The 144179-nt window shown below is 37.9% G+C and overlaps 3 protein-coding genes across 3 annotated transcripts; all 3 read right to left on the bottom strand.

The window, feature by feature from the left end:
* Positions 1-483: 483 nt before the first annotated feature.
* On the bottom strand, positions 484-1122 carry LOC134498552 (claudin-17-like). The gene has a single exon (XM_063304709.1). It carries the CDS (start codon positions 1120-1122, stop codon positions 484-486), a length of 639 nt encoding a protein of 212 aa, XP_063160779.1.
* A 5234-nt stretch (positions 1123-6356) lies between these two features.
* Positions 6357-7037, bottom strand: LOC134498551 (claudin-8-like). The gene has a single exon (XM_063304708.1). It carries the CDS (start codon positions 7035-7037, stop codon positions 6357-6359), a length of 681 nt encoding a protein of 226 aa, XP_063160778.1.
* Positions 7038-46624: 39587 nt separating this feature from the next.
* TIAM1 (TIAM Rac1 associated GEF 1) lies at positions 46625-137686 on the bottom strand. The gene is made up of 25 exons (XM_063305443.1): positions 136717-137686; positions 109729-110173; positions 108587-108759; positions 103195-103428; positions 101517-101702; positions 100079-100225; positions 98794-98868; positions 96119-96289; positions 89032-89136; positions 87986-88064; positions 81195-81281; positions 78432-78656; positions 70372-70475; positions 65109-65288; positions 62938-63006; positions 62566-62691; positions 61190-61298; positions 59736-59915; positions 58422-58540; positions 56240-56348; positions 54864-54922; positions 53016-53118; positions 50774-50861; positions 50485-50657; positions 46625-49416 (listed from the first exon to the last, which is right to left on the bottom strand). Exons 1-25 carry the CDS (start codon positions 137683-137685, stop codon positions 48932-48934), a joined length of 4800 nt encoding a protein of 1599 aa, XP_063161513.1. The 5' UTR covers position 137686; the 3' UTR covers positions 46625-48931.
* Positions 137687-144179: the final 6493 nt, after the last annotated feature.

Here is a 144179-nt window from a genome sequence, read left to right as displayed (position 1 = left end):
CACAAGAGTACTTCAAAAGTAAGGAAACTTCAGCAGGTTTAAAATTCATCTGCAAGCTTTCAGTCTTCAAAATGTGAAAGCACAACTGCTTCAATGTAACTGAGAGTTGTGTGTGTGTGTGTGTGTGTGTGTAAGCATGCATTTAACATCAAAATATTAAGAATAACATTCATCCTGATCAAGAGAACTTCAAAAGAAGGAGAAAACAAATTTAATCCAATTTTCTTTCCATGAAACCACAATACCTTATGCACATAGTCTGACAGTTTTGCACCATAAAGAATGTCTTCATAAAGTTACATATTGCGTTGCTAAATAAAGGATATTATCTGCCCAAATAGCAGATCCCTAGATGAAAACCTGTTTCTACAAATCAGTGGTATTGACTGGATCTGCATGACTGTGTTGTCCTTGATATGAAGTTAGAATCCAAAAGTTCATTTCTGTTGTTCCAGACAAGTTCAGGATGCAAACCTGGAATAATCATACATAGGAACGCATGGTCACAGACTTGATTTGGCTGCATGGTGCTGAATGTTCATGTCTTTCAGGTTCCTCAGAACAGCAGCAGAGACCACAAAACATGACTCCTCCAAAGATTAGAAACGCTGCTGAGATCCAGCCTAAATAGAGGGCAGCTCCCAATTCACGTTTCCGAGCAGCTTGGATTTCTGGATTGTAAAAATCCTCGATGATATCATTGGCAATCCAGGAAACAGGAATCAGCACTAAAGCCCCTGTCAGAAGAAAAATTACTCCAGCTGTGAATAAAATGTTCCTTTTGATTTGTTCATTACTGCCTGAACTTCCAATGCATTTCATGCCAGCAAAAGCAGTCAGACAGGCAATAACTGACAGTGCACAAGCCGTGCACATTAATCCTCTGGCAGCGTCTAGGATAGGTGGAAGGGCCAGTATAGATTTATAGAATTCACACTGATAATTCTTGATATGGCTGACACATACCATCCATAAGCCTTCCCAAATAGTCTCAAAGACTATAATGTTGTTTCCTGTAAAGGCTGATACTTTCCATTGAGGCATCAGAGTGACAACAACTGTTCCAATCATGCCAATACTCCCAAGCAGCCAAGCCACCATTTGCAGTGGACAGAAAGCCATCTCAGAAACTTGCATCCAGAAAAGCAACAATCAGAATACGCTTTCTAAAGAAGATCTTCGTTCCTCTGAAAAGATGACAATGTAGTCATAATTTCCTCCCTGGCCAGATGAATTTAAGATCATCTTCATCTATGCGAGTGAAGAGCAAGTAGAGAGAGATTCACTCCTGCCTACTCTGAGGAAGCTGCTATATATATATCTCTCTCTCCTAAAATTCTACAAAAGCAAGGCCTAATACTTTGGTAGCAAATCATATCCTTGGGAAGGGTGAGTCCAACTTATCATACCTGATGTTGATGCTTTTTTGAATTTCAATATTTCTACAGGACTATAATTAAATGATTAGGCTCTAACTATAGTGCTGATCATTATTCTACAACAATCATTGTTGCATTAGTGTCAAAATACAATAGGTAAAATGAACTTGATGTTCTGTCTGGTAAAATATATTTACCACTTGTTGGTGACAAAAATCCTAGGCTGGATTTAGGATATTTGCTAATGTTTCAAGGAAGAGATGAATGTGAATTATTTATGTAGACTCACTGAGGCACCCTGTTTTCATTCATTAGTTATGAAATTAGTAATGAATTAGTAATTAGTAAATAACATTGTGTGCAGAATGTCTTTTTCAAGCTACACCTGATAATTCTCCAGATCAATGAATTACATGGCTTAAGCAGTTCCTTTAACATAGATAAGTAAAAACAAGATAAATAGATCCTGAGGTTAATGAACTGGAGCACCGGCGAAGCCCTGTACATCCAAATACCCATGAAGAAGTCCTGGTAATGCTTTATCAGCCTCAGATTATTTATTGGGGGTTAAATCTCAGTGATTATGGAAAATTTTGCAGTCACCTTCAAGTTTTACGCTTTTAGCTTACAGTATAACTGCAGCCCCCACCCACATCTTCTCTTTTTGCCTTTTAGACTATATAATGAATACCAGGAGGTCAGATCTACCTCCAGGCAACATGTCACCAACAAAGAAGTGTGGCTGGAGTAACTGGTTCCTTCCCTCAAAGTCATTTGCTTACTGGAAATTTGTAAACCTGATGTCCAAACAAGGTTGTTCCAAACCCTGTTTGGAAATCAGGGTTACCTCGTTCTCTGATTAAATATTGTTGCCCTGACAATTAGCTTACCTTCATCAACATATGAGTTATATTAGTATTGATTTGCATATTTCATCAAATTTGAAAAGTAATTAAAATGAGCCAATGTTATTTAAGAGTTCTAATCTTCAGTATGTCAGAGTAGGTAATCTTTGATTTCGATTATTTAAAACTTTACTCATGTTGTGTGGTCACAATAGATTTAAATCAGTACTGGTGCAAGTCAATATAAGAAGTTATCTGCTATTTAGTTAGACTACTGATCCACCTAGATCAATACTATTTTACACTGACTGACAGTCCCTGTGTAGCATCTAAAAAGGGTGGTTTCTTTACTAGTTGCCAAAGATCTTATCAACTAGAGGTGAACTAAACTTACTATCAAAAACCAAAAATTCTATGATTGAATAGGCTGTAATCTTGTACCTCCAAAGGCCCTGGGGAAAGCAGATTATCTAGACCTAATTCAGTTGGGTTTCAGGCCAGGTTATAGCATGGAGATGACATTGATCATACTTATCAATGACCTTAGATGGGTTCTGGATTGGGGTGATGTATCCATCCTGGCCTTCCTTGATCTTTCAACAGCCTTTGATACTTTCAATTATGGTATTCTTCTGGATCATTTTAGGGGACTAGGAATGGAAGATATGGTTTTATGGTGGGTTTCCTTCTTCCTCTGAGTCCAGTTCCAGTCAGTGTAGGAGGGAAATAGGTCCAGCCCTAGACCCCTATACTGTAGGGTGCCTCAGAGCCCAACTCTCTCCACACTCCGATTTAAAATCTACATGGTGGACTTATCATTCTTGCTGGACAAGCAAATGATAATCATGGCCAGAAGGGCCTTTGTATAAATCCATCTTTGTATAAATCCACCAATTTCACCCGTAACTGAATCAGGAAGCTCTACTCACAATCACTCATGCCTTAGTCATTGCCTGGTTGGTCTCTTGCAATTCATTTTACAGAGGATTGCCTTTGAAGAACATTTCAAAGCTGCAACTGGTCCAGAAAGCAGCAGTGTGAGCATGTTGTACCACTGCTTTGTGAGTTTCACTGGCCTCTGGTAGGCTTCTGGAGACAATTCAAGGTGCTGGTTGTTACCTATAAAGCTCTGAATGACCCAAAGTCAGTTTACTCATCGGACTTCCTGTCTCTGGTCATTTCTACTCACCTCACCAGACCTGGCAGAGTGGGCATGCTCCAGATAGCCTCTATTAAACAGCATCATTTAGCTGAACCCAGGAGATGTGAAAATAGACAAAATGAATGTATTGTAAGGAAAAGGAGAAACTGAAGAAAACCAAACTGATGGGTTATCTGTACCTGTTACTGCTCTTACCTCTGAACTTAACCATGTGTAATCTCTCTTCAAAGCAAGCATTTGCCGTGAACGTTATGACTATTTAGTTTTATTCCAAGTGTGGAACAATGTAGCATACTAAAATTTAATATATCAGAACTCAAGAAAATTCATATTGTGAATGAAATAGCAAGCACACACTTAAACGCAGAGAGAAAAAGTAATAAGGAGCCCGTATCATTTGGGTACCCATAGTTTAAAATGTCTTCAGGACTTAAAAAAAAAGTAATACAAATAGGCAATTATTCCTCTCAGCTTAGCTGAGGAAGAAGTCAGTAGGTGCCAAATGCACTCTGTGCCATAGACTGGAGGTGAAGTTGATTTGCACTCTTAACCAACAAATGAACCTTTAAAATGGAGGTATTTTTACAAGGTTCTCTCCAGCAGATCTTAAATCTTTGGACTACTAACACTAATTATTTTGGACTAGAATACATAATGAAGGAGGTCAAATAATTTAAACAGAAGCTATTTATATAGCACCTTTTGCAACTAATTGTTCCAAAGTATCTGAAGTATTTATTTGAAGAACAGAATCAAGTCACAGGGACTGAATTAAAGACAGCCTGCATTTATTTCTGTATAGCCATAAGCACAATAAAGGCATGTTGTCTCAGATGATAGCAGATACATAATGCTGAAACCTGAGAGAAGCAAAGCAAAAAAGATCAATAGAAACAGGGGAAATGAGAATATAAGTATCGTGAATTATACTAACACAGCCCTTGTGCTAGTTTTTAGATTTCCAAAGAATTTTGAGAATTTGATTTTTTTCTATTTTAAAATTTTACATTAAACTTGGGATAATTATCAAGATCTCAGTTCTATCCATATTTCAGCAACAAATTGGATAACTCTCTATTAAAAGAGAAACATCTCCTTTTTCTTGTCTGTTAATTGCAAAATATCTGGCAATCTGCCATTTGCCCTCCAAATGCATTGGACTACAACTTCCGTGTGTTCTAGCCCAATACTGTATATAGGAGCCTCTGGGTTGTGGAGGGCTGGAATACTCTGCATGAAATGAAATGAACGCTTGGAAAGGAAGTTTACTTTTTTAATGCCTAATTCACACATGCAGTGATCAACATGGTCATCATTCAATGATGCTGATAGGAAGAGATTATACCACAAGGCAAATTGTGCAATTTCCCTCAGATCTAATAACCATCTTGATGTAAACAGCATTTGTGATATTTTAAGGTACATTCCGAGAGCCAGTTTGGTGTAGTGGTTAAGGCACCAGGCTAAGAAACCGGGAGACCATGAGGTCTAGTTCCACCTCAGGCACAAAGCCAGCTGGGAGACCTTGGGCCAGTCACTCTCTCTCAGCCCTGTGAAGGAGGCAATGGCAAACCACCTCTGAAAAAACTTGCTAAGAAAACTGCAGGGACTTCCCAGGCAGTCTCCGAGAATCGGGCACGATTGAATGGATATTTTTTTTAAAAAGGTACATTCTAAATTCAGTAATATTTAGCAGTAAAATACATATTGATGTTAATGCAATTGGATTGCACAGTTTCTTCTTATTATTGATTTTAAAAGTATTTTGTTAGTTCTTCACTAACTGTAAGCTGTAGGACTATGCAGACTTTTGATGGGATCTAAGTAATATTGAGTAGTTAACTTGTCCACCGCTCTAGTCCTATAACTGTAATCAGTTTCCTGTCATATTTCAGTTCAAGCACTCTGTGAAGGGATCTTCTAATTCTTTTTTTCTAGAAGGAGAATGCATGTGTATAGCTCTATAACTGACATTATAACCCCTTAAAAACTGTAAGCAATCTCAGTAGCTATGTTAACATGTAACATGAATGGCTGCATTTCCTTTAGGCCTGTCAAATACCAGTGCTTAAATGCTTTGTACATGTAACACACCCTGACACAAAATACGTAAGCGATTAAAACTTAAAATAAATCCCAGCTGCTACTCAGAGACAATTTTTACCTCAAAATTCATCTACCAATCAGCCACATGAGATACCTTCCATTTTTACACATGGCTTTAGATTTCACATTTTGAATCCAGATTAGATTTACTGAAAGAGCCATTAGACAAGTCACACAAAACTTGTTACCTGATGCAGAGTTAAATACTTTTAATAATAACATTCTTTAACTGCAGAATGAAATAGAATGCACATAAAACTAATGTCAGATTGCAATTTACTTTAACAAGAACAAACATTAGTTACTTCTAAAGCATTAATGCTTTTGGATAAAACTAAGGAAACATTTTGTCAGAAAATGAAAATCAACTACTTTGAAACATATAATTTCACTCTTTTTTGACAACTAAACAGCATTTTATTAAAAAGGGTACTTATGCAAATAATCATATATAGATTTAGAGTGGATATTTTCAGTCTTTCCCCACCACCTTTACAATATATCATATATTTTAGACATTAAATTTTGAATTTAAATTTTTAAATTTTGATTTCAGCAAAGCTTAAACGTTTACCAGTGACAACAACATTCTTGCCACCACTCTGAAGATGTATATGTGTGACAAAGTATAAATATCTGTATACTTCTTAATAGATGCTAATTAGAAAAATACAAATTAGAAACAAGATGCAGCTTCAAGCTCCATTTCTACCCTGAAATATCTGAAGATATTTTCTATCTTTTGTCTTAACCTTCATCAGAATGGCACTCCAGCATGCACAGAATGTTGCACCAGCAAGCTTCTTCTCATCTTGTCAGAGTTCATGTTTGATGTAAAAGATTCTTCCTCTTGAATCGAGGCAACTAAACATACTGACTTTTAGAGTATGCACTCTCAGCTCTTCTTTGAAGATTGCGGCTGTGGTGGGTAGCTGGTTGAGAGGGCAGTGAGTACCTGTAGCTTCTGTTTTTTTCATTGCAATGGCAGAAACAACATAGAATTGCCCCTCCAGCCACAAGACAGAAAGTTGATGTCCAGCCTATGTAAAGAGCTTCTCCGAGCTCTCGCTTCTGAGCCACTGTGATGATGGGATTGTAGAAGTCTCGGATAATGTTATGGGCAACAAAGCACACTGGGATGAGCACAATGATGCCAGCCAGGATGAAGGAAATGCCACCTGCCAGCAGAATATAGCCTTTGATGCGGTCATCATTTCCTGTGCACTGGGTACACTTCATACCAAGAACAGCTACCACAAAAGCGAGGAATGCCAGAGCTGAAGCTGCACACATCAAGCCTCTTGAAGCCTGCAGGTCTGGTGAGAGTGCCAGGAGGGAGTCATAGACCTTGCACTGCATCCTGATGGACGCTTGCCTTATGCAGTTCATCCAGAGGCCTTCCCAAATAGTCTCAAAGACCACCACATTGTTTTCAATGAAAGCAGTCACTCGCCACTGGGGCATGCCAGTGATGGCAAAGGTCCCAATTGTGCCAATGCCTCCAAGGATCAATCCTACAATCTGCAGTGCTGCAGCTGCCGCCATGTCCTCATCCCAAGTCAGAAGAATGTTGTTGCAGAAATGCAGAGTTTTAGATGAATCCTGTTTTACTTTACTGGTTCAGCTCATCTGTTGAAAAAATAACTTTTTGAAGCATCTCATGCTCAGGTACAAAAACTCTGCTAACTCAAACCCATTTCAGTCTGCACTGATTGGGACTTGGCTTTTCCTTTGCTGTTTTGAGCATACCACTGCTCCTATTGATTGGAAAGGATAAACTTATCTGTCAGGTTTTACAACTTCCAAAGCCAGTGAAAGGTTACACATAACAGGGCTTGCAATGTCCACAAAAATCTCTCAGGACACACCTAAAACTTTGAAGAAAATATTTTTCCCTTAAACTTGCTTCTCTTTCTATCATGATGTCACATTATTGTTATAAAACAGGAGAGTGTTAATATGGCAAGCCATTTTTTAAAAACAATCCCTCCAGTTAGGACCAAAAACAGCATTGGAAAGTTCTAACATATCATTGGCATGTTTATCTTAGAGTTAGGCTTTGCTTAGAAAGTATAAGTTAGCTTTTATTTTCCTGACTCTGCTGAACAGTGAAACAAACATTTTAAAACTGTCATTACTGTGGGGGTTAAATATGAATCCAAGCAGATTAACCCTGAGTTGCAACCGATATGTTGGTGACTGGATTTGCAAAATGTCATATAAAAGATTCAAGCAAAGATTTGCAAAACCTCATTACAGTAATAGCATTACACAATTAGTAAACAAGGGAACAGGCTGATTGAACTGTATGAGTTTATTTACTTATTTAAAAATCTGGACATTCATGAGGACTGAAATTCTGTGATAGCTAATTGAATTAGTAACTTTAACTACAGTTGGTTCCACTCCGGCTGCTGTTTCCTTTCTCTGGTTTCATCCCTAATATATTGAATCATTATCAAATCAATACATGTAAATCTGGAAATACTGTATCTGGAATTTTGTCTATTACCACTGTCTATTATTCCTCCTGGCTGAAATTAATTTTCTGTTCCCCAAACTCCTCTCCTCCTCGCTAAATCTGTCCTAAGTAAGATAAAGCACTAAAATGTAACCCTGTTCAAAGTTTTCAAGTCTGTATATATGTGACAGATATATTCTTATTATTCTACCTGTAAATTACTTAGTAGTTAATTAAACTGAATATTGTTTCTCGTACATATGTACGTATTTAAAATTCTGCAATATACAGAAACGTGTTGATAAGCTATGATATTCTTAAATGATACTGAAAATATATTTCTTTCACCAAGAATTTAAAAACTTTCTGCTTCAAGAATGGCCCACAATCAGTTTTCATTATTCCCACTCATTTCATGTACTATAAGAATGTAGCTCACTCTGCATCTTCCCAGGCAGACCAGGCAGGACACACGACCAGATGAGCTAATACTACTTTATAGTAAGGCTACATTAACAGAATCTTGCAAGTCTGAGGGTACAAATCTCCTGCTGTCTCATTTACAGTCTGAGAAGTTAAGGAGGGTCCCTTCTGAGTCTCTTTCTCTTCCTATTATGCAGCTGCGGGCTATGCCCTCTCTTATCTGATCATTCCCTAAGCAGTATCCCTTCCCCCTGTCTCTCAAGGTCTTTCCCATATACCGTTACACTCTGTGATTAGAAATCACATTCCTCTTTTCTAAATAAATAATTAAATGCTCAGCATGGGGAGGTGGTAATTCTGCATATCAGAAGGAAAGCTAAGTCTCTCCTCCACAGCTGCCATCCTCATAAAATCCTACTCATCTCTTCCAGGCAGGAAACTGGTGTCAGGAAATACCGCTCAGGGGTGGCTGGTGGGAGCTCCTCTCATGCACAGCTCATTAAAGGGGCTTTTATTGAGATGCAGCCAGGGAGCGAAGCTGAACTCCCTCCTTTTGAAGTAAGTATTGCTTTCCCTGTGTTAGGTATTTAATTTTTAAAAAGCAGTTCAGTGGCTTTCAATTAAATAATTAACATCACACTCAACACGTAAGCAAGAAATTATTAAAGTGATCATCAAAAGCTTCTTCACTTGTACATTGTCTGTGATCTAAGAAACTGTAATTAAGGCTGAAAGCTGCTTGTGCATTACTGTACATGTGGAACTCAAAAGTGCTTAGGAGTCCTCACCAGTCCCATGGCAGGACAAAAAGACAAAAATTCTTCTGGACATTTTAGCTCTCCTCCTCTTTGCCTCAATGTACAGTTAAGATATGAGGCAATGGCTTCTCAGTACCAAATTGTTCCATGGACAGATGAAGAGGAATGTTAATCCTGAACCAGTGCTACCCCAGGATATCTGGCTGCTTGAAGCAGAAAACAGACGATACTTCCCCAACCCCATAAATACAGTGGTTGGGTATCTTTCTTTTTGTTTTCTTGTTAAGGACCATGTGTTTTCAGAGATAGTCTGTCAGGAAGTTGCATGCTGACAGCAGAATTCAAATCTGTAAGTAGGACCACAGTCTCAAATGAGTGGGTTCCATTTTCTCTTTCTGTCTCTTTTATTACTTTTCCCCTTCATGTATGCTGTACCACTGGAAAGCAGCAAATTGTTTAGGTTAGAGATTTGAATTGATATTTTGCAAAAGTCTTTTGAAATTAGGCCAAGATCTTTGTGTTTGAGTCGTTTTAAAATATACCCCTACAGCATTCCCACACCAATTGAAGTTTTCATCCCTCTCTCATTCCACCAAGATGATGCCTGAAGCCCAATATTTCATCATACTGCAGGACTGGGCTGTGCCTAGCCTGGCCTAAGTTCAAATAACTCTCTGCTTGCTCATTTAAGAGCCCTTAATTTTCACGACTCAAATCGTTACGATGGCCACATGAGAATTAGTTCATAGCCCAAAGGCCACAACATTGAAGCCTTTCTCTAGCTTGATATAAAAGTTTCCAGGAGGGGGAAAAATGAAGAAAATGAAGAGTACCATAATGTGCCATTAAATATTATTAACATTTATTAAAAGACTATTGCAAAACTGCCATTTCTTTGTCATGTCACTTTGGCTATTTAGCTGCAGTGATGACTGTGCAAAGACAGTTGGGTTTGCAGTTGATGCTGGAACTGGGTATGCAGTGGATGATTCTTGTATGGAGAGTGGCTAGGAACACCAAAGCCATTGGATCTGCAGAAGGTACACTGGGAATCCCGATGTAATGCAGAAACACTGAAACTCTGGGGGCATTCACTGTTCCTGCTAGAGCTGGGCCTGGTATGTCATCCAGCACTGGGCTCACAGATCTCTCCACCAAACCCTTGTGTGGAGTCTCCCCACCTCCTGAGATATCCTAGAACCTTCTGAGATGCCCACTGCTGCTGCCACCACTCCCAGGTTCCTCCTTGCTATAATTCAGGTGAGAAGCAAAACTTCACACATGGATGGAGCAAGCCAAAGAATGGCTGTACTCCTAGCTCTGCATTACAACACTGTCACAGCCATAGCCAGAACCAGGCTGTGCTCTCCACACTTCTACCAACACAGTTCTTTCTTGCTACAGCTTTAAGTAAGAAGTACAGCTTAACACCAAGGTGCAAAGCAATGTTTTTTCCCCTAAGCTATAGCAAGGAAGAATTGCAGGCAGGGTAATGGAAGCAGACAAGTGAGGAAGAATATGCCTTTTCTCTTCTTGTGACCAAGAGCACTTGCCTGTTCTTCCACCCCCATCACAATTCTTCACTACCAGCAGCAAACTGATAGCTCTTGGGCCCAGCTGTGACAACACCTTGATGCAGGACTACAAGTGCAGCTACCCTTTAGCCTGGCCTGCCCAGACTTAGAGCTGTGCCTCCCATCATAAAGCCACAGTAAGGAGATACTGTGGGAGGAACAGGCCCTGGCCCCAGCTGCAATGGTGCTGGGCTATACCACTGGAGCAGACTGCAACTTTGACACTCCTGCTCTAAACAATATCTAAATCTTGCTAAACTCAATTTTACTTTCCAGTTGTCTTCAGTGGCACATCTACAAATCTGATGCTTCAGGGTGAATCTAGAAATTAAACTCTCCAAGTTTAATCATATCAAGATTCATTTCCTTAACAGGAAAACTTCAAGAATCCTCTCATCTTTATATAGATGCTGGTTTTTAAAAAATTCAGATCAAAACAACCATCAAGAAAGAGCTACTTTTCCTCAAAGATTTTTTTTTCCCATGTAAGTCAGGATATATTCATTTATGATATCTCAGAATGAAGCTTCCCATGATACTAAATATTTCATGTGGACAATCCCTGTGTTGGATGTTTATTTGTTTAGAAAATAAGTAAGCTAGTACAGGAAGCAATTTTCAATGAGAATATTATGTGGTGTAAAGGATTAATTTTCTGAAGCTTAAGTTGACAAAATATTAAGGACCAATCTTGTATTGACAGGAAGTTGGATATAATGACTCACTTGACCTTTCTCATCCAGATGCAGCAGTGTTTTTATAAAATGAAACTGCTACTGTTTGCTATTGCAGAACACAAACAGATAATAAAAGCTATATTGACTAATATCCGTTTTGCCAGGATATGCAAGTTGTTTGCTTATACAGTTGTCATTAATAGCAAAATGGGCTGGAGAATCAAATTAGGAAATCAAGCATTGCAATAACTTCAGATGAAAACCTCAGCACTTTCACAGCATGTGAAGGTTTCCATTGCCTTCTCTTCAAGGAGTCTGATATGGCCTATACATTTTGAACTCAAAATACAGTATTTTTGTGGATTCATAGGTTCCAACCACAGCAGCAGAGTTACTAAAAGCTGGGGAGAGTTGTGACACTGGAAGAAGGAAGAGAAAGCCTTTATATCCAATTCACTATTGGCCAAAGATAGATGTAATTTACTGCATATGATAAATTTTGTCAGCAGTATAACCAGATTCAGGTTAGTTTTGCTGCTTATGGATTTAGTCGTTCTACATCCTCTCTCTTCTCTGTAGTTTCCTACCTTGATCAGAGGTTAATTCTTCTCAATGGTTGGTACCCATCCCAGAATAGAGTACTTGGTGAACTTCAAGAGACTGCTAGTATGCTGCCTGTGGGCTTCAACAGACAGCTGGTTCTTATGTAAAACTGAATGCTCGACTAGATGGTGATTCTTTTTATGGCAATTGACTTTTGGTGTGTTTCTTTTACTGTAAAACATGTATGCATGATGCAGCATTTGAAGTAATTTGTGGAGAAATAGCCTAATTGCTATTATATGATGTTGTTGTTTATTCGTTTAGTCGCTTCCGACTCTTCGTGACTTCATGAACCAGCCCACGCCAGAGCTTCCTGTCGGTTGTCAACACCCCCAGCTCCCTCAGGGACGAGTCCGTCACCTCTAGAATGTCATCCATCCACCTTGCCCTTGGTCGGCCCCTCTTCCTTTTGCCCTCCACTCTCCCGAGCATCAGCATCTTCTCCAGGGTGTCCTGTCTTCTCATGATGTGGCCAAAGTATTTCAGTTTTGCCTTTAATATCATTCCCTCAAGTGAGCAGTCTGGCTTTATTTCCTGGAGGATGGACTGGTTTGATCTTCTGGCAGTCCAAGGCACTCTCAGAATTTTCCTCCAACACCACAGTTCAAAAGCATCGATCTTCCTTCGCTCAGCCTTCCTTATGGTCCAGCTCTCGCAGCCATATGTTACTACAGGGAACACCATTGCTTTAACTATACGGGCCTTTGTTGTCAGTGTGATGTCTCTGCTCTTAACTATTTTATCGAGATTTGTCATTGCTCTTCTTCCAAGGATTAAGCGTCTTCTGATTTCCTGACTGCAGTCAGCATCTGCAGTAATCTTCGCACCTAGGAATACAAAGTCTTTCACTGCTTCTACATTTTCTCCCTCTATTTGCCAGTTATCAATCAAGCTGGTTGCCATAATCTTGGTTTTTTTGAGGTTTAGCCGCAAACTAGCTTTTGCACTTTCTTCTTTCACCTTCATCATAAGGCTCCTCAGTTCCTCTTCGCTTTCAGCCATCAAAGTGGTATCATCTGCATATCTGAGATTGTTAATGTTTCTTCCAGAGATTTTAACTTAATTAACTTAATTAAAATATGGTGATCTTCAAGGTATTTTGACAATGATGGGGGCAAATGTTGCTATGTCCTTCTTGGATCTTAGTCATGTGAGTCTGCTGGGAGAGGGGGGAAACAAATGACGAAAAGCGTATCATGACTTGCAACACAAACTGCCCGCTTTGTATATGCATTGCAGTGTTGCATGCATGTACATAAAGGGTGAGCTTGCATTGCATCATCGTGATGCATATCTTACCATTCGGATGAACCCTCCAGATTCAACAGATCCCTCTGATCATAGTCTTTCCACCCTAGATTATAATATATTTTTATAGTAACAGGTTTTAGTAAAAAAAAGTTCCGCATTTTTAAAAAGTATCGTTCACTGTATATTGAATATCCATATTGCAGAAAAAGCTTAAAGCCTTAACACTGCTAAATTATTCCACATGTCTAAATGGAAATCTAAAAGAATGTATAGTTACAAAGAGCAAATAAACAAAACAAAAAATTATAATTAAAAGTTGCTGCTAATCTTTGCAACTAAAATGGAACTTAATAAACAGGTAATCCTGAAACATCAGAAAATAAAATACAACTTCATGTTTGTCTTTATGAAAACAGTTGTTAGTGCCTTTTGCTAGAACATTTCCGTCTTGTACTTCAGTGCCAACAATATTAAAAATCCATTTCTCCTTAAGTGGGTGTGCAGATGTATGTTTTTTAGCATGAGTACTGTCTTTCTTCATTTGTATGACAAAAAAAAGAAATGTAAATTTTTTGTTAATTTCTGGGACCTGTTATTGGAACACTTAGGAGAAAAAAATAACTCCAAACCAATTTTTGTTCAATGCCTTTTTAGTACAACCATTGCATGTTGTTGCTACTAGTAAGGCTGTGTCAAAATTCTTTATCCAATTTTGTAAGTTTTCTTCTTCTGCAAGGATAAAAAATTCATTTCTTAGTGTGCTTTAGAATTTTAAACAAATTCTTGATATTTGAGGAAGCTTAGTTTTTTGAGGCAAGATGGCTCAGGGTATTATTGTTTTCTATTACACATTTGCCATCATTCCATATCCAACATCTCACAATCTCTTCTAAGATTTAATAGATGCCTTAATAGTAGAAGCCTAAATATGGATCCAATATTTAGGCTTCTACATCAGTTTGCAGTCAATTAATCAACCTTCTATAATAATGTAATACTTCAGAAAGTCAAGTCACTACATTAAGATAAACCATCATGGGTCTGCATATCTAAACAAAGTGGTTCCATGAGACAGAAAGGAAGTATAATGAAAATAAATAATTTTAGTTTTTATGTGGTGAAGTAAGAATGAGGCAAAGTTCAAAAGAGCAATCATTTAAAAAAAAACATAAATGTTAATAAACACACAGAGTGTTGTTTTGGACTTTTCTCTATGCAAGTTGACTTTCAGTCCTCCACTTACTTTACGGAACTAGGAGAAACATCTATATTTTCATTATACTTTTATATGGTTTTCTTCTAGAACATCTGAGAATGTGGACATACTGTAGATTCAGCATTAGTAATGTTGCAAAGTCTATCCTGGATTTCTTGTTAACAAAGACATCTGATATTTCAACAGTATGTTTTTAAAAGACATGTTTCTTTCCTGCCCTGAGCACTTAGGAACTTGGAGCAGTTTTCTGTCACAAACTTCCAGAAGAACTGGTATATCTTCCTTTGGGTGATGTGTTGCAACATCATGAACTCTTAGCTTCAGGTTTTAATCTGTTATAACAAGAACTTCAGCAACAGCATTCATCCAGGTCAAAAAATCTCTAATGCTTTTGTTGGGGAACAGTGAAATGAGGAGGAAAACACAACACCACTCCATGAAGCTCGTCAGACAAAACTGCATGCTGGAGCAATCTGGAAACAACTTCTCTTGGGCTTCTCCCACAGTGTTCTAGGAGTACGTAAAGGGTAGCTCAACTCCACCTCATATTGCAGATTCTTCCTGATTCCTTGGGATGCATTAATGTGTTCAGTACAAAGCACGCACTGATAACTGCTCAGTAGCCGGGCACTTCTTGTATCATTAAAGGGCGGGTTATCTTAAAAAGTATGTCCAGTGCTCCTTTCCCTGCAGGGAGAAAATAGTGCAAGTACATCCATAATTGTCCTTAATTTTGTGTGACTATGTTTCCTGAACCACAAATCCTTGATTGTTTTCTAATTTCCCCCTACTTTGGTTACTTTCATTTTTTTCTTTTTGAATGAATGATATGGTCTAAGCATTGTGTCTTTTTCCTGCCCTAAACCCAATCTCTGCTGCTTGGATATTCTGGATCCAAGTGTAGGGTTTCAGGCTTACAAAAATGCTAACTCCAGCCTAACAAAAAATCATCTCTGGAGTTCAAAAAATGGGATATAGGTGGTCCTCACTTAACAACCACTCATTCAGTAACTCTTTGAACTTAGACAGCACTAAACGAGTGGTACTTATGACCGGTCCTCACACTTACAACCACCACAGCATCCCCGTATTCACATGATTGTCATTTGCGACCTTCTTTGCCAGCTTCCTACAAGCGAAGTCAATAGGGAAGCCAGCAGGAGGTTGCAAATGGTGACCACGTGATGTTCTTGCTTAACAGTGGCAACTGAAAGTGCCAGAATTTCCATCACAAAGCAGCATGGTCATGTGACATCATGCTTTATGACCACATCACTTAGCAACAGAAATTCCAGTCCCAATTGCCATCATTAAGTGAGGACTACCTGTATATCAAATTCACAATCTCATAGTTACAACTTTTGTGAAACACAAGCTCTTCTGAGTCTTAACGTAAGTGGCAACATTCTAGTGGAGAGAGCTGCAAGCAGGATATAATTTATGTATGACACCCTGAGCTAACCAAAAATAAAGATGGGTTAAAAAATAAATAAATAAATAAATAAATAAATAAAGCATGAAGCTCTTATCCAGACCTCCGTGTAAAATGCAGAAAAGTTCTGAATGAGGTTTTCAGTAGCCAATTTTACTACCTGGAATGTTGCTGCAAATCCCAGTTCCTATTGTTTCTAGAATGATATTGATCTGCATCTTGCAAATTCATTACTGCTTGTTCCAAATATATTTATCTGGATCAAAAATACGTCATCTTGTTAAGAGTGCCTAGGACTGTAGTGATGTCTGTCTGAACACAAAGTATAGCAGAGGTTTGTCCTGTTCAGACTAAGCACCAGACAGATTCTCAAACAATATGCTTTATTAATAACTATTTACAATAAGTAAGTCTTTGAAATGCGAGACTGGGTTGAACAAGCCCAACCGCGCCAACTGGATTTGACTGGAACATGAAGGTTGGAGGCAACGGTTCTTGAACTGGAGCAATACTGGAACAATGCTGACGCTGAATCTCCAACTTGCTGGAACTGGGGTCAGGACTACGAACAGCAGACAGGGATGAACTGGAGACTTGAAACAGGACTTGAACTCAGAGCAGGGCTAAACTCAACTGGGGATTCTAGACTAGGCTAGGTACTTGGAACTGAAGACTCGAAGACAAGACTTGAAACTGGAGCAAGGCTGGACTCCACTGGAATTTCTGGACTAGACTGGATTCTCTGGACTGGAGGCTTGGAACAAGGCTTGGAACTTGCAGTGAGGCTGGACTTGGCTGGAATCCCCAGACTAGACTGGATTCTCTGAACTAGAGGCTTGGAGCAAGGCTTGGAACTCAGAACTAGGCTGGATGTGGCTGGAAGGACCACCTGTGCCACAAATCCAGATCCTGAACAAGATAGATGTGAAACCTCAAAACACGCTGAAGTCTGTGCAGTCATGTAGAGCTGTGGACAAGCAGCGGCACAGGGAAGCTGAAGCCGACTCATGCTGCTGAGAGTATTGTGGAGATTCACAGCTAGAAGCAAGGCAGAGGCTGCTGGGCACGGCTGACTCTGCTTCCTTTCTGGCAGCTGAAGCAGGATTCAATCCGTCTTCAGAATAGAGCTCGAGCACTGATTCCTCCTCGGCTACAGACGCTGACTCCAATGCCAGTAAGGACTCTTCTTCCGAAGCTGCAGGATTAGAGGATCAGTTGTCTCCAGCAGCTCACTGTCTGCGCGGCTGCCTTTTATCCCAATTTTGGGCATGCTTGGAGTCTCCTGCAGCCAATTGGGCTGCCTTCTCCATCGTGCGCTTTTCAGCCCATCTCTGGTGCGCACTGATTGGCGTATTCAAATCCTCTTCCAGATCTCACCCAATCAACGATGTGGATTATTCCCACTCTGCTGAGTCATGCTGGAGTTTCGTTTCTCCAATTTCCACATGGTAAGTTTCCAATTCCTCCTCTGACTCAGAATTAGTTTCACTTTCTGAGTCAGAGGCACGCTTGGTTCTGAAACGGTTCTTACTTGAGTCTGGGGGCTGCAAGGGTCCAGATGAGAAAAAGCAGACTGAAATTAAATCCTAGCAAGAGATAGCTACTGCTTCTACATAAATCATCTGGCTTAACTCCACCTGTTGAATACATTTATGTTGACTCTGGATGAGTACACTCTCCCAGAAGGAGCAGCTCTATTACTTGTGGTCCTCCTTGACCCACAGCTGCTGCCTCCATAGTGGAAGCTGTGGTCAGGGGGATCCTTTGCCCAGCTTCAGCTGGGGCACGATTTATAGCCCTTTCTACTCCAGCCTTTGTGTCACTTACTTACAGTATGTGCACTTTACAGTACCCACTTGATGATAATACAGCTGTTGCTTTCATAATTTTGTTGTGAGGAATACAGACTTGTAACCAATTTAGTTACCTAGCTTAGTCCATCCATTACAAAGAAGGCCATATGTTATATTTTGGGATAGAATCAATGGACAAATAAATCTGTTCCTTGAAATTATACAATAACAGTCCATGTTGTACAGTTTCCAAGCTCTTCAGTACCACACAGACATAAACTATTCAGATACAGATCTGGCATACTATTAATCTCCTTTCCAGATTAACTGAACAAAGAATATTAATGTGTTTTATGATTTTTGTGGAAAATATGACCTCAACAAATAGAATAGCTTACTTGTGAAACAAAGCAATAACTATAGGTAACTGAATAAACCTCCATGGCACATTATCTAATAATCAGGATAGAACTGGTGTTGTGAATCACATAATTGATTTTCTTGCAGAGTCAGAGCATACAATATTCAAAGAACTCAACACTTAATTATAAGTTCAAGGTAGTTTGCAAATGCTGAAAATATAAAAGTATATAGTAAAAGTACATTCTGTTTCCACTTGAAAGAACCTACATACTTTCTTTAAAATGCTGTGCTCTCATTTATTAAGACTGCCAAACAATTAACTTCTTTGCTTACCAACACCTCAGGAGGTCCATCATGTGGTGCTTTCACATAATAGTCTCTCCTGTTGATTTACTACTTCTTAGCAAGTATTAATTACTAAGTGATAGCAGTACAAAGACACTATGAAGTGAACACTTAAGCACCTTCTAACTTTTTTTATCATGGGAAAGAAGCTTATTACAAAATAGACATGACTGCAAACCCAATATACTAATGTAGCATCTGTATCTTTCCTTTTTGAAAAGAATTACTGTCAGCATTCATATTGCCAATCTAGTCAATATATTATTAACAGATTACTATTACAGTAGTTACACATACACTACACACTCTACGTACATAAAGTACAATTTGTTGAACAGTTTAATCAGTCTTCCTTAGGATCATGATACAACTAAGGCGGCAATCCTATCTTCTTGGCATAGCATCCCAGAAGCCATAGGATTAGTCAGATCAGATATTGGAGCACTTCTCCTGTTCTCTGTCAATGTCTGTAGCTTGCCCTTTCCAAAACTAGCAGTCTAGAATCTAGGACTGAAAAAAAAAAACACATATTAGGAGTAAAGGGACAGAAACAGTTTTCTAAATAATAGGAGAGATTATATTGTATTAATAGCAGCTGTAAGAAAGCCTGAGAAATATCTGGACTTAGAAGCCGAGATGCTGAACCTTAACTCTCTATAACATGGACTGAACAAAAATAGCTCCCATTTGCACCAACAGACATTTCCCTTAAAATGCAGCTTCAAAGAGACAATTTTTATCAGGATTCTAGCAGGAACAGAAAGAGTTAAATATTCTTTCCCTGTTTATCATCCACAGTCCCAAGATTACTATCCAGCTACTGCTACTGTATATTTAGGTAACAAACAGATGCATTCTTGAAAATGACCTCCTCTGGTTTGGTGCTGGGATAATAAAAAAAATAAGGGAGCGAAGAGGGGTTAAAAGCCATTTTTTCTGTGTTGCAATTCATTTATTTTGTAATATAGAGAGCTCTGGCTTCCACGGTTAATGCTAAGGAACATCCTGGTATCCAGATTCCAGTCTGGCCTGTTTCCCTCTGATAGGAAAAGTTCTTCCTTTGCACATAGCAGAGAAGCAAGATTACAAATGAAATCCTAGCAAGAGAAAAACAAGCTAGATCCATGTATGTCATTTTCCTCTGCTACATACAGCAATTATTTAAGAAACACACTTGTGAAAGGTTTTGAAACAGTTTTTAAATCATTTCTAAATATACATTTATACTGACTTTTAATGTTTGAAATTTGTCATACTTTGATTTCTTCCTCTGTGCTCCGGATGGGCAATAGTATGGATTATGTATCAGGCAGATTCTGAAAGATGGTGTTCCCATTGAGCTTTTCTCTTCTTCTTGCCCCAAGCCTGATGCTTACATAATGGGAAACTGTAATTGGGTAACATTTTCCTTCTAATAAATCCCAACCTAAGTTTCATGCAGACCTCTTCCAAATAGGATCAAACAATGCATGTGAACTCAAGCTTAAACATGAAAAACCTGACCCTGATCATTTTTTAAAACTCACTCTGTTCCCAGAAGGTAAGAACTTTTAGAGCGTTTTTTAAGAAAAAGAAATAACTAAACAGATGGTTTTAATATATTGCCTTTATAAAGTGCTTAAATTGTTGCAAGTGTCAGTATCTAATAAAAAAGAGAACCTGATATAGTAAAATTGTTAAAACCATGTGTAGTTTGGAACTTCCTGTTTTCAGCTCATCTATGCAATCTATTTAGTGGCCTTAAGAAGCAACTATATTTTAAGCCAGATGTTCCCAACCTGAGAACTTTGAGCCACATGTAGTTCTTGAAAGGCCTGACTATGGCTCCTATATGTCTTCCAAAACTGTCACCACAGTGTAGTTTTTAATGGGATAGAAAGGGAACGTTATTAAATAGAGCATTTAATTAAATTTCTGAACACTATAAAATCCATATGTGAATAATAATCATATTAACTAAAATTGTAAGTGAAATTATAAGCGAAATCAAGTCAAATTTGATTTTTGTCTTTGCCTCACAAGATGAACAATCCTGATTTGGTTAATGACATGAAATGGAGAAGAGATTGGTGCCTCATCACATTCTTCTATCTCATAATCAACCATGAGTTAAAGCAGACACAGTGGAGATTCATGATCATCAGCTTCTTGAAAAGAAAAAAGAAAAAACACTTAAACTGAATTGAATTTGGCCTTATCAACTTTTGGGAGCATGGCTCTGAGTGCCTCACAGAAGCCAAATATGATTCTTAATCTGATCCTAGCTTTTCCTCCCTAGATTATAGCGTATTTTTATAGCACTAGATTTCAGTAAAAACAGTTCTATATTTTTTAAAAGATATCTTCACTGTATATTGAATATCCATATTGCAGAAAAAGCTTAAAGCTTTAAGGTTGCTAAATTTTTCCACATGTGTAAGTGAAAATCTAAAAGAACATAGGCTTCCCTAGCTGGGGAGGAAACCACTAGACCTTCATCCAATTGGGAGAAATGATATACTTCCCAGATGGATCTGGTGCTGGAATTACAGAATAGGGAGAGTGCAATTAAATCATTTCATCTCCCAGTGATCCTGACTGAATTCATAGTTTTTCTATTGCATTTGCAGTGAGAAAATTATTGGCCTGTATAGCAATTGCTAGTAGGCACTAGAGGTGAGGAATTCATGAGGACAGTTCTGGGCCTCCAATACAGGATCCACAATGGAATGCATGTTGCCTCTCCTTGTTTGATTCAAAATACTGGAAACACTGGTTGAATAGAGGGGGAGGAGCAGTACCTAATAGTTTCTCTGCCCTTTATGCAAAGATAGCATCTTAAGGATCCACAGGCTATGGCCAAAGGAAAGAAAATGCTTATTATACTAAAATGTCCTGAGGGTAGAAGCTCAAGTAAACATGGCTGCTTGCTATATTGGTAAGAGATCATGAGAGTTGTCATCTGATGCTATTGATGAGCCCCAGCTTGTGAAAGGCTATTCTAACCCAATTTTCTTCTGCAAAACTCCCCAGATTTCAATTTCTTCCCTGGGATCAGGGCTAGCAGTGATTGATGAGGAAAGAGACTTTGGAGCAATGGTAAGCAGCTCAATGAAAGTGTTGACACAGTGAGCATCCACTCTAAAAAGGCCAATAGCATATTAGAAATGGTATTGATATCATAAAGCTTAATCAATGTCATGAATCAATGGTGTGACCACATCTTTATTAATGTGTGCAGTTCTTGTTGCTGCACCTCAGAAAGGATCTAGTGGAGCTAGAGAAGGTTCAGAGGAGGGCAACTAAGATGTTCAACAGGGCTGGAGCAGCTTCCCTTTGAAAAAGGGACATTTTGCAACATTTGAAGCTTTTTAGTCTACAAAGAATGCAAATGAGAGGGAACATGACTGAGGGGGACAAAATTATTCATGGTGTGGATAAAGTAGACAGGGAGAAGCTATTTTCCCTTTCCCAAAATATTAGAATCAGAGGTCACCCAGTGAAATTAAATCCTGTAAGAATCAGGACAAACAAAAGGAAATATTTTTTTACACAGTGTATAATTAAACTTTGGAATTCACTCCCAAAAGATGTGTGATGGTTGCCTTAATTCCAATAAAACGCTCAGACTCAAAATGACAATTCAGGTTCTGAGTTTATTTAGAAAAGGGTGCAAACAGGTAAAAAGCTGAGAATGAGAAAACCGTGCCTAAACTCAAACTAAATAGCATCTTTACAAACAGCAGCCCAGCCCCTCCCTCACATGCAGTTCACCCCACATTCCCAGGTGCTCCTAACGAGCTCTGCTGCTCAATGGGCAAAGAGACCTTGACATTTCAGAGATAGTCTAAACACATTCCTCCTCAGGACGTTTTTAGTACAAGGCTTGCAGCAGCACCCTCCCAGCCAGAACACGTATCAGCACCATGGCAAGCAAACCGTTACGATGCAGAAACATCAGAACGGTGAACATGACAAGATGCAGCGCTGGTTTGGTTGGCTTCAAATAAGGGTTGGACCAATTCATGGATGTTTTCATTATTCTTATTCTCAGGTGGTTTTATTGTTATAAGCTGCTTGGAATGTGAGAAGATTAGATGGCTTTATTTCAGGGTTTTAAGATAAGCAACTATTATGTAATCAATATGTTTGAAAATGATATACCTATCTTTCTCTACAACCCAAATAGTCCAATTCCAAGTGAGCTGGATAAATTCGATGAAACTGTAAGATTAGAAGTAAATATTGACAAATAACCTGTGTTTTTAAATTAACATTAATAGACCATTACAGGAGCAACATCAACACAATATTGAGTTACCTATTAACCCTGGTAAATTTAAATATTTATAAGTAATTCTTACACCGGATTGGCAACGTATTTATGAATCTGTATTATGAAAAATTAAGGTGGAATTAAAAACTTGGTGACACCATTTCCTTTTTTTGAAGGAACTTTATTATAATTCAGGATATAGGTAAAACATATAGGAATAGAAAAGGAAGGGAGGGAGGGAGGGAGGGAGGGACTTAAAAGTGCAGAAATAAAAAGAAAGAGATATAGACAAAGGAGTGACTTCCGAACATCTTCGGTACAGATACAAACATAAAAATACATTAACCTCTTACTCTATTTTAACTATAAAACAATTATTTCTACATTCTTATATGATCCTAATTGTCAAATCCCAAAATTAAAACTTCATGTCTTTCAGTTTCAAGCAAAAAGTCCAAAAGTGGTTTCCAAGTAGAAACAAAGTTAGACAAGTTATTTTCTTTCATCAGTGCAGTCAGCTTTGCCATCTCCGCCACCTCCATTAATTTCACCATCCATTCTTCCACTGTAGGAGTTTGTAAGTCCTTCCACCTTTGTGCATATAAAAGTCTTACCAGTTTTTATTATTAAGAACAATAGCAATTGTTAAAACTGTTCTTCTTCTAAAAACATTTTTTACCTTTTAGAAACTCCCAGTATCAATGTCCTCTGCTTGGTTTAGCAGACTATAAAGAAAAGTATTTTCATTCATTCCTAATTATTTTTTTAAAACCCTCAAAAGTCAGATAAATTCTTTAATATAAACAAAAGCAAAAAGAAGGTTTAGGAATACCAAATCTGACATATTATTTTAATGTGTTTTAATTAAAACAATTAATTCATATTCTTGGAGGGCTAAAAATGCAATATGGGTACAGACTGAACTGATCCTTGATTCTCCATTGGTAAGATGAGATGCAAACATATATTTCAGTCTAGCCCTAACCCCCTTGCTCTATTCTTTGATTAGTCAAATATGAAGATAAATCTGTTTAGTTCAAGGAATGGGAAGAGAGAGGACTATCAAGTTAGTGACCTAACGATAACACAGATACCCATCACCCATAAATATACTCTTTACTGCAGACAGAACAGAATCAGACTCCAGCCTGACTTCAGTTATAGTTTGAAATTCTACTTCTGCAAATGTTGTGATACAGTACTATTTTCCAATTCAACTATGTTTTACAAAAATACGTATATGCACAAAAATGCACAAATCAATGAAAATAAGATAGAAAATTGTGAACAAAAATCTACCTATTAATGAAAACGTCATACAAATATGTGTATGTTAGTATATATGTGTATATTAGAAGGTTCTTTTTTAAAATTCACAAGCTTAAGAATAGAAAAAAGAAAAACTAAAGTTGATAGAAGCACCTATTCCAGTAACTGAATAGAGGCCTCCAGCCATACATAATGGCCTCACTGGTACTTGATAATCCACTGATTGTTATTTTCTTAAATGTGCAGAAAATATAGATTGCTTTGCTTTGGAGGCTCATGGGCTGTGTAGTTTGGCTAAAGGCATTGAGTACTCAGTGGGACTTCTGTCATTTTACTGGAAATAACAGTTACCTCCTGCTATCATAAGACTGCATTTGTAAATTGCTTTCCAAAAGGTTCAAAAGACAGTTCATTATTTTAAAAAAAACTGCTGTGAAGCATTTTGTTCCTTTGATCATGTCCTTCCATAATAAAATTAAGGATGCATTCATCAAAATGCTAATTGAAACTGTGTAATTGAGTTGACTGTGTAACTAGTACCATGGTTCTTTCTATTTATAGATTTTTTTTTCATATTATCAAGTGCAACTCTCGTGAAAAATAATTTTCATTACTGGATTTTGGTTATGCCTCAAAGTATCATTTGTTTTGACTGAGCCCCTGACACTCCATCCATGACTGAATGAGATCAGGTCCTACTCAGCCCAGAATGAACACTGACAACAGAATTCAATATGCAAAGTTGTTCAGTAGAAATCTGAGATAAAAATCCTGACCCATCGATGGACACTGTAGACTCATCTTACTGGATTACTGGCTTTAACCACATGCCAGAGGAGGAAAGGAAAGAGGCGAGATCAAGGGCATATAACCTGCAGGCCCAGAATCCTTCTGGATTGTAATTTAAAGCTGCAAAAAGAGGAACATTATTAACTACCTGGGAAGTAACCATGTTATTTGCATTTAATAATTCACTACATTTAATTTAGGTTAAACTAAATTAAGTTAAATTAAATTGACTACCTAGCTCTGACCTCTTCTTGGGGTGCAATCCTGGTATGTCAGTCAAATCCAAATTCAGTCCTTGGCCCCAAAAGGTCGTATATTCTTCAGATACTGCTTGCCTTACTGTCCAGGTTACTTTGTCATAAAGAATAGAGAAAAGCCTAGATATTTTAAATAATATTTTTAAGAAGCATATATTTTAGTACTAGAGAAGAAAGGAGTAAACCACATAATATTAAAAAAAAAACTAGATATAAGCAGCAACTCAGAATGGTAGTAGAGAAGGGAAAAGAGATCAGTAGCATTCCTGACTGTGATGCCCTGGGCAGAAATCAGTACATACCAATACAGCCCTATTCCCAACCCAACTCACACTAAGGGAGCAGACTTTCCAGGTAATGATGCCATATCTCTGAAAAGCTCTCTTCTGAAGGGTAGGCTAGATGCCCACTTTATCATTTTTCCAGCCTCACATATACCGAGCTTCCAAAATCTTTTAATTCATTTTTATGCTGCAATGGAGCTGTTTAACTTTCTCTTCTTTATTGTTTATATGCTATGCATTTTAACCACGGTTTGCATTTTTGAAAAGTGGAATTTGTGAACAGTCCTAAACTTTGTTTTGAAGCATAGTGCATCATTTTTAAAAGGAGGGAGGAAGGCAGGGAAGGGTCACATATGGGGTTGTTGTTGTGACTGCTTGGCCTAATTACTGTGCCTCCTAGAAACAAGCAACCTAGCATACAGGCTGCCACATCCACACCATCCAGCTGGATGCACAACATGTTCTGTGCAATCTGTCCACAAGCACAAAACGTCAGAGCTGTTTGTCTTTTACCTCTCCCAAGAGACTTAGACAGTTTCTCCATTATCTTTGTGAATGTTGTGGTTTTCTTGTCCTTAGATTAAATTTATTTCTCATTTTCACATACTCTTATAGTCACTGAGCATAACAAAGCCTGTAGACTTGCATAATGTAAATATAGTATTGTTTATTAAATATTTTCTATCTTTTACACTGTTTTCACTGGGCTAAAGGGTTCTTGAAGTATTCTACTAGGGAATTGAAGTATTTTGTGCATATTTGAAAACTCTTTGCTAGCCTCAGGTAAAACATTTTTTAAAAGATTACAGTTTGGGTTTTTGTGCCCAAAATATGGATAAGTTAATATATCAGATACCCAACTGGTATCCATATTAACTGATAGCACATTCTAATTTTACTGATGGAAGCATTTATTTTCTTGTCAGAAAATAATTATCGTGCTGTTCCAAAGTGAGTGAATGTAACAAAAACATATTAGATCTTATAGGCTGTTAATAAAATAAAATGATTAAGTAAAGACAAAGGAAAGTGCTTCAAATTTATATATTTCCTTGCTAAGGAAATATATACTGTATATACTTTATGTAATATCCCTTTATATGTCTTATATTAAAAAATCTTCAAAGTCTCCAGTTTGCTGAAATTATACTTTCTCATAAATCTACTTTCTACCACAAGATGTATTACTTGAAATCTACAGTTCAGGGCCAGCATGGACGTCTCTGTCTCAAATGGGTGGGTAGGAACTAATGCAGGTAGAAGGCATGACTGGAAGAGATAATCAGTTTTCCTAAGAACAGAGTCTGATATGTGGTATCAAACTATCCCTGCTGGATAATGTTGGCATATGTATAATCCCAGACACATATTCAGTATAGTATGTAACTGGGATGCCTATGAACAATAGCAATCCATGTGACTGAGAAACAATCAAATAAACAAATAACTTGTATTGGAACGTAGCTATCTGCCATGGCTGACGATCTCCTCAAGGAATTCCCAATAAGCTTCTGCAGAGGTCTCAACAAGGTAATTTGAAAGTCAACTATTAAAAAAGGACAGACCCCAAATACTACAGGCACTGATATTTGTTCTTAAAAGCATTGCTTAATAATGAGATCAGGAATATTCAATATGGTGTGTAGCAGCTGAGAGGGGCTACATACTTACTGGTATGTGTCCAAATCACCTTTTCTCCTCTGAATCTATATACTACTCAGTCTAATATTCAATAAGTGACCTTTGACTCCAAGATTAAATCCTTTCTGGAAGTTGTTCGTTGTGATATGTTGCCGACTATAAAACAAAAGCTCATTGGAATTAGCTGCAAGTATTATAGCTTAACCCTTGCACTTATTTTTAGTTAAAGTGTGATTTTCTTTGGTTTTCATTGACACATAGGGTTTTGTATTTACATAAATGGTTGGCCCTTTAGCTCACCCTGCAAGTTTTCAGTTTCCCTAAATTAGGGTGAAACCATGACAGCAGTATTGTCTAAATACTTTCTGATATAATAAATGTTTTAAACTGTTTGCAAGCATACAGCATCAATATATGTGTAAGAAATAATAACAATAATAGGAATAATAATAATAATAATAATAATAATAATAATAATAATAATAATAATATCCTAGTTATTTTGTATCCTCAAGTATCCTGCCTATTTTTCGCACAACAACCCTGTAAGGTGCATTAGCCCAAAATCACATCAAAATAGAATTGTTCATGCATGCTCAGTGTATGTTCCTATGTACAGTATACATATTTATGAGGAATGCATGAGAATATTGAATGCTAACAAATTACATCAATCATAAGCTATAGAAACACTTCCAAATGAAAAGGGTTAGTTTCAGAATATGGTCCATATTAAAATACAGTCCAGATATGATATAGGACCAGGAACTCATGTGCTGTCAACCCTCGTTTTAATAGCTTCCAACTCACCAAGCTATCCAACATTGGCAGAAGTGGTCTTGTTCAGTTCTAGTCATCAATCTAGCAACAATAATATGTATCTCGGTCACCTATATTTCTATAGGGTGCTCTACATGGGATGGACTTTGAAAGGGCCTCAGGAAAGGCAGTTGGTTCAAAATGCAGTGGCCATGTTGCCTTCTGGTGCATGAATTTTAAACCATTTAAACATATTTTTCCCATCTGATGGCAATTTCACTACCTTCCAGCCTGTTTCCTTCTCTGACTCATAAAGGCCATGGTCTCTGAAGGATTTCCGCTTCTCATATATAGATTGATATCATTTTCAGAGATCCTATGATAGATTCCTCCACCAAGAGAGATTTGACTGGAGACAGAAGTCAAGGAATAGCATGTTTTCCTGATAACAACTTTATTCTGGAATTCTTTTCCAAAAGAAGCAAAGAGAAGCAATAGAAGCATTCTTTCTTAAGATCAGCTTTTAATTCTGCTACTTGTGCTCCTCATTTTGTATCTGATTATGGTTTTTTTATTTGTAAACCAGTCATTTTCATGTTGCTATGGCTACCACATCCTATTCTTGCTGCTAGGAACCAAAGAATTCCATAGGCAGATGCCCAAGACAGAAGGAGCAAAATCTCCTTAGCTTCTGACAACTTGCTGCAAGACAGTTTTTGAAATGAAGGTGAAGAGAGTAATGGGAGCAGCTGTGTTGGCTTGGTAGGAGGGAGGGGGAAGAGAGAGACAAGAAGGACCATCAGCATTCAGTGGTGTTACCTTAAAGAAAAAATGAGCTATAACGATATGACGAGCTCACAGTATTGTGACCTGCATTTTATGTTATATATGACTTAATATCCTCAAACTTCTTATTACAGTGCTAGATGAAGCTAAATATAAGCTACATTCTTCTGCATATTGACTTAGCTGTATAAAATATAAAATAATTCTGCAATTCAATAGAGCTTCAGCTAAATTACCCCATTAAAGCAACAAATCAAAAGAGGTGGCTTAAACAGGGTTCATAGCCTTTCAAAGCACCTCAAAATCTTTCCTGCTAATTCTGGTTACAGACAATCCACAGTGTTGCAACTAGACTTCTGTATATGGAGAACCTGGAGGGGTGAGGGGGAGCAGTGGGTTGGGTTGGGCTCTGCCACGGTGACTTGAGCAGCCAGCCAGTGTGTTTTCTTTCCTCCTTAAACTCTGCCTATTTGAGCTCTTTTGGGGTCACAAAGCTAGCACTGCTTCCACTTTCATTCACATTCTCAGCCAGCCACAAGCTTCAACTTCGTTCTCTCTTGCACTAATGAAATGCTACACTTCTGTGCTGATTCTGCCAACACTCTAGAAATTCAATTCAACTCCGGCCTTCTGAATATGGGCTTACAGCTAATCACCCAGTCTGCAGTCTTGAGTGAAAGACTGCATGCTTATTTTTAAATTCTGCATGATTGGGCCAGGTTTAAACCTCTCAATGAGTAAATAAATGTGTCGTGCTAACATTTTCAGATGCTGACCTAAATGTTTTTAAGAATAGGAAGGAGGCAAGGCTATGAAGGCCACTTGTTCCATGCCAGCCTCTTTCTCTGTGGCCTGCCTATTTCTGTGGCCTTGTATCTCACGGTGCCAGCCTGCTTCAGCTGCCTCTGATTGCAAGCCAAAATCGAAGTACTGCTTATGACCAGTGAGGGAGTCTTCCTCAGGATGGGCCAAACTTCCCAGCTGGCTGTGCCAATCCTTTGGCACCCACAAAATGCAGTAATGAGGGGCAGCAAAACTCCTCCTTCCATAAAGGCAAGTCATGGGTTATTCTTCTAAGTCCTCCACAGAAAAGGGCAAGATTTTCCTCCATGCCATCTGGCATCATGCCAAGCTTGGTACCCAAAAAAGTAAACAGAAGATTATTTTAAAAACAGTTTTTGAAGTGTTTATTTGTAAGCTAGAGTTGGATTCTCACTGTGATTGTTCAAATCATTTTAAGCTCTTTGCTAGATGACGCTTTGCTACTTTTTCCTATCCCTGCTACTTCTGCCTTAAAGGGATTGGATAAAATTATTTTAAAAAATAAATTGTGGTAAAATTCATCAAGGTATCCAGCTGAAATTTGGTGGAACTAATGTCCTCTAAAGGGCCTACTACCTCTGCCATTTACATCCCATTGTGCCAAAAAGTGAAACTGCTGCAATTATTTTGTTACTTCTCCAGCATATCCTATGGATGCAACTTTTTCCCAATCAGATCAAGACCAATAACTAGAAAAATGGGTAACAGGTTGTCCTTAAAATGCACCCATGTCAGATCCAGTGCTGTGTTTTCAATACAAACATTTGTGGACTGGGTGTGAAGACATCTTGAAGGCAAACCAGAGTCCAGGGTGTTTTTCTGGTTTCTGTTTATCTTTCTTTTTTAAGTGAAGGTAGCTGATTTTGCAGGCATATACAGATACTGTTCATTTGGATCACAGACCAGCGCTGAAGGATGAAATGGCAGGCATCCAAACTTGTGATACCAAATAAGTCTTTGATAGCATGGCCTGCTCCTATAGGTCTCTTCTTCCCTTTTGATTTCAGTGATTCTATCATGGAGCCCACTCTTTGGAACATCATCTCCCCAGAAATTGGATCGGCCCCATCCCTGCTGCCCTTTTGGAAGGCCTTAAAGACATGGTTTGGTCACCAAACCTGGTGATCCAGATGTGTGGCAGAGCCCTTGCAAAGGTTATGTTGATTTGTTCTTGATTGTTCTGTTTTTACTCAACAGCTGATTATGTGTGTGTTATTTATATGGTTATTATGTTTTATGGTGTTTTGAACTGTTGTTAGCTGCCCAGAGTCATGAGTCTGAGATGGGCAGCCATGTAAAGTGAATGAATGAATAAATTAATGAATGAATAAAGGCACCAGGCAATGTTTATGTTATTGGACAGATGAATAGTTTGGCATTTGTGTTTTGTGCTAGAGCATGGTTCTGCAAGAACTTCTGTGAGAGACTAAGGGGGAAAAAAGTTATTCAAATGCAGCCAGGGGCATTAATAGCAAATTCTGCAAGGTGGGGCAGAAGGGGCAGGATTGGGTTTTCCTGCATAAAGACACACAGCTGCCATTTTGTGGATCAGGGGCTCCAGGAATTTTGTTTTTAACTAACAGGGGATTAGTGTTCCATGGCTTGCAACATTTTGAAAATCCCTCCTTCTAGAGAATTGATGTTAAGAAGCTTAAAACAGACTTTACATTCAGATGTTTATATACCTTTTATATGTGCAAAGGACAGGTCAAAAATGGATTTATTTCTTTATAAATCAATGGTCAGAGACCAAATTAATAAAAAAAATAAAATACATATTTCTAGGACCAATAAGATGTATTAAAAGAAGGAACAAATGCTATAAACAACAGGTTAAATAGGTTAAAATCGAATAAAGTATGTAAACAGCAGTAATAAGACAATAAAAAGGATAACTGAAATCAATACCTTGGCTTATATTTTCCATTGTTAGCTTTTGTTAATTATGGGTCTCTATTATATTCTTAGATTATTAGATATTTTCCTTCTATGTTTAAATAATTCTAGCTAATTTCATTTATTTCAAGCCAGGGCATCTGTAGTGGGTCAAATAAATCAAAATGTAGCCACAACCATAAGATCAAAGCCCTGCCCATTTTTTATGATGTTCAAAAGGCAAGGGCTTTGACTGCCTGGCCGTGGCCACCATCTTGACTTTTTTGACCCACTCTGCAGATGTCTCTGTGTCAGGGTGTAGCTCAAAAATGCCTTTCTTTCTTTCTTTCTTTCTTTCTTTCTTTCTTTCTTTCTTTCTTATCCAAACAAAGCCTCAAACAATAAAGAATTGATCAAGTAAAGAGGTAGTGATTACTTGCAAGGCAGCAGCTCTTGAGGAGGATGAAATTTGATTTTAATAGGAAGAAAAATGAACACATTTATCTACTTATTCCCCTAGGGCAATAACTATTGAAAGATCCACCTGGGGAAAAAAAATAAATGTACAATTTTTTTCCTTTTAAAAATTATGTTTACCTTTGAAAATGAGCCAGAGTGCTAAATTCCTATGAGCTCTCTATACACTGTTTTGTAGTCTCTGTATAACGATTATGTATTAGCATAAGAACCAAGTTAAATATAGTACACACATACACAAATATGTATTGTGATAAATCCCTTTTGGAATAGCACGGAAAGCACTTGCTCCAGCGTTTTCTTTTTTCTTTTTAATAAGAATTTTATTAGATTTCAGATAAAGATAAAAACTACAGAAAAACAAAAAACTACAAAGAATAAAAACACTAAAAAAGAGTGAAAACACAAGAAAAAATGTTTAAAGTTTACAGAAAGAGGTGACTTCCGACTTTTAACAGCAAGGATATACAACAATCTCCATAATCCCTTACTCTATATTAAACCAAAATCACATTATTTCTATAAATCCATTGGAACAATATAAAAATCACTAAATACAATTTTTCCCTCCCCTTATATTAAAAGAAAAAAAGAAAAATTTATATAAACCTCCTAATCAACTTCCCCCCCCGATAAAATGTATTTAATTATTTCCTTCCTACTACTATTCTATACATTCCTGTCTACTATATTAAAAATCAAATTAAAAAACATGTAAATTATCTGCCATTATAATTAATAATGTAACAATTATAATAATCTTAATCATATTAAACCTAAAACCAAACATTTATTATTTCTTTTTTATATATACCTTAATAATCTTTATCTAAATCATTAAAGATAAGTGAAGTCAACCAAACCTTAAAAGCAATCCAAATAAATATTCTAAAACCCTTACCGCACTTCAAAATAAACCAAAGCATCTACATATCTCCACAATACACACAGAGCTTTTTTCATAAAAAATTCAAACAGCCCAACTGCCTCCCCAAAACTCTGACTTCTCTTCAAAGTCAATTTCACTCACAGCTTCCAACTTGATCCCTCTGTTCAATCTGTTCAACTTGACCAATTAATCTTCATCCAGCATTTCAACAGAAGCCCCGATCTCACTATTAAAAGAGACAGTTCTATCGTTGTTAAGCTCTTCAATTTCCTCCATGACATCACCAGCCAGATGACACATTTCAAACCTCACTCTTTCCACAATGTCCTGAATACCCCAAATAAGAGCTTGGCAGGAATCAGAAAGCATCTGTTTAATGTCTTGGTGATAGTCAGAAAGTCTGATTGAAATCCTCCATGGTTCACACAGTAGATTATGGCTCCCCTTAGTACTTTTCCAGTGAAAGTGGGAGATAATAGAAAAAATTCCAGAATATTTCTACCAGTGAAAGTAAGCTAACAGGCAGTTCCCCAGGGAAAATGGCAGCAAAAAGCTCAGAGTTCAAAACAGCAGATTCAACATGTAGGAAAATGCTAAAATCTTCAAATTTAGTACAAAAATAATAACAGGGAGACAATTACATAGTCTCAACCCTCCTTAATATTTGGATGGAAAGCAAAATCCAAAGCTTAAAAAGTTAAAAAAAAAAAAAGAATTAATCACAAAAATAATGATAAGCACCAAGAAAGCCATTTCTCCTTACTGTAGAAAGCCTCTCTTAGGGCACACATTCTTTAAAAAAAATTGGATGATTTAGAAATGGGGTGGCTGGACTTAATGTCCCCTTAAGGCTACAGCATGGCTTGGAAATGACGATGCCCAGCCTCCCAGCAGCTCTTACCAGTCGATTGCAAACACTGTTTACGATCTCCTGGCTGCAAGCCACCATCCTGGAGAACAAATGGGGTAATTCTGAGTGATTTCCTTTCCCAGTAAAATGCTCCTGGGCTTCAGGAAAAACCTGCCTGAGCCCCAAAAAAACCTGCTGCTTTGTCAGTTCTGCCCACACAGCCTGTGAACACAGCTGTTCAGTCCACCACGTCCCCACTGGAAGTTGCTCCAGCAGTTTCATATATCTTCATTACTGCAACACTGAACTTTTGACAGGTATTCAGAAATAAAGCATTGTATGTTTATTTATAATACTTTGATTTGTCTATCACCAATGCACTAACCAATACTTCACTAAGCATTCAAGTCTAATCACGATTAATTAATTAATCAACTTATATAGCCACCCATCTCAAACCAGTAACTCTTTACTAGTTTACTCTCTGAAGTTTTCAGAGATCAGTTTAACTGAAAGTATGACAGACAGTATAAGAAATGTGGACTTTTTTGCACGTATCATTCAGGGTCAGATGATGATAGAGATAACAGCAGCTCAGAAAGAGAGAAAAGGGAATGTCAATTCACCTTTATTGGATGATCTACTGATTTTAGGCCCAACCAGAAAAACAACAATTTTTCAATCCTGTTATACTCAATGTTATTTTCTTTGGGAAACATGGATATAGACAGCACTAGCCCATGGTGTGAGAGATTCCTAGCTGAGACTCTGGACACCAGCTTGAAGAAGACAATTCCGTATTAGATTGGCCAAAAACTTCGTTCTTAAAGTGTCTACTACTTTCCATGGATATTATTACAGCAAAAACAACTTGATCAAGGAGGTTGAAATACCAGAAAGTACTCTACAGAGGAATTTAAGAATTTAAAAAATAATCTTCCTCAAGCAGAAAGTACATCTAAATTCATCCTCTGAAATTGCTTTTTCATGACTGAATTATAAAAAAGTTAACATATGTGAAGGAATGATTATTCAATATTTGACTCTGTTCTACTAGGAAATCTGTCATCTAAATAAGAGTTTACTTTTGATCAAAATCTAAATAGTATTCCTCTTTTTACAAACAAATAGAGGGTTGCACATTTATTTTTGAGGGAAGAATGCCATCTTCTGGCCAGAGAAGATGAAGTGTCATTGAAGCAGTATTTCTAACATAAATTATTGCATAGCAAGAAATAGGTGAATTCAGACCAATTTATTTTATTTTATTTTCTATCCCACCTTTATTATTTTTATAGATAACTCAAGGCAGCAAACATACCTAATACTTCCTCCTCCTCCTCCTATTTTCCCCACAACAGCAACCCTGTGAGGTGACCTGGGCTGAGAAAGAGTGACTGGCCCAAGGTCACCCAGACGGTTTTCATGCCTAAGGCGGGACTAGAACTCTCAGAGACATAACGTGCACTAGATCTACTTTATATATTCACATATATTGTTTCAACCAATCAAAATATATCTTTTAGTTCTTACTTTATTAATTCTGTCTGCAAGTGTGGAGTATAAGAATAATGCTACCTTCCCAATATATAGGTGTATTTCATCCCTATATTCATAATTTCATGCAACTGATGAAACAAGTAGTATGTTGCTAATGAAAACTTGCTGCAGAGCCACACCTAAAACTCATTTGTGTACAATCCAACAAATATTTCCCAGCTCAGTCTTATACATTTGGTTAGGATGAAATTTTCTTGCCCCAAGAATGTAGAATGCTTCATCAACCCTTTGATACTCTGGTTACCACACCTGAGTATGTTGTGAGATGAAATGTAAATTTGAGAATGCACCCTAACTGGTTTTGCTAGTGTCTTCAAAGCCATTGTTGAAATGATCCTGGCAAATATATATTATATTATACAGAGAGAGAGAGAGATGGTTTTATGCAATATTCTATTCAGACAGGTTTGAAAAATTATGGTAATTTCATTTTTAATCACTTGCATTTGGCAAAAAAAATGTCAGGATCCCTTCCTTTTAATGCTATAAATCATGGTTCCAATGGTTTCCTATTTCCTTAATAATCCATTTCATTTTCAGTCACCTTTTCTACATATATTAATTTACCATCTGCACTGCTACAAGGCAAATACTCCAAAACCCCATTAACCTGAGCATACCTGCCCATGTGGCGACAAGGAGATCGAAACCATTTCGCATGCATTACCACACTGTAAACTCTACAGGGATATCAGGTCTGCTTATATTCTGCTCCTAGTATGTAAATTTCCAGGACAATTACTGTGTGAACCATCTTGTCCTAACAGCCAGGAACCACGCTGAGACAAGGAATAGGTCTCTAGTGTTTTATTACTGCTACATAACAGAAAATCCTAACAAACTGAAGAAGCGTGGGAAAAACCCAGACATATAAACCCCAAAGGTTAAGGCGGGCCCAATCTGTGTCTCTTTGAATGGCTACCTAATTCCTCGTACTACACATGCGCTTTACAGCCTGGATGGGAGCCCCTTCCTGCTTGCCATCATTACTCATGACATCACCCTCCCCTCCAGATTCACATTCCATTTCAGCCCCCTCCCTTCCAGAGTCTTAATAAGATTCGACATCTCCTTCTAAGGTCCCATGGGAACTGGGCAACGATGGAAAGTCTTCAAAGGAAAACTCCTCCAAGGACGAATCAGTGCTGCTCTCCAGGTCTGATAACACTTCTGGCCCAGGTGGCTGCTGCTGGAAAATAGCTAGATAATTAGAAGAGTCGTCCCCCCTCCCCCCTGGGAAATGCACGCCTGAGGTGGAGGGCTGCGGGCCCACCCCCCCTCCTCTGTAACTGGAGTCAAGGCTTCAGGCGGGGGTGGAAGGTGCAAACTTACGAATTCCTCTGCCTGCTCATCCAAGTGAGGAATCTCTGGTAGAGTGCAAGGCTTGGGTTTGTGAGGGAAAAGCTGATGGAATCGATGAACCAGTGCAGGAGCATGTACATCTCTGGCATTCTCCCACGTGCGCTCTTCCTCAGGGTACCCTTTCCAGTGTATGAAATATTGGATGCCCTTTCACCTCCTCCTAGAGTCCAGAATTTCCTCAACTTCATATTCCTTCTCCCCCTCCACAATTACTGGAGGTGGGGGGGGCAGTTGCGATTGTAAGGCACTTGGGGGAGGGTCTTTGGCTAGCAATGATCTGTGAAACACTGGATGGACTTTCATGGATGCTGGTAGCTGTAAATGATAAGCCACTGGATTTATCTGCTGTACCACAGTGAAAGGGCCCACAAACTTAGAGTCCAATTTCTTGGAGGGTCTGGTAGAGTTCAAACTTGGTAGAGAGCCACACTCTGTCTCCTACTGCAATCGCTGGCCCCTCTTGTCTGTGAGCATCTGCAGCTCTCTTGTAAGCACTCTTTGCCCTGTTCAGCTGCTCCTTTAACAACTCCTGTGCGGCTTGTTGCTCTTTAAGAAAATCAGCCGCGGCTGGAACAGCTCCCTGCTGGGAGGAGGTGGGCAACACCCGAGGGTTAACCCCGTAGAGTGCCTGGAAAGGGGACATCTTGGTTGAGGATTGCACAGAGTTGTTATAAGTAAATTCTGCCATGGGGAGCAGGGCTGGCCAATTGTCTTGCTGATAAGTGGTGTAACACCTGAGATACTGCTGTAACCATTGGTTAATTTTCTCGGCTTGCCCGTTACTAGCAGGATGATGCGATGATGACAGGTGGATATGGACCCCTAATGACTGGAAAAGGGCCGTCCAGAACCTGGAAGTGAACTGTGGGCCTCTGTCACTCACCAAGTGATTCACCATGCCTCTATACCTAAAAACATGGTCCATGAACAACTGCGCTGTGGCTTGTGCAGATGGGAGGCCCTTGCAAGGAATAAAATGCGCCATTTTTGTGAAAAGGTCCACCACCACTAGTATGGAAGTCAGTCCCTGGACCGGGGGTAAATCAATGATGAAATCCATGGAGATTGTATCCCAAGGCCTACTGGGGGTGGGTAGGGGTTGCAAGAGTCCTGTGGGCTTCCCTGGGAGAGGCTTGGCTCGTCTGCAGGTGTGACAAGAAGCCACGTAGCCCTTTCTGTCTGCAGTCATCTTAGGCCACCAGTAGTCTCTCAGAGCTCTATGGAGAGTTTTGAAAACACCTCCGTGACCTGCCGTTTGGTGGTCATGGCAAAGTCTCAGTACTTCTTCCCTCAATGAAGGGGGAATATATAATCGCCCACTATGCCAGAGGATTCCTGCCTCCACATTGAATGGGGGGGCAGTGTCTTGCAGGTCCCTCTGGAGGTCCTCCATCCTGGCCCTGGCATACGTGTCCTGTTGCTGCTGAGCTCTGACTCCTGTAAATAGGTCCTCTGCTTGTCTGCCTGCTGCTAAAATCTCTGTCTGGTTCCCCCTCATAGACTGATCAAAGTTGTGAGGTTGTAATATGGTAGCCTGTACCTCCTGGTGAGTGGCGGGGGTTGCCTGAAAGGATCGAGACAGGGCATCTGCCAAGCAGTTTTGCACCCCGGGCACATAAGAAATAACAAAATTGAAACGGGAGAAAAACTGGCTCCATCTGATTTGGCATGGGGTGAGGGATCTGGTATTTTGTAGAAGCTGTAAATTCTTGTGATCAGTGCAAACTTTCACAGGAAAGGCTGCACCTTCTAGCCAGTGCCTCCACTCTTGGAATGCTGCTTTAATTGCCAGCAACTCCTTGTTAAAAACATTATAGTTTCTCTCTGCTGGTGAGAGCATGCGTGAAAAAAAGGCACACGGAAGCAATGTATTCTCAGTTTTGTTTGTATATTGCAATAACACTGCCCCAATGGCAATATCGGAAGCATCTGAATGCATTATGAATTGCTTCGTGGGATCAGGGTGTCTTAACAGTGGCTGGGATGCAAAGCGTTGCTTAAATTCTTGGAAGGCTGCTTGCTCTCTCTCCCCCCAAATGAATTTTGATCCTTTCTTCAAAAGCTGTGTGAGGGGTCTAGCCCTGTCACTAAAGTTTTTTATGAACCGCCTGTAGAAATTGCAAAATCCTAGATATCTTTGTACTTCTTTAACATTTCGGGGAGGGGGCCAAGAGAGAATTGCCTGGACCTTAGAAGGATCCATGGATATGCCTTCTGTTGATACCTTATAGCCCAGGAAATGTAATTCAGTTAAATCAAAGGCACACTTCTCTAGCTTGGTGAACAGCTTCTTCTCTCTCAGTCTTTGTAAGACATTACGTACATGGGTTACATGAGTTGTAGCATCCTCAGAGAAAATTAATATGTCATCTAGATAAATGACCAGATACTTATCTAGTAAATCAGAGAAAATTTGATTCATAAATCGGGAAAATATGGCTCCTGCATTAGACAAGCCAAAGGGCAAAACAAGGTACTCAAATTTACCAAACCTGGTGTCGAAGGCAGTTAGATATTCGTGCCCCTCTTTCATCCAGATCAGATTGTACACATTCCTGAGATCCAACCTGGTAAAAATGTGTGCTTTCTGTAAGCGATCCAGCAGATCAGAGATTAGAGGCAACAGGTAAGTTTCTTTTTTTGTTAGTTTATTTAAAAAACTAAAATCGTGGACCACTCTCATGGGTGTCTCCTGGTTTGCAGGTGCCAATGGGTCAGGCTTCTTTGGTATGAAGAAGGTAGGAGCAGATGCTGGGGAAGTAGATGGTCGGATGAACCCCTTTTGGAGATTAGAGTCCAAGTAATCCTTTAAGGTGGTTAGTTCCTTGGGAGACATGGGATATTGTTTCCTTGCTGGAATCCTGGCTCCTGGTATCAACTCAATGGTGCAATCACAGTCCCTATGGGGGGGTAGTGCTGTGGCCTCTTGTTCGCTGAAAACATCTGCAAAATCTGCATACTTGGCTGGCAACTGGACCCCCCCCCCTGCTTCCGTGACTGCGTTGGTTGCTGGAGAGCGGAGAGCAGCTTGAATCTTGTGGTGCTGGCATTCCTTAGCTGGGAAGGAGATTGCTCCCATAGTCCAGTTCAGCAATGGGTTGTGGATCCTCAGCCAAGGTGTGCCTAGGATTACAGGCACATTAAGCGATGCAGTAACATAAAGCTGGATCCACTCAGTGTGGTCTCCCATTGTCAGTTGCACCGGTTCTGTGAACCTTCTAATCGGCCCTGCCTTGAGGGGCTGGCCGTCAATGGTCTCCACTTCTATGGGACATGGCAATTCTATGGTAGGGATGTTGAAGTCTTGTACGGTCTGCACATCAATAAAATTGGTTGAAGCTCCGGAATCCACGATGGCCTCTAGCTTGACCTGGTGCTCTGGGTTGACGTGCATTATTACTGGTAAGTAATAAAAGGATTGCCTGGAATCCTCAGAATGAGCCCTCCTTAACTGATTGATGGTCTCCCTGCTGAGCTCTGTGGAGGAAGACCGACGGCGTTTCCCTGGTTGGAAGCAGAGGCGGAGATGGCTCTTGTTTCAGCTGCTTGCCCTGGGGGTCTTGCTGAAGTTGCTTGGCTTCTCGCTGGGCAAGCTCTCACCATGTGCCCCTGGGCTCCGCAGTAAAAACAGAGGGCTCTCTCTCTCCTTCTCTGCCTCTCAGCCTCAGAAATAAGCCTCCTGCTTGCCCCGATCTGCATCGGCTCCTCTGGTCCTGAGTGAATGGATGCTACAGAGAGAGCTGGAAATCCTGGAAACGCTCTGAGGGCCCTGTTTCTCCCCAGCTGCATCTGTCTGAGCTCTTCTAGCCTGGCATCTATGACCACAGACAACTGATATAAGGCTTCTAGGGTAGCTGGTGTTCCCTGGCACACTAATTCATTCTTAATTTCTTCATCCAGCCCCTGTTTGAATTGGTCTTTTAATGCACTCTCATTCCAGTCCAGATCTCCTGCTAACAGCTTGAAATCAGCAGTGTAGATTCCCACCCTCTTGTTACCTTGCTTGAACTTCCGAATTTCCCGGCTGGCAGTGACCTCTCTGATCAGGTCATCAAAGTGGAATCCTGCCAAAAAGTTCTGGTAGTCATTGAGAATCGGGTCGTTGTTCTCCACCATTGGAATAGCCCATTTGGCTGCTGGTCCCTTTAGCAGACTTAGGATGAAGGTGACTCTGGTTCTGTCTGTGGGAAACTCTGCCGGTCTGCTGTCGAAAAACATTGTGCACTGTGTGAGAAAGGTTCTCAACTGTCCTGCTTCTCCTCCAAACTTCTCTGGTAGACTGCCCTGGGATCTCAGGACTACTGGCAGAGCTGCTGCTGCTGCTGCTGCTGGCACCGGTTGTGGGTTAATCGGAGCTGGTTGTTGTAACTGCTGTAGCATGGCAGCTTGTAATGTGTTAACCTATAGATCTACCTGTTGTTGGTGTTGCTGCAGGGCTGCTGCCAATTGTTGGATGGCGAGCCGAATTTCTTGGTTTTCTGAAGACATTTCCAAATGTCTCCCCTTTAAATTCATGTTCCTCCCTCTTTCGATGGGAGTAGGAGTTTGTTAGGATTGATGTCCTAACAGCCAGGAACCATGCTGAGACAAGGAATAGGTCTCTAGTGTTTTATTACTGCTACATAACAGAAAATCCTAACAAACTGAAGAAGTGTGGGAAAAACCCAGACATATAAACCCCAAAGGCTAAGGCGGGCCCGATCTGTGTCTCTTGGAATGGCTACCTAATTCCTCAGTACTACGCATGCGCTTTACAGCCTGGATGGGAGCCCCCTGCTCGCCATCCTTACTCATGACACATCTTCTAGAAAATTTGAAACCGTTTATCACCTGTGCAGTCACCAAATTCTGTGTTGCCACAGTGAAAATAAGGCATAACTGGTTACGGAAATAATCACTTCTGTTTTCTTTATCATTTTAAATTTGACACGTACTAGCTATCTTGTTTTTGGATGATATATATTTTACTTAATAGTCTGTAACAACTTAGATTCACACTTGCACAAGTAATTAATGCACCATTATAGCAGTGTATATGTGTTATTTTATCTTCGTTATGCTAGTATTTTATCTCATCTATTCGATTTTACTTTGGTGTTGTATTTTTTTTTTCCTGGTCATTGACTGAATAAACCATTATTGTACTGTATGCTACCTGTATAGTAATAGGAAGCTTGGAAGGGATAGAAAATTTTCATCTAAGATCTGAAGTGATTCATTTCACAAGGCTTTGAAATTAAGCTGAGGGCTTCATAAATGTAGACTGAAGGCCTCAAATAAGCTCCTGAAATTTCCTTCCATAATTTACAGTAGCTCTGCTTTTTCAAGATATGTTTAGTTACATGATGGTTCTACTTCTATCTCTAAACTTATAGTGGTTTATAAGTTTAGAGACAAGGTCTGTCCACACAGCATATAAGCCATGATTTACTTAACCACAGTAACTGGTTGGGCTCATTCAACTAAATTAATTAATTAATTAATTAATTAATTTAAAAAAACTTATAAACCACTATAATAGAAAGCCCTATCCCCCACACATACCTTGTTTTGGCATAGTATTCTATGTAAACCCAGCAATCATTGGGTATGTTTTGCAAACCCTAAATTGCATTTAAACTTAATTATGCTATTTAAAAGCCAGGATCATAAATTGTAGTTGGAAGTTGAAATGTTTCTATTAAACCTATTTAAGTTTATGCATATCTGTTTAGAAAGAAGTATAATTAATGAATGGAAGCTGTGGTATGCTTCTTGTGCAAACCCAGTCGGTGTGGTATATTGTTCAGTGTGATGCGTCTAGTTGTTCAGAGGTATGATTTCATCTGTTCATTCATACATCATACGTTGTTTGTTTTTAATACAGTCTACATTGCAATGATAATGAAAGGGCCCTGGACATACTATTGACTCATAGTCACATTGCAAATTCCTTCATTCAGGTAATACAAATTAACCTTACAAAACAAACTATACTTAAAATTGCATTTTAATGTTTTATTACTATGTGAGCAGCTCAGATAATTGATGCATGCATTTTAGTGCATTCAAATTAGATCAGATCAGAATAGATTATTAGCTACTGTACTGAATATCAATAACCAGGGAGCATCATCCATATATTTCTATCTGTATCTTCAGATGTTCTGCAGAAGCACTGTTTTGATTAACCCCTCACTCAAAGAAGTAGAGCAGGTACCACCAGGATGACACCTGTTGTGGAAGGCCCTCATTTCATTATGTTACTTTTATGAACCACCCAGAAAACGTATGTCCTACATACATTCCATATATGACTATAAAGGGAGTGGAAAATAATTGAGATTGGATAACGTATTGCCAAAGGTAAGTAATGTCAGAAGACATTTTTTCCTGCACTTCAAAAAAAGAAATTAACAGAAGAAATGGTATATTTTGATAAGCACCCTTTTAGGAGGTTTTTTTTCCCCCTCAAACCTCCAACAATCAGTAATAGACTATCTACAATGGTTAACAACTATAACCATGGTTTACAAACCACAATCACTGGGTGCACATTAAAACAGACGGACTATGTCATAATTCACTGTGATATATAAAGCTAGTCAAAATTCAGTAGCAGAAAGAGGCTAAAACCTATCCCTTTATAACATGTCTCAGGGGGTATGGGGACAACTTTAGGATCATTTTGTTGGTCACTTTAGGCTGCACTCTAAAGATCCTATATAGAACCGTGCATAACCTTTCATATCTGTACTAGGGAAGCATGTTTTATGGGAAATTATGAGAAACAGAATTTTGAAGCTTCTGGAGAATAGCAGCTTGGGAAAGTCTGCTCTGGATTCCCCCCCACCCCTTGATAAAAGATCCTAACTTCATTCAGGGAAGGCACATCCTATGAACATTATAGAACTAGACGAGGGCCACCAAGTCCAATCTTCTGTCAATACAGGAATGTACAATATGCCCAAGAGATGGCTGTCTAAGATCTGCTTGTACACATCTACTGAAGGGTAGCTCACTGTCTTCCTTGGATATTTTCCCCCAACTGATTTTACTGTTAAGATGTTTTTTTCCTAATATTCAAGCCAGATTTGCCCATTTTTTCAGTTCCTGCTCTTTGGGACTTTCTTCTACGTGATACCCCTTCAGATACTTCAAAAATGTTGTTGTGCTTTCTTTCAGTCATTTTTTTTCTCAAGGCTAAATATGCCCAACTCTCCCATTCTCTCCATATAAGGCTTAGATCCTTTCATATTCAAGAAATATATTCCTGTATAATATTTAATACATGTAGCAAATGAGCATCCCTCTGTGCTATGATGTCAGCTAACAGCTGGTTACCCACAAGTACAATGTAACAACAGTTGAGAGCCTTCACATACCTGTGAACCTTTCTAGGTGAACTTTTATCATCATTTGTTGCTATTTGTTTGATATCTTGCCTTTCTTCCAGAAGCCCAAGGTGGCATATAGTGCACTTCTTCCTTTTTTTCTCCCCACAACAAAATCTCGTGGATAAGTTGGGCTGAAAGGAAGTATCTGGCCCAATCACCCAGTAGGCTTCCATGACTGTTGATAGATTGGAATGTGGGTCTTCATTCTAGTTCAATATCTTAACCATTATAGACATCTGGTAGAAGCCATTGATAGATTTTACATATATAAAACAAATATAAATACAAATTAAATACAAATATATTTTATATTCATATATTTTATATTTAGTATTATTATATTAGAAACATTTGCACTTTTATTATGGCTCTGAAATCAAATCATGTTATATTTCCTTGAAGAGTTGTGTTGGCTTTCTTACTCCTCCTTTCTAACAGGCCTTGATAGCTATGCCCACAGAAATGATAAGGTGTACATTCCAAAGATAGCTTCTCCAGAGGAAAGGTATTGTTTAATAATGGTCAAGGGGCCCTAGCAAGGATGGAAGTTCCTTATATGAAATGATGTTAAGGTAGAGTGAAGGAAGGAAATTCCTAATATGGAATGAGGTTAAGGTGGTGTATGGGTAACTGAGTAAGGGGAGGTATTCTAAAGGAGGAGTTGAATGGAATGTATATAATATGCTGTAAGGAGGGGGTCCTGCACAATTGCCCACCTAACAGCTTGCTGTCATTGCTTTTGCTCTTGGGTGAAAAATAAAGAACTTAATTTCATGCAACTGCCTGTTTTTTGGTCCCGGCTCAGAAACGAACCTGGAAAGGAAATTTTAAAAAATTCTAACACCATGATACCATGTGTGCCTTGATGTCAATGCAATTTATATCATTTGCATCAGTCGCATCATTTGTATGACCATGAAGCATGCGACATCACTTACCCCTCTTGCTCCCTTATGGGCCCCCATGACTCCCACTCATGTGGGAAGCACCCCGTTGCAGACAATAATGTTATACTCAAGATCAACTTTCTAGTGACATCACTAGCAGAATCTGGAAAGAGGAGGGGTTAAATACATCACCTTCAGAGAACGCTTGTTTTCAGTCCTCTGATCATCCTAATTGTACTACTGCACCTGCTCTAATTTCTCTGAATGGTAAAGTGGGATACTCAGAATTCAATCGTTCTTCTCATGATTTGGAAACTATTATTCATGAAATCTAAACAGGCATTTGTATTTTTTGTAGCTACATCTCACTGCTGATGCATGTTCAAGTTGCAATCAACTATCAAGATCTTTTTTCCCAATTACTTTACAAAGCCAGCTATTCCCCATCATATACTGTACCTTTGTGTTTGACTTTTGTTTCCTATTTGCCTCTGTTTGAATTTTATTGTTAGTTTCTACTTACATTTCTAACCTATCATTTATTTTGAATTTTATTTCTGTCTTCCAGCACAGAGATTCTCAAGCTCTGTGGTGTTGTGACTCCCCCAAAATGACAAACCAACAAATGATCTCTTTGGAGCAAGAGCTAGCAAAAAATAACCCATCCTCAAAAATCAAATTTCACTTTATATGCTAAACAATTATACAACTCAACCTCACAAAACAGAACCAAAGAAAACACCAAATTCAAAAAATACCCCTCAACGAGGTTGTGAGTGCACCTGGCCCAACATGGTCTCTGAAGTCCAAGCCTTACCTTTGAGACAGCAATTCTTACCCCCATACCACAATCAACATTTGCTTTACCCTTATCAGCAGCCACACAAATTCTTAACTCCTGGAGCAACCTGCAACAGTTTTTCAAATCTGGATGAACCTACCATGTGCCCCAGGGCCTGGGTCCTGGTTAAGTCTGTTCCTCAGCCCTGAAAGACCACACTCTAGGCCATTTCCCTGTCCAGCAAGTGATCCAGCCATGGGCAGCCAAGGCTAGATCTCTACAAGACCACACTGGAATTCTCAAGAACAGAGTCTGGGCCCTCTCCTTACTCTGCCCAGGCAGTGATCAAACCCCAGCTAGGCACCCCAGAGCCCTGCAGGACCATGTTCTCACTCTGCTCCCCATTCAGGAAGAATAGGAGCGAGTTCTACCAGCAACTCAAGTCGCCCCACCCCCAATTTGTAACTCCTCTCAAATTCGCTTGTGACTTCCTAGAGGGTCATATCTACAGATGGAAAAAAACTATTCCAAAGTATTAGCTAATCTGTCTAATTTTGTGTCATCTGCATATTTAGGAAGCATTCCTTCCACCTCTACATATTAATAAATTGAAAAGTAGAGAATCCAAGATAAACATTTATGGTAACCTGCTTGATATCTCAGTCCATTGATAAACCCTCTTTGTCTGTGATTTCCAAGCTAACTAAATCCTTTGCTGTCAGTACTTACTTTAGTAAGCTGAATGATATTGAGTCCTTTATCAAATGTTTTACCAAATTACCTAATTTTTTTGAAAAATGAAAGATTAATCGGGTAAGATTTATTTTTAACAAATCCATGTTGAATAAACAAACAATCAAGAATTGTTTTCAGTGTGCTTACAAATCAATCTGTTTAAGAATTGCTGTAGATTCTTCTTAGGTATCAATGCTACTGGTTTGTAGTTCCCACAATCTTCTTTTTCCCCTCTTTGAAGACTGGGAGATTTCCTATCCTCTAGTCATCTGGTACTTCAGAGAGCCATAGATGCCATTTATGGGTTCTGCAGATGTCTTGGCATATAGAAATTTAATCTGGATTACTTTTGGTTTAACTATTCCTAATTTAAACCATAGAAGGATGTTAAATTTGTTTGGATTATGTCTGATGCTCTTTCATTAGGCATATGCAACAATCTACTACAAGCCCTCTCCAACCTAAGGTACCCAAATGAATAGGTATTAACTTTGCAATCTCCAGCCAGCATAACCAAAATGTTTTATACTGAAAAAGAATAAGATAGCACAAAGAACATGCTCTCCCAATATTTTTCAGCATTATTTTATTTGACAGGCATTTACAACGTTCCATTCATATACCTAAAAACATAAAAATAGACCTTCTTTCAGCTTATAAAAGAAATATATAAGAACCTTTGACATTGACAGGTCATTATATTATGTACAAGAACAATGGCACCCTCCAAGCACAGGACGTCCAGCATTTCACAGGCTTATTGTATTCCACTGGGGACAGCAAAAGCATCATAATGTCTAATAAGTTGGTACACAACTGATTTAATTTTGATATGATGAGATACACAGGGTTTAGAAAGCTTTTTAATAAAACAGTTAAAAAATAGCAAAAGTTGAGAGAATAAAACTATCAAAATACTGAATATAGTGCACTGAGAATCAAACAGGTGACACTCCAATATTGGCTGGGACATAAGACAGCAGATGGTACTGGGTAATATTTCCTGTTCATGTCACCAAACATAGCCATACCTAGTTATACAAAATGTGTTCCCTACAGCTACTACAAAATTTTAGATTTTCAATATACCTACTAATGTGTCAAACATCAGTAGGTCCAAAAAGAATCCCACTCAAAAACAAAAACAAAAAACCCCAGATCCTCCCATTTTTGCAGAGTAAAACTAAGATGGGAAAGCCATATAAATATTTAAAAAGAAAAAAGTGCTTTAAAAATTATTTGGAAATCTTTGATTATAAGTCACATCTGTACCCTGTTATAGATGTTTAAATAAGAAATTTTAAATGTAATTGAAGGTTGCCTGTTTTGTATATTGTTCATATTATCTAATAGTGGTGGGGAGGGAGTCAAGTAATAATGTACATTAATGTCACATGGATAAGTTGAGGTCAGTTTTTCTGGCCATAAAATATTTAATTTTTCCTGAGCCCTAACTTTATCAGGCAGGGAGGATCAAACACACCCAAGGTGAAATCCTACCAACTGCAACAAAATCACAGCAGGGATTAATTTAACCTCCTTGGGTGTTCAGCTATTTATTGACATTGCTAACATAATTCCAGTCTCAAATATGTACAGCTGCCCACCGATATTTTACAGAAAAGAGAGTTTACCCATAAAAGTTTGCAGTTCATAATTATAGTATAAAACCAACATCTTCAAATCCTTTCTGACAGATTTGCCATTTTGTAACCCAAACTTGGAACAGAACAGCACAATCCTCTGCATGTCTACTTGGAAGTCAGTCTTACTCCTCGGTAATTGCATTTAAGATTGCAGTTGAAACCATCAAATCCCCATTCATTTGTGCCTTTGCATTTCAGATAACATACAGAAAACTATTTTCAAGTGTTGAATTTTGATCTCTAAAGTTGAAAAAAAAAGATTTTGCATTGTTATAATTTTTATGTAAAACTAGAACTTCCAACATTGACATTAAACTAAGCACAGACCAAAGAGAACTCAGCACAACGTAAATTCCAGATTTTCCCTCACACATCCCTAAAATACACATCACATCACCAAATCCAGAGATCTTCACTTGGTAACAGTAAGCTGTGTGAGTGCTACTGCATGCAACTACCTCAGCTACCAGAGATGTTTGGCACTATCAAGGCTAATCACTTGTTAGGAGAGAAGAGAAAGGGAGGGCTGGTTCTAGTTCCTGCAAATAAGCGACTGGACTACTGAGAGATGGTGATGTCAAACATCTGGTTAGCAGTGCATGTGCAGTGCAGGTCATCCCATGTATGTCCCTGAGTGCTGAATGCAAGTTTTTCCCTTCATTCAACACCATTCCCACTTATGGTACCTCATAAAGAAGGAAATTCCATGTACAGAAGCCTTTCTCTGTGCATGGATTGCCCTGGCTGGATCAGGGTGTACAGCTTTGTGTTTAAGAGTAAAATCTGCTGCAGTTATAGACACTTGTTCCTTGTTTGCTGCAACTTCTTTAAGATGAACCTATGATTTACATATCACATATAAAATTCATTTGCTGTTTGTGCTATCACTTAAAATTTATGCGTGCAGCAAATTAGCTTAAGAAAAACACCCACAGCATTGTCTTTTCTAGCATTATCTATGCAGCCCATTTTACTATGCAGCCCCTGATTAGTTTTTAATAAATAAAGCCCTTGGTACTATATAGAGAAGGACTCAAGCTCATTCCATTTCCAAATTTTGCTTTATTTCTCCTTATTATACTACTTTAAAGGAGAAAAAAGGAGGGACGCTGTGTGGTTTCAACCGGTTTAGCTGCCATTACTATATGTGCAAGTATGCATTCTAAGGGATGGTTCTCCACAATATATAAGGGGTAGATTTGGGGCTCATCTATATCTAGCATCTAACAAGAAAGTGTTGGATCTAAAGTTCTGTATTTAGTTTTCTTGGTGGTACAAAGTCTTGACGGCGAACCCAGATGACTTCTTCACTGTTGCCTTCCATGCCACCATTAATTCCAGACAGAGCAGCTTGTTTCTTCAACTGAGACATTCTGGAGGCATGTGTGCCCATTGTATATCGTGTTTTGTTTCCCAGGTATGACTGGTTGCTTGTAATAGAGGCTGACTGCAATTGCTCCTGGAGTTCTTTTTCAACCATGGTACTCCTCAAAGGCTCACAATAGTCCTCCTCATCACTGAGAATATCTGTTTCTTTTATGTCCTCTTGTTCTTCATACTGACCAAGATCAAACTGCTCTTCCACCCAACGGTCAGTGTCCTTGTTGTTGGATGCCTGCTGGGTCTCTTTCTCAGGACTGCTGGCAAAGACGGCATCTGAATCAATGGTAAATCTGTTTCGAGCCAGCCGTCGCCTTCTCCTCCCAAGTGACTTGCTTGGGGCAGACACTGTGCACACACAAAAATAAAATCCCAGATGCTTTTATAAACAGAAATTTGAATATGGTAATATTAAAAAACCTAGCCTTTACATTCTTTTTCCTTTCACAATAGCTGGTAATCACCGCACAACTAACATCAAACATGTAAAGTCTGACAAGATGTGATTGGGGGAACTGATAAACATGAAGATAGGCTAATAAATTTATAGAATGTGTTAAAATGTATTTGTGCCATATATATATATATATATGTTTTTATACTTCTGGCCAGTGCCTGAAATAAATTGATAATGTCAATAATAATTGACAAATTTTATACCTAAATCTTCTATGCAGACAAACCAAGTTGTATGCAGTGTTGAGGAATTATTTTTGCCTTGTAAATTTTAAAATAACTTGTAGTCAACTACTTAGATATGGTAATGGAAAAAGAAGGTATGCCTTCTCTTCCCCCAATAGTTACAAATGACTCAGGGTTCACTTTTAACATCGAGTCTATTGGAACTGAAACAGTGTGCTCAGTGGTCCCCTGTTATTTTTCACTTCATTATTTTAAAATATGTTAATTGGTAAGCCAATTCAATAGTACTTCAATAGCACTGAATGTCAGATTTTTTTGAAGAGAAACAAAAGTAGCAGTGATGGGGCAAAATACAGGGAGCTGCTATGTAATGTGATGCCCTACCCTATGCCTGATGTGGGGTTTTGTGAATTCAGCTTCCTTTCACACCTCACAACACTCAGGTGTCAAATGGTAGTTGTGTCTGCCACTGTGAAATAAGTCTGCCACTGTGAAATTAAATACAGTCTTATTTATTACACATTTCTGAAGCTATAATAAATGGGACAAAAATGCTAATGAGAAAAAGCATTCTTTTTGTGTGCGGTGCTTTGCTTTGCTTTGCTGTATTTTGCACATTCTCTCAAGACTAATCTGTTGCAGGGTATACAATGTGAAAGACCAAAGTAACCAATGGGCAGAAACTACAGTAAAGTGAATAGGATCATCCTTTCTTGCTCTTAAACTGCCTTTTTTCTCTTCTGGGGTGCTTTGACAAACTTTAACCAGGAGTACCTGTCCTGTTCATAGCTGGCCTTGCACCCTTCAGTGCACTCAGCCTTTTTCCTCCAAATGGAACATAGTGCTGTGATGAGGGCAAACTTTCAGTTTTAAGAAGCTGTCTTCTGTGTTTGTCACGTAAAATTGAATGCACAGCTTTTAGAAAGTCTTTCCTGTGTTCTGGGGAACTGAAAAGCAGAAATAAAGAGCGCACACCAGTTAGACGTTGGTCTGGCAGCAGAACATTGACATTTATTTATTCAGTGTAAATGGCAGTATAATTTTGCAAACTGTCGCTCCGTACCTACAACAAAGGTGGAATGACCTCTCTGGCCTGCCTTCAGATTCAGACTTCACATGAACTATCTCACAGACAGAACTGGTCTCTGCATCTACAGAAAGAGAAAGGAACATTTTAAAAAAATATCATTTCAATTTGTTTGTTATTTATTGAACATCATTCTGTAGATTTAAAAAATAATCTCATCTGAAATGTGAAACTGCTATGAAAATTAGTTTAGTGAATTAAATACTTAATATTAATTGGTTCAAGAATTATAGCCCCAGGAGTGGTGGTGTGAAATGCAGGATTATTTCCATGTAATGCTGACTACATGCAATGACCAAAACATGTAAAAGCTTTTTAATATGGTTGCAGTCCCATCACATCAAACATCTTCTCATCAGCAATGTTCATGTCTGGCATTACAAGTTGCTGGTGGTAGAGATCTTCTCTACCCTGGAGCTCATTCACATGGTGAATGATTCTCAAGACCATCACTGCAATTTTGCTCCAAGTAAACAATACTCCTTCTACAAAGAAGTCTCTGCCTCTGTAGCACCATAAACCATAAAGCACCCTCCATTCATTTCAGAGTGGACTGCATATGAGTCCCATTGAAACCACTTTGTTAATAAGCAAAAGAATGTTTTCTTTACATATGCAAACTGTAAAAAGAAAACATTTTAACAAAGAAAACATGTAGGAGATCCCCTTAAGCAACTGGCATTTTATGTTGTCAATATAATTTTGCTCCAAAGAACAGCTACGCTGTAGTTGAATATACCATTACTGATGCTATTTTTTTTGTAAAGCCAAACAATTAAAATCTAAATAGTAAGGTCCAGGAGATTTATATAAGCTAAAATAGGCAAAATAGAGCATTACCTATTGAAACTCTGTATTAGTGAGCTGTTCTATGCTCAGCATGAACTCTGAGTAATCTCCTAAACCTAGGGCAAGAACTGCCATTAGCCATAGCCAACAAAGGAAAGACCTGTACAAAATCCATTTGGACCACTTTCCACTGGCTGCACTGAATGGCACATTTGGTTGTTTCAGAGAAATCACAGGCTGCCGATTTCAAATTCTAAAGCAACAAAGCTGACCTAAAGCCTATCACTTTATATAGATATAATATACCTGCTACTGTATTTCCAGAGACAATATTGTCCATACTGAGCCTACAATTCATGCCATGGTACATCATAAAAAAGAACCACAATCCCATAGGCCGTGAAATCTTTCAACTACTTATCTAAGATATCATGCTGTTCCTTTGCTTGATCCAGCTCTCAATACAATTAAAACTCTCAGTGGTAAACCTAAAAACTCCTACAGGCACACCACATGCAGTGCACATCAGCAGCGCATATTAGGAATATTATATTTAAAAAGCATCTGCAAATTGCTCTATTTACATTCCATGTGCAGATTTTATAACTGATATCAGAAAACAGAATTTGTGTCAGCTGATATATATACATGAGCATTAAGGACAAACCAAATTTATTTTTATGTTAGAAAGATAATCTGACAAGTGAGAAACTTCCTTCTATATTTAAAGAAGATTAAATGTATCTGCATGAGCAATACTAAGAGTCATTAGGAAAGCTATGTTAACAGCCCCTTTTGTCTCAGGAGGAGAGGAGGCTGAGAAACTCTGGCTGAGGGGAATTCCAGAGGAGATAAGTCCTGTGGGAGATGGATAAAGAGGTTTTCTGGCCAGTTGGAAATAATGATGCTATGGAGATTGATAAGCAATGTAAACACAAGAAAGTGAGACCAGCAGAAGCAGCACCCTATCAGCAAGCATGCTCATACAACACTAAAACACTGATGTGCTGCCACTCCCTTAAGTAATCTTGTTGACTATCAGAATTATTGTAAGGCTATACGATCAATCACTAATGGTTTAACTCTTTTTAAAAGCAGAGAATGTGAAAGCAACTGTGCTACACAATCCCTGCCCTCTTGAGGTTCCTGTTCTAAATTCAGAATTTGAGTTACAGCCACATTTGCCAAATAAAATGACCCATATAGAACAGTTAAAATGTTGTCAAATATAATCTGAATGGGACATCCTACTTTTTTTTCTGCTATCTTTTTTGTTTCATCATTCTTATTTTGATAAACTGGCTTTTCCTGCTGGATTGTATGCTTATCCCACTACTTGGGATATATTTCTGCAAAAGAGAAGTTTTACAATAACCAAATAAAACAAAAAAAATTAAGAAAATCATAAAGAAACCCATTTTAACCCTACCTGCACTTGCCAATGCTCGAACCTGCAAAGCCTCCAGGGGAATCATGTGACGGAAACGAAATGGGTCTGAGTCTTCGTAAATGGAAGCTCTATGTGATCCACCCTACATGCAGGAGAACAGGGAAAACAATTCTTATTAATGATATTATATAAACTGTATGAAAACTGGTTTATTTCATACCAAATATTTAAAGTATCTACAAAAGCCTTCAGTCTTGATCAATACACAGTGAACAACTGTAAGGAAATTAATGGAAGCCTCCCCTGAGGGCTTCATTGTTTCATCCCCTCACAGTAATCTCCCATCTGAAAAAATAACTTTATATTATCATTCCATAATTCCATTCATTTGATTACCAGTGCAACTGTTATCTTCCTGAAAAGTTTTTCTATCCCAGGCTCTAAAAAAGGTTGAGGGAGCTTAAGATCAAAAGTCACTGGGGCATGACAGAAGCTCTCTGTTTCATCTCAAGAGTACTGCCTTGTGAATCATTTTTATCCTGAAATTAGATTTGAGAACTGGTAATGATCCATCAAAGTTTTATGGTTATACCTGATGCAGCAAATGCCTGAAATGTTTTCTGCATTACGTACAGGTTGGTAGAGTGTTACGGCTGCAAAAAAAGCAAGTGCAATTTCTACATCAGCAGAATTGAACTTTCATAATTATGGGAAGATATAATTCCACTTGATTCCACTTTGGTCAGACATCCCCTGGAGCATTATAAATGCTTCAAGAATTCATAGGTAATAGAACAGGTTCAGAAAAGAACAGGGATAATGAGAAGACTAGAAACTATGTCTTATGATGAGACAATGAAAAAACTAAAAACACTTTGCCTTGAAAAGACCAAGGAGAGTGGGTGAGTGGGACATACGGTAGCACTCTAAAGGACTTGAAAGGACATCACCCTAAAAAATTTAAAGATCTATTCTCCAACACCTCACATGGCAGGGCACAGAATAATATATTTAATTTACAGAATACCAGATCCTGGTTAGATGTTAGGAAAAAATCCTAAAAGTCAGAGCATTTACATTTTAGAGTTTTTAGTATATTTGTATATATATATTTTATAATGTATATCTTTTAATCAATATTTAATTTTTTACTGTTTTAAATTCACTTGTAAACCTCCCAGAGTCATTGTTGAGAAGGGCAGTAGAAAAATGCAATAAATAAATAAGTAAGCAAGCAAGCTATCTGGTGGGATCAATTGCCTAGAGAAGTGATTGGCTCCCTTTTACCAGACAGATTAATCAGATATCATGGATTTTTACTTTTTAAAAAATTTGGATTCTTGTATAGAGTGGTCCAAATAGCCCTTTCCAACTGCACTAGATGCAATTCTATGTCAACTGTAGGATATACCAATCAAGATCTGCATAATTACATGATGAATAAGAAGATAATGAAGATCCTTATGTGCACATATTAGGGTATCAGTTACAAAGAATTAAACTGAATATGTATATCCAAGGTGCTTGTTTTCAAAGAAACTGATAGTTATAATAAGTCACTCTATTAAAAAAGGAAAGCTTTGAGTGCTCTTTCCAAGCATTAAGTTGATGTCTAAAAATAGTTTACACTACTTATTGCTAGAATGACCTGTCTAATTATCCCAATATATCTAATATTATTTTTATTATTTTATTTTTCAAATTTCTATTACCGCCCATCTCTCCCAAAAGGGGCACTCTGGGCGGTTTACAATAAAATCAAAATTAAAAGCATATAAATTACATATAACAGACTAATAAATAAAGATAAAATAGATATAAAAGCTATCTATAGTATGCTTCACATCCTTTTTGCTATTTAATATTATTTATAGATGATAAACTTACCAATTTTTTCTTCTGTTTCACACCTTCTTTATATACAAGTACCACAGCAGTTTTGAACACTACAGAGAAAAAAACCAAACATTTAAGAAGTCAGTAGTTTGCCAATGTACACCCAGGGAAAAAAAGTCAGCTACTAATTCTGTGGAAAAGTTTCAAAACTTCTTCCTGTGCACCCAGAAAGTTAAGGCCTATGGAGGAACATAGTAGTTTTCCTCATATGCCAAAAGCAAAGGGCATAATTTTTTAAATACATGATAGCCAGATGAACTGAAGTAACATCTACTGTTTAGAAAGCTCATTGGCCAAAGAATTAATGCTCAATGTTTTCAAAATTCAGGGGTATTTACTTAATTGATAAAGTGTTCTAAATTTTAATCTAATATTTAAGCATTTACTGGAATTTGAAGTTCTTCCCAATAGAGTCAGTTCATTCATTTAACAAGATTACTCCAGAGTAAGCACTTTAATAAGTATCACTTAATATTCTTAACTGTAAATGCTCCAGATAAACAATCAAAATAGCTCTAAAATGTACAACATTCATTTAATGAATTTTCAAAATTATGAAGGAAAAGTTAAAAATCACTTTTAAAATATCCATAGTACCTTTATTATTAAATTATCATGTCCTAGGTTATTTGCAGGGAATTACTCAGATACAGTATTATGCATGGAAGGAACCAAAATCGACATTTACATACAAGCAGCATTTCAGCAAATCTCCCTGAGGGAAGAACACTGGAGATGGAAGGAAGAATAGAGGTACTGCCTACAGCCATCTATTTTACACTTCCCAGCACTTTTTTATATTTCCCAGCACTTACTGAGCTTTGCAGTATTCTTTATGAAGTTTTTATTAAGCTTATAAAGTTTAGATAAATGTATGATAAGTAGAAAAACATATTGCAAAGTCCTATAATTAAAACATCTTAAAAAATAGGAATACCAACAGCTTAAAGCAATTTTCCCAAATCAAACACGTTTCAGTTCTCATCATTCCCAGTCAGCCTTCTAAAGTGTGCTGCATGAGGAGTGGCCTAGAATACTTGAATACCAAGTCAAATTTTACTCATTTATTTTCCAACGTTTTCCAACATTTTGATGCTTTGGAATCCAATGTCATAACAGACAATCTGCCCCAAACATTAACCTATTATGTTCCAGAAGCAGGGGTGTCTGACGTGACCCACATAAAATGGGGAGTGGGGTGGGCTTTGATTAGACAGTCATGACTGCCATCTTGACTTTTTTTTACCCCCCGGCACTCCCTTCTAGAAACACCTTCAGTGGTATCGCTGGAGACAATATTTGCATGTTTTATTTAATTTTGATACGAAACAATGTCATTTTCTTTTTTTCTGAAAAGAAGCACATACCGAATGCTGCCAGTTCAGGTTCCTTCTTCCACTTTCCCAGTGATGCAGGAGGATTAAGCCAGATGACTGTGGTATGCAACAGCAAATCTCCCATAGAAAGATCTGCCACCTGCCAGCCACACACCCACACGAAAGAAAATGACAGTGTATCGTTTTAAAAAGCAATTTAACAAGTCATTGAAAATAAATTTGAGCAATAAGTGACTTAAAAGAAATGGCACACCACTGCATTATGCTTTGTAAATCTAAAGAAAGGAAACAATTCTATCCTGTGTGTAAATACAGTGTGCAGAAGCCACTGTGTCAGCTCTGTCAGTATATTAAACAAGAGTTAAAGCCTATTCCTCAGTGAGCTCAACAGGATTTGTTTGCTGGTGGGGTCTACAGGACTCCCTCCTTGGGTAGTTTTTTGTGAGTAGTATAGCTGATTAAACTTTAAAGATCATATACATTTATATATAAAAAGACATTAGTTCTTAAATAAATACAGATGTTATTAGATGAAAAACATGTTGTAAGGACTATCCTATCACCTTAGAGAAAGCATTTATTTGTATGAGAGAAAAGGGGGAATGAATCTTAAAAGGTGATCTGCCATTTTAAAACTTATCATTTTGATTCTGAACCTAGTGAATCACATTGGAACTCTTTCTGGTATAGAATTATCTTAAATGGATCATTAAGAATTGACCAAGAAGATGATCCAGAGAGAACACAATACTATGTAAATTGTAGCCTTTCTAGGGTGAGTTTGTGGGATTGTTAGCAAATTGGTGTACTGTGTGTGTTCTGGACTAACAGATTCCTTTTGTCTTCCAAGCAGAAATACTGGCTATAGTTATTTAAAATGTTTGTATTATTCCTCCTTTTCCTGGGATTCTCTGACTTTGGCCACACAGTCTCAAGAAATGGCAGAGCTGCTCTAAGGTGTTGCAGTCAAGTGCTATGTTCATACTCCTGTGCATTCCAAAATACTTTTTTGGAGACTGAAGTGCTGCAACAGCCCATCTTTTCCATCATGGCAGATTCCCAACAAAGAATTAAACAAGACCAGCCCTGCTTAGTTTTTTGAGATGAGCCAGAACAGACCAGGGACTGACATATATACATGCCCCCAATTTTTCACTTCATCCCACCCTTTTTTCTTTTAATCTGTTTTTTCTTTTTCTTTTTGTTCCTTTTTAAAAGTTTTATTTAGTTTTTGCCTTGCTTTGTTTCTTCAAACAAAAAGCAAAAGCAAATTAATATCAGCTTCCTGTTATGTACCTTTTAATGATGCTGATGAATCTTAAATTCCTAAAAAAACTATTGTCCTAAGAATTTCCATTTCCAGGTACATTATACTATAGGTATTAAAACTATTTCAAATGTGGCTAGAAAATTCTAGCTATTATCATTTCTTTATAGAATGTCTATCAAAAGGAAACTAAAGCCAAAATCCAGTTACTTCACTGTGTAATTTTTGGTTACACTATGTATGACATACTGAAGCAGATTTATACCAATGTGACCTAGCTACGTCATCATGATTGCAGAAATGGGATTATACATGCAGTAATAAATGCAAATAGTACTAACACTGGGGTTTCACATTTAAGTGACAAACATATGGGATAACAATGAGAATCACATCCTGACCATTTTTATTTATTTTAATTGCATCATCATAAAAAAAGAAATATAGAAAGCAGCATGTGCTTTTTTTTGAAAACTATTCATCAAAATAAATTTCTCCAAACCATTAGCTAAAATTACAGAGGCCTACCTAATTGATGACAGAAATAAAAGGAGTCTAAATCTCTTCCAATCTAAGTTGCTATTTTTTTTAATATTTGGCTCTAATTCCAACTCTCCATAACTATTTATGCCACAACTGACCTAAAGCTGATCAGTTGTTAGTTGCTATTTCCAGATATGTTATATATAACAGGAGAGAAATGAAAATGTTTTCTTTAACAAATATAGAAAGATAATGAGCACCCTCAAAACTGAATTTTATGCCCAGTCATATCCTTTACTGACTGCAAGGTATCTCTCCAATTACTTTCTCTTTCTCTATAAAGTAAGCGCCCAGTTCCCTACAACATTCAGGGAAGAAGGTGGCAACATCTAGTGCAATCTAACAGAGGTTAAAACATCATTATCTACATTAATTTGAGAGAGGATTTTCAGAGCTAGGTACCTCTTTCTTGTCTCCTGTTTGTTCTGCAATGAGCTGGTCAAACACTGCACCATATTCTTCATGGATTTTCTGCATTTCATTGATATGGCTAGCAACCTTGTTCATTGTTTTTATGGCCACTAGAAGAAGAGCAAAGATATAAAAAAAAATTACAGCAGAGTTGACATGATTATATTACTTAGCATGGAAAGCCCTTTTCTGTCATATTCTTAAAAATTCTATCATATTTTTAATATTTCAGTATGATGATATTATTATGCTGTGTTGGTTAGGAAGAACCTTATTTTCTCTTGCATTATTGCCTCATTCAGTTATTTTTAGTGTGTGTATCTATGTAGTGTATTAGTGTATGTAGTTCATCAACTAAATGGAGAGGTCTCCTGAGTCTGACCTAGTATGCAAAAGAGCAACAGTTAAAGTGAACAAGCTAGATTTTCAACTACAGACTCGTAAAACCTGGGGATTATATCTGTATATATTTTATCTTTCACGGACACCTACTTACATATTCAAACAAGTTGGGTTATAATACTGCATGTGCTCTGTTAATCTACACTTTGACCATCAGTGATGCATACACAACTGAATGTTTGGCATGTGTTGAAGCAATGTCATACACATCTAGATGTGTGACACAGTTTATTTTATTTTATTTATTTTCTATCCTGCCTTTATCATCTTTGTAAATAACTCAAGGCGGCGAACATACCTATTACTCCTTCCTCCTCCTATTTTCCCCACAACAGCAACTCTGTGAGGTGAGTTGGGCTGAGAGAGAGTGACTGGCCCAAGGTCACCCAACCAGGTTTCATGCCTAAGGCAGGACTAGAACTCACAGACTCCTGGTTTCTAGCCCAGCACCTTAACCACTAGACCAAACTGGCTATTGTATGCCTATATGTATAGTCATAGAGGATAACACATAACTTTTCAAGCAGGATCCATAAAAATATACAGTAAATTTTTGGCAAACTTGTTTAGAAGTATACAGACAAGACAGCTGGGGAGGCGGGATAAAAAAATTGAATCTAAGTCTTGAGTCCTTTCTCTAGAGCAGGTTAACAATAAACAACCCTTAAAAAGTACAGAAAAAGTATATCTCCTTGAAAACATGCAATAAAATATTTGTTAATCTTTACCTATCCTCTGTACCACAGAAACCAACTGAAACTCCATTTTCTATATATTTTCAGACACATGAATTTCTCTTACATATGTTGGTAACCTTCTAATGTGTTAAGAAACTTTTATCAGAAACAGTGGCAAAACCAAAAGTACAAACAGGAGAAATCACAAGTTAGAAAAACAATTTACCATCAAGGTGATAATGTTCTTCACTATCAGCATCAGTGAGAGTAAATAGCTCTTTCAGCAGAAGAGGGTACTTCAATATCCTCTGGATTGGTTTGATGAGGTAAGATTCTAATGTTGATGAATGTTGTCTTCTAGGATTCTGTGCATCTAAGAATGCTTTAAATGCCGTGTCTGTCTTAGCTGTGTTATTGAAAATAAAAGAAGATATCTCAAGATATCTCTATCTTACTATCTCTATTACAGAATATTTCTACCATATTATTTAGCTGTTCTCTTTCATTAGAGGTTCTCAAGATAATATAGAGCAGTGTTTCTTAAAGTGTGGTCCTAGGGGAACCCCCGAGGGTCCCCCAAGACCCTTTCAGCGGTCTGCAAAAGCCAAATTATTTGCCAGCCTATGTTGAAAAAATAATACAATATTAAAATCCCATCAAACAATTGTGAGAAATGGTAGCAGCAGCAAATGCATCAATTTTAACTTTTAATATGGTAAATATTGAGAAATAGAACCCATCCAAAGCAAAGATAAAACTCACGATAAGCATTAACAATCCACTGGGACTGAAAGTACACTGGAATAAAATAGAAGGAAACTAATAGATATGCTCTCTTTCAACATGTTCACTTTTATGTGTGACATTGTGTGGACTTCTTATCTGAGGAGGTCCTTAATTTCAAATTCATCGCATATGCAAATCAGAGCTTGGCTCACACATACAAGCCAGAGTCAAAATCAGTTACTGCTTTCTGAACTTTGAGTAATTAATTGTTCATACTAAAATAAAAATGTTCAAGATGATACTCTTTTGTGATATATAGCATCCCCACTAAAAGATACAAATCGTAGGTAAAACTTCTTTCAACTCTCATCTTTAAAATGCAAATAATCCTTCCAGGTATTATATTAGATAGAAGAAATGGTCATTGGGGATGCAATACACAAAGTAGCCAGAAATGATGTAGTTTAAGCTTGATCCACCACTTGTATTTGAATGATATCAAGAGATCAAATAGTTAAATAATCATACAGGAAGGAATAGTGTATGAAAATTTAAATTATGTTATCCTAACTTTCTTCCTTCATATTTTTCAACATAAAAGAAATTAGGATCTCACATTTCATATTGCTGAAAAGATCTGGAACTTAAATGCCTTCCCTTTAAAAGGATTGTTCAACCAACCTTACCTAGCATAATATAATCACAGAAGTATAGAATTTGAAGGTATCTTAGCCACCATTTAGTACAGCTCCCTACTAAATGTAAAAGCTTGCAATAACAGAATTGTTGACAAATGGACCCAGTTACTCTCCAGCAAAGTAGAATTTCCCTTCCCCATTTGTCTCCTGAAGTTTCAACATCACCCAAACCTTCACACTCTGAGACAATTTTGAGTTTTGAGAAACTTTATAATATATGGGGTAGATAAGGAAATCGTGCATATCCCACTCTTACCTTTCACTAGGACTTTTGGAACCTTTGTGTGGCTCGCACAGAAGGCACTATATAGCTTGAAACGGTCAGCATAATACAGGAAGGACCCACCCAAGGAAAACAACACTTTCTAGGATCAAGAATATGTAAATCAGAATATTGCAATTGATTTTGGGGGGACAGGCTGCTGAACTTAACATTATAAAAGAAAAAAATATTCTCAACAAGTAACTGAAACTTTTCACTCCATAATTACTAAGGCAAAGATTTTTGTTTTTGTTTTTAAATTCTAAGGGGGGGGGGGAGAGAAAGAGGATCACTTAAAATACTAAATACAAATTAAACACTAATGTGCACATTCTGTTACCAAAAGCAGACAATACTAAATAGAATTGGGTCACGGGGAAGTTCCCTCTTTTTAAAACTGTTCTTTAAAAGAGTAGGAATGATACGGAATTGTTGGCCTTGCTCATACATTTTTTCTTCTTTAAACATGGGTAAATTTTCCATTTGGGAAGAAAGAATTTATCCCACTGTACAATCCTCCCCTGCCTCTAAATGGAAAAAGGGAGGTTATCTGGGTAGCTGCATTGCAACAGACATCAGCTACTACATGAAAAATCTTACACAAAGAGATGACTGTAGCTAGGCTGGCCTTATTATTTATTTAATGCATAGTCCTACAAGAAACCCATACCTAGGGATCAAATATCAGTCAAACATGTCACCTCACTGAGAACAAATGAACATTTAAAAAGCAAAACAAATTAAATTGCATTTAAATCATAATCACAGTGAGTTATGGAACATGCACCCATTGCCCTACTGTAAATTACTGCCTATAGCAATACTTAATGCCATTTTTCAGTGCCTGTTTTTCAGCCCTTGTTTTTACTATTTTTGTTTAGTTACCCTTTCCTTCATTTTAAGTGATAGATAATTCCTGGTAAAGAAAAGAGAAGAGTCAGAGGCTAATAGCTTTCATTGGTACTGTTTCTGCAGGCAGTTTAACTACTTTCCTATTGCTTCAATGAGCATTCAAGCAACAGTTATAATTCAGAGACATTGCCTCAGTCGTTTTGTAGGAAGTGATATCTTAGGTTTGCTGAACTAGGATTTTAGGTAGCAATGTTTCTGTTGTTAACTCTTCCTAAACAAAAATGGACATATGGAATTACATATACTGTATAATAATGCATGCTTTTATAGACATTGCAATTATCCTTGGTTGCAGCTTGCATCACTAACGTATTTTGCTTTTTAAGATTTCATCTTCATCTAAGTTGTTTCTTAGCAAATGATTTGCAAAAACAAATACAAATCTGGAAAAAATGTCCATATAATTACTGTGGTAGTATCTCTAATTATTACTAAAAGAATTGCAGTTAAAGACCTACTTTAAATTGGTCAACTTTTTCAAGCTTTTCCAGATCTGGCACCAACCTCACTCCATCTTCAAGTGTTTTCAAGAACTCTACTTGAAATGCCACCATTTCAGTCAGATTCCCAAAAAGAACATCAAGCTGGTAAGGAAGACAATTTTTAAAAAAATTGCTTTTCACAAAAAGTATATCATAAAAGCAATTAACTAAATTTAGGTGCTGTGTTAGCCATGTTCACCTTTGTTAGCCTTAGTTTAAAAAAAATCACTGAAGAATTTCATGAAAATTGGCTTTTAGAAATATACAGTAATATCACATCCACTTTTTATACACATAAAATCTACAGTTATCCTTTTTATTTTGATCAACAAACAAAAGGTACTCTACCTCTTCCTGAGTAAGAAAAGTTTCTTTTTGAAGAGGTTTCAGGTATCTCTCCATTAGACAATTTAAATCCTGAAAGTGAAAGACTACAGTTTTAGCAGGGTTTTCTACCACAAATCTAAAAACTTCAAGTTCAAAATAGCTTTGTGGTGTTTTCAATTGTTTAATATCAGGCATTAATGCTGTGTTTGGAACTTTCTTGAGGCATCTACTGGCTACTGCCAAAGAAATTTGTATTAGATGAAATATATTGCTTTGACTTGGCACAGAATCCTTATTGTATTTTCTTTACTGGAGCACTAACACACTTCATAGGGTAATGTATAGATTTTATTTCCCGTTGCATCCAATTCCTGATTCACTGTTGCATGTTATAATGTCCAAAATACACGTCTATATAATATGAAAAATAATATGACAAATACTAACCTAAAAGTATGCTGGGTCATCAAAGGTGAAAAGGAAAAACATTGCTATTGAAAACATGGCTTGAAAGTCTTGAATCAGCCTTCCCCAATCTAAAACTTTCTAGATATTGTGGGACTGCAACTCCCAGAATTCCCAGCCACCTTTGGAGGATATCTGGTTGGGGAAGGCTGAAGTATTCAATATATTGCATTTATCACAGTAAGGTGCATTTTGGGCAAATACTAAAGGAGATACAGAAAGTCAAATAATATTACATTAATATTACCAGGATTTATAGTTGATGTCATAAAATTGTCTCCACTTAACATACATGATAAAAGCAAGTCCTATGGGCAATAATTTTCCAGATCAAAACTTTACACTATTTAAAAAAAAAGAAATAGTTTAGGTGGTTAGAGGCTTTGTGTTTACTTTTTTAGGACAAAATGGATTTCTCACTCACTAACAAAGAGGACTTTGGACTTAGTTTTTAGGAGTTGCCAAGTCACAGGGAAAGATAAGCCATTAGATATGCAGGTGGTCTTCACTTAATGGCCATTCGTTCGGCAACTGTTCAAACTTATGACAGTGCTGAACAAGTAGTACTTACGACCAGTCCTCGTAGTTGCGGCCATCACAGCATTCCCACAGTCACATGATTGCATCTGGGAGCTTGGTGACCAGCTTGCAATTATTATGTCACAGCATCCCACAGTCACATGATCACCATTTGCAACCTTCACTGCCGGCTTCCCACAAGCAAAGCGAATGGGAAAGCCGCAGGAGGTTGCAAATGGTGACCATGTGATGTCGTACTTAATGATGTTGCAGGATTCACTTAACTGCAACCGGAAGTCCCGGAAATGCCATTGCTAAGTGGTGTGATCATGGGACATCATGCTTTATGTCTGGGTCACTTAGCAACAGAAATCCCAGTCCCAATTTCCATTCTTAACCAAGGAACCAAAGTAACCTAATATTACTACCTGTAATATTTAACTGATTTTATATTTGATATCTGTAACTTACTCCCCTTTCTTCTGCAGTTGCTAACTCTACTTCAATAAACCTTAATCAACTGGTTATTACAAATATGGCTATGCTGGATGCATCAAGCTTTAGATCCTCTATTATCAGAGCAAAGGAGAGAAAACCTAACAGAGGCTTATTCTGAAGATAGAGAGAAAATGGTGAGCGGTTTTGTTTTGTTTCTTCTACTGTTAACAAAGAGGCAGAGCCAGTTTGGTGTAATGGTTCAGGCATCAGGCTAGAAACCGAGAGACCAGGAGTTCTAGCCCCGCCTGAGGCACAAAGCCAGCTGGGTGACCTTTCTCTCAGCCCTAGGAAGGAGGCAATGGCAAACCACTTCTGAAAAACCTTGCCAAGAAAATTGCAGGGACTTGTCCAGGCAGTCTCTGAAAATTGGACTGATTGGATTAAAAACAACAACGAAGAGGCATTCTTGTTGTGCTCCAAAGGGCTTTTTCAAAGAGCTGATGGCAGTAGAATAAAGAGAGATGAGGAAAGATGTATAGCAAAGTCTCTTTCCTTTGAAGATATGATGTTCCAAGAGTCAATGTCACCTTCCTTCTGCTTAAGGTAAGTTTGCATGAGTGTGGATGGGAGAGAGGGAGAGAAGAGCAGAGATGGTACTCATGAGCATTATGTGTTAACTCTAGCAGAATACATACAATGGATCAAGTTTGTGTCTCTAATCTATACTCCTAGACATGCAGATTAAGCACATAACTAAAACAGTGTATTACCTTGACATACGTGCATTCTGTTTCAAGCAGTTCACAAATAACCTTGCGCAGTTTATCAGCATCAGTTAGCTGTCTTGTGGTGGATTGCTGAGGTCCAGTAGGTTCCTGGAGGGTCACACTAGAGTCAGATGGATTCATCTCATGAAGACTGCGACAAAAAGCAGCAACCTGTTCTGTACTCTATAAAATTAAGACAAATGGTTATTTCCAGAATTCATAAAGTCGTATTATAATTCCTTTGAATTAGCCATCTTAAAGTAGAATTTTCTGTTCTAAGAAGTGTAGAATAAAGCAAACTGTGACATATTGGAAAAAAATATACAAATCAGCAATTGGTCCTGGAAATTATTTTGTTAGAAAACAGATTATGCACTAAATATATATATCCACCATGCTGTTCCATAGGAATAACCACTGTTATGCAAAGCATATAAAAAAGTAGTAGTAAGCAGAAGAAATTAAAAGTAGAAGGTAAAAAAAATTAACTAAATTTGTTTACATAAACACTATTCACTATACCTGTCCATACTTTCTATGCTTGCTTCCTCAATGTCTATACTCTGCCATTTGTTCTTTAAACTTCTCACCTCTGTCTTTCTGAGGATCTCTTCTGAACCATCCAGCTACCACTTTTTCAGTGTTTTCCTTCCTTTCAATCCATTCACTCTTCCCTCTCCTCCATATATTTGTTTTGTAATTTGATCCTCATTCCTTCTCTATATATGACAAATAACCAAGCAATGTACTTCCTTCATACTAGTCACTCACGTTTGCATTCAATTCTTATTCATTTAGCACTCATTCATTCATGATGCTATATCTTCTTGTCTCACTACCCTCTTTTTAAAGAAACCCATTCCTACTGCACACAACTTAATGTTTATATTTTCCTTGGCCTACAAGCTCTTGCTTCCGTAAAACAAAGTAAACAGAAGCATACTGTTGGCCTTTCGTAAGGCCACAAAGACCTGGTTATGTGCCCGGGCCTGGGGCCCTGAGTGTGGTAATGGTCCCGTTTCTTGGTTGTATTGACATCTTACATTGTTTACTTGGCAGCCATGTATACATGTATTTATTTTTTATTGTAATTGTTTTAATTGTAATTGTTTTATGGTTTTTATTGTTGTGAGCCACCCAGAGTCACTGGTTGAGATGGGTGGCTATAGAAATTGAATAAATAATTTTTTAAAAAAAATACTATTATATACCACCTTTTTGACAAGCATCAGTTCCTTGCAACAGATTACATACCACCCATTACTTTTTTACATATATTTGTCTTTAAAAGTATCTGTATTGACAGTGTGCATAGTCAGCTTCAGAGAGCCAGTTTGATGTAGTGATTAAGGCACCAGGCTAGAAACCTGGAGACTGTGATTCTAATCCTGCCTTGGGCATAATCCCAACTATTAGGCCAGTCACTCACAGCCCTCAGAAGCAGGCAATGGCAAACCACTCCCAAAAATCTTGCAAAGAAAACTGCAGAGACGAATCCAGACAGTCACCAGGAGTCAACACTGACTCAAAGGCACACACAAAAAAAGTTGGTTGCAGAACAGGATGCACAATGGACTGAACTAGAAATACCTCTTTCCAGCATAATCAAAATTGTGTTCTTACCTGACTATAAAACAGTTAAATGTAAACATTCTCAAATTATTTAATGTTATTTCAGCTATCTGAATACACTTCAGCCAGATCTTAGTCTCTAATAGACTCTGTAACCCAGAATATTTTATATTCCAAGGATAGGAAATCATTAAATTTTTAATGAAAGCATAAGCTAATTATTGTTTGTCAGTGTAGTTCAACATTTCAGTAAGAAGTTATTTTCAGTTAACATATCACACACAGTGCTATAATAGCAATACAATGCTAAAAACAAAATTAGAAATAAAGTGAAATATCTTTTGGGATACAACTTCCATCAGAGGTAACTATTAACTGAAAATAGCTTTTCCCAATCCATAAATTTCGGACAATAGCTCACATCAGCTACTGTCAGGCCCACCAGGTAGACCAGACCAGAAAATCACAAGAAGGCTAAAGCTACTTTTATTGAGATTGGCTGTAATAACAGGATTTTGCAAGTCTGATTGTGCTGTGCCTCCTCTTCTTTCTTATATTTCAGCAAGTTAGGGAGGCATCAGCTGTTCTGGACTTAAAAAGTGTTTCAGCCTCCTTTGCCTGGTAACAGTTTCTGCATATCTCCATCACAGTATCATCCTTACTCTCAACAGCTTATTCATTGGACATGACAGGAGTAGTATAATGACATATTGCAAGGCATTGGGAAAAAGTTGCTTTAAACCAGGGGTCCCCAAACATTTCAGCTCATTGACTCCTTCATGAAGTTTCAGACTGTTCATCAACCCCCCCCCCAAACATTTATTAAATGAAAATAATTTAATAAATACTGCTTTAACTAATAGTACCATGAACAATAACAACAACCCTTGGAGGTTGATATTGATCATTTTGGGGAACCCTGCTTTAGACTCTTAAATTACATATAAGCACAATCAGATAGAATAATATCCTGGAACTGTGCTAAATTATATTGTTATATCATATAGGAACTGTTAAAATAAAGTGTAAATATAACTGCAACTCCAAAGTAAATATTGTAGAATAACCCATATAACCCATATTCCTAAAATAGATTTAATAAAATCCAGAAACGATTTAGCATTCTATATCTCATTTAAAAGAACTAGGAAAACAAAATATACATTTCAACATATAATGAGAATACTATAAAAAGTATTCTTTATTTATACAAATTAGTGTTTTTCCACAGGTGAAATCTTTAATTAATTTTCTATTCCTAAATGTATCCTTTTCCCTGAGATTACAATGAGTAGTATAATTAAACCAAGTGATTATTAATGACTCAACTACTTAAAGTTGGTCATAAATCATTTACTAAATTATTGCATTTTTTCCATAATTTGCTATTTATGGAGCTTGAAATGATACCTTACATAAGAAAAACTCAGAAGAAACTAGTCACATGAGATACACTCCAAGCAATCTCTGTGAAATATAGGAATCTTTAAAAAGCACAATAGCACTAGATAATTTAGAAATATGTTCCAATTCATACATTACTCTAAAAGTAAGTAACAGAAGAAACAATGGTATACTGCCCAGCCTCACACTAATCCAACACAGACATGCATTATGAAAAGTTACTATTTCTCTTCTTCTCTTTTAAACTTAAAACTCAGCATCACTTACCTACAATGGGTTTTCCATAAAACCAAGGACAAACTCACCATCTTTTGCATGACATATGAGCTCAGTATTTGAGCTTTAGCAGCTAGAATGAGTGCTGCAGCTGCTTCAAGCTTGAGTTTGCCTTCTGCTAGCTCACTTCCACTGTCTAATACTAGCTATCAAGGAACGGCTACAGGCTTATATGTCAAAGAGTAAGGAAATCAGAGGCCAAGTGCACTTTCCTTCCTTTCCTCTAAGATTCAATGGCAACACGGTTAGTGCATTAGTTCACAGGTCAGACCCAACTCTCACAAGGTAAATTCATTACATTATTGTGTTTTCAAGAAGATACTCCATCTGTCTCACAGGAATACATTACATATACCAGTGGATTTATCTTTGTTACCATTTGTTCATGCTGTGTCATATCAGCAAATATATTTTCCTGCCTTATATTAATATGCATTAATGTGTTTATCCCACATGGCAGCATACATGTACGATACAAGGCATTCCCTTCAGAAGAATGATGTTTATGTAAGGAATGAATATTGCAGAAAGCTACTCAGGGTTGTATCACTTCCACACATCAGGGTTGTATAGATTGAGGGCTATGTTCCCAAAGCAGGCAGAGCTGCTTTCCCAAAGGAAAAGGCCAGTGGAAAAAAATGTCACATTTAAATTAAATTAAATTAAATTACTGAAGTTTATTTTATTTAAATGGCATTTAAACAAAATAAGCTTTAGTCTTGCTGAAAATTCAATATTAATAACAACATTCCTAATAAAAATCCAACACCAGGTGTGGCATTTGTATCATCATCATCATCATACCACTACAGTATTAATCCGAATGATGGTATTTGTGTAATTATCACAATAGCAACAATGCAATAACACTATTGCTATACTACTCTAACGCCAAAGAACTGTAAGTAACAGGTGACAGAAAATGAACACAAAATATAAAAACTAAAAAGATTCAGGGAGCTAGGAACTTCTTGCCTTAATTCATTTGTTTCTGATTACCAGATCATTATTTGGAGGCATTTTTTTGGAGAATATGAAGTGGACAGAGAGCATGCACTGACTCCTGACTCCACCTCTCTTCATATGTCCACAAATGCAACTGGAGGGCTAAAGGAGAACCATATTCAAGTTCATATAAGTAAGAGTAAACTCTATGATCTGGAACTGAAGTAGCTATAGCCATGCATAGGCTAGTGCCAATCCAGTTGTCCTTCAGACTGAACCTTCTCCTGCCACTGAACATGTTGGAGATTAGGCAGAAGTGGGATGAGGGTTTTTTGCATGCCCCCATCCCTCCCCATGTATTAGACAAATGCTTGAACACAGCAAAATATTCTATGAAAGCTGGATTAGTGAGGTTCAGATGAAAAATACCTCTCACATATTATTCAGGGTGCCTGTCTTTTTAAAGTTACATTTCAGACACATGCACCTCTAGAAGAATTTCCAGATAATAAACTTCACAGTAAGCTACTACAAAAGAAAATTAAACTGGCAAGCTCATATGCTAATGGACAGCAATTAGCAATCCATTTGTTCAGTCAGTTTAATATAATTGCTGTGTTCTGCTTCAGTCAAAGGTAGATTGCCTTGAAATAACTTCCCAATTAGGTTGTTTCCATGAAAACTGGTACAAGTTAACAAATACACACACACACACAAACTTATATAGGTCATATATTAAAAATGGAGGCATACGTACATATGTGTGTAAAATTATGCCATTCAATGAGGCAGTGACATGCTAAAAAGGAGCAATATCATTATTAATATTTGAAACTCAAGATAATTACCAGGACTCCATAGCTCTTGCATTTATTATAGGCAGACAGAAACTTTGCATTTAGCAGGTGATAATGAGTTGTAACCGAGGCACTAATTGGTTTCATTTCATATCATTTGTAAACATCTTAAAAAAACGAGGACGATATTCTCCTGGAAGCAAGGCAAGGCGTTACAAATCTGAGCCAGCAGAGATTTTGTTATTTACAATGTGAAAATGAAAGTTTCGCACCTTGCTTGTTTTATCACTCTCATCAGAGGATTCCAAGATGTTCACATCTGTCTCTTCTAGAGTTGTCTCAGCACACTTGTCTTGATTGCTGCTGAGCAGGTGACCTGCCAGGATGCAAAACAAGGGTGACAGAATGGGATTATTCACATTTCAGTACCAACCCAGAAAACACAAACATGTTACGAGAAAAGAAATAATAATAAATCTCCTTTTATCTTCTCTAATATCTGCAAGACTCCAAAAAAGAATGGACTTTTGTTCCTGGATCACACCATCATATGTATCAGGATAGGGTCGAATCAGAATAAAATGTGCCAGGTATTTTACCTTACAAAACTGGATATTTGGTATAATTTCTTTTCATTTATATAGAAAAACAAATCCTAGGGATCAAACATGCTGGAATGTATGATAAGACTGGTTTATTGACTCCTGAGAACTCAACTGAAAAAAACTGTATCTACTTATCATAGAACCACTACTGACATTATATCTGTATTATTAGACCATGTTGCCTATTATGAGTATCATAAAACTGGAATACTTTTAAAAGTAGAACAAAGTAAGGATATATAAGTAGATCTGGGCAGAGATGCATTTTTACTCTGTCGGATATTCTATTTCATCTTTTTATAGCATTCCAATCCTAAGACATCCAAATATTCAGCATTCAACTAACAGTGCCCCCCTTTTAAAAAAAAATGTTTAAAGCATCTACAGAAATAGTTAAAATAATGTCATATATCCTAGTTGGAATAACTTCATTTGATGTCCTGTGGAGAAGTGACTTTAAGCCAAGTCAACATTGACTTCCTTAGCTGATGCTAATGAACCTAACACTTTTTATAACTATTCGGGCATTCTTTCCTGTTACACAAAAAGTATACCATAATCTGCTTCCTGCAGTAGAGACATTATTCCCCCAAAGAGAACTATTTTTAATCTTGAGTTATAAAGAACATCCAGTAGTGCCTTCCGTTCTTAAAAACGCACATTCTTTACTTCATTTACCTACTAGCAAGGAATAATGCTATTACTTAGTAATACAAGCTATTCATACAATTTCTATCAAACTGTAGTGGAATGCTTGCCCCATTTCTGTCATATCTATTCTGTGTTCATTGTTCATTTTTATTTATCTGTTCATGGCACGCTATGGCATAATATATTTACAAGACTTCAGACTATGAATTTTACTGCTTGGCCATTAAAAAAATACATTATCTTTGCATTATATTAAAGGAACGAGGACTGGGTAAGGAAAATTGACGGATGGAAGATTAGGTTACTGTAGCAGCAAATGAGGATGGCAAATACAGGTCTCTTAATGTTTACTCTCTATAATTAATTATAGATTCAAGCCTCATGAGTTTCTTTTCATAAAATAAAAATATTGTCTGTGGTAGTATAAACCGAATAAGTTAGATTGTGTTAGAGCTATCAGATCTGGGCTACAAAATTTCAGTTAGAGAAGACTCTTTATATTAGCTATTATTAGTATGGTGAACCAGGTTCTTGGAAAGCAATTGAGGGTTAAAATGCAAATGTTTTGTTAAACTACATCCCCCAAATCAAAGAACTTAGGCTATATCAAGCTTGGATTATTGCACAAAAGGAGTTTATGTACTCATGGAAGAATGTGTATATTCCAGACTCCAAATTTTGCTTAACAAAATTTGCAACTCTCACCCTTCAAATTAGTTTTGAACTGAAGGAGAGGCAAGACTGGACAATATGGTCTATGTTTAATTCAGTGTTTAAAATTGAATCATAATGTTGAAACTGAAAAAAAGTATATAATTTTAATTTTTAATATATATTTTCTTCTTTAAAGTATGTACTGAATGTTTGTATATGTGTGTGTATATATAGATATACCTTTAAAAAAACTTTAAACAAGTACAGTCAAAACACTCCCACATCTAAATTAAATTTCAGGTAGCCCAAATAAGGCAGTGAGATTGTTAAGGGACCAATATGGTCATTCTACACCACTGCTCTACAGTGGCTGCTAGTCCATTTCAGAGTCCATTCAAGATGTTTTTAACTTTCCAAGCCTTGAAGGTTTGCAGCCAGGTTACTTGAAGGGGTTCCTCCTGCCCAAGGTCATTTCGCTGACGCTTTCTCCAATTTATCCTGTCAGATGAGGCAAGGCAAGGGGCTTCAATAGAAAAGCTCTTTCAGTGTGGAAGATCCTCTCTAAAAACACATATATTACCAGATTTATTATTTCTACTACTTCAAAAATATGGTAAAGGAAGAGGAAATAACAAAAGAACAAGTGATAGGAAAAGTTTGGCTTACTGAATCACCTGCCCATGATGCTGTGTGTTCTCTAGTCACAGGACTGACTGTCCTTTTGGCCTTAACAATAAGTCTGTTTGACAATCATTTTGCTTCACCAAAGGCATTACTAGTGGACTCTGATGCTGAGCTAGTAAGTGCCATTCACTTTTGAATTTTGATTTTTTTAAAATTACCATTGTTGTCCATACACTTGAAATGTCTCCTTTGGGTGTTATATAGTACAAGTGCATTCAGAATCCATGTTACCAGACAGTTCTGAATCTAAGCACTTTATTGCTATGTGGCAAAGGTATGCAACTTGCAGTCAATCAAAGGTCAGGGACCAATTATCCCTTCAGATTTTTTTGCCCATCAACAAGAAATCCCTGTGCCATTGTCACCACCTTTGCATGTGATACCTCCTTGCCATGTGAACCCACAAGTGAGAACTTTTGCATACAGAGAAGTTTATATACTTAATTTATTTCAGACTTAGAATTAACTGAATTAACAGGGGATGGAGATAACTAGAAGAGTATGTATGTGCTGCATACTCTTAATTAACCATTTAATAAAAATAAAAACAATTAATGTTAGTAGTATTTAATTTAGCTTATTTTTCCTATCTACTTTTACAGTATTTTTAGGAAATCTGCTGCCTGTTGGAATGAGGCTTCAGTATGACATTCAGATGTTGGTGCAGTTTCGGACTAAATTAAACCTTCCTCTCCAGGTCCAGTACTAAGCTCCAGGATATAGCTGCTGCCAAGATTCAAACACCAATTCCCTCTATCCCTGTTCTAATTTCCCTTTTTTCCACCCTCCTTTGCTTTTTTCCTGAGTTTGCAAATTCAAAATTTGAAGGTTTAGATGACTTCAGCTCAATTATTATATTGGTGCAATTTGGATGACCTGATTTTTCAGGTATCTCCTTGCCTTCTCTAACTGAAGATGATTGTTACTCAGGAAAAACAATGAAGAAACACAGGATGTTAGCAGAGCTAGAAGTGAACAACAGCCTATGGCTATCTTTGACATTAAATATAAACCAAATATTCCATCTCTAAATAATAATATGAGTTACAGTTGGATATTCTTATCACTATGACCTGTATGTTGAATGGCTCCTAGAATGAATGAATGCATGCATGCATGCATGCGTATTCATACACACACACTCAAACTTATATACACGTATATATCAGTCCTTATTTCTGGATGGCCCCTGTTGCTTGCAAACATACAAGGCATAGAAATACCCAAGTACACTATTGAAAAGTATGATAATATCATTACTGTATTTTTCCCCCTGACAGGGGGTATGTTCAGTGAAGGCATGGAGAATATTCTATAATCTGTGACTAATATATAGATATATAGATATAATAGATATAATATAATTGTGACTAATAGAGCCAGTTTGGTCTAGTGGTTAAGGCAATGGGCTAGAAACCAGGAGACTGAGAGTTCTCATCCTGCCTTAGGCATGAAACCCAGCTGGGTGACCTTGGGCCAGTCACACTCAGCCCAACTCACCTCACAGGGTTGTTATTGTGGGGAAAATAGAAGGAGGAAGGAGTATTAGGAATGTTCGCTGCCTTGAGTTATTTATAAAAATAATAAAGGAAGGATACTATATATAGGTAGGCAGGTATGTAGGTAAAGGTTCCCGTTTAGTCATGTCCAACATTTGCTGCGGTCAATCTACATCATACCTTATGTGGCAAATCCAAACTCCTGTTCCCTTCTTCCTTTAATGACTCTGAGTAGACATATATAGTACAGAAATTATAAAACTCTAAAAATGTGTTCTAAAGCTAGCTTACCATTCATTTTTATACTCTTTTACTGCTGAATACTGGAAAAAGACCCACACAATCTATATTCTGTGAACACAAAGGGGCTTGCCTCCCAAATTGCATAAAATGTGCATTCAATGCACTTGAAGGCCTATTTTCACTGCATTGCAAATAACCCCTTTTTAATCTTTGTTTTGTTACTGTCAAAGTGTACTTAGTGTTATTCTTAAATAATTCCTACAGTGAATGAATTTTCATATAGGTCACTACTGACATCTTGTGGCCAAATATATTTCTATGTAAGTATGTTTTACTTGGTATATGTGTATGCATGAGAGAGACAGACACGGATGCCCTAACTGCAGTTTCCTAAATTTCTTTTCTATATTTTTGTCAAGTTTCCTTAGAACATGCCTATGATATATAATAAAAGTAACTGCATAAAAGGTAAAATGTCCTCAAGTCAAGCCTCACTCTTAGGGACTTCCATATCCATGTAGTTTTTTCTGGCAACAGCGTAGAAGTGAATTGCCTTTGCTGTCTTCCTGATTTTTTTTTTCTTAACTTCTCAGGCTAACTCAGTGATTCTCAACCTCAGCAACTTTAAAACGTCTGGACTTCAACTCCCAGAATTCCCCAGCCAGCACTGAGGTTAAAGTTGCTACGGTGGAGAAACACTGGGCTAACCTAATGACAGGGATTTCCTGTAATCCCAATCCAAATACAAACCAGGTGAGACCTGCATAGTTTTTCAAGCCCGGATCGGTGCTGCCAGCCAGCCAGGAGACAGTTATACACATCCACATATATTTATTTTATTTTATTTATTAATCAAATTTATCACCGCCCATCTCCCAAAAGGGACCCTGGGCAGTTTACAATAAAAAATAAATAAGAAAAATATACAACTGTGAAATACTATAATACATAATAAAATAAATATGATAAAAACCCCAATGCCTGGAAGTTCTCTGTGATTTGCAAGCAGAGCAGGGTCCTTCTAAGAAACTAACCATCCCCAGGAATGACTATTCTCTCTCCCGCCCCAGGCATGATAACAAAACCAGGTCTTTAGTTGTTTCCTAAAGTCCAAGAGAGAGGGAGCCAATCTCACTTCCGGGAGAAGGATATTCCAAAGGGCAGGGGCTGTTGCAAAGAAGGCCCGCTTCCTGGACCCCGCCAGATGGAATTCTCTTACAGACAGGGTCCGTAGCATGCCCTCTCTGCATGACTGGGAGGGATGGGTTGATATGATGGGGAGGAGACGGTCCCTTAGGTAACCTGGACCCATGCCATGTAGGGCTTTAAAGGTAATAACCAACACCTTGAATTGGACCCGGAAGCATACTGGCAACCAATGCAGCTCACGGAGCAAAGGGGTGACATGTGCTAATCTTGGGAAACCCAAGATCACCCACGCGGCTGCATTTTGCACCAGCTGTAGCTTCCGGATACTCTTCAAGGGTAGCCCCATGTAGAGCACATTGCAGTAGTCTGTATGGGTGATAACCAGGGCATGAGTGACCGTTCGAAGGGCCTCTCGCTCCAGGAAGGGGCGTAATTGGTGCACAACACGAAGTTGCACAAAGGCTCTCCTAGCCACGGCTGCTACCTGCTCTTTGAGCAGGAGCCGTGAGTCCAGGAGGACCCCCAAGTTACGCACTGGGTCTGTCTGGGGCAGTGCAACCCCATCCAGAACTAAAGATGACAATTTCCCAGAAATCGAGGAGCCATTAATCCACAGCCACTCCGTCTTCCCCAGGTTCAGCCGCAACCTGTTGTCCCCCATCCAGGCCCACACAGCTCCCAGGCACTCGGAAAGGGTGTCCATGGCATCACTTACTTCACCCAGAATGGAGATGTATAATTGGGTATCATCTGCATATTGATGATACCTCACCCCGTAGTGACGGATGATCTCACCCAGTGGTTTCTTGTAGATGTTAAAAAGGAGCGGAGAGAGTACCAAACCCTTCGGCACCCCACAAAGTAGGGGCCATGGGCCAGATCTCTCACTCCCTATCAACACCGACTGGGACCGACCCTGGAGGAAGGAGGTGAACCAGCACAGAACCATGCCGCCCACCCCCAACTCCCTAAGTCGGTCCAGAAGGATATCATGGTTGATGGTATCAAAAGCCTCTGAGAGGTCAAGAAGAGCAAGGATGGATGCACTGCCTCCATCCCACTCCTGCCAGAGGTCATCCATAAGTGCGACCAATGCCATTTCCATCCCATAACCGGGCCTGAAACCTGACTGAAAGGGGTCTAGATAATCCGTTTCATCCAGAATCCTCTGGAGCTGCAATGCCACCACTTTCTCAACCACCTTCCCCAAAAAGGGGAGGTGGGAAACTGGGCGAAAATTGTCCAGTATAGTAGGGTCCAGCGATGGTTTCTTGAGGAGGGGGTGCACTAGCGCCTCAAAGGCTGCTGGGAACACCCCTCTCTCAAGGATGTATTTACCATCACCTGGACCCAGCCACATGTCACCTCCCGAGCTGCTTTCACCATGGGTCTACTTGGCAAGTGGTAGCATTTACAGTCCAGAGGATCCTGTCCACTTCCTCGGGTTCAACAGGATCGAACCGGTCCCAGATAACCTGGTAAGTACGTTCCCTGGGTATCTCCTCTGACTCTGTCTTGCACTCGGAGTCCAACTCGGTCCAGATCTGAGCGATTTTATCCTGCAGGTCCCCTGAAAATTCCTCAGCACAGCCCTGTAGATGGATTTCTGACTCCCCTTTCCCCAGAAGGGATCGGGTAATCTTAAACAGGGCCGCCGGGTGGCATTCTGAGGACGTAGTAAGAGCAGAGAAGTACTGGCACTTCGCAACTCTAATCGCCACGAGGTAGGCCTTAATTGCGGCTCTAGCTTGTGTTTGGTCGGGTTTGGTTCTTGTCTTCCTCCAGAGGCGCTCTAGGCGTCTCTTAACCCTCTTCAAAACCCTCAGCTCCTCCATAAACCATGGGGAGCGCCAGGTTTGGGCGGGCAAGAGAGACCACACAGGTGCAATCCTGTCCAATGCTCCGGCTGCCTCCCTATTCCAGGCAGCAGCCAGGGCCTCCACTGGACCATGCAGGAGAGACTCGGGTATAACCCTCAGCTCCCTCTGAAACCCAGCCAGCTCCATCAGTCGCCGGGGGCAGACCAATCGAATGGATCCTGCCTCCCTGCAGAGGGGGGCGGCACAAGAGAATCTCAAGGCCACCAGGGCATGATCTGACCATGACAAAGGGGAAGATGTAATTCTCCCCTCAGATCACCTTGCCACTGCTCCGACAAGAAAATTAGGTCCGGGGTGAGGCCACTGTCTGGAGTCGGGTCCTGAATTTTATTTCATAAATATAGCCACCTCTCTTTTCAAAAGCCACAAGCATTTTCTTTTCATACTTGTCTTACATATGTGCTCCACATTTTTATAGTGAGATTTATATTTTGTATAATTAAATGACTTTTTAGCCAGTCCATATAATTTATATTTACACGCAACAAGTTCTTTAATTGCACTAAACTGGGCAAGTATGTGTGTATGCAGAAATAAAATTCCCCGCAGATATTCTTTGGTATACTCTTCGCTATCCAACTGTGAATTTCTACAGCCATGAAGAATACATATCTTCAAAGTTTGAATCTGTTCTTAACATGGGGGTGCTGTTCTCTGTAGTCCAGCATATAAATAGCAAGTCACTGCTCTATTTAATCCAGCACTATGACTGATTGCCTTGAAACTGCCAATATCATATATGATGAATCACTGTACTTCCTTTCAACTCTGGATATCTGGTTTTGAACTACTAAGCAATACTGATACCTAGCACGTGTTTTTACATGAAACAACAAGTACAGCTACCACAGTTTTGGAATTTGTCTCTGCAAAGTCCTGTAAACTACTCTTAAGTGGTTACATATAGCATGCTTGAGTACAGAGAGATCCTAATGTAAGCTTACCACATGCCAATAAACATGAGTACCTTGGGTGCTGCATACAGATTTCAGTGGACTGTCAGTTAAGTCAAAAGAGCTGTCTGTGCGCCGAGGTGGTAAGTGTATTCGATTCTGCCCTGCCTCTCTCTCGGGATAGGTCCGTACGATAAGGCACAGAGAAGGCTGAACAAGAACATCTCTCAGCATGGCTGAGTTCAGGTCTTCAGCAGCCTTCTTATTAATTTCAACAATTTCATCACCTGCTTTCAGACCTGGAAAGGGAAAGCAACATATTAAGACTGAACATGTAAGTGGTGTCCATGTTTAGGATTTTTAATTTCCCTAAGCCCTAGACACAAAAGAATAAATCCTTTTATTTTCTGTACATTAGAGCCTTCTCCAGAGAGCTAGGTCTTTATAAAAGTAGGATAATTTGAGCCGGGTCATTTGTGCCTCGAGTGAGAACATTGGGTTGATTTGTTCAATGATCCATTTGTTTGCCTTCTTGGCTATCCATGATATTCTCAGAAATCTTCTCTAACACCAGAGTTCAAAAGCATTAATACTCTTTCCATCCTGCTTCTTCAAAGTCCCACTGTTGCATCCATAGAGTGTCACAGGGAACACCATTGCTTGCACAATTCTGATCTTTGTTAATATAGACACATTCCAGCATCTAAATAACTTACCCAAGGGCTTCATGGCTGTTCTACCAAGTGCTAGTCTATGGTGTGTTTCTTGACTGTGTGTTCTTTTACTGTTGATGGTTGATCCTAAAAGGCAGAAGCTGTCCACCACTTCAGTATCTACCTTATCAGTTCTAAGGCTGATTGTTCTACCTCTTGCAATTAGCTTGGTCTTCTTTATATTTAATTTTAGTCTCTTTTTTTTCACTGTGGTCCTTGACTTTTATTACTAGAGCTTGCAGATCCTTTGCATTTTCAGTTATCATAGTGCCATCAACAAAGCACTGTTTATTGATGTTTCTTCCTCCAATTTAACACCACACTCTTCTTCTTCCAATCCAGCTTCTCTTCATATATATTCCACATATAGGTTGAATAAATAAGGGGAGAGTATGCCGCCTTGTTGCACTCCTTTTTAAATCTGGAGCCTGTCTGTTTCACCATGTTCTGATGGACTGTGGCTTCCTGTTTTATTGTTGTTGTTGTTAAATTTATTATAACTGCCTGCAACCATAAACCCTTCGTTCCTCACTCCAGAAATATTAAATTACCAAGGGCTGGATAGAGATTTTGCATGGTTTTATATCCTAGCATTTGGCCAGAAACTCAGCAACTTCATGTACATAACTCAGAATTCAATGAACCACAGAAAGTTCATTTGAAGGAGCCCTCAATACCCCTCCATGCCTTCTCATGCTTGGTCCTATCTTCAACCTTGACTCAGATTTTGAGGATGAAACCTCTTCTCCAGCTCCCAGAGGTTATTCTTTAAATGTTTCAGAGTGTTGGAGGTTCTTTAACAATCAGTCAATAGCCAGCAGGAATCAGGTTACAGGAACATCAGGCTGTGCCAGGCTTAATTCTTTAATTGTTCCATATATTTTGTTTAAGATACATATCTGCTAGTGAGAAATACTCCATCCTTCTTCTACACTATCCAAGTTTTACAAAATTCCTTGACTTGTTCACACTCAAACTTCACTTGACGTATTACTACTAATATATAAACCAAATGTCTACTCCATCTGGTTCTGTAGTTATGCCAGGACAGTTCGAATAGATCATCAGATCTGGAACAATTTAGTCATGCCTAACTAAATGTTATTGCAGTGGATCTAACTCTAAGCATAACTAAGTCTGGATCCAATTCAATACATAATGTTCTTAGAAAACAAACTGCCAAGACATTAAAAGGTAGATTCCTTTAGAATAGGGATTATATAGTTCCTTTTACACATGTCTTTAGGATGGACTTTTGATATTTAAATCTCTTTCATAAAAATGGTATATTGCTATCAACATTTCAAATTTCTTGCTCTCTTGTTTTTAAGATATTCCTGCCCCTATATTATTTATTTATTTATTTATTTATTAATAATTTATTAAATTTATACACTGCCCATCTCACTATAAAAGTGACTCTGGACAGCTTACAAATAAAAAGTTATTTAAAAAACCATTATAAAAATACAAAAATTACAAAAGATAGAAGAAGATAACAGAGGAAAACTAAAAAGCAGAGAGAGCCTCTTTAAGTCATCAACCACCCCCAGGGCTGCCTATCACTCTTGGATCCCCAAGCTAGTTGGCAGAGCCAGGTCTTGACACTCTTCCTGAAGGCCAGAAGAGTGGGGACCAACCTCACCTCAGGGGCAAGATGTTCCACAGGGCAGGGGCAATGGCAGAAAAGGCTCTCCTCCTCAACCCCGCCAGTCGGAATTCTTTAGCCGACTAGTTATTAAACCACCAACTAAAAGGGAACATTTTACACCCACACATATTCTCGTGAGCTCTCATCTGGGATTCTTGCATTCTTACAGTTAGGGCAACTTTGTTACCTTTTAAATTAGGAGAAATATATAAAGATACACTAAATTTAAAATCATGAATTTTCAATGGTAAAAAGAAGGTATACAGTAATCTGTTAACACATTATATATAATATCTAAAAGATAATGAATAGATAAATAATTTTGAAGAAATTGCAGCATCTTACAGCAATTCAGAAATTATTTTTACATGGTACAAGAGATGATCTACTCTTGAATAATAGAAGGGGGGGAAACCCTTGGATTCTGAAGATATTTTAGAGAAGAAAATATGATGCAAGTTCTAGCATCATACCTTTTTTAAAAGCCAGACCTGTATCTTTGACACTGTTAACATGGAGATGACGAATCCCTTCTTCTTCCATAGAGGACAGAGAAAAACCTGTTAAAATATAAACAAAATAAAGATACTTTGTTTTAATTTTGTAAACAATAGTATTTAAAATGAAGTATTTGGTTTTCAGCCAGCAAACTGTTTTTCTTTGCTGATTCCACCCAAAAAAAAGGGGGGGGATCCACCTTACTCAAGTAATGACATTGGTTATACAACCACTTCTTCAAATTATAACACTTCTTCTCCCAACAGTAATGTTTTTGCTTATGGCCAAATGTTACGGTTCTGTTCTTCAGATTTTTGCACACACACAAACCACATAAGTTTTGGGAAAACTCGGAAAAATTAGATATATTAAGTAGCACATGCACTCGCAATCATATGTGTATGCTACTGTATAATGAATGCTTTAAAATAGGATTCTGATATTGTATTTTTCTTGATTAATCATAAATCATTCAAGTTTATGTAGAATCTGGGAAACAATAACATGCAAATTGGTCTTACTAGCTAACAGTTTGCCTTTGGTTTTTAAAATTCAACTTTAAAATCTGACAGTCACCATGAAAATCAGCAGTATGTTTAAGAGAAAAACAACTTTACTGGATTGGATGCTAGTTTGGAGATTTGGTTATAAAAATATTTATAGTATACAGTGGAAAAACAGATACTAAAATGGGATCACCCATGGGATCACCACTCTCAGGATTCATAGCTGAGACCGTGATGTAATATCTAGAAGCTATAATACTCCCAGACATACAATCAAAAGTATGGATCCAGTGTGTAGATGACACCTTCATCATAATACAAAAGGAACAACTAGAAATGACACATGAGACAATCAACAATATCTTCAAAGGAATAACATTCACAGGCAAGAAGAAAAACAACATACTACCCTTCCTGGATAGCCTCATCAGCAAAGGAAATGATGGCAAACTAGAAACCCAGGTTTATCAGAAAACAATGCACAACAACTGAGTGCTCTACTACAAAGCAACAACCCAACCTCTCACAAGAGAAGCTGTGTAAGAACATTTTTCAGATGAGTACAAACATACTGCAGCAACCTAGAATGCCAGAAAAAGGAAACAGACCACCTATACAACATCTTCCAACAAAAAATAGACACCCATGCAACTTTATCAAAAAATGCCTGACTACATAATCTGCTTCAGCACAACCAGTACAACCTATGAAAAGGATAACACTACCATGCATCAAAAATATCTCAGAAACAACCAACAAACTACAATTACATGGCATCACTGTAGCACACAACCAACTAAAGCCCTCCAAAAGATCTTAAGCAAACCAAAAGACCCAGTAGCCCAATAATGAAAATCAGGAGTCATCTACAGCATACAATGCAAAGACTGTAACAGCCACTATGTAGGACAGAGAGGCAGAAGACTAGCAGAACATTCCCACCAACACCAACTAGCAGTCAGAAGATTTCTAAGTAGTTTGTAGAGGAGTGGTGTCTCTCCCACTGCATGTTAAATTTTTCTGGCCGATACTGGCCAGGACAGTATGTGTCTGTCACTGAAGGCAAAGGAAGGAATTGGCTAGAAAATATTACTCCAAAGAAATATAACCTAAATTAGGCCTGTCCTGAGATCTACTCATTCCAATCTCTCTTCTGCAACTCCATTTTAGAGCTTTCTAAACCACAAGTAGCTTTTTGTCACCAAACTTTCAGTAGGCGGAGTGCAAGCTTTTGTTGCAACACAGTGCCATTCCTGGGCCATGGAGCAATTCTAGGCAGAACCAGATCCACCCACCAGGTGATATCAGAGGGCTGGAATAGCACATTTTACATTTTAAATTGCTTATTGCCAATTTAATGAAATTCCCTTTTTTTATTTTTCTTTATAAAATAGTCATTTTAAATTTTAAAAAGCCTTTTATTTGCTAAATTACAAATTACTGCACAATTTTATATTATTATAAATATTCAAATAAATACTGGAAAGGAAAAATATTGAATTGAAACATGCATCTTATTGGGTATCTGCATTTGTTTTTCTCACCCACTGCTAAGAATGCAGAATATAAATATATATTTCTATGTATAAATAAATAAATTTGGGTATGTCATCAGTAGTTTGTATTTTTGTTTATTAAATAAAATACTAATGATCCTCAAGAGGGAAATAAATTTAATGCAGATTTTGCTGTCAACTATGAGGAAGCAGGTGTGACACAAACTTATTTTCTGTTTTCAAAGTAATTGTATGGATGGAAATACATTTTATTCATCATTTTAAAATAAAGAGGAGGGATAAGAAGCAGAAATGGAACAGCTAAATTCCATAAGAACATCTCACTTGTTGATTTGCATTTCTGAATTTTAAAAAATCAGAATGAATTTTGAACAGGTGACATATGCTTGTACTGATAGGAAAAAGAATCTTTTAGCAGAATTTTTTAGTTCTAGGGAAAAAAAATTGGATCCTAATTTTCTTCTCATCTTTAAGTCCACCTTTGCCTTCTTTCTTCCACCAATACCATTTATGAAATATTTAAGGTCAAAATTCAGTGGTCTCCACTGACCATCTGGTGCTTCACAAAAGTGTGCAGAAAACTCAAGTAATTGCTTTATTAAAAATTTCATTGATAGAATCATTACTTCTAAGGCTACAACAGTGGTCATATACAGGAGGGGGTTTTCCTTGGATTGCTGAATGAGACTATTAATTCTTTCAGCCAGACTATGTAGAGGGAGAAATCTTTCACCTCAAGAAAACATTACGATGCAACACAAACAAAATTTCCATTTTTCTAATTATGGATGTACAGTCAAGGTGAAACTGGAAAGTTCTCTGAACATCTAAATTATGCCTAAATGTGCACCAAGCCATGACAAAAATCAAGGAAAGATTGTTTTGGAGCTGACTTTGTACATAAACAAGTGGGATTTCTCAGGACCATATGGTATTGATGAAAAATATAGCTTGAGGTCAGTAGCCCTAACTCTGAAAACCGTTTGCAGCTATAAAGAATCTTGATAGTAACTGAGAGGATAAATGGTTAATGGTCCAAAGGAAAGCTTTAAGGCGCTTAAACATCCATATTAAGTTTTACCCTAGAATCCTTGAATGATACATGAATTGATAATACCTCTTTCTTAAGGAACTTCCAAAGAATGGTCAACTAGAATGAAGAATGTTCTTCTTAGCATTTGAAAATACGGTTTAGAGCTGCCATATGACATTTATGTCATGTTCACTGTTTCAATGTAGTTTATACATCGTAACGTTTCACATGCCATGGTGCTGACGCGCATTTCTGTTTGGGAGGGAGCTGCTGTGAAACCTTGTACTTTTAGAATAGGCAACCATTACAATTTAAGGATGGAGAATAACCTGCTAGATGACTGTACGTGTGAAAAGATCTTGGAATAATAGTTGACATTATTCTAGGGATGAAGCTACAAAGGAAGCAGAGGCAATTTCTGGCTGTATCAAGTGTCATTTCCAATCATGGGAAGCAGTTATTCCATTTCACTCTGCTTTGATCAGCTCCCATCTTAAGTGCTGTGTCCACTTCAGGCACCACAATTTAAGAGGGATTCAGAGCAACTGGTTCAGGCTCGGAGAAGTGCAACAGGGATGATGGGACTAGATATGAGATCTTATAGAGACCAACTGAAGGAGCTGAGTATGGTTAGCCTTGAGAAACGCTATCTAAGATGGAATATAATACTCTTTTCAAATACTTGAAAATATGTCACACAGAAAAAGATCAAGACCTTCCTTCATGTACCTGAGTGCAGAACAGGAATAGTGAATTTAAGTTACAAGAAGTCAGATTGAAAAAAAATGTATGAAAAGGTTTTGGAAAAGTTTGAAAAGTTCCTGAAAGTTTGAGTGAAATCAGTTACAAAGAGAGATGGTGGGCTTCCCTTCACTAACTGTGTTTAAAGGAAGGTTGAACAACAATCTGTTGGGAATGCTTTAATTTGGATGACCAAAGGGTTGGACTCAGTGGCCTGATCATTTTATGACTCTATGAAAAGCATCAATGTAATAAACATAAATGCATATACCTACATAGCAGCAGCTTTACCCTTTCAATGGAAAAGAACCTGCTGGTTTTTTGTAATATTCCTTTCAAACAGAGATGGGCAGCCTAGAACTTCCAGGCTTCATGCAGTCTACAAGCTTCGTGTTTTCTCCACAAACCCCAATTCTGTGCTACTGAAATTGGTGACAAATGCTAAATAACAGGGGTATGATTTTCTGCCAGTTAGTAGTGGAAATAAAACAAAATAGGTGTGTTGAGTTTCCAGGAGGCTTAACAAACTTGCTAACATAAAGATATATTACTGCATTTGAGAGAAGCCTTCACACGCTGTACCTGTGATTTAATATTGTATTTCGATATATGGAGATTTGCCAGTATATAATGGTCTCCATATTGTATGATACACTTTAGGGGTGTACATTATGTTTCGAGCTCACAATTTCATTAAATGTCCTAAGTAAGAAACTGCTGTATCAAGTTTAAAAACTGCTGTTTCAAGTTTGGAGCATTTTGGAAGTCTTTTGAGTATTTTGAGCTTGGATGACCTCTAATATGAGCAAGAAGCACTTTACATACCATTCAAAAGAGACAACAGAAAAGCCAAAAGACCAGAACACCTCCTCACCAGCAATCAACGCCCAGATATGCAAAGATTAACACTAGGATTAACACCAGATGAACAATCAAATAGCACAATATACCCTAATCAAGGAACTATTAATCAATCAACCAAGCAGCAAACAACAGCCCAATCCCAAGGAGAGAACAACACCTCCACCAACACAAACTGGACAACCCACAGTATATAAGCAGAGAGCAAGGCCCACTCCCTGTTCGCACTGAAGATGTTGCCTAGTAGGGCAATGAAACGTCTGCAAGAAAAAAAGAAGGCTCGGAGAGCACCAAGGACTCCACAAGAAGCACTTCTCAGATCCTTGAAACAACCCATTTTGTAATCAAAGCAGCAGTTTCAGACTCAATGTGGGGCTTTTTGTGAAATTTCACACTTGAATGTTGCAAAATGCAATGCTTTGCACAGCCCCACTGCATTTATATATTCTGGAATAATAGATGCACTCTCATTTTCAGAAATTAGCTTATATTTTTCTCTTCAAGTTTTATAATTTTGTATTTTGACTTCTTTTTCTCTCTCAACTTCCTTCATAGCCCTTGACTGCTGAAAAAAAACAAAAAGCTGTAGCTCCTATCCACAGAAAGGTTATGCACTCTCACCTAGAAACTGATAGAAAATTTACCTCTATTTAAGAATCAATTTAAAAGAAGTTGCCCATAGAAAGTAGTTTAATCCACGTTTCTAATTTCTATAACGTTATTTAAAATTATGCATAAACCTTAGACCACTGAATTTAATATTACTAACAGTACAAAATGTATTTATTAATGCTCAACTTAAATACGTTTCTAATGCTACAGATGGGTTTATTTCATATGACAAGGGAAAGTGTCTGATGGTACATATATTCTACACAGAAGCATCTCTCAACAATATGCATGTTACTATACAAACTCAGTGTCAAAATTCAGCCAATAAATATTCATCATATAAGCCTTTTCCTTCAAATGATCCAACATTGCTGATTTATACCAGATCTCAATGTTTTGTCCCACAGCTGTATAATAAGCAGTTTAAGGATTTTAAAATGCTAAATATTAAATCAGAGTACTCCAGATAACTGCTACAGATGTGAAGTGTTTGCTCACTGAACTAGACTGGAAACACAATATAATAATGTGGGGGTTTGCCTGGATTTATTGTTAAATCCAAAGACAATTATTTTTAGACAGTGGAAAAACTCGAAGATATACTGCATCCAAACCAACAGGGCAGCTTTGAAAAGATGTTGTAAGTACATATCAAATAAAAAACTAAATATGAAATGTTACATTTCCTGAAAGTTTCAGCATGAAAGATGATGTTTTCATACTTAGCAGTACATAGTTTCATCCACTCTCTCGTGAAGCAGCGTCTGCAGCTTCAGTGTGAAAAGCTGCTTTCTTTCTCCTCTGAGAAGTGGCTTATTTTTCAGCAGGGCCCCTCTCCATGTTTTATGAGCAGGTTTAACATTCAGGTAGAGATCCAGAAGATCAAAGCTAGCCTGTCAGATCCCCCGATCAAAGGTTTCACAGAAACCCTTATCAGGGCATCTCCCATCATTTCATTCTCTCATGTTGCCAGATGGGAGGGAAGTGTGAAGTTGGAGTATAAAGTGGTTTATTATGGCTATGGAGCGCATCAAGGACATGGGGTTGAGATACGACAGGAATACCATCTGGATGGGAGGGGGAGTGACATGCTTTGTGGGAAAGGGGACTAGCTAAGGGAATGTAGTTTTAAATTAGGTTTGAGCAGGAAATCTTGATTCGCAGCTTGCCTTCTGTACCATTCATTACGCTTCATTAAAACAGTTCAAAGAGATCCAGCTTCTTGACTATGTATGTGTGAATGCTCAAATGATCAGGTGCTGACAGCCACCGAAGAATGACCGTTGTCAGATCTGGCCACAGACTACATTCAATAAAGCTTTTAAAGATTTTAACTTCATAATTCCCCAACTCCCATTACCTGTAGGGAAGGCCATGGCTAGAAATCAATACCTCTGGAAGGCACTAGATAGAAGAAATCTGCTATTGCGAATATTAAAGTATGAAAGGGGAAACTTGGTATACAAAGTATATAAACATAAACATCCCAGACTCACCATAGTTATCCAGTGTGTCAGATTTTTCAAGCTGAATTTGCTGTGTAATTTTCTCACAAATTTCAATTTCTTTGTATAACTGAAAAGCCAACACATTTTTAAAAAGAGTTAGTTACACAGAATTATACTGTTCCTTGCCATTTTTCATGCAGCATCCCTTTTTGAATGTAGAGAGAAGACAGAGTTAAAGAATCACAGCACAGGTAAAGTTCCACTTGGGCTATGTTGAGCTAAACTCCTGATGACCTTGTGGACACATTCCATGTACTTTTCAGCTTCAAACTAAATTTACACAACATTCCTTCTTTATCACATAATCTCAACCATTTCCTTTAGGGGTCAGTATATATGCCTTTCCCATTCACATTACTTCAGAACACTGTGCAATTATAAAATGTAAATTTAATAATATTTTGAAATATATCTTCCTACTCTAATTTATGCTCCTTATTGTAAGTTATATGTTTGTTTCATCTTTAATGTCCACTTTAGCTTTTTCCTTCTACCAACACCTATTTCCTTTTCTCCTCCTATTCATAGAGCCATTTTCCTTCCCTCTCTCAATATAAGCTAAGGTATTAGTGAATAAGAGTAACAGTAATGTCAGCATGTCCTAATAGAACATATTCCCTAATCTAATGTCATATATTAGAATTACACTTCTCCAAATTCCTAGGCCAACAAGAGGGGTTGACCTAGTTGGGAATTCTGGGAATTATAGCCCCAACACATCTGAAGGGCTTAGATTTGCTTACTATTATGAGCGAGGAGACCTCAGTTCAAATCCCACACTCACTAGTGATCTTAGCTCAGCTATAAAGTCTCAATCTATATACTTCTGTAAACTCTCTGAAGGATGAGACAAAAAGGTATACTGAAAGTCCTTTGTTCCACTTCATGCAAGCTCAGATTATCTTGTTCTATATTTAGAGTTCTTGATATTAAAAGATAACTACCAAAGAGACAAGATATGGTAATAGCATTCTTTTTTTGTCTATCTTCTAATTTAAAACAATAATAGGATATTTATAGCAAATGAACATTACCAATTCATAAATATCTTCTTCTGGCTTTGGTATGTAACATTCCATTTGGTTTCCTGTAAGGAACTTGAGACGGAGATAGTGAGCTGAGCAATCCAACTGATGTGCCTGAATGAGAAAAGAAATAAGTAACTGTATCAGTAACCGTTTTCTTTTAGTGAAATGTATCCCTTAATGGAGGGGAAAGTCTGCTTTACTTGAAAGGAAATTTTAAAAATTATTGTCTAAACAACCCATGAAAAATACTTTATTGATGCTTAGAAGAGAACTGGTCATATTCCACTCCCTGATGTTGAAAAGGCAACAATATTATTCTGAATGAAAATATCACTAAACCTCAGGTCTGCTTACCTCTGAGGTGGGTGGAAATAACTGGACTAAACATAATGCTAAAATTAACAATTTCTTTCTCTTATTTCCTAATACAAATTACGTGGTTACATATCTGTTTGTTATGTATTATGTAATTATCTGTTACATGATTACCTAGTTTGTAATAGAATCTTTCCATTGTCTGTAAATAGGTTATAAAATACATTATAATTCTGACTTTAAAGGGGAACATTAAGATCTTAAATTCCACATGTTATGAAAACATTATTTCAAAACAAACCATAGTTGATGAGTACACAAAATCATTTCTCATCTAAAATAATTTGCATAAGTCAAAAATCTATATACTCCTAAAACTCTCATGTCTGTTTGTAACCTTTAACTGGGCAAAACAGTGCATCACAGGGCAGCAATTTTTGAATCAAGGTACCTCAAATGGGCTAACTTACAGAATGTGTCCAAAATTCAGGACCCATGACTCCTGTGGAATTGAAAATTGGCAAATTTTATAAATCATTTTATGACATAAAAGTTACCATAGAACACTTTATGACATAATACAAAATGTCATAAAACATTTCCTGGGGTCAACTCCTGATGTTTGACTGAGCTATACAGTTCAATAGGAATAACATGGGCTATTTTCAAGGCAGATACATCTCTGAATATCTCCCTGAATTTTTAAGAACTTTTCCAGTGAAGGCAGTACATTAGAAGCTCTGCCATTGTTGAAGGCATTGAGGAATCTGGTAAGGAAATATCTCTGAAATGATGACCCAATGGGTCATGGGTTGTTTAGTAATTAGTTATAACTAGACAACCCATGACCCGTTGGGTCATTGTTTCAGAGATATTTCCTTACCAGATTCCTCAATGCCTTCAACAATGGCAGAGCTTCTAATGTATTGCCTTCACTTGGAAAGTTCTTAAAAATGCAAGGAGAGATGTATCTGCCCTGAAGGTAGCCAATGTTGAACTGTATAGCCCAGTCAAATATCAGGAGTAGACCACAGGAAATGTTTTATGACATTCTGTATTATGTCATAAAATGTTTTATGATAATTTTTATGTCATAAAATGTTTAATAAAATTGGCCAAATTTCTATTCTGTGGGAGTCATGGGTCCCAGATTTTGAACTCATCCTGTAAGTTAGCCCATTTGAGGTACCTTGGTTGAAAAGGTTTTGTCCTATGACACACTGCTTCACCCAGTTAAAAGTTACAGATCCGAGTTTTAGTAGTATATAGATTAGCCAGAGGTTATAGTATTTGCACTGCCATCTATTCCAATTACCCATTATTGATTAAAATAGTCTAAAAATATAATTGATCCATGGTGACCATACATTCCAAAGTTATTTCAGTAACTCCGAAAGAATCACAAAACCAAATCAAGCAAGGGTACTTTCTTCTCACAAAAACAGTATGAGCCTAAACCTGCTATAAAGTCAATTTATCCAAGCCAATGATCTTACTGTCTCACCACTGACCTGTATATTTCCCCTTCCTGCTCCCAAATGTCCTCAAACATTCTTTCTTTCAAATTAAAAAATACTAAACCTTTCTTTAAAGAGTTGCTCACTGGGATTCAACTGAAGACATATACACTCCTGCCCTTTCCCAGATAGCAACCAGATATAACAATTTAGTAGATGGTTCTGTGCTGAAAAGAAGCCAATCTGATATTTCTTCTGGAATTAAAGGCCAAGAGACATAACCAAGGGTAGCACTGTCATGTTCTTGCTGAGATTAAAGACAATATAACAGGAGCTGCAGGGCTGCAAGTACTGTATCTTGGAATTAAAAGGATGCATGATCATTTACACACACACATTCTTCCTATTTCTTCTTGACTGGGCATAAAGAATATGACAGGGTAATGGAGAGAAAAGGTGGACAAATTAGCACCGCTATTCATCTACACTCCTAAAGGCAATTGTTATTTGCCTTAAGCCTGCACAAATTCTATTCTGAATCATCTTTTCAGATAACATAATATTTTCAGGCTTGATGGAATATGAAAGCAGGTTAGATACATGTACTGATGAAGAACACTTAAAATGGAACTTCACAAGGCAGCACAAGAACAAAGAAATAAAATCACATGAATGGAATTGATGACCTCCCAGTAGCCTTTTTCTATCAGTTACTGATCCATGGAAAGGTTGTGTACATTCTGCACCTTACTCAACTTCCAAGTGCAGCAACCAAAAGACATGTCAGGAAAATTCAGTCTAAAGTGGACCCACACAAATTAGCATTCTGGGAACATCAGGCTAAATACTGATATCTATACTGTACGCTGGTGAAAGGCAGTTTCCGGACTTCTTATCCTGGGAGGGAAAGTTATAATTTGCACTGTACAATGGAGTTGTCTGGAAAGGAAGTGAAGAAAATATTTTCCCAAAGACCTCAGCAATTAGGACTGATATTGTTAACCTGGAATATTCATTTCCTTTGTTTTGAAAGAGTAGGCTTGTTATTAGTGGTTACTCAAATAGTAACAAACTGCTTTCCAATGACTGAATTCACACACTGAGCTAAGCTCATGATTTGTTTAATCTTCATTTACAGGGCACCACAATTGGCTGGGTTCTCACAAGACAATAAGCCAAGTCCAAACAAACTACACTATGACAACATGATATAAGAATCAGGATCCAGAGAAAGACCATTAGGCCATCTACCTCTGTATTCTCTGTACTGACTAGCGGCAGGTACAGTTTCAGACAGCAATCTGTCCCACGCCTACTTGGAAATGCCAGGAGTAGAATCCACTTCCTTTTATATGAAACCACATACTGTTAAACTGAGATATTGGGTCTCTTTTTGATTCAGTATGAATAGTGCGTACCAGCAAAACACAAAGCGTATTTTATGGCTAGCAGTAATTACAGTCCAGAACATTTAGCAAAGGCTAGAATTTTGATCTTCAGTTCCCATCATCCAGGTAAAAATTACAATATGGGGAGTCTTTACAACATCTAGAGCATGAAGAAGTTATATGAACTGTAGAGCGTGAAATGTTTACTATACCAGAACTTGACTGATTCTCAGATGGCAGATGGCAAACTGATGTGAAATGATGTGGGTCAGAGAATTAAAAGGAAAAGAATAAGCTGAATGCAAGAGACAGAAGAGAAAGATTCGTTAGTAGATGTTACAGGAAAGACAGAACCATCAGCATTTTTGTACATAGATAATTCAGAAGGAAAGAGACAGATACATAGCGTGAACCACAAACCAGTTTAATCAAAGTGATTTCAGTTGAAATAATTACATTCTTAACACTGGTCTCATATAAAGTATGTGCTTATGTTTCACATATTGTAAACTAAAGAGGAAAAAAACAGTGAAAAAATAAAATACTACCTATGCAAAAGTTCTAAAAATAAAATTATTACTAAGATCACTTTAATGTTTTCTATTGTGTGCATCTTTTTAAAAAAATCACTTTAGCATAGTTACAATGAAACATTTTTATTCAAGAATATCAATCTATAGAAATCTATTTGCTAAATGATATATGATTTACCTAAATTAGACCTTTTTCACACAGTGTATGCAAATTTTCCTTAAGGCATAATTTGAATATAGAAAATACAAAGTATCATTTAAATTGTTTTAGTATTTCAGTTTAGTTGGTTAGTCCATGTTATTGGGGATGAAAACCATGGATAACAATGGTGATTGTTTCTAAATTATTGCTCATAACTGTATATCCATTCCTAGTATACTTTGCAAATTACAGTGTAAATATTTTTCTAATTATTCTTTTCTCAAGTGTAAAGATTTAATTTGGAAAACAAATTATTAGTTCAATTTGTTGCAACCCAGCAAATAGTTTTCTTTTTTTGAAAATTTACTTCTGGAATGCATTTTGCTTTATTGCTTTATTTGTTGCTTTATTTATTTATGCTAACAATTTACAAATGGTGAGTATTCCGTTATAATAATATAAATTCTACAATTAGAAATAACCTAAGAGTAGAACTAGAGAATATATTGTTTATGTGAAGGGACAGTATTGATAAAGTTCAACGATTACACACCAGCCAGCCAAGTTCTATTTCCACGCCTGTGTACGTCAGCAAACTAATGGATCCCACCTGAGAACCCAGAACAATTTTTGACATATAGATCCCCAGGATGACCACAAGCAATAGACCATACACATCACATCTAATATTTTTCTGTCAATACCCTCTTGGAACAATAGGTAAATTGAAAGATACTTGCTGCTAAGAGAAACTGACATTTCAGGAACTGATGAAAAATTGTTGAAATATATGCACAAGTGAACATATTGATAGAAAATGATAGTCTGAAGTTACTACTGGTTACATAGATATAAGCTAGGTAAAGGTAAAGGTTTCCCTTGACATAAAGTCCAGTCGAGTCCGACTCTAGGGGGCGGTGCTCATCTCCGTTTCTAAGCCTTGGAGCCGGCGTTGTCATAGACACTTCCAGGTCATGTGGCCAGCATGACGACTCGGAACGCCGTTACCTTCCCGCCGAAGCGGTACCTATTGATCTACTCACATTTGCATGTTTTCGAACTGCTAGGTGAGCAGGAGCTGGGACTAGCAACAGGAGCTCACCCCGCCGCGCGGTTTCGAACCGCCGACCTTCCGATCGACAGCTCAGCGGTTTAACCCGCAGCGCCACCGCGTCCCATAGATATAAGCTATCTGATGGCATATTTGGCTCCTTCCAATTGCAGTATCTCAGAACTTATGTTGTTTTCAAACTAAGCATTATCTGTAATCTAATCAGAGATTTTTGATTGCTATTCTCATAAAAAGCCAGAAACTGAAGCCAGGAATTGAACTAGATTTCTGAATCCTGGCTTGTTTTGTATGAACAGCACGACTAATGGATTGTAGAGAATTTTTTTTCTACATTTACAAATACAGCATTATTTAGTATCTACATGAACGAGTATCAGGGGAGGTACATGAAGATATGTTCAGAGGTGCTGCTGTAACTATTAAATATGGGACAATTTTATATATAGGCCAACATGTTCTAGTAAAAATTCATTTCAAAGGAACTTGTCATCTTTTTCAGTGGATTATTGCATAAAAATAATATTCAGAAAGTAAACAGCAAGAAATAGAAAATAAAAATATTTGAAAGTTAAACCACAACAATTGATGAAATACAAGTAATCCTCAAATTATGAAGGAAATTGGGACTGGAATTTCCATCGCTAAGCCATGCAGTCATAAAGTGCAATGACACGTGACCACATCGCTTACCTATGGCAATCCCTGCAGTCCCTGTTGCTGTTGTTAAGCGAGGGTCGTGGGTCGTTAAGCAAGCACCTCCTTGCAACTTCCTACTGGCTTCCAACAACCAAAGTCAGTGGGGAAGCTGGCAAGAAGTTGCAAGTCCCAGGCGGCTCGCAAGCAGGTCAGCAGGCAGGTAAGTGGCTGCTGTCGGGTGGAAGTGGGAATGTGAGGGTGCATGAATGGTGGTGGAGGCATGAGGGACGTGCAGCACAAGCATGGTGGGGCTTGGGGTGGCTGCTGCTGGGTGGGGGAGGGTGTACAAGGGTGCAAGCAGAGATGCTGAGCGAGTTCTGCAAGCTTGGGGAGGGTGCATGAGTGTTCAGGGAGGGTGTGAGAGCACAGAGGGGCTGAGGTAGGGTGCATGGATGGGGGAGACTTACCCGAGCAACTTGCAGCCTTCTGTGCCAGCTTCCCCATTGACTTTGCTTGTGGGAAGCCAGCAGGGAAGGTCGCAAATGGCTATCACGTGACCATGGGATGCTGCAACCATTGTAAGTGCAAGCCAGTTGCCAAGCACTTGGATCACAATCATGTGACTGCGATGGGTACTGGGATGGCTGGAACTTTGAGGACCAATCATAACCATCTGTTAGCCTTCCCAGGTAGACCAGACAGGTAACATGACCAGATGAACTAATTCTACTTTATTGTAAGGCTACATTAACAGAATCCTGCAAGTCTGAAAGTACAAATCTCCTGCTGTCTCCTTTACAGTCCAAGAAGCTTGGGATGGTCCCTTCTGAGCCTCTTGCTCCTCCCACATTCCTTCTGCAGGCTATGCCCTCTCTTATCTGACCATTCTCTAGGCAGTATCTCTTCGCCCCATCTCTCAAGGTCTTTCCTGCATACCATTACACCACCACTTGCTCAACGTTGTCATAACTTCGAACAGTTGCTGAACAAGTGGTCATTAACCAAGGACAACCTGTAGGCAGAAGTGCCACTGTTAATATGAATGTCTCACATAACCAAGTTTTCACCATTATTTAAACTCAAGGGGCAATTCACTGCAGGCAAAGAGGTAAGTCATAGGAAGATGTGAAGCACAAATGTATCAGAGCATCTATTCTCTCCAACATTTATCTCCTTTAGGAAAGTTCCTCAGACCCCTCTAAATCATCCAGATTATATTGGCATTGAAGTATAATTACATTAAAGCTACTTGAAAAGATAATAGTAGTACACTGAATTAAAGCTGAAGCATTTCAGCATGATTTTCAAAATCAAAATCTTCAAATGCACACTCTGCATTATTAAAATACAGATCATTCAAATATGGCAAATGTACTGCTTTACATTTTTTGTCTAATTTATTTGCATATTTGGGAAAGAAACCACAGAACTGCTGGCTTTAGTGGAAATGCTTTGAAATTGGAACCACCTATCAATAATTACTTATACTTTCAAATAATACAATTCCATAAACTGCCCCTCCCTCTCACACACACACTCATTCACTTTACCTTGCAAATCATCTCCAGGACATCCCTTGCTGTGTCTCCTGGGTGGATGACAGTTAAAGCCGATTGGTTATTTGGCAGGCAGTACCATGATGGTGTAAAATACTCATGAACCCAGATGTCAGAGTCTGGATTGTGAGGATGGACAGTAGTGAGTGCTACTTCTTTTTCTCTCTGAAAAATGCAATGAAAATATTTCTGATCAGGTGCAATTTGGCTATTTGCCAATTAAGAGCAAGCTTATAATTAAGGTAGGGTTATTTTCTATCATATTAAATTACAAAATCCAACACATTTTAATACACATGGGGAATTAGCACCTGAAGCTGAATAGAAAAACCTGAGGACTGTCTGAAAATCCTCCAGTTGTCAGTCTCCTTAGCAATTTTCCAGTATTTTGGGAAAGGAACACTCACTTTGAAGGAACAATCCCATGCTTGCATTGGATTCCCAATGGGAAGCCTGTTTCTGGTGAACTTCTTCCATACTTTGGAGTTGTGCCCATGAAGCTAAAGCTAACAATTCTTGTATTAATACAGTAGAAATAAAAAGGTGACAAATTCACTATGGAATTGGTTGATTTAGGATTACTATTGCCCTGTACCAAACTGTAGCATTCATTTCAAATGTTTGTTGTTTTTGTAAGTTTAACCTGGACCCTGAGGTTACCAATTCTAGCAAGGGATAGATGTATGGAATTCCCATTAGTTTTAAATGCTATCACATTGTTAAATCCCATTTGCTTGATTAAAAATATGTCCCCTGGCCCTGATGTATTAGTGTTTCAAAGCCCATTTTCAGTTACATACATACAATACAAAAAGGCAAAACAGAATTGTATTTACCAAAACAGAAGTCTCACTAAACTATACAGTACATACTGATCAACTATAGAGAAACATAAATTAGCTGAGGTCTCTAGGAAGGGTTTTCCATATGAAATGGAAATACTTCATTCATGTTTACATTTTATGATTGCATATCATATTACCTGCTACTTTCTGAAATATATTATATATTCAACCATATTTAAAGTTAGTGTTGAAAAATTCAATATTGCCCAATACTACTTCAGAAAGGAAAAGTATACTATGTATTCCAAAACAGACATAAAGCCACATGTAAGGGCACAGACAGAAAGTTGATGAATGCTTTGGTACGCACAGTAGGAAAAGAAAATGACACGAGGACTCTTAATAGGAAGGAACACAAATGAAGATCAGAAGTGTCCAGACAGCAAAGTAATATGGTGAAAGAAAATTATACTTGCCTATTAATGGAAATCTCTACATTTGTCTCTGCATGCATATGACCAATAAGGAACATAGCCTTAGTCATTGTAATATATTTTACTTTTTTCCTCTTGATTCTCCAGAAAAGTATTTAAAAATCAGATCTTTCAGGTAGCTGTGCAGGTGAGGTTTTTAATAGTAAAAAAATAGTGCAATATAAAAGCACATTTCAGGATTTAGAAAAGGTATAGGAAAGTTCAAAAGGATGCTGGCTAGATGGATGGATAAAGATATAGACCATGATGAAGGAAAATATTTTAAAAACAGAAGTCATTTGGACAAAAAATAAGCTCAACCTTACAAAATGGTATGTCAGTGTATATTTATCTAGAGAGGTAGATAAATGATCAGCATTTATCAGCAGAATGTCAGTGTATATTTATCAGGTATGTCAGTGTATATTTATCTAGAGAAGTAGATAAATGATCAGCATTTATCAGCAGCTGATCAGCAGAATACTAGGTTTCCAAAACCCTATTCCGATGTTTACCTGAACACATGGAGAGCTCGAAGTGAGGAGAGAGCTTCAGCACATGCCCAGTCTTGCCTGCCTTCTGTCAGCTTCCATACATTCAGGCCATACACCTGAAGGGAAGGTGGACTTGCATTCTTTTGAATACAAATACAATTCCCACTATGATTGAGGCTCTGGATCAAGTGGAGAGCTGTATTCTTGTTTAAGTGAACACCCATTCAGCTCCCCTTCAGACCTCGCTCCTGAACATAAGAATTCAGGAGAGGAGTAGGGGCAGGACTGCAAAAACAGTCCATTTTCTATCCATACATTCAGGTAAAAGTCTGAACAGGACACAACATTCCCATATATTTGGCAAAGCCAAAATGCTAGATAAAACTGAAGTGAGGTTTGATCAGCAAAGTAAATATCCAAGTCTTTATATTCTTATACAATCTGAAGGGGAAAAATCCAGCTCCATATCTGTAAAAGGAGGTGTTACCATAGATTTGGAAGAAGAATTCAATTCTACTTCAGCTAACATCTATCCAAGATGCATGAAAACTTGTAGGCCTCTCACAACAGCAAGTTTTTGGCTGAATATTTTTCATGGGAAAAAGTTTCAATCAATGGCACTCATGGTGTTAATCTTAAAGGAATCAACATTCTGATTACTTCTGTGTCCACCAACTACTCATTCAAATGCCAGTGAATCTTTAGAAACTTTCATATCTTCAGCAAATGGACTTTGAGCTGAGCAATGCCAAGCTTCCTTTACCTCATGCTTGGAACTTTGCTCCTTCTTGACTTCCTCTTCCTATCAGAATTTCATTACATATCACTTCATTCTACTTCACTGTATTTTGTTCTGGCTCACAAGCTAATTGAACTCCTTTATGTAAATCAATCATATTCCTCTTTTTTTTTTTTACCTTACTTTCTTGTACAGTGTCATCAAATATTCCTTCTAAAGATTTCTTTACAGAATCAGTTCCTTCGCCAAAAACCTGCAAAATGACAAAGAAACTGTGCTATTTTAAATGCAGTGAGATGATGCAAATACTTGCTAAATCTGGAAATGTTTCATGTTAATAGAACAAATGAAGAAGGGCTCAGGAAGAAAATTGCCACATTAATTATACTTGGATAAAATTAGTTTCTAAGTAGGAAAATAGCCAAATTAAACTGGTTACCTGGCCTTTTCAAACAAAGTCCAAAATGTACTCATTCTAAACTACAACCATTTGGAAAAAGTGAGGGTCACAAACAAAAAAATGGAAGAACATTTCTCAATTCAGTAGTAAGGGGTGCTCATAGGCAGCGTTTATAAATTGTAGTCAAATATTCATTATATATATTTTTTCCCATGTCAGAAGCACCTAGAAGTATCTCTAAGCTAATTCCAATCCCAAAGATGTTCTGTGTGGACATCAAGTTAAAGTATTTATCAATATCTGCAACACATTGTTCTTCTGTTGTGTAAAAATGTATAATCTGTAAATTAATGAAATTATATTAGGGCCAACCCATACATAAATATGCTTATTCCCATCCAGGCTCTTCAGCTCACAGAATATGAAATCTGAAAGAATAGCTACAAGATGAAATGTCCCTTCTCAGTAAAGCTGAGATATGGAATTGCTAGTTCCCACTTCCCAATTTAAAGCCCAGATTCCAACTTGCCTCCCACTGCAAATTTAGATTTGAAGATACTCCCTCTCTCTATAACTGATGGGTGGGAAAATCTGTCATGTTTTGTTGACATGTGCTTTAATATAGAATTAAACAAGTTGAAGTAAAGAGTATAGCTTATTTTCAACAAACCTAGGACAGTTGATTAATAATTAATCAAGTTTTTTCCTGCAGAAAAGAACTGCAAAGAAGCCATCATAGCTTTAAAATTGCATGAACCAGGCACAGGAAATAGCATTGCATCAAGTAGATCACAGACAACAAATTTTCATCTATTACATTTAATGTATCTTGGTGATGCAGAAAACAGACCTATATTCAATGTTTTAAAAATTGTGGAGAAGGTTGAGGGAGAGAATAAATAAAATAATGGATTATGTTACTTTTGTTTAGCATTATAATTCATATCTGCCCTGCATCCCAACAGAAAAGAACAGAATGTCGTAATAAAAGGACCATCTTCAAAGCCTCCCATTATTAAACCACAATGGGGTTCACAGTGCAAAGCTTCCTTTTCAAGGCTACCTGATTAATGCTTGGCCTCCCTTGCTTTTTCTTTGAAGCAGTGTCCAAGCCCCAAAGTGAAGAAAAACGGCTTCTTCGTTTGCTTGCTGATCTCGACATTACCTGTGTTCGTCTTCTGACACCAGATTCACCTGTGCGAGCTGCCACCTGTCAGCCACCAAGAAATTCCTTAATTAAGAGATTCACAAAAGAGCACAATGCCAGGAAATACATCTACACATATGTATTACACAAATGATTATTTAAAATGAGGTAGGGTATAGTTGTGCTCAATACTTGCTCAAAATTGGGTTTCACACACACTGCTCCTGCCAAAAGAGCAGTTGCACGTGTGGCATATTAGCACTGTATCAGTTAAAAAAAATTAAAATTTTCAAAAAAGATCCAAATTTAATCGGTCTCTTGAGATTATCAAAGATACTGCAGATACCACTGCAGCATCAAAGAAATACATCATCTTAAATTGGAGGACTAAGTAATATAATTTGAAGATTGCCTTCTCCAAGTGGAATCAATCCATCTGCTGAGATCCAGTTGGGAAGACTCATTGTGGGTCTCAACCATAGGCAATGCCATCATCAGAGATCCTAAGGGTGAGACTTCTCTGTGGTGGCCTCCTTCCTTTGGAGCATCACACACCCAGAAATAAGGCCAGCCCATTTCTGATATTATTCCAGAAGGCAATTAAGTCCTGGTTCTCCTGAAAGGCTTTTGAGAATGGAGTGGGTAGTTGAACTGCCTCTGAAGAAGTGGTGCCAAGAAATTGCTGAGGACTGTGATGGGTATGGTACTGTTGATGATTATGATTGTGTTACTGCAATTAAGTATTGTGGCTTTTTATTTTTTTGTTGGCTTTTAATTTCTATTTTAACCCAAATACTGTAATAAGGACTTTAAGTCACTCAACAGTCATTTTTTATGGGAGCAGCATGTAAGTCCTAGGTAAATAAATTGTCTCTTTTTTTTTTAAGAATCAGAGACAACAGAAGGCCCCTTGTTTCAACAGGCCAATTAAAATTATATATATGAGAGTTTTTACTGATGCTGCTGCTTCTACTGTTGGATTTAATTTTCCTTTCTACAATAGGAGGAGTTTTTCCATTCATTGATGAGACTTGGATATATTAAGCTTCCAGAAACAAGAGCAGAAATGTTTTCTATTGTTTTCCCTTTCCTCCCCATCTCCCCAACCTCCGTCTATTCAGTCTTGGAATTATGAAATTATAATATAGAAGAAGAGCACCTATTAGGGTAAAGCTATGTTAAGCTAAGGAACTTTTTAAATGGAAGAGAAAGAGAAGCATTTGTCACAAAGAAGACATTTGGCTTTTTATGGCTATGGGAGCAGAGACCAGATGTTGCACAGCAACAGCATTCACTTAATACCAGGTGATACCTATTTTAACAAAAATAACCTTCAATATCAGATTAAACTCACCAGTGCATGAAAAGAGGACACTGAAAATATTCCAAGACGGCCCATTGCATCTTTAGTTGGACGACTTGCAAATGCAAGCAGTGTTTTTGGGTTTGGCAGTTCCCCTCCTTGAAGGCTAGCTAAGTAACAACGATATCGAAAGAGGTCCATTTGGAACTGTTCTAAGTTTTGTTCCCAAACAAAGATCTACAAGAAGACAAAAGAGATTAAGGGGAAAAATATATCTTCTATTGTACAAACAGATTATATTTCTCAGGAAGAAAGAATTTGATTTTCTAAATGAGAGCAAAGTAAATATATGTATTTTCAAAGATGGAAAGAGACAGAGATCCTGAGACAGCTGTTACTTTGAGGTTAATAAGATTGCAATTTTAAAAAGCAGAGCTGTCTTCAGTTCACCATACATCCCCCAGAAATCCAGTTTTAATTTCTTCTTTATTGTGGCTAGATTCTTCACTCAAAGACCCAAAATACTTGGAAACTGTTTTCATGCAGTATAAAAGAATATGGACACATCACTTCTATAGGAAAACTATTTCTAGACTGTCAGCAGCAGCAGTTTAAAGCCAATGTTTATTTATGTAAAATAAATAAAATACTCTGGGGAGTATTAAATTTCATCAGTTGTAAAAAACCATCATCTGTGAGCTTCACCTTGCTAGTGGAAAATATTTCCAATAGGCTGGAAATCTCCATAATACAGGTGGTCCTTGTTTAATGACCACTCACTCAGTGACCATTCAAACTTACAATGGTGCTGAACGAGTGGTACTTACAACCAGTCCTCGTACTTAGCGCCATTGCAGCATCCCCTTGATCATGTGATTGAGATCCAGGTACACAGTGCCTGGATCATGATTACATCATCGCAGCATCTCATGGTCATGTGATTGCAATTTGCAACCTTCCCTGCTGGCTTCCAACAAAGTCAATGGGGAAGCCAGAAGGAAGTTACAAGTCACGGTCATGTGAGGTCCTCACTTAATGACCCACATGGTCCGCATTTAACAATAGGAAACAGGATTGCCAGAACTGCTGTCACTAAGCGGCACGGTCATGTGATTTTTCCACTTACAACCACATCACTTAATGATGGAGTTTCCAGTCCCAATGAGCATTGTTAAGCAAGGACTACCTATATGGTAGAGTTTTTCTCAGGATAATATTCTATACATATTTAGCAGCCTTGGATGACCTAGCACAGGAGGTCAAATACTGTATGTTCATGAATACAAGTTTGTTGTTTATTTATTTTTGTTGAGTTTCCTTCAGGAGTTCAATATGGCATACATTGCAGTTTTAAGCATACATATTAATTAGTATGCCTAACTGAACTCAAAAGAGGTTGTACTCTATGAATTTACGTATCGTTTTAATCTTTAGCAAAGTTAACTGAAAGTCATCCCTTTCAAGTTGGAAGCATGTGTTTCAAAGTATCAAATCAGCACTTTCAAAGTATCAAATCAGCACTTTCAAAGTATCAAATCAGCAATCTTTTCTTAAAAAGAGACCAGTTTGTTTATTTATAGAACTTTGATATGCCAATTTTGGGAAATATAATTGAAAAGACAAGTCCAACAACCTTTCAGTATTGCATAAGACCATCTTGGTAAGAGGCACTTCAGGTCACCTGAATTTATTTTAGACTTGGACACTGAATGCATTAAAGTAAAGCTACCTGATCAAGAATGGTTTTCTTTTTCTTAGAGTCTCTAACTGCAGACAAGCTGAGGAAATGCATTTCTCCCATTTTCTTCATCTTCTCATCCATATCAATTTTCTGCTCCAGTTTTTTAATTTCAGTTTTCAACAGTTTCACAGTATCTTCTTTGTGGTGTTGTCGTGCTACTGCTGTTGCACAAGCAGAATGAACTGCTGTAATCCAATTCTCCAATTCTGTTTGGCTAGAAGTCTTAAAAATAGAGAGGCCAGAATCACTTTGAGTAATATATGCTGGTTTTAAAAGATTCTGTTTCAGCAAATTTTGTAGACATCCACGAATACAACAGTTGTTTCATCACCTTGTATTTAACATTAGAACCAACACTAACAATTGCAGAATATGTGTCGACAATGCTTCAGAAATTAAACTAAAGAATCATGGTGTGAAAGATGACTTCCTAGAACATCCCAAAAAGAATATTCAGTTATTTAAATTAACATTCTAGAGGCAGCATGTAAATTTTTATAGCATAAGTACAACTATTGGCTTATAATAATAAAAACTAAATGTAGTGTCCATTAATATTAGAACCATTTAGCACTTTTATCACTGATAATTATTATTCCATAATATCTCTACTAACTTTGTAGTTAAACAAGCAACTAACGGACAGAATAACCCATATCAAAGAATAAGTGACATAAAGAGTTTTTTATTAGATCTATATGACTTTATTTAAGTCATTTTACTTAAAATATGCATTTATTTTCCACCATTGCTACCAAAATTGTTAACAAGAAATATGAAGAAGCAGCAGGAAAAAGAAAAGAAGAAAGCAATAGTAGCACAATAGAAAATAGATTGCTGAAAAGAAATGCTTATGTCTCTGACTCAGAGATAAATGATATACCTGTTTTATTTCCTGGGAATTTTGAGAAATGAATGAAATTGGATTTTAAGAGCTCTTATAATCAAGTACTCAGAACTGAACAACCACTCCTATCTACATAGCTTATTTTTTTCCCCAGAATATACCTATTATATAAATGCCAATTAAAATGATGAACCAATTGCTGGGTGAATAAATTTCCATAAATTGTCCCCTTGCTATTGTTTTCCAGCATTATATCACTGCAATTTTTTTAAAATGAAAGGATGTATAAGACTTGAAACCTCCTTCTAAATCTTCAGTTAAAAGTAAATCCTTGTAACCCTTAACTATGATTAATTTGGGTGCAGACATAACTGTTAGGTGCATGGGAATGCTTGTAATTAGTTCATGTGTTTGAAAAAAGGAACCAGAGAGTCCATTTTGGATCCATTTTTAAGATCTGCACACACAGGATGTTATGCTAACTAAGATTCAAAGTCCTACCCAGATATCCATTTACTGCATACTAATACATTAACCTTTTCCTCACTTTTCTTTCACATATTTAATTTTTCATTTAAAAATATGTTTCATTGAATAACATCTCCATTTCTAGAAGTATATTCTGTTTTCCCCATACTTCCTTATCCATATCAAACATACATAACAACCTTCAGTAAACAAACTAAATAGAAATAAAAAGGAAATAATAATAATAATAATAATAATAATAATAATAATAATAATAATAATAGCAGCAGCAGCAGCAGCAGCAGCAGCAGCAGCTATTTATAGGTGAATTGATATGGGATAAGTATAGAAGGAACACATAACAAGCTTCATTACCTGGAAAAAGCCAGAACAATTCTGATTGACATTGGATATAGACAACTGGAGGTGAAGTTTAAATTATGATGCTTTATTGCATCAAAGAATTCAGTTACCAGTTATGTCAGTGTTTTGACTGGAGAGTCACAGAAAGGGAATGTAACTGTTATTTAAGTTGTCGCAGCATTAAGTAGGGTAGGAGGACTGAGCTATTACAAACTAAGCAGAGTTTGGTTTTCTATTGTACTGCCTCCAGAAGAAATGTAAAACCTTATAAAGAAATGTATGTACCTGAAACATGAGCATGCCTTTTTAAGATGTCACAGGCATCTGATTAACACCAGATGTCTTTCAAATTTAATGGATCTGTAGAGGTATCCATGATAGCTGCCTGTCTGAAGAGGAAATTAGTACAAGGTATATGACATATTGGGAGGCAAGGCAGCAAAAATTGTGTCAGTTCTTTGAGGTAGGTCAGGAAACCGACACCATAAGAACTACTGGAGCTCAATGTTATTGTTATATAGGATAACAACAAAATCTTGACAGCTCCTTTCTCCCTCACTCTTATACCAAAAAGAGTCAAGGAGGGACAATCTTGAGTTTCTTCCTCAACTTCTCCTGTCTTTCCTGACTAAGCTGATGTTTTTGTAACTACCACTATGTGCCTTCTTCAAGATTATCTCTGTACTCACAAGAACATACATTCTTTGCCTACACTAAGTAGCAATATTGTTATAGTTTAATTTTGCATTCAGTTTCATCTGCAGTTTCTACCACATGTTGAAGTCCTAAATAACATGAAAATGGCAAAGGACCTTTATGTCTGAAATTATAAATAATAACATCTTGTAAAGAAGCCCTTTGTATTAACTTTATTCCATTAATATGCTACTGTAATTATTCATGAATTATGTGGGCAAAGGTAGATTATGACAAGTTTAAATGATATGCATGTTTTTGCAATTTTATGCATAACAAATCAAACTTGGAGGGGTAGAATAATATACAGATTATTTCTGTCCCAATACATTATACTTATATATTTTTCCCACCCACAAATCTCAATTTCACTCCTAAATCTTATAGGTTTACAAGCATTTCTGTTTACCCCCACCACCACCACTGTAAAAAAAATTCACAAATCTACAAAGCTACTACAATTACCCCACCCTAAAAATCAATCTGTAAGATGTCGTAATGGCTTGAGTTGATATATTTGAGGGGGAAGGGGAATATTTCACAGTATATTAGATGAATGCTCTTCTGTATTTACTTGCTCCATATCTCCTGCGAAGGCAGGCAGGAAGGCAGGCCGGCCTAATAGATAAACCAATGACAGAGATGACTGTTTATAATCAAAACAAAACATTATAATTCAAATCACTAAGACTTAGCACTAGGGGAGCCTCTAAGTATTTAGCAAGTATCTGGTCTACTGTTTTCTAAGCTCCTTTCTGAAAATGCCCTGTATCTTTAGAGGCTTATTAGGAATAAGATTAGTACATAAGAGGTAAACTCACTGAAAGACACTTTGCCCTTCACTACTAATCTTCCCCATTAATATAATAACAACAACAACAAACAATAATTTATTAAATATACATGCCACATGATTGCCAGCTACTCTGGGTAATTTACAAATTAAAAATAAGAAAAACAGGAGGCAAAAATGAGCAGTAAAGATAGCATAAACCAGAACCAGACAGGAACAGAAAAAAAAACACGCAATCCAAAAGGGACTTCACGCATCCTTGCCAAAGGCCTGGGTAAATAGCCAGGTCTTTAAAGCCCTTCAAAGCACTAGTACAGTGGGGGCCATTTGAATCTCACTCCAGAGGGCAGGTGCTGCTACAGAGGAGGCCACTTCTGGAGTTCTGATAGATGACATTGGTTAATCGAAGGAACCCTGAGCACACCAGGCAGATATTACAGGAGGCAGTCAGTCCCTCATGTAACCAGGCCCTATGCCATGTAGGGCATTATAGGTAATGATCAAGCACCTTGAATCACACCTTGAATCATACCTGGAAGCAAACCGACAACCAAGGCAGTTCGCAAAGCAGAGGGGGTAGTGGACATACTGAGACATGCCCATCACTGCCCGTACTGCAGCCTTCTGGACCAGTTGAAGCTTCAAGTTGTGAGGTGACCAGGGCACGACTGACTGTCTGAAGCTCCTCCATCCCACCCCCAAGGAAAGGGTGTGACTGGGACACCAGATGAAGCTGTACAAAGTTCTTCCTGGCAACAGCTGCCACCTGCTCATTGAGCAGGAGCTGTGAGTTCAGGAAAACCCCAAACTGCACCCCACCCTTGTATGGTGAAGTGCAAGATTAGAGATGGAATACCCCCAGATCTGAGCAACCCAAACACCCACAGCCACCCAGTCTTGGTAGGATTGAATTGTAGATGGTTTCATCCCATCTAAACCCACACAGCCTCTAGGCACTGGGACAGAACCTTGACGGTTTCACCTAGCTGGCCCAGGGTCGAAAGATATAATTGGGTGTCATCGCATACTGATGATACTAAACCCCAAACCAGTGGCTGACCTCACCCAGCAGTTTCATGTAGATGTTGAAAAGGAAAAGAGAGAAAACAGAACCTGAGGCACTCCACAAAAGAGGGTCCTAGGGAGCGATCTCTCTCTCTCTCTCTCACGCTCACACACACACGCACAGACCTGACTGGAACAGACCCCAGGGAAAGGAAGAGAACTACTGCAAAATGGTACAATCCCCAATCTGTGGAACCAGGTCAGAAGGATACCATGGTCGATAGTGTTGAAAACCACCAAGACATCAGGGAACTCAAGGATACATATGCAGAAGAATGTCAGCTCTAGGGTTCTTCTCAGTTCATGCAGGCTATGCAAAAATCAAATAGGCTGAAACCCACATGAATTAGAACCCCAAATCAGTATTTCAGAATCCAGAGATTCTTGGCAGATGCACAAATTGAAATTGCTCACTGGATGGAAAAACTATCTTATCTAATTTTTTTATAGAAGAGCATCTCTCCATCTAAAATAAGTAAATCTTTACAAGAAAAATATTTTATGATGTCCTTAGGCAGCTTCTTCTTTGGTGGAAAAGATATATGCATATTTGAAAGCAGAGTTCAGGGCAGAGCTATAAACAAAATCCCAAGCAGAGTTTATACAACTGCAGTAAAATGTTTTACGGGTTCTATTGCTATGTTTCCCCATATATTAACTTTAAGATATTAAATACATATTTTCTACATCACCCTTTGAGGCCCAACATTATTTCTTTGTGGAGGAAATGAACCCCAAATATATCACAGCATAGTCACGGTATGCTATGATACAGTTTGGTCTTGCCAAAAAAAACCCCCTGGAAACAAATTCTTATCAGCTCTGAACTGCATAAAGTTCCACAGCATTTGGTTACATCATGGCACTATGTGTTTTGGATGAGCCCAGTTTATAATCAAAGAGTGCCCACATCTACCTACCTATCTATCTACCCATCTATGCAATGAAACACTGGGTTGTGAAGAAAGGAAAAACCCTAAATACCATTAATGATTATAATTTATAGTTATAAATAATTAAGCAGGTCAATAATTAGGTGACAAAGTATCCCCCTTCAAATGTTGAAGTATCATTCAGGGCTTTGTCTGAAAGGTAAGATAGAGAAGGAAATCAACAGCATCAGCAGCAACAACAGGAACAGAACTAACCTGAAAGAGAAATGCATCACCAAGAGAGTTGCTGAGGCAAAAAACATAATCTTTCTTCGGGTGTTCAGGTACTGCTTGCACAATGCTGTTTTCCACCCAGACTGCATGTTTTGGGATGCTGTTGTGGTCTATCCCAGATCTGCCATCACTTTCATAGAAGAATAATGTACATCCTTGAAAAATACAGCAACGTATTAGCAATCTACAGTATGTATCTCAACAAGATAACAATACAGCTAGCATTGAACCCTGCATTTGAGTGTAATCAATTGTCAAGAGCTTGATATGTGCATGATTTCCTTGATTACTTAACTCATTTATGGATAAAAGTATAAAGAATGCTATGACTGTACTGCACTTTTGTATGCAGATGATGCTGTGTTGTTGACTCAGAATCAAAATAATTTGCAGTGAATGTTATATGCAACCAGGAACATTGATCTGAAAATTAATGTATCAAAGACTATGAAAAATTTCAAGTTACACTTAAATTCTGTGGCAGGTTTATTAAGATAGAAAAATTGAGAGATTTTATGATTTTATAGAAAGATAGCAGATACAATATAGTCTGCTGTGAGAAATGAATGTCCATAAGAAGTGAAAATGGCTCTGCATAAGAGTGAGTTCCTGTCCACTTTATTATATGGAAATAATGTGGATTGTATAAAAGTGAGTGTTCAGTATGAAATAAGTACATTGAGGTGGTTTGGCCATATAGTGTGAATGAATGAGGACTTAATTGCAAAGCAAGTATATTAAGAAAGAAGAAGGAAATGGATGAAAAGGAAGTAGAAGACTGAGAAAGTCATGTTGGATGGAGTTGATTAAATCCTCGGAAAGAAGAGGAGAAATTTAAAGAACAAAAGTCATTTTATGAAGCAATTATTTAAGATTTCTCTTGAGTTCTTTTTTCTTTGGAAATAAATACACTTCACTTCACAAAATGAACCCGCAAATGATATTGCATGGGTTTAATATTTAATTGTTTACAAATAGCATGAGCCACGCAATATTTCCCACTTACAAACACACACACACACACTTCCTTAAATCCCCAAGCAAGACTCCGCTAGTTCTACATAATTTTAATGTACTTCTATATTTTTGTAATGCACAGATTAAGCAAAATATATTTACTGTACCTTTCAGGGAAACCCAATACTGCTTCCATTTCCTCCGTGTGGCTAACTCCACCTTCTTATTCTTTTTGTGGACAAGGAAGTTTTTCACTGCAAGAGCTCCAGCTTTCCTTACTGTTCCCTGCCCAGCTGTAAGAAGAATATCTGACTGTCCTGGGGAACTCAAAGTCCCACTGCTCTGTTCATCACTCAGGGTAGAGCCAGTCTCGTCCAAATTATCATTGGTGCTGCTCAACTCCAATTCTCGCCGAAAGTTCTCATAGACTCCCTGACGTGCCCCATCTCCAGTTGAAGAACTGCCACTGTCACTGCCTGCAAAGGCCCGGCTGGTTGTTGGTGAGTAGCTGGAGTTTGTGGCATTTGAACGTCTAGAAAGGAGGTCTGTGTCTGTTGTTACACCCTCAATTCCACTGTCAGCAAATTCACTCCCATCTCCTGTATTAACATCCTAGTTTAAAAAAAATAAAAGCAACATGAAGAAGTGCTCCAACTCAGTCTCGTTACTAAAAACTTCATTTTTGCAGTTAAGTTCTATTCTTTGTTGTCTACATAGTTTCATCTAGCCTAATACCCATAATGCCCACCTAGTACAGGAACCTTCATTCTAAAATCACTGGGCATACCATTTATAGCTCTACATAAAATCTATTTATCTTACTTGCTAGTTATTTTTTAAAAAACATTTCTTGGCACATAAGAAAAGAAACATTTTCTTTAAAACCTTAACAATTAAATAAAATAATTTAATAGATTTATTGGAAACCAGTGCATTTTAAAAGCTTAACATTTTTAACCATTGTGGATTTCAGTGGGAGAGATTTAACCATTTGGGCTTGAGTTTTAAGCTATTCATTCAGCTTTTTAAATTCATCTGAAATGGTAATATAAACACAGAAAATGAAAATGGAAGCTCTTCTGGTCCTTGTTAATGCTAAACTTTATTGTTGTTTTCCTACAGCTGCTGCTGGAACTCATAATCCATAGGTGGCATTGACTAAATAACAATAATAATTGCATACTAAATTAAAACATTATTTTAAAGGATAGGCAAATTCATCAAATTTAAATACTTAAAAATCACAATTAATTAATTAATTATGTATTTGTGCCACTTCCTATGTCATCAGCTGAAAGTGGTGTACAAAAGAAAAAAAATAGAGTACAATACAATAAAACAATAAAAATTTCAAAGTTGCTATAAAAACATAAACATTAAATGCTATAAAGGAAGGATTTATAACATTCACCAAAGATTTAAGGCCCTTAGCCAAGCAGGGATCTAAAATCTACATGCAGAATATTCATCATTTTAACCATCAGAATACTCTTTACAATTAATTGCCATTAAGCATCATCAGTTGGTCTGTATATTTAAGGTATGACAGCAAAAGAACCGATCCTTTGGAAAGTCTGAATACCACAAGTGATAACAAGAAAATCATCTACTTTGGAACATTATTCTGTTGTATAATACTGTACAAATAACTTGTTGAAAGACCTCTTTTCCCTGCAGAGATGACTTATAAAGGACAATGAAACAAATAATGAGGCAGATTTTTAGTCTGGGATTGGCTCAAGTAGACTGTATCTTTCTGCTAGAGGAATTTGATGGTATATCCCATCAATCATTGCCATTGCCAAAGCCTTCAGGTTGTGGATATCTGATACAGTTTTTTATGGTTATATTGCTTAAATAACAGGCCCTTTGGTGATCTATTTTCAAACTCCTGAACCAGGCAACAAATTCAGAAACCAGCTGGATGACTTTCAGCCAGTCAGTCTCTCCCAGCCTTAGACTGGGAAGTCAAAAAAAATCTATCTACCAACCTTCACTGGACCAGAGGGGTAAATTATGGTCCACAACTTTCAATTAATAGGTTTTCATCCTGCAGTAGACTTTTTCTTTAAAATCATATGGCATAGCAGTTTGGTGTTCATGCTGCTTTTTCTTGCTGGGAAATCCTTGTGAGGGCCAGCAGTCAGATGTGTAGACTATTTAATTGTGGCATCATGTTGCCCAGGATGCACCACAAGGAGGCTAGTCTACATTGCACTGAATTGGGCTGAGAGAAAGCCCAGGGTCACCCACCCGGCTTTCATGCCTGAGGCGGGACTAGAAGCCACAGACTCCTGGTTGCTAGCCCAGCACCTTAACCACTAGACCAAACTGGCTCTCTTGCAGTAGACTGATTTGAGATAATAATGATGATGATGATTTACATATATACATATGAGTGTATGTATGAATGGACTTCTCGGAGTGATTCAGCAGAGAATGATTCTCTCTCTGCCTTTAAATCTCCATCTAGTAACTTCCATCTTTAGAAAGCAATCCACACCTATAATCTTAAACTAGAGGCGTAAAGAGTTTTTAAAAAAAATTCTTAAGGACCTTTGCATGTCTGTTGCACAGAACCACTGAACTTGTTTGTTCTTATCTCATGAATGCAAATAACTTAGAATAGAAACCTGAAAAAGTATTTTGAAACTAATTCTGGATTTTATTAATATTCAACAACTACAGCATATTGCTATTTATTTTATTTAAATCAGAAATCATCCTTACAAGGATACAAAAATTTAGTAGCTTTTAGGAGGTGGGGAGGAAATCAACCTTAATGTAGCAAGCATTGTCTCTAAAAATTCTGAGGAGCTGACACACGTTTTAGATGCATTCTTATGTATGAAAGTTCTTATGTAATATTGCTTCAGTCTGCCACTTGATTATTTTTCTCCAAAGTAAATGCATGTGAAAAAGCTGCAGAATTTCCATATCCATTTCCATATGGCTAATTTTGTGGGTGAATTAAATATTCTTACAATATAGCCACAGAATTATAATAATAGAGCACTTCTTTGAGTTCAGAAAGAAAATGAACACATTTCCCAGCTAGAGGATCAAAGTTAATTTCTTCCCAATATGACTGGATGCTGTGAATAAACTAAGTTGTTGAGCTGTTCCTTAGGCAGAACTCCATTTGACATGGTGATGAATGAGCACAAAACTTGGAACCAAGACATTTATGAATGCTGTAAAATTGTGAATCATGTCTGGCTGATTAGGAACATATTCTTGAATAAATACTCCCCTTCCATATCCTGAAAACATTTTTGAAATCTGATATAAACAAAAAAACCCAGACCCCTGTGATATTATACAAATGATTCTCACAAAGAGGCATAGAAGCAGCAACATGAACTTTCAGGGCAGATTTCCATTAGCAGCAGTGAATAACTGTGTGACTGAACTACATTCAGTGAAATTAGAGCAATCAGTTCTTCCCAGACAGTCTGAGTGATCTTCAGATAGACTATTAGGGACCAAGTCTGGAAGTGCAAAATGTTGCATTGTCATACTTTTTCTATTGCCGACTATCAGCATATAAACAGAAACAGGAACTTGAAGAATTGGAGCTTTGTTCTGTTCTATTCTGGCCACTGAACTGCAAGAATTACAGTTCTATAAACTTAAAACAATTTACCAGTTCCTTGCCACAAATTATAACAACAGTTCTTAAAAGAGGCAAATAGGAAGTGGTGTGTGTGTATGTATGTGTATGTGTATGTGTATATATATACATATATACACACACACACACACACACACAAACCCCAACACAAACCCTAGAGTTCAGATTAAGCCAAACTGTCAAAACTGATAAAAATTAGATCTCTATGAGGATTCTCTGTTTCTTGTGGTTAATTCTAAGGAAAAATGGGTCATCCTTATAAGTAATTAATTTATAATTCCACTACTATATAACAGTTACTTGGTGATTTAAATATTTCTGGTTAAACAAAAATATAGATAATTAAAACAAAAAAATATATAGATATTTAAAACAAAAATAAAGATATTCTTATTCTGATAAACATTTTTTCTGATGTTGATTTTTTTCATTTTTCTAATAATTTAGAATAAACATAAGACTAGGTAACTAGAGTTAAGCTACAAGTATTTAAAATATTAACTAGAGACATTTTAAATTTAATTTTACAATAGAAATTGCAACTCAGAATGACTTGCATTACCTTAAAAATTGGAAAATCGTGTTAGCATCAGTTCTCTGCTTTTTCCCCCAAAATTCAAAACATAGTTTAGTATTGGACCATACTGTATTAATAACACAATTTTTTTATACTGAACTAGTAAGCAGAAGTTCTATTTGTTATTATTCATAGACAATGATTTTGTTCTGCTTTAAGTTTTTAAGTTCTATTTTGAAATAAGCTTAAAAATACAAGAAAGTAGAATGAGGAACACTTCAGAACAAATAGATAATTAACAGCAGGAAGGGTGTTGTTGAAAACTCTGTTTACAATCATTTGTATATAATGGAGAAAGCTGCCAGGTCATTCAGGTGTTGGTTATCACCTCTAAAGCCCTACATGGCATGGGTCCAGGTTACCTGAAGGACTGCCTCACCCCCAGTCCCATCCCACCCAGTCAGGCAGAGAGGGCATGTTACAGACCCTGTCTGTCCTAACAGTCAGGAATCACGCTGAGACGAGGAATAGGTCTCTAGTGTTTATTGCTGCTACATAAGACAGAAAATCCTAACAAACTGAAGAAGCGTGGGAAAAACCCAGACAGATAAACCCCAAAAGTTAAGGTGGGTCTGATCTGTGTCTCTTTGAATGGCTGCTTAATTCCTCAATACTACGCATGCGTTTTCCCCCCTGGATAGAGGCCCCCTCCTGTTCGCCATCAGTACTCATGACACTGTCCATGAGAGATTGTCGATTGGCAGGGTCCAGAAGAAGGGTCTTCTCTGCCGTGGCACCTGCCCTCTGGAATAAGTTACCCCCAGAGGTGAGGCAGGCCACCACTCTCCTGCCTTCCAGAAGGGGGTTAAAACCTGGTTGTGCCACCTTGCCTGGGGTGGGAGGGGGCATAGCCAATCATGGGGGTGGTTGGAACCTTGATGGGGCCAATGATGAGATCGTTATTCACCATTTTGGACTTTATATTTTATATTTTGCATTTTATATTTATGTGTATATATATTCATATTGTAAGATTTTAATGATATTTTAATCTTTTATCTTTAATTGTTTGTAAACCACCCAGAGTCATTATAATATGAGATGGGCGGTAAAGAAATATGATAGATAGATTGATTGATTGATTTAACCTAAGAGATAGTTGGGCAATTTGTGGCCTAAAACTTCATAAAGTGTGTCACTAAGATTTGCCCAGTTTTTCTACCAGTCAGCTGAAAGCTGGGAAACCAGCTGCTGCTTTTTCTCTTTCAATAGTTATTCTCACCATAAGCCCTTTTTGCTTTTCCCATGAGCCTGCTAGTCAGACTGATCAATGGAAAGGGAGGAAGCACATTGTAAGTGGCAATTGGAAACCATCAACCTCCACTGGTTCATTATCAGAAAGATGGCAGCTTTTTTGCTTTCTCTGTCATCAGCAACTTTGGGATGATATAACAAAACCAATCAAGTAAACATTGTTCATGAACTGTGACTAATATCAAAATATCCAATGTAGTGTTTGGAGATCTTAATTTCTTTTATGAGAAAAGTGGTCTAACACAGTTTTTCCAAATTTGTGATCATAGAACACAGTTATTGCAGGCTATGCCCAGAGCAAGTATCAAAATAAATTCAGATCTATATTTTTAAAAATAGCCAAAATCTCACAAGATTGTTAATTATTATATTTTGGTAATCCACTCTTGTAATCTCATGAAATTTTTGCCCCTAATTTCAGAGACCTGAGATGAAAACACCAACATCTTGTGGAAGTTGATGACTACATGAGTGTTTGGATTTTTTTAAAAAAAACAAATAAATACATAAATAAATATTAATTTTATTTAATTTTTGAATCTAATGGAAACTACATGTGCCAGGATAACCATGTCATTATGCTGCTGATCCCTGGTTTATGTAATGATCCTTAACAATTTTCAGTGCTAATGTAGCAATCTACCTAAAGGAAAAGGTTGGAACTACTAGTCAAGGGATTTGGATAAGTTTAGCAAAATTTACTTGATCCATTTAAAAATGTGGCATTGATTAATGGATGTAGATGTTTACAAAAATGTGAACCCATAACCCGACCCTCAGCTGTGAAGCCATAATTTACTTCTACCTTCACAGTTTCAGTAACAGATGTAGGTAGCACTGAATCAAATGCTGTTTCAGCTGTATCTTATTCCATCCCTATGCTTCACATAGGCTGCCAGTCACTGCTTGTCTATCTATTCATTTTCATGTGTTGCCTCATTTTTTAAAAAATGGCTTTCAAAAAACTACATTGCAGTTTCAGGCACTAAGTAGCTTTTATTTTATGTCATACTGTATTCCATAAAATTGTTTAAACTTATATTAAAACTAAGAAAACAATTACATATTCCAATTGGTATTTAAATATATTACCACATTGAATTGAAAGGGGTTCATTTGAAGGTTACATAAAGCATTATCCTTTAAAATATATATATAGTTCAGTTATCAGGCAAGTGAGTTGTTCTCCCCCAACTTCAACTGCTATGACTAATTGATCATACCATCCAACAAATGGGAGTGGATTTCTAAGTAAGTTTAAATTTAGAGTCTCTTCACATGTTACATTTTGGAAGTTCTACACAGATTTCACTGTATTTTTGTTTGATTTGTTATTGTTGTCATTATTTTTAACAGCTGGAAAAATACACTGTGGGACATGCCTACTTCTTCATGGAATTGTCCTACAGTCAAGGAATAAGGTTCTGGAATTTGTGTATGGCCACTGCACAGGAAAGCCATGTACTGGCATCCTCTTGACAGGTACTGAATATATGAATATCACAGTTCTTTCCCTGTACATCATATTAGCAGGAAACAATCAGGCTGCTGATGTCAAAGGGGATGTGTGAACCACCAACCTCGGAAAGATGGAAGGCTGAGTTGACCTAAGCCGGCTACCCGAGAATCCAGCTTCCACTGGGATCGAATTCAGGTCATGGGGAGAGTTTTGGTTGCAATACTGCTGCCTACCACTCTGCGGCACAAGAGGCTTTATAAGCATTTAGGGCCCCTTAAAAGCCAAACTGTAGACAATTATATTTGTTGTATTGTATGTATGGGAACCATTCTTGCTTAAATGTAATTAAACTTCTATTGTGTGTGTGTGTGTGTGTGTATACATATATAAATAAAATGTTAGTTTTGCCACTGCTGTGTATGAGATTTGTATTTAGATTGTCTAATGTTAATGTAACCTTAGCTAGTATAGATTTAGGATATGTCTACATATTAATGGAAAACAGATTTTGCTCTGACGTATATTACTTCAAAAAAACCTTTTTATTTTTTTTTTTAAAGCAGATCTGGGGGATTAACTAACATACTGGATATATCTCTGGAAACACTGGTAATACGTATCAAAAATACAGGGAAGGAAGCACATGTTTTTAAAACACATATTCCAATCTTTGCCAAATTTGGGAAAGTTGCCAGGTATTTTATAACTTTGGTGGAAGGAATTTCGAGCCACAGCCTAAACTAACTAACTAACTAACTAACTAACTAACTAACTAACAAATATAAATATACCATCTCTACTGTGTGAAATTTGACAGGTTCTAGTTCCTCATTGCATTACTGAAGGAATTTCTGAAATAGAAAGGTAAAACAAGATTCTCTTACTCATGTCATTTCTTTAAAAGTAGCAAAAAAGGATTATTTAAAAATATTCCAAAAATATGTACAAAATGAACAAGGTGTCCTCTAGCTCTTATTCCAATATTTCTGCTCTTGTTTTCTAGTCTGTTAATATATTTGTCAACTATGCAAACAATTCCAGCACTGAAGCACATTACAGGGTTTATGTTCTCTGTGACCATATCCATAAAATGCGTAGAAATATCCAGCCATGTAAAAATGATGGATTTATACAGCTACAGTGGAATCACATTTTACTTGATATATTAACTCAGAAATAAAAGTATTTCATAATGAAATGTGACTATATAGATTATACAAAAATCACTAATAACAAAAGGAAGAAAGGGTAATTAAATATTGTCCAGATTGGTAAAATCAATGGATGAAAAAGTAAGCTTTACTCAGACCTATCCAGTCAGCCAGAAGTGGCAACCTTCCTATTAAGTGAGCTTTCTTCTCCTTGAAATCAAAATAAGCTCCTTCCTCTCAAGTGCATCATTTGGACGAAGTACCATCAAGTGGTGTCAACTCTTAGTGACCACATAGACTTTCTCCAAGATGATCTGTCCTCAACCTGGCAGTTCTATTGAACTGAAAGCTTATTTACTGTGCTTCTTTAGCAACAGCAATTACATAAGGTGGAACATCATTACCAAACCTTGCTGCTTACAACTGAAAACTTGTTACTTATTTTATTCCAACATATTGTATACTGAATTCTGGACTGATTTTCAACCATGTCTTGCCTTCCAATTACATTGTGAGTAAACATGGATGAAATCAGCTCCTGTTTGCCTAAACTTTAGCTTAGAAACACCTTTTGGAAATCTAACACAAGACATCATGGCATGGATATTCAGTAGAGGCTTAATACAAAATATAAGCAGTTGGGTCTGTATAGATTTTACACAAGTAGCCCCCTAACCCTTGCAAACTTTCCCAAGTTCACAGCCAAAGTTGGTAAGCAAAGAAAAAAGTGAATTTGATCAGCTCAACCTAAAATGTTGATCTCTGATTACTCTGTATATCACTGCATGGAAGTTTTGACACTCTTTCCATCCTGTTCCCAAATGACTATCCTTTTGTTCTTCCTCATGATTCCCAGCTCTTCCTCTGGATCCAAGAATAAAGGAAAAGCAGCAGTAATCCTCAAGTTGATGTTTTCCTAAAGTATTTCCCCCATTTCTCCGGGACTGCTTGCATCAAACACTGTGCAGCCCCTAGAAGACTATAAACGTAGTTCAGTTCTTCTCCTTGAGGCTTCTGATGCACCTCAAAAACAGATGGCTGGCCAATTACATGTGGATTTTATATTACACGGAGAGCTGAAACAATGGATAGGATCTGAAGTACAGTTTTTTTCCCCCCTCTTTGTCAAAAATTGATCCAGGTGATAAGCTGAGTCATTACTGCTTCTCAGTAAAATTTTAGGTTTTCAGCAATATTCCCACAGGCAAAACTGATAGCTTCCCACCAGAAGCAACACTCATGTTAATGCAAGAGTTTTATAGATATTTTGGCAGAAAAATACCAACACAGCAAGATGTGGCCTGCTCCAGGGAAACTTGTTAAGTACCTAAATTGCAACACATTGCTGAAATTGTAGTTCCATGCAAGCCCATGTTTTAGGTCTATGGAAGTGGCTGCTCACTACTTCTGTTTGCCCCTTAAGATGCTGGCAGACAGCACTCCATTCCTGAGCTATGGTGCTCAGCAGTAAACATTGTGTATCTCCATTTGCTCTTGGTTTAGCTATTCTATCAGATTTCGAGAAGCAGCTGCAGTTATTTGATACAATGGGACTACAGGATTGAGAAGGATGAACTGCATCAGGAGTAGAGTGAGCTCAAACTCAGATCTGAATGAAATGTATTTGATGAAAACAATGAAAATTATAGTAACAATAATTGGCCAATAGAGTTTTAATAGTTTGATTACTGTAGAAAAAGCTTTTGGTACCTTCTTGATGTATTGGGGTAAATTTCTTAATGATTTCCAAGCAGCATGGTCACGCAGGGATATGGGACAGGTTCCCTAACACATCTAGATGGCATCAGGATGGGATTGGTTGCTTTATACTGAGTTACAGATTTAGATATGAAAGGCCTGTGGAGATGCTGGTGGCACTTCCACATAACTGATGTGTTATAACTTAACAAAGAACTGAGTGACAGCTAAAAACTGGGACACAGTACTCTTTATTTACTTATTGCATATACCAATTAATCATAAAGATACAACTTACACTTTGGTACCAGCAAAGTACAAACAGAAAAATTCTATGTGATGTATTTTCTAGTTTTCTCTATGGCTTCCAATGTCCAGCCAGTGTCATCAAACTAGTGAAGAAGCGATTCAGATCATGGTCTACTTCATACTCTTCCTGAGTCTTTGTGTGTATCTTAAAATGTAAAATATGAATGTGACACACATGCTTTGCAAATATATGCATTGCATGGAACCATTACCAGAGAACTATGAATGGTTGCAGCTTTCTTTTGATTAAATGTCTGATGACAAATCCAGGTTCATTTCAGTGAATAATAATAATAATAATTATTATTATTATTATTATTATCATTATTATTAAACAGATTTATAAGGCCATCCAACTCACATATGGTGATTCGGGGCGGCTTACAGAATTAAAAACCGTAAAAACACAATAAAAACACAATAGACATCCCCCGGTGGCAGCAAACACATTCATACCAGCCACCTGATTGGCTCTGAAGCTTGGGGTCTCCAGGCCCATTCACAGAACCATGTCTTCAGGGCCTTCCAAAACAGGACCAAGGAGGGGGCCAATCTTATATCTGGGGGAATGAAGTTGCAAAGGGAGGGAACCACTATAGAGAAGGCCTTTTTCCTTGGTCCCACTAGATGTACCTCCCTAACTGAAGGGACCTGCAACATGCCCTGCCTCCTCGCTCTGGTGGGCTGGGTAGATGTGATTGGGGAAAGGCGGTCCTGCAAATAACCTGGCCCCAAGCCATGTAGGGCTTTAAAGGTGGTAACCAACACCTTGAATTGGACCCGGAAGCAAATAGGCAACCAATGCAGCTCCCGCAAAAGAGGTGACACATGGGCAAGTCTAGGCTTGCGCGAAACTATGTGGGTTGCTGCATTTTGAACCAACTGAAGCTTCCGGATACTTTTCAAGGGCAGCCCCATGTAGAGCGCATTACAATAGTCCAAATGAGAGGTGACTAGGGCATGGGTGACTGTGAGAAGGGCCTGTTGGTCTAGGAATGGAGATAGCTGGCACACAACACGCAGTTGTGCAAAGGTTCTCCTGACCGTGACTGCCACCTGCTCTTTGAGCAGGAGTTGTGAGTCGAGAAGAACCCCCAGGTTACACACAGGACTGCTGGGGCAGTGCAACCCCATCCAATATGTTATGTTAATTGGAAATATGTTAATTGGATCTGTTATTTTCCTGTTTCCCTAAGAAAGTGTTAGATGATATACAGTATATGGAAATGACCTTAACTGCGAGAACAGGCTGGAAGAGATAATTTTCATACCTGATGATGTTTAGGAAAATAAAACCTTCTTTTTAGGGCTGGAGTAAACAATCTGGCCTCTCAGCAAATGACAAGGATTATTTGCATTTACCCAAATATATTTTCACAGCATGCAAGATAGAACAAGAAAAATGCTGAAGAAGCAAACTAGTTGCATGCAAGCAGCTTGTCTGCACAATTTCATAAATGAATTAAGACAGAAATCGGTTACAATGCACCAGATGTCAAGCCAGCCACAGAAAATTGTAAAGAAACATTCAGAAAACAAATGATTCAAAAATGCACTTAACTGGAAAGGTTAACTGTTCCAAACAACACCCATCTAATTGAACAGTTTCTCTTCAGTTGTGGCAATTCTTTGTGAATTTTCACAAGATGTCCTTGAAATGTATAATATATAATCAAGAGATTTTCTTAGCTCAAAAACTTCAGTTGTATGCACGAAATTGAAATTTGTACTTTTAATACAAAAAGCAAACCAAATCATTGTAATTATTATCGAGAGCCATTATATTTTGACTATATACATGCAATGGCAGGGTGCCAGGGTAGGAGGAAAGATCTCACACATTTATTGTACTAGTTGAAATCATTTATTTTTTTAAAAAATTTTAAATTTATTTATCAAACCTTATTACGCTCATCTCCCTCCAAGGAGGGACTCTGGGTGGTTTACAATAAAAAACAAAATTAAAATTCAGAACAGTTATAAATACAATAAATACAATAAAAATAAAAATGTGATGGAATCTAAATGGTTGAGAGTTCTTTATCAGTCCGTGAGCGTAACTAGTCCATCAAAAGTCACTTTAGGGTGCTAGCCATCCCCAGGTGTGGCTATTCCCCCTCCCATTCCAAGCCTGCTGGCAAAACCAGGTCTCTAATCTTTTTCAAAAGCCCAGGAACAAGGGGGTTCAGTCGAAGCCTGTTGTTCCCCATCCAGGCCCCCACAGCCCCCAGACACTCGGAGAGGGTGGTCATGGCATCACTTACTTCACCCAGGATGGAGATATATAATTGAGTATCATCAGCATATTGATGATACCTCATCCTGTGGTGATGATCTCACCCAGAGGTTTCATGTAGATGTTAAAAAGGAGCAGAGAGAGTACCAAGCCCTGTGGCACCACACAAAGAAGGGGCCACGGGCTGGATGTCTCGCTCCCTATCAACACTGATTGGGACCGGCCCTGGAGGAAGGAGGTGAACCAGTGCAAAACTACACTGCCCACCCCCAGCTCCCTGACCCAACCCAAAAGGATACTATAGTCGATGGTATCGAAAGCCGCTGAGAGGTCAAGAAGAGCCATGATGGATGCACTACCTCCATCCTGTCTTGCCAGAGGTCATCCATAAGTGCGACCAATGCAGTTTCCATCCCATAACTGGGCCTGAAACCTGACTGAAATGGGTCTAGATAATCCGTTTCATCCAGGATCCTCTGGAGCAGCAATGCCACCACCTTCTCAACCACCTTCCCCAAAAAGGGGAGGTGGGAGACTGGACAAAAATTGTCGAGTACACTAGAGTCCAGCAATGGTTTCTTGAGGAGGGGGCGCACCAGCACCTCCTTAAAGGCTTCTAGAAATACCCCCTCTCTCAAGGATAATTTTACCATAGCCTGGATCCAACCACACGTCTCCTCCTGAGCTGCCTTCACCAGCCAGAAGGGGCATGAGTCTAATTGGCAATTGGTGGCATTTACAGTCTGGAGGATCCTGTCCACTACCTTGGGCTCAACAGGATCAAACTATTCCCAGATAACTGGGTAAGAACATTCCCCAGGCATCTCCACAGACCCTGCCTCATGCTCAGAGTCCAACTTGGAACAGATCCAAGCGATTTTATCCTGCAGATGCCCAGACAACTACTCAGCTCGGCCCTATAGATGGATCTCTGAATCCCCTTTCCCCAAAAGGGATCAGGTAATCTTAAACAGGGCCGCTGGGTGGCATTCCACAGATGCAATAAGAGCAGAGAAATTGACGTTTCACTGCTCTTACCACCACAAGGCAGGCCTTAAAAACAGCTCTAGCTTGTGTTTGGTCAGATTCGGTCTTTGTCTTCCTCCAATGGTGCTCTAGGCATCTCTTAATTCTCTTCAGAACCCTCAGCTCCTCCGTAAACCACGGGGAGTGTCGGGTTCTATGGGATAAGAAAGGCCGTATTGGCACGATCCTGTCCAAGGCCCCAGCTGCTTCCCTGTTCCAGGCAGCTGCGAGGGCCTCTGCTGGACCGTGCAGCAGATCCTCAGGTATAACCCCCAGCTCCCTCTGAAACCCTGCTGGGTCTATTAGTCGCCAGGGGCAGACCAATCGAATGGGTCCTTTCTCCCTGTGGAGGGGAGCAGCATGGGAGAATCTCAGGCTCACCTGGGCATGATCTGACCATGACAAAGGGGAAAGATGTACTTCTTCCCTCAGATCAAGTTGCCACTGCTCTGACAGGAAAACTAAATCTGGGGTGAGGCCACTGTCCCAAGTTGGGTCCTGAATAATCTGAATCAGGTCCGTGGTCACCATGGTGATCATAAACTCCCGAGCTGCCTCGGAGACCCATCCCAGGGATGGCAGGTTGAAGTCCCCCAGAACCATAACTCTGGGGAACTCCACTGCCAACTCCGAGATGGCCTCCAGCAGCTCAGCAGGGAGGTTGCTATGCAGCAGGTAGGCTGGTACAGTAGCAACACCCCCAGCTGTTCCCGGGAACCCAACTTGAAAAACAGGGTCTCACACCCGGTCACTTGTGGAGCATGGCCCCTGAAGGCCACTAGAGATTCCCAGATGACAACAGCCACCCCTTCTCCCCGCCCCTGAGGTCTCGGCTGGTGCCATACTCGAAACCCAGCCAGGCACATTTCTGAAAGAGGGACACCTCCTTCCGGGCTCAGCCAGGTTTCAGTAATGCACGCCAGGTGAGCCCCCTCCTCCATGATCAAATCACAAATGAGGGGGGCCTTAACTGACCTGGCATTACAAAACAACAGCAGGAGGTCAGGGCCTCCATGGGTCTGCTGACCAGGATCTGGGTCTGAGCACGGAGGGCCAGAACACGCCACCGGTAATAAACACCAAGGGCGTCTTCCCTGTAGATGGCCTGCCGTCTGGCTCCCATTATAGCATCTCTGACCCGTCACCACCTCGATCCTCTGTCCTGCCCTACAATCCCCAGAGTCTTGCAGTCCATTAGCCCTCAATCCTGGACTCCAAAGAACCCTGGTTGCAAACAGGGATTCCTCCATTCAAACACTCACACGCTCTATCGGTCGTAGTGCAATGGTGGGCCATTTGAGTGCACCAGCTCGCACTCTCAGCACTGTCAGAGCCCCACCATCACCCACTCACTCATTCACTGTGCCCCCCGTCGGCTTCTCTCACTAGTCAAGAGGGGGCACACCATCCACTACTCCTCACCCCCTGCCTCTCACTCAGGAGGAGAGTGTTACCATACATTCATTCTCAACCCATAACCTATACTCCCTCTCACACTTCTCACATCCGAGAGGGAGTACCCCATTCACCTTGGAGGAACCCTTTGCAAAGCTAGTGATGACTAAAAGGTTGGGGGGATGGCCAGAGTTAAATCGTAAATTCTCAGATCTTAAATTTAAAATTCGTACCCACAGACGTTTTTCTAGAGACCAGACACTGACCCAGTTCAATTATCCAGGGGCCGCCCCGGTCACACCGTCACCACCTGGGCCCATTGCACCACTGGTATCCATGCCCGCCAAGATGAACCAACACCCCCCACTTCATCCTGGGGGCTCTGGCCAAGGTTACGGGAATATGTAATCTTTAAAATCATAGCTCTTTTGACCATCCCAGTAATATGGAAACACTGACCACTACTTAGGCTGACAGCTATAACTCTTCTTGGTAAAAAGCCTTCAGGATTAACTACTTCTAGACCGGCCACTAGCTTTTTCTGAGAAGGAAAAAATGTAAGAGTGATCCTCAGTGGAACTCTACTCAAGCAACAAAATTTTCCCATGCTCTACATGTATATAAAATTTCTGGTCTTTTTTTTTTATCCTAAATTATGGTTTGTTCCTCTGGTTTGCTCTCTGACATCTATCATTCTTATCATTCTGAACTTCCAGGTTCCAACTTCTGTGTTTTGCACTCTGGAAACCATCCTACTTATGTACTTATAGGAAAATGGACAGAGCATGAAAGTAATAGTACTGTCACTCATATTTTAATCCTGCAATCAGCATTCAGAAACATAGTGGTCTTTGAACATGCAGGTCCTTCTTAAAAACCATGGTCGTAAAGTCAAAATTCTTGAGCTGAGCTTCAATTCTGTTGATTACAAGGATATGCCTTTGTAAAGCTTTTTTGCAGGTATATGGAAGTGGGTTGCTATTGCCTTCTTCCAATAAGTTTCTGTTTGAAGTTACAGCTTTGGGATTTCCTGGTAATCTCCTATCCAAGTACTAATGAGACCCATCCCTGCTTAGTTTTATAGGGAGGGGATCAGCCAAGGTCAGGTAGGTCTGCCATCACAGCCAAAAGCTAGTGATAGATGTATCTGCTTTTCAAGGAAACTCAGCTTCTTCCTCTTTTTTTTTTTTTTGGTGCTTTTTTGCATATTTCTTGTTATGGGGAGAGATGGGTGGTGGCAAAATTTAATAAATAAATAAATAAATAAATAAATAAATAAGAGTAGTCTATGAGAAACATTAGAGCAGTTTCTGTTATGGGTAGTAGTTAAACTGTACTAGGCTGGGGAGACCCAAATGCTAGTCAGTGCTTAGCCAGAGAATCTCACTATGTCAGACATTAGCCCTCACATTTTCCCTGCCTTGCAGATTTGTTGTTGTACAGAAAAACAGAAGGAGGGATATCTCTATGTAACAATCCACTTTTTAATCATTCATACAGCAGTAAGATAAAGAATGCTTGCTGCTCAGTTATGAGTTCAGAAATGTTCAGAAGCATTTTTATTCTAAAGCAGAAAATTAGGAGAAAAAACTCCTAATTTTTATGCACTAGATCGTCAACAAAAATGTTTCAGATAGGGGTGGTCTTGTACATTTTTCCAGCCTGCCATGCCTCCTCCACTGAACGTTTTTCCACTCTTTCTTTCTCTTCTTTTCCTACTTAGTCCCTCAGTCTTTCAATATTCCACGGCCATTCCACATGTTTAAATCTCATTATCCTATGATTGGAAGTCTCCTTGGGTTTGTTGTTCTTCTCCAGGCCTAAAACCTTTACCGCCTACTGATTTTTATTACATATGCAATAGCACTCACACCTGAGCATCAGAAATAGAAAGAGTGGTAAAACATCCATGTTAAAAATCCAGTCATTTCAAAAATATTTTACTATTAATTATTTGATGTGTAAGAGAAAAGGTTTTCAGGTTTGTTAATACCACCAAGTGGTTTTCATCTGCAGTTACTTCTAACTCTCATGTGTCTACTCGCCAGGTATAGAATCCTCTCTTTTTCTCTTTGGTTCTTTGGTCCTAGAGGAAGAAAAACAAAGGCAACCTTCCATTTGTTTCAAAAAAGCAGCAATAGTGTTATTTTTATATTCCCTGGATCAAAAGCTTAAGATCATTTCTCCTATGTTAGCCCTAAGTGAAACTGCAAGATTCCTCTTGAATCTTCACAGGAAATATTTTGTAAAAAAATAAGGATGTGAAAAGCTGCTATATAGTAAGCCTGAACACTACCTATCTGGCCAATATATGATTTACATATTGTTTTAACTTTAGCCATAATTTATGTTCATGCTAATCACAATCTTTATTGCATTTGGAGAGGAAAGGTATTCTTTTAACAAGTGCTTGAATTTTCAGTTCAGTTGAGGAATTGTCCTGACTCCCAGGAAACACTCTGAGACAGGGAACCGGTCTCTAATGTTTTATTGCTAATACATAACAGTAATCCTAACAAACTGAACAAATGTGGGAAAACCCAGCCATATAAACCCCGCAGGTTAAGGCGGTCCCAATCTGTGCCTCTTGGAATGGCTCACCAATTCCTCAGTGCTACGCATGTGCTTAACAGTCTGGAAGGGAGCCCCCTGCTCACCCTCCTTACTCATGACAGGAATGTATGCAAAAATAGGGAGCGATTTGCCAGGTACAGTTGGATTTCATGTTAAGTTAATGAATGATATTTTTGTTGTAAATTTAATATTTTATATTGTGGTATTTTAGCTCTAGGTTAGTTGCCTTAGAAAAATCAAACGACAGTGATAAATACATGTTTTATAATAGCCGTTTATTACGCTAAGATCTTTGTTAATATATAGATAACTAAAGGGAATTTGCTTAGCCACATAGTAAAACAGAAGTAGACATTTACAAAACACTTAAAATTTGTTGTTCAGCTTTCTCTGGTCCTTTCTAGGTATGTTGCACTTCAGTTTCCATAGTCTCTCTTCTGAAAAGTTTATTATTATGATTATGGAAGTTGAGACTGAATTTTAAAACGATGTAACACCAAATTCAAAGCATTTGTTGGGCCTTATTTATAAATTGTTGATGAAATATGATTCTTTACTTTGCATACTGTATATTCTAACAAAGCAAAGTTATGATTAAATGAAGAATTTAGAAACAATAATTGATATGTAACAATGGGAATTTCAATGGGAGAAAAACATTACATTTACAATGAATATTAGAGAAAACTGCTATAACATGTTTTAGCACTAGTATAATACTCGGGTACTGACTGCTAAACCGAGCAGTTGATTCTCTAAAAATTGTTTGAAATACAATGAACAGATCTGAGTACTTTTTCATCTTTGTGACAATGTTGTAAAGCTCAACAATTTTGGAAAATAATTCATAATTATAAAAGCTTAATTTCCTTTCCAACCTTTTTTAAAAAATTAAATTTTACCAAACACCATATTCCCACAAAATATATAAAGTATAGCTTTGTATATGTAACTGTTACAAGTATAGCTTACACCTCCTATTTGAAAGTACACACGGTTTTTTCTCAGAATAATGGCTAATTAATCTCTGGGTATGCCTTGTTGTCCAGAATAACTTTGTATTTCAAAAGTAAATCTGACACAGAATTTATTTCAACTTGGAAACTAGTTCGGGTGAGGCCTTGGTTGATGTTTGGAATGAATGGGCAGTGGGAGCCCTCAATGGGATCATGCCTATGTGGACTCTGAGTGTTTGCAGATGCCATAGAGCTTCTTTGTTTATTGAGAAACTGCGGGAGATGAAGTAACAAAAGTTACACCTAGAGTGCTGCTGGTAAAAGACAAAGAGTGAAGCTAGCTGAACATAAGAGCATTTACTAGGACTTATCTTACTGCATCTGCAGATAGCTGGCCTGTTTTGAATGACCAGGTCAACTCCTGGAGCAGGAGGAACACAGGGTTGCTGTGAAGAATATTCTCAGCATCCATTAGATAAAGTTGCTTTGAGTTAGATGCTGCCTGGGCAGGTCTGTTGGAAGCGACTGAGACATGTCTGAGCTCAGTTATCTGGAAAGAGTTTGAGCCAGTCGATCCTGAGGAAGCAGACAAGGTCATTACAGCTGTGAGTTTGGCCACCTGTGTTCTGGGCTCATGCCCCTCCTGGCTGCCAGGAGGTGGCATGTGGTTGGGTCCATGCAGTGGTTAATGCTTCTTTGAGGGAGGGGTGGTCTTACCAGCCTTGAAAAAGGCCATCCTTGGGCCTCACTGTGTTGGATAACTTTTGTCTAGTCTCGAAACTTCTCTTTTTAGGGAAGGTTGTTGAGAGGGTGAGTGGCTTTCAGCTGCAGAGGACTCTGGATGAAGCAGATTATTTGGACCCTTTTCAGTCTGGGTTCAGGCCAGGACATAATACAGAAACAGCATTGGTCGTGTTGTAGATGACCTTTGAAGGGCTCGGCACAGAGGTGGAGCAACTGGCAGGTGTGAATAGAGTGGCCTTTGCATAAATTCGTCTAGTATGCCAATTATTCCCATTCCTGGACTGGGAGGTCTTGCACTCACTCATGCTTTGGTCACTTTCCAGTTGGACTATTGCAACACACTCTACGTGGAGCTGCCCTTGAAGACCATCCAGGAATTACAGCTGCTCCAGAATACAGCAGCTTGCACCATACTGGGCACCTCTCAGTACACCCATGTTACACCATTGCTGCAAAAAATTCACTGGCTCCCAGTTTCTTTCTGGGTGCAATTCAAAGTACTGATTATTACCTGTAAAGCCCTATAAGGCATAGGACCAGGTTATCTGCAATACCACCTCTGTCTGAGGTTATCTGCCCATCTCACTAAGTCAGACAGAGTGGGCATGCTCCAGGTCCCTTTCCTCAAATGTTGCTATCTAGTAGGACCTAGTGCATTAAGAGCTGGTTTCCCCCCCAGGCACTGGGATAGCAAGGATGGAGCTCCGTGGACTGTATAGTTGGATAGATGTCATTGATTGGGTGCCAGGTTTTTCTTGTTTGTTCGTTCATTGGATTGTTTTATTGTTGTGCTTTTATTATTGCTATTAGCTGTCTAGATATATGTTTCACAAGATAGGCAGCATATAAATCTTATAGATAAATAAATAAATAAGTCATTGCCTACTTCAATGCCTAACAAGCATGCTTAAAATACAATCTTTCAACCTCATTCAGTTAACCCTTATTTGGAAATAAATCCCACTGATTTCAATGGATCTAACTTTCATCCAGTATACTTGGAATTCCATCTGAATCCCAATGTGGCTTTACACTATCAGGCTCTAATCAGTGCTGCTAAAATACAAATTAATTACCATTATTGAAAACCCAGAGGGATTAGGGTACAAAAACTCTTATGGAGGCAAGTCACTAGAAGCACAAACAAATCCCCTTTCAATGTAGTGTATATGTATAACCAGGAAGGTTCAAAAGCCTGTCAAGGGACATATCAGATTGTGTCCCTCTAATCTTCATTATTTTTAATAAAATTGGGTTCAGTCTACCAAGATAGAAGCAGATTTGTCAACAACTGATGGTGATCTGACAAACACATCCAATTTATATTTTGCCCTTTTCACAGCTGAAACACAGCTGAAAAACCAAGGCTGTGGATACCTCATTCAGAAATGTGAACAGTAAGCGATTACTGAAAAACATTTTCAACATTCTTCTGTATGTGACAATTTGCTCCTACTACCAATAACAAGAATTTAAAATTTTATTTTGAAATTTAGCTATTCATCTTGTAATCACAATGACAACTTAGGTATCTGCTCCCATTATAAGCAGTTATTTCCTGCCTATTCCTGGGGCAGGAGGAACTGGGAGAGCCCTTGCAGGGTCACTGTGAAGAATATTCTCAGCATCATAAGGACACTTCATGAGAGTCAACAATGGACAACAGAACAGCAATGTTGCAATCAGAACAACTGATTGCAGAACAGCAATGCCAGCTCAAAATTCATTTGTGGTAATTGTTAAAAAGAAGAATGCAATTATCTCCTAAATATATTTTTTCAGGAGGTGCATATAACTACCATGTTTTTGCACACACACACTCCCAAGAAACAGTAATGGCTGCTAAAGCTGAGGAACAACTAGCCCCATTGTATAACTATAGCCTACCACCTTTTTCCTTTTTAATGTCAAGAAATGGTTGTCATTTGAGTCATTCAAATAGAAAGGAAGGCAACTAAGACAACCAGTCTTTCTCATCAAGGTCGGACCTCGCTGGGGTGGTTTGCATAGGCAACAGTTCTTGAGTGACATGAAATGACAGCAAAGGGTCTAGAGATTTACTCTGGAATAATAGATTTTTGTCTGAAAAGGATCAGAAAGAAGCTCAGAACTTGAGTATCCAAAAGGAACATTATGTTCAAGAAAAGAATGCTACAAAAAGCTGGCTTCCTTCAGAGCTTTTATGCCAACCTAAGCTGCAAAATCTAAGCAATATTTCCTCCCCCTCTCCAGGGGACCTTTCTCACTTAGACTGAATTCTTAACTGCTTTGTAGATGCCCTTACCCCAATATTTTAGATGTTAATCACTTGCATCCATTCACATATTTCAAAGCACTTAAAAAACACTCCAGTTCTCAAAATCTATACTGTTTAACCTCTAAGTTAAATAAAGGAAACCAAAAACCATATTTTTTTTTTCACTTTAGCCACAAGGAATTTTCATAGGCTTTTATATACTTTCACTGAAATGAGGAACTAGGTTTGTACAATTAAGTGTAAAGGTTATTGGCTCCATTTCATCTGAATTTCCATTTTAGAAGCAGGTTTGAATCATGGATCATCTACCTCACAGATTTGGTATTTGATGGATCAGTTTTCTCCACATCTGAAGAAAATATGAACATAATATGTAGATCTAATCATTCTGAGGAAAGCTAGTGCTTTAAGTCATCCCTTTATTTATTACCTTTCTATAGCTTAGAGCAAAGAGAAATGTCAGTGTATTCAGATTTGTAGCTCTGTTGTCTTTTTTTCTAGAATAATTTCTGCAAAGTATCCTTAGAACAGCCCAAAATTGAAAGACAAGCCTATGAATAAAGATCTCCTGAGAGCATATCACAGAACAAGTGCCTACTGAAATTAGACTTACTTTCCACAGATATAATTTTCAGCCAATACAGAGAAACAAAATTGCTTTGAACTTTTCCAAATTATTCCCATGGATAACGTTACAAGATTCAAAATGAAACTCAGATGTTATTCTGTGTTCTTCATTTAAAAATATCTATGTACTACTAAACTCTCCTGTTTGTCTGTGTGTAACTTTTAACTGGGTGAAATGATGCATCATAGGGCAACAATTTTTGAATCAAGGTACCTCAAATGGGCTAACTTACAGAATGCATCCAAAATCTGGGACCCATGACTCCGGTGGAATTGAAATTTGGCAAATTTTATAAATCATTATATGATATAAAAATTACCATAAAACATTTTATGACATAATACAAAATGTCATAAAACATTTCCTGGGGTCAACTCCTGATGTTTGACTGAGCTATACAGTTCAGTAGGAATAACATGGGCTATTTTCAAGGCAGATACATCTCTGAATATCTCCCTGAATTTTTAAGAACTTTTCCAGTGAAGGCAGTACATTAGAAGCTCTGCCATTGTTGAAGGCATTGAGGAATCTGGTAAGGAAATAATCTCTGAAACGATGACCCAATGGGTCATGGGTTGTCTGGTACTGAATTAAATATACTTCAAGACAAATTATTATTTTTAAAAAATTTTCATGTTCTGTGTTCAACATTTTTGTGCTAATGGTGAAAAGTGTTTATTTCAGAAGCATTTAGAGTTCTGAGACTGTGCTGTCAGTGCCCAACAATATGGTTGCCATAAGAAAACTTGGTTGATTGAGTGTGGCCTGTCAAAAATCATCAATTTATCAGAAGGCAAGCTTTTAAGGATGCAGCTCCCTGACACACTCTAGAGCAGCAGTGACAGCAAGAGGGGAGCAAAGGGGCCAGAGTGATATAAGCAGTGTCATGGTGTTGCAACACAAGCCACTGCCCCTCTTCTACATTATAATGTCACAACATGACCATAAGGGGAGGATTTTGATCCAGACTCACCAGTATGTGCCATTCTATCCTCTAGCTTATTTTTTTTTCCTGACCAAACAGATAACACTTCTACAGAAAGCACTGGGCTATAGCTATTCACTATTACTATTTTTAAAAATACCTATGGGGCATATGTGTATTTAAGGCAATTCAGGGTTTTTTTTAAAAAGTGTTAAAAGCTAGCACCATGTTTTACAATATGTTCCTTTCTATTTTTAAATAAAAGATATTTTAAAAATTAGTCCAATGGGAAAATAGTCCAGTAGGCACCAAGGCAGATATCTACTTATTTCTAATCTTAAACCAGACATTTAATCTGTCCTGGATAAATAACCTCAAAAAGAAAAAAAAAGTGCTGGTATATATGATTTTTTTAAGCTATAGAACTTTTGCTGTGGGAAAACAGCAGCATCTGTTTTGAAATGTCATAGTTATATATAGAAGCAGCACATCTTCATGGATGAAGCACAGGCAACAAATCCAGAACCCACCTCCAGCTGCTTCAGTGTCACCGGAGACATGTGTTCCCTCCCTCCTCTCCAAATTCACTCTGTTTGTTTAGACTTATTTTCATTACCCAGTGGGCTTCTCTCTCTAACGCATTCTCTTTGCAGATCACAAGCACTTTGCAGGATGCTTAAAACTGTTAAATTGAATAGCACTTAGGAGAGCTGCATTGCCAGAGGCATCTGGGTGCAAATCCAGGGATTTCTCACCTTTCCACCCCATCCCCATCTTCTCTTTATATACAGAATTTCTCCTTTTCTGGGTTACAAGATGCAGTCTGTATTCCATCACATATAGTTAGTTTGCTGCTACCAAGTGAGGCAGAGTCCTGATGACTGTATGGACAAATGTCATCTCAACCTGTCTCCAGTAATAATCCATAGCCCTTCTAAGAATATTCCAGTTTTCTTTGATTCTGTCCACCCACTGTCTTCCCTTTCCCTCCTCTATGGCAAACATAGATAGTTTTTCCAATGCATTGTTTGCTCACATAAAAGTATGGGAGTTTCTGCTTGCTGATAGTTGCCTCAAGGAAACAGTTGGTATTTATTTTGCTTAAGATTGATCCTTCTTTCAGCCATGGTACTCTTACTACTCTTAGCAAATTGCCTACAAATTGAAATAACTGAAAGGTATCATTTTTGTCTAGTTCTTTGTCAATATCCAGCTTTTACAACCATATAATCACTGGAGTTAAAACTTTGCTTTAACTATTCTGATCTTTGTTGTCACAGACATATACTTATCCTTCATGATCTTGTCTAGGTTGTCACTGCCTTCCTCCCTAGCATTAAATAATCTCCTACTGACTTCCCCAGCACATTGAACTCAGGAAAAAAAAAAATCTAGACTTTCACTTGTTTTCTATAAACTGTGAGTTCACTAAATGCCAGACTTCATGCTGGGTTCAGCAATAAATCTCCACACTAAGGGACTAAGGAATTCACTAATGGTAAAGCCCACAGAAACATGACCAAATAAATGGCTTTACTGCAGACAGAATAGAAGTCATACATACACTGAAGATCTGTTTGCTGCCGAACACAGCAATCAAGCCCTACATATTCTGCTTCACTATGTAAATCCTATGCCTTTCTTCCCACTTTTTTGAGTCAATGGAAATTTAGCCATTCTCTTCCTGGCCTTGAGAGTGGGGACCATCTGCTCAATATTTACATAATATTTCTGCCTGACCTGAGAATTACTTGTTCCCACCACATCAGCTTCAGCCCTTACATTAAGCATGCTGGTTGATATCAACATTGTCTTCTTAACATTTAACACTAAACCAGATTTTTCATCTTCATTTTTACTTTAACAATGAGAACTTCTTAGCCTTCTAAACTTTCAGCTAACAAAGTGGTATCAACTGCATATATCAGTTGTTAGTGTTTTGGTATCTAATTTTGATTCCAGGAGCCATTGCTCCTGGTCTTACCACTCTTATATTTGTTGTGTAAATTAAAGACATATAGGATAAAATGCATCCTTGTCTCACTTCCTTCCCTATTCCAAATCATTTTCAAATCTACTCATGAAAGTTTAATGCTCTTCCCCAGTAACTATCTCCAACTGTTTCTGCTCCCCTGGTACATGCTGGCAGAGTGGGTATGTTCCAGGTCCCTTCTAACAGAGGTGTCATCTTCTGGGACCGAGGATGCGTGCCTTCTCTGTCAAGGCACTCATCGTCTGGAACAGTATCCCCCAGAGATACAGACAGCATCCTCTCTTCTACGGTTCCAAAAAGCACTTAAGACCTGGCTTTGGTTTCAGACCAGGGGCTGATGTGTTTGTGGGGCCCCGTTTTGATTTGTTATTGTTTGATTGCTTTAGTCTGAGCTGCCTACAGGGTTGTATGTTTTTAATGTTTTTGATTGTTTTGTATTTTTATTTGTAAGCCACCGAGAGTCTATGGGAGTGGGCAGCTATAATAAATTTAAATAGGGAGGAGGAGGAGGGAAGGAGAACACTCAAGCCTGAGTCCCTCAGGCACCTAAACTTGTTTAATGTTATAACCATGTCTGTCCATTCTCCTGGCAACAAGGCAGAATTGGTTTGCTTTCTTCCAGGTTTGGTTCTGGAGCTACTTCTCCTAAGTTCGTCGGCTTCCTTCTCACTGTAGAGTCCCACCTGCCCTCCTCTCATTGTGAATTACCTTTAGCTTCATACCTTTCATTTTTGACCTTGCCTGCCACAGTGACCCCACCAGGGCACTATCAGCTCATGTTCCTGCCAATGTTCCTGCCAATATTCTGAGGATCATCGAAGCCCTCCCACTATACGAAGGTAGACAAAATAAGAAAATCAGAATCCTAGGAAAGCATCTAATTATCCCTAGCCTTGACCTATTTTGTTCAAGTTTTTTTCCTGGACTATTCCATTTCACAGTACTGACTACATTTCACATCAAATGTTGAAGGAAGGCAAATAGAGATTACTGAAGAATGTTATAGTTAACTTTATCATAGCAGTTATTTCTTAAATCTGAATTCTGCAAAGGCTATTTACTGAAAACATATTTCAATAGGAAGAGTTGCATGTTGAGCATAAATTGTATGAGATAAGTTTCATTTTTTTACCTTGGCTCATACCCCATTTCAGCACAGAACAATGAAAAATGCACAGCAGTCAACCCAAATCAAAACTTAAAATAACTACAAATGCAAATGCATATTTGAAATGACTGTTCATAAAAATGTTAGCCTGTCAAGGTAAAAGGAATTAAGAAAAACTATGGCTCTCTTTATTAAAAATGGAAGACAGCTCTATTTTTCTCTTCTTTTCTAGGTTTGCCAATCAATATTGTTTGCAAAAGCTTCTGGACTGAAGACATATTTTTCATATTTGTCTATTAATTCATATTGCATATCTAGAATAAGAATGCATTCCCAGGGTGTTTGTATTGGTCAAAATATAGATGTGTACTCTTAGTTAAAAGTAAGATGACTGAAAGCTTAATAATAGTTTGCAAGGGAAAACAGAATGTGATCAGGCAGTAGCTGCTGGAAATTTTATCAGGCAATCATCCCACAGTACTTCTGATAACAAAACAAGATTCATTTGATTTCCGTGATAATCAGTGTTGATGAATGTGACTTCTACATTGCTTTTTTCCCTTTTAAGCATATTTATTTTCAAAAAATAAAAGGAAAAAAAAGGCAGCAGTAACCATGGCTAGCAGCAATATTTCACTCCACCAAACAGCTCATTGTATAATAAATTTCTTTTTAGTCTTTCTTCAACAAAAGAGGAAAGTTGTTTTCTCCTTCCAACATTAGTAATAAATTCAGACCTCATGGACTGTGTATGTATTGATAATTAAGCAGGTGATTTTTCACCTTTCGTGAAATTTTCCTGGAGTGAAAATACAGTTCCTTTGAGCTATGAGTTATGGCTATTCCAGTCCTGGCCAACTTAAATGCCTTCTACATTTGTTGGGACATACCTTTGGCCAATCCAGCTGGGGAATTTGGGACCTAATTGCAGTGTATCTGAAAAATGCTAGTTTGGGAAAGGCTGTTCTCTACTATTCATCTTACGTTCAATTACCATCAAGGGTGTTTTGAGAATCTTATTCTCAAAAAAGTTTTCAAGTAAGATAAGAAGCGTTAGAAAACAAAGTTCTGTTTAAAGCATAGGAATTGCTTTGGTTCTGTCAATAACTATATTGCCCTTTTACCACCTATAAAGGATCTGAAACTAAACATAACTTATCTGGAGTTATCTAAATAAAAGAATTATCAGCAAACCTGGTGTCTATTTTGAAAAAAGATATGAGCCTCTTACCTGTGTTGTTTTTGCTCGTCTGCCATGCATACTATTGCTGTGGTTCATTTTGGCATGAGTGATTCCTTCAGAAAGGCAATGAGATTTCCGACAGGGAAGTGTGTTGTAATTACTATAGGAGGAAACATTATCCACTGTGTTTGGTGATATTTTGTGGTTTTCCAAATCTGGGATATGAGACCCTATATTCCGACAGTACCCTCCTAGCATGTTACGCGGTCCACCATTTATTGTAACAGTTGAACTTTTAGGAGAATACAAGTCACTCATGGAATTGGCACGCTGACATGTGACCAATGGCTGACGACTACTGCTAGGTTCTCTCCCTCGAATCTCCTCACCATCCTTTTCCTCAGGAGAGCCTAAGATCTCTTCATTGCTTGTCAAATGTTCTTGACTAAGATCAGAGAGAGAAAATTCCAAACTGTCCTCCCGCCAGATATCTGCAGACTTTGAACGTTTTTTCTTGAAAGTCATAGGCTCCAAAAATGTGGTCCCATTTGTTGAATAAGAATGTTGCCTACCCCCTACTTCAGCCAAATACGTTGACTCGTCTCTGTAGAGTCTCCCGCTTTCTGAATCTGGCATGCTCTGTATTGAGGCTGCCATAAGGACTGTACTGCTATCCATGCTAGGAGTGACAGAAGAATCAGTGTGGTAAGAAACTGGCCTTAAGCCCATATCCATTCTGTCCACCCAGATTGGGCTTCCAAAATCCTCTAAATTGGATTCTTGGGTAAAAGACTCCAGGCAATTCTCTGCTAATGACTGAGGGATGCTGGGAGTACTGCTAGATCTTGTGCTTACTTCTGAGTTCCTGTGAGTAATTTTTCCTGAGGATGCGTGTCTGGTCCGGCGAGCTGCTTTATTTGAAAGGCGAAGAGAACGTGATGTATGCTTTCGTCCCAAACTAGCATGTTTGTCTCCATAAAACTGTTGTTCTACACTTTGGCTCTCTGCATTTCCCATTGTTTTAATACCTGCAAGAACAGAAATGTCATTGTTAGAAACTAGATATTCAATGACCTTTGATTTATGCTCTGTAAACTTTAAAATGTTACTTTTTCCTTTTGGTTTTTTAAGCCTGCAACATAGCTTGCCATGTTCTTGTATATCACTAGCAAATAGGTAACATATATCTTCCTCTACACAGACATAGTTAATAAGCTCTTCTTTTCTTCCTGGAAACAATCCTTATCTTGGCCAAAATGATTGTAATTATTAATCATTGGATAATGCATTTTCATACCGTATTGCTTAATCTCCTTTCACATGTTAGTATGTTCCATCTGATGTACCTTCTTATTTTTCCTGTTTGTTTCAGCCAAATTTTGTTTTGAGTTGTACATATTCTTTTTCACATTACATCTTAGCAGAATGGGATCATTCAACAGTTATTTAATTTGCACCATAAATAAAGGCTGCAAAATTTAGCTTAATTGAACACAAAATGTGGGTTGTTTTGGTACCATTTTTTAAACATTTAAAAGCATGGTATATACACAGCTCTGGGGAAAATCAGAAATAATAAAAAAGAATAGCTTTACTAGAAACAACCCAAATATCATCTACAAGCATCTTTCAGGCAGTAAAATTCTTCTACATATCCTATCTAAAAAAATGGGCATTACGCTATCCCATGTCTATCAAGGTAACTCACCCTGCCACAAGGCAAAACTAACCTTACTGAGGCTTTTGCCTCAGGCAGCAAATTTTAGTAGTGTGTGCTCACAATCTGCTTCCTCCCACCCTTCTCTACTCACTTCATGCTTGGCAGAAGGGTCCAAGGAGAACAAAGGTTCCAGGCTTTGAGAGGGTTCACTTCAGCAATTTCTTTAACAGTTTTTTAAATCAGAGAAATATCATGGGCAGCATCAGTATGAATCAGTGGTTCTTCCTCTCTCCTGCCATGTTTCTACTGCTTGGCCTATCAAACTTTTCAAGATCAAGTTGGATAGTTGTGTAATATACTAACTCACCCACACACTGGCACATGCTACTTGACTGACTCCTCATTTCTATATTTCTCCTTTTGGCACAGACTCTGGCCTGACAAGTAATTGTTGACTAATTTAGTTGAAATTGTTTGCAGTTGGTGGGGGGGCACCATCTTCTCTTTAGGCAGTAAAACATCCTCAGCTGGCCTTGATAAAATTGTATGCCTGCTTTTCCCAAACTAGTATCCTCCAAACGTACTGGATTATGGTCAGAATGGCAAACATATCTGAGAAAAGCTGCCCCATGTTCTTCTTTCAGACAAAGCTTATGAATGGTGCCGAGAACTGTTCCTTCACATGCTTCACATTTTTACTTTAAAATGTTATTCCCTTTCCAATCCTCCAAAAGTTCAAAGGTCAAAGAATATATACCTCACTCTTCAACAATCCTAAATAGAAGCAAAAGAGTTTAGTTTTAAAGATTTAGGGATAACTAATTTGAGTCAAGGGATGTTGAGTGTGTCTCTCTTAGCTGCAATGACTAGATCTGGGGCACAGTCCTAGGTCTCTTTGGTTCTATCCCAAGGTTAGTATATTTAGGATTAGTCTTCACTCATTTTCTATATCGAATTATGGAAGAAACAGAGAGATAAAGCTTGGGAACTACCAGGCATTGTTTTTCCAATAACAACCATATTTCACCTTAGTTCTTTAAAGCTGGAAAAATCTGTTCTGAGACAAATCACCCTCAAAAAAATGAGATCACTGTGTGAGAAAAAGCATGAAGCAGTTTTAGAAATTACTCATTCTAGACTGATTGAATACAGAAACTCCATCCCTAGGCATGTAATAACTTGCTCTCAGAAAGGCAACTGGAGACAAAGTGCTGGTTCAGTTAAGACATACCATGAACCATGCACAAAATATAAATAATGGACGTAAATGTACAAAATGTAAAAAGCTTCTCTATCCCCCCAAAGTGATCTTAGAGTAATCTATACTGAGTGGAAAATAAAAGCAGCTAAGACAAAAGTGCATTAATGCAAGAAGGAATGTATTTGCTACCACAAAGAATCTCAGATAATGGTTCCCTGCCTACTACTATCTTTGGGAATACAGATGGGGGAATTAATAGAAAAACTTTAGCCACCAATATCAAATGATAGTAAGACAGTGCTCTTATCTAAGCAGCCCTAATACATTCTAGCTGACGCAAACTTGGAGCTTGTAACTTGCCATGGATGCTGTTCAAATACAAAAACACATTACTCAATTTTTAAAGATTTTTCTCATCACCACCCAAAGTTTATGTGGAGAAAGAAAATTTTAATTCCACTACATTTTTTGCAATGTTCGATTATTTAGAGAGAAGTGAAATACTGGCCAGGCTACATACTGGCTATATCTGTAATAAAACAATTGAAAAAGCAAAATAAGCAGTGCTGGCCAAAACAACATTCCAAAATCTCTCTTAGGGCAATATCTTTCTTAACCTAACTGAAATGTTTCAATGAAAGGAAGCATATCGCTATGATGTCTTTGCTGGCGAAGTAAAGGTAGTACTCTAAAATGAGTTTTGAAGTGAAATCTATGTAGCATAACAGGCTTTTAAGACTAATATAATAATGGCCTTTGTTATTAGAAAAGGGGGGTCTACCTTGGCCTGTATAGTTCTCTTGAGCTTTCACATTAAAAATCACAAAATCTCAGTTCTGTCATTAATTTATTAGGAAACTAACACAGTCCACTCTTTCTCAATCTTGGCCACTCTTCTGTGATAAGGAATATGATATTGGTCGTCTTCAGGGAGTTATTTTAACACATTATAGGTGGATGACTTTCAATGTTGGGAAATAAATAAATAAATAAATAAATGCTAAAAGAAATCAAATGAAAATTCTAGACCAACTCCTTGATTATGTTTGTTCCCGCAAACAAAAGATGCCTCCTCTTGAAGACTACTATTGCTTCCTTCCTTTCAAATATTTCCTGCTTAGGGATGGAAGCTTCCTGGCTGATTTGAATCCCTCCCTCTCCCACAGAGTTTACAACTCTGAAGTCCTCAAGGGAAAGCAGAATGTAAATCTAACCATCATCATTATCATCATCATCATCATCTAATAATTAATCTAATAAAAATGAACTAGGTACTTTCTAGATTGCAGCTCTTGATTTAATTGCTATGACTTATCAGCTGTTTAGGTGATAAATCTTTACAGACCAATACACTGACATATTAGCTATAAACAAAAAGATTTCTGTAAATGAGGACTATTGGTTCCTGCAACTCTTGCTTCCTGACAAATCTTCTCTTTACTTAGAATTTATTTTGTTATTGTTTTGATTTTTTCTTCCTAATTAACTTCAGTCAAAATAACAAGAAGCATGAAAAATTATGCTAAATTAAAATCCCCAACATTTTAGCTTTCCTGAACTTATACCACCACCATTAAATATGAAGTACCTTACAAGACAACAGATTGCAAACTTAAATTAGATTCTGGTGGGAGGCTATTACCATCAGATCTGTACTTTCTGCTGCAGGCTAAGTTTTAAGACTGTGAAAATGGGAAGAAAGGTACAACAAAACAAAACTTCTATTCCCTGAATTGAATGTACTCCAGGCTCAAACTACATACAGTAGCAGCAAGCTAATTATTTTAAACCCAGGTCTGTCTCAACTCCCTTTAACAGGGAAAGGCAACTTGGTTTCCATGGCTAATAATGTGCCTGCAGATACTTTCTTTGATGACTACAGGATCCTTGCCCCAGTATCTTTGGCTCCTTCTTTCCTTTGGTAGTCAGTGTGCTACAAAGCAATGCACGAGCCTCTACCACATCTGGAGCTCTGAAATAGGCCCCCATATGTACTCATACAAAATGGAAAAGGTGAGTGATTACAACCCTGCACTTTCTTTGGAAGAGAGCCCACCTGCCCAGAAAAAAAGAAGATACATGGGGTGGCAAACTGGGGTGAAGAAAGAAGTAGCAGGGGGTGACTTTTTCAATTTGTCTTCTAACGAATGTGTCTTTTGTACAAAATGAAAAACTTCAGAATTCATAGTAACCTTTTTTGTGTTGTTTAATTGTAACATACTAAACTAATCTTTATTTATCAGCATAGCACTGTAACAAATATTTCAGCTTTCAAGTTAATGGTCTGTGGCCATTTGTAATTCACTATTTTTCCATTAAAAGACAAAATGCATTCTAAAATTGGCTGGCAAGCAACTCATAACAGGAGGGGAAAGTGAGTGCTACCAGTATCCAGAGGATGGGAAGTCAACAGGTATCATGATAAAATGTATTCTGATACCAAAAGTTTCATTCCCCATAGGAAACTCTCATACAAAAATGCATAGAACCTACATACCTTTCCCAGCAAGTCCTGAGACACAGCACTACTTTCTTAGGGAGAAATGTGGAATTTAGACTTCTATTAAAATGAACAGTTATTGGAACTGCAAAGTATGTCACCACCTGCCACTCAAAGGCTTCATTATTGTCTTGTAGGAACCTGTGAATATATGCCAAAAACCTGGTAGGGAAGAAAAGAGAGAGAAACAAAACAAAAGGTTTAGCCAGAATGGGTATAAAGTTCCATTTTCATCATTTACTGTGCTGACATTGCAATATCCACACTATAGTACATAATAATTACCTTTCTGTTGTATTCTAAAGATTGGGGGGAGTGAGGGGTTGACTGACAGGAATTATCATTAAAAAAAGATAGTCTGACTAACACAAATGCAAACCTAAAATGGTATTCTTTGGTTTAAACAGAAGGAGTAAAAAACAGAGAAGTAGACAAAGAGAAGAGGATTCTAATTAGATTGTCCTTCTTTGCCATTTCCACAAATCCCTGTATGAAGCAACTCATAGAGAGCCCCCTCAATAAGAAAAGAAAGAAACCCATTGAAATGCCTTTGCATTCACAAAAGTTCAGAACGCACATTGAATTTAAAGGGCAGAGAAACAGGTTTGACTGGCTACCATGAAAAAGAATTGCACAATTTAAAAAATGACTAACAGTATAGAGTGAAACTGAATGAGACATACATATGGCCTGATTTTCCCATACACTTTTACTTTAAAGGCAACATTTACATTTGTAAAAAAAATGTTCCTGGTGGCAAAGAATTATCCAAAAATCAAGAGAAAGGTGCGACATTTTGATGTCATTGTTACCTATTACACTGAAAACACCAGTTGTTCCTTAAAGTCTAACAAATGGGCAGATCATTCCTATTTAAATTGTTTCATTATCATGCCAGTTGCCAACAAGCTTCAAGGCTAGATTCACAACACTTAGCAAGTCTTCCACCTGGATTTGGTATTCAGTCTACTTTATTATACATACATACATACATACATACATACATACATACATACAGATGAAAAGAGAGAGAAGAATATTTGGTACATGCTACTTTGAACTTATTTGAGAACAGAAGTACTGTAACTATCTTCCCAGATTATGGAGTTGTTCCACCATGCTCCTCTAAGACAAAGCCTCAGGATGCAATGAATCCACAGACCAGAGTTTGCCATTACGTGACAGAGCTGTGGGCTCAGGTCTTTCATTCTGTCCTTGAGTGCTGTGACTCTTTTTTCCTAAATGAAACACTAATTTACAAGGAAGTTGAACATACTTAAAAGAGTCAGGTGTAAATGACAGGATATGGTTTGCCAAAAAGCAGGAAAGCCGCATTAACATGTGAGAAAAAGGATTATTCGCACAGCCTAATCAAAGGGTTTAGGTCTGAACCCAGCCTTATTTAAACAAGATGATTCTATAGTAAGTCCCACTGACTTCAATTTGTGCATTCTGCCTTGAATGGAAATCTAAGACTGCAGCCTTAAACTACAGCATTTTGTTGAATAACACTTTGTGGGATAATTTGGTCCATCCCTAAAACCAGTGACAACAATTATTGGGCAATGCAGATTCAAGACACTGTAACCTCACCACTTCACTGGTAATGGTTACCCATTCTGTTATCACCTCTAGAATCAACTACTGTGATGTACTTTATGTAGGGCTGCCTTTGAAGACTACTTGGAAGTTGCAGTTGGTCAGAATGCAGCAGCAATCTGCTGGTGGATGTGAGACACCAGTGTCATATAATACTGGCTTTGTGGTTCCTGCATTGGCTTCCAATAGTTAGAAAACAATTCAATGTGCTGGTTTTAAACCTGATGGTTGGGCACCTTGATTACCTGCAAGATCACCTCCTTCAGGTAGACTGACCAGTCTGGTGCATTCACAACAAGCTGCGATGCTAAAGTAACATCCCCAGGTATAAAACAACTGAAGACCTGGTTTTGCCACCTCGCTTGGTGCGGGAAGGGAAGTAATCACTCCTGGAGATGGCTAGTGCCCTAAAATGGCCCATTAGATATACATGAGTGGTACCACAACTATCATCGTCATCTGAATTTTATACTGTATTTATGCTTACATTATATTTGTATCTGATATTTATTTATGTTTATGGTATTTTAACATTTTTATCTTTATTGTAA

The sequence above is a fragment of the Candoia aspera genome, chromosome 5, assembly GCF_035149785.1.
Source record: "Candoia aspera isolate rCanAsp1 chromosome 5, rCanAsp1.hap2, whole genome shotgun sequence".
Classification (NCBI taxonomy): Eukaryota; Metazoa; Chordata; class Lepidosauria; order Squamata; family Boidae; genus Candoia; species Candoia aspera.
The sequence above is the reverse complement of the archived record's forward strand: the minus strand, read 5'-3'. Positions and strand labels throughout refer to the sequence as shown.

Coding starts and splice junctions, on each gene's coding strand:
- LOC134498552 (XM_063304709.1), bottom strand. CDS start 1,122: ATGGCTTTCTGTCCACTGCAAATGGTGGCTTGGCTGCTTGGGAGTATT.
- LOC134498551 (XM_063304708.1), bottom strand. CDS start 7,037: ATGGCGGCAGCTGCAGCACTGCAGATTGTAGGATTGATCCTTGGAGGC.
- TIAM1 (XM_063305443.1), bottom strand. CDS start 137,685: ATGGGAAATGCAGAGAGCCAAAGTGTAGAACAACAGTTTTATGGAGAC. Junction 108,760..109,728: donor GTATTGGGTTTCCCTGAAAG/GTACAGTAAATA, acceptor GTATTTTTCAAG/GATGTACATTATTCTTCTAT. Junction 103,429..108,586: donor GTGATGCATTTCTCTTTCAG/GTTAGTTCTGTT, acceptor TCTATTTTTAAG/ACTTCTAGCCAAACAGAATT.